This window comes from Manis pentadactyla, chromosome 10 (genome assembly GCF_030020395.1).
Source record: "Manis pentadactyla isolate mManPen7 chromosome 10, mManPen7.hap1, whole genome shotgun sequence".
In the NCBI taxonomy this organism is placed as follows: domain Eukaryota; kingdom Metazoa; phylum Chordata; class Mammalia; order Pholidota; family Manidae; genus Manis; species Manis pentadactyla.
In genome coordinates this window covers 107,799,159-107,929,272 of record NC_080028.1, presented here as the reverse complement: position 1 = coordinate 107,929,272, position 130,114 = coordinate 107,799,159, and the positions used below count along the sequence as shown (strand labels likewise).

The 130,114-nt window shown below is 45.1% G+C and overlaps 1 pseudogene; it reads right to left on the bottom strand.

The window, feature by feature from the left end:
• Positions 1-21,017: 21,017 nt before the first annotated feature.
• On the bottom strand, positions 21,018-129,085 carry LOC130685048 (sorting nexin-29-like; annotated as a pseudogene).
• Between the last annotated feature and the right edge of the window lie 1,029 nt (positions 129,086-130,114).

Genomic DNA, 130,114 nt, shown 5'->3' with positions numbered 1-130,114 from the left:
CACCTTGTGACATTTGTTAACTCTGGCTTCAAGAGCTCCATGTCTGACAATGATGGCTTAGACTCCTAGGTCATAGGCAGTTCCAGGAATCTTTCCATGCCCATTTGGCCAAAGAGATATGGAATGATAGGGCTGAGAAAAATTCTAGGGACTTGGAGACTCACTCACCTTCTCCCCTCTTCCTGGAATAGGCTAGCCTGTCACTTAGACTTTTGTTCCCATCCACATCTCATCATGGCTACCCTCTGCACATAGTATAATGAATAGAAGCTAGTCAGGGAAGAACCCAATGCTAATTGCATTATCTGAATGTGTATTATCATCAGGTGTTACAATTTTATCAAGCCTGCTATAAGGAAATATGAAACTGAAACGTAAAGAAGTTAAGGAACTTGACTTAACAATCTAATCCTAGGATTCTTTTCTTTGAAAGTAACAGTAATCAACACCAATTGACAACACACAAAAAGTTGGAAACTAGCTTGTTATAAATATTCAGGTATTGCCTCTTGACACTCAAAGTCAGAATATAATCAGGAATAAGCTGCACAAGGTGATGGAGTACCATAGGGGGCAAAGAAATGCCTCAGTCCCTGTTTTCTCTACATTCTCTCTGCATTATGTCATTGTTACAAACCAGCTAGCTTTGCTTCCATCCTTGTGGCAGATAGACATCATCAGCTTGCAAATATTATTTTGTCCATTTAAGATATCAGACAGAATAAAATTAAAATCTTCAAGAAAGAATTTATTAAGTATCTCTTGGATTCCATTTTTTTTCTGGTGCTAGTGACACAAAAATAAACAAGATACGATTCTTGCTATTGAGGAAGCTATACTTTAGAAGAAAATGAATATGTATAAGCAAATAATATTTACATGATACGAAAAATACTAAAACTAAAGTGCTTTGTAAGTGTTTCCTTTCTTCTTTCTTCCCCCTACAATCAGTATACTTCAGAGCAGCCTCACAGCTTACCAATCTGATCATGGAATTCCCCAGTTTAAACCATCCATAAACCTCACAAGCATTTCTAATAAAATTCAAACTCATGACCACAGACTAAACCTCCCACAGGAAATATCCCTGCTTATGTTTCCAATTTAATCTCCTACCAGTCTATCCCTTGCCTCTGCCACAAGCCAAGCCCATCCCTACAACAGAAGACATATGCCCCTATTAATACCTCTGCAAGGAAGATGCCGACCCTAGTTCTTGGTTAATTTCTTCCTATAATTCATTTCCTGTAAAATGTCCCCTCCTCTGATAAGCCTTTCAAAACTAAGATATAAGAAAGCACCCCCTCTTTAGTTACTTTTTATTACCATGACCTATTTTATTTTCTCCTGGCATTTATCACTTAAGTTTATATTTGTTTAATGTCCGTGACTCCCACAGAGTCAGTTCAGTAAAAGCAGGGATCTTATCTGTTCTTTTCACTACTTCGTGCCCCAGAGTGTAGAACAGCTCCTGGCATATCACAAGCAATTCATACAATTATTAGTCAAAAGAGTGAGTGAATTTACAGAGTATGGGGCAGGCACAGAGGAAGGGGCCTTGGACAAACAGATTCATAAGACTACTTAGGGCAATTACCTTAAGTCTTCCACAGTCAAATTTTCAGATGCATCCAATACTGTCTCTTGTGATACAGTTTCTAGACCTCACCAGCCTCAAAAGCCAAATGGTTGTCTATTTGGCAAATTCCAGTTGCAAGCCTCTCTCTTAAACATGACTCAAAACTGACTGCAAAAATCCTAAAAGAGTCTGTGCAGCACAGAGAATAGTCAGATATGTACCTCTTATGATATGTTCCTTGCATTTCTATTGGTCTAAACTAAGAGGAGGCTAATTCTTTTTTTTTTCAATATTGAAAAATTAACTTTATTTCAATGCACCAGTAATGAAAAATTCAAAAATTCACATAAAACAATTCCATTTGTGAAAGCATCAAAATGAACAAAATGTTTAGGAATAAATTTAACAAAAGAGGTACAAGACTTGATCACAAAAAATACAAGACATTATCAAAAGAAATTAAACAAGACCTAAATAAATGGAAAAACCTTCTGTTTTCATGGATTAGAAGGTTTACTAATGTTAATTGGAAATAGTCTCAAATTGATCTATATGTTCAATACAATAGAAGACGCTAATTCTTAAGTAGCATATACCAACACAAAATATTATTGTTTCAAATTCAGGTTATAGTGGATTAAAACATGCAGTCCCCTTGCTGAAGCTAAGGCTCATTCTATATAGTGACAGATCATATCTATACCAAAATACCGGTATTTACTTCCCTCCTATTAAATTGCATCTTTGTTGTCTCAGCTTTGTATTCTAGGACTTTTGTATTCTAAACTATTGAGATCATTTTTCCCTTTTTATTGAGATATAATTGATATATAACTGTATCAGTTTTAGGTACACAACCTAATGATTTACAATATGTATATACTGCAACATGAATGATTTCCACAATAAGGTTAGTTAACATCCATCACTTCACATAGTTACAAATGTTTTTGTTTTTTTCTTCTGATGGGCACTTTTAAGATCTACTCTCAAAAACTTTCAAATACACAATACAGCTACAGTCTTGGTGCTATACATTACATCCCCAGGACGTAGAAGAACTGGAAATTGCCCTATTTGACCACCTTCATCTATTTCAATTGAGATCATTTTGAATGTTCATTTTAATACCTATCATATCAGTTATCTCAGCTAGCTTTTTGTCAGCAGTAAACTCTACTAGCATAGTTTTCTCTCTCACCATCTAAGTTAATTGATTAAAATGTGGATGGCTAATCAATATTTCTCTACTCCTAAACCTGCTAAACACGATCCAAATTGATATTTGATTAGACTACTATGTCTACTTTCTACAATGATAATGAAAGAGATATTATATTCCTCACATATCAGTAGTTTCAATGTTTGAATGAAGTTTTTTTCTCTGCTTTTCTTTTTAAGGTGAAGGTTTCATAATTGTTAGAAAATACAGAAACCAAGCAAAATTGAGGCAACTGTCTTAACAACATAAACAATAATAGATTTTAGTTCTTGAAAGTGTCTTTCCTATAATATACATTAAAAAAATAACTCATTTTTACCCAAGCATTTATTTTTAAATGTTAGCACTTCAAATGTAGATGCTAATTTTAAATCCTTTACATATTATGCTGTGCAAGTGAAAATAAAGATTTTTAAAATTTTAAACAAAATGCAGAAGAAATTATTTAAATCACAAGTGACTATACTACTTGTTATTAGTAAATATAAAAATCTGAAATAAGTTGATAACTTTCTGGCAAAATATCACTTACCAAAACTGACAATAAAAGTAGACAGCAGTATAAGGTAATATTCTACTTAAGCTATTGGTCAATGCATAGAGATAAAGGAAGAAAATTAAAGATATTAAAAAATTAAAAATAGGAAAAGATGAAAATATAACTACTTGCAGCTGAAATTATTGTGTACTTGGAAACCAAAAAGAATTCACTATAAAAGTTCAACAAAAATAAGAGAATGTAGTTTAGTACCTGGGTATTCAGAAAGCAATTGCTTCTGTTATATATCAAATAACCATTAGGAAGCAAAGCTTTAAAGGAGGCAAAGATTGCCAGTAGAATAATAGTAAGATGATAAAATACCTAGAAATAAACTTAACAAAAATTACATAAGCCCTATGTGAGAAAAAGTCCACAAAAGTAGATTTAAACAAAACTAAGTTTTCCCATATTTGTAAATAGAAACACCTGACTTCATAATGACAATTCTTCCTTAAGTTTATAAATGTAATATGATCCCAGTAACAGCATCAGTACTATGACACTCTACAACTTAAAGTTTATATAGAAAAAAATAGAAGCGAGAATAGAAAGTCTGAAAAGAGGAGAGTAAAAGGTGAGAACAGTCCTACTGGGTATTAAAATATAAAGCCTCAAAACTTAAAATAGCATGGCAATAGAAAGTCCAGAAATAACCCCAAATGTACATAGGGATTTAAGATACTAATTATTTTTGTCAGGCAACTGAGTAGTCATCCTAAAAGAGATAAATTGGATCTGTATCTCACACTATAGTACAGATTAAACTCTAAATAGATCAAAGATTTAAGAATACAAATAAAACCATGAAATATCTAGAGAAAACTGGGCAAAAAAAAAAAAGACTAAAACTTAACAAAATCTCCCTACATGGTTTCTGTATGGAGAAATAGTGACTTTCCACTTTGGCCTTAGAATTGTAACAGTTGGGGTGCCATTAAGGAAGGAGAACCTAGATAGCTAGACTTAATGCAAGGACTTGGTTCACAACTGTGGGGTCCAGGGGCTGCCTAGGCATGACCAGATGTGGGGGGAACAGTCCATCAGGAAGGGTGGGCTGGAAACCCTCAGGCAATGGCTTCACCTAATTAATTGTTTGCAGGTGGAATTTCTTCTTCTGGGGGACTTCATTTCTGCTCTTACGGTCTTTCAACTGTTTTTCAAGACCACCCAGATTATTGCGGATAATCTCCTTTAGTTAAAGTCCACTGGTTATAGACTCTTATCACATCTACAAAAATGCCTTCACAGCAACACGTAGATCAATATATAATTGAATAACTGGGACTACAGTCTAACCAAACTTACACAAAAACCTGTACATTACATAGGAAGAAACAATGTTCTACTAGGAAAGCTGCTATCAGAATATTCATGAGGTATCAGAATTAGGTTATTCTTAAAAATTAAGAAATTCTCTTTTCATACCTTTTAATTTAATGTGTCCTGATTTTTGGGGGGGGAAGTATATAGGCTAGAAACCCAAACAATGGAGCAAAACAGATGATAATGAAATGTAAATGGTTTCCAACTCAAGACAACAGACTGAGTACACACATATGCTTCCTTTCCTCCAGACTGAATTAAAATCACAATAAAGGAATATTTAAATAACTCCAAGAATCCATCAGGAACATAAGCATAACTCTAGGTGTTTCAAGCATAATAGGAATTAATACAGAAAAATAGAAGTTAGCGAGGAATAATAATCAGAAGGGCTCTAACAACAGGAATAAATAGCTCCTAGTTCTTTAGATCACACAGCAGCAAACTGCAATCAAGGAAGTTTACAGTCAGTCAAGAAAGTTCACAAGAGATGCCGTTGCCCGCATCCCCCAGGCCAGTGACTAGCAGTGGCACATAAGTCCAGCAGCTGCTGCAGGAGCGCACACCGGCTAGAGCTTAATATAACCGCAAGGAGAAGAATGGCTCCTGCTTCTCTTTTTCTGTCCAAATCTTCCATGAGTGCATCTTATCAGAAGAACATCCTTAACTGGCAAAAACAATCTTGAACCAAGCTATTCTAGCAGAGCAGTTCCCAGTTTTTAAGCCTTTTGAGGTAGAGTAGAAAACAGGAAAGAGTGGAAATGAATAACTTAACCAGCGAACTGGGAGAAAGGTCATCATCAAGAAATTTCAACACATTTCTAGAAGATGTAAATCAGATGGAAGTATTCTGATAAATGAAAGGGGACAAGGCAGCATTATAAAATATTCAAATAACTGGGCTGCAGTCAATGAGGTAGACTATTCTTGTGGTGTAATTATGGGCAGACATTAGTCCACGGTGGACAGGTACAGAAGATAAAGAAAAGGTAAAGGTACAGAAAGAGACATTAACTGGAGATCTTCTTATTTAACAACTGGGCAAATTCCCCTCCCATCTATACCCTCATGCATAGAATCAATCAGAAATAGTTTAAATTGTACAATAATTAATTTATTATTTTGAAATCTACAGAACTACATGTGTGAAGGTAAAGTGGGGGAACTCTCATGAGTGTTAACACCCAGCACAGATCCTTCATTGGGTTATTATTTGGGAAGCAACCGATTTTTAGTACATTGAAAAAAATGACTATAATATTTTGCAACTCCTTTCACTGAGTAGTCTCTTTTCCCATCCCTTGAACCTGGACTGCTCCTCTTGCCTTATTTTGGCCAATAGAATGTGGCAAAAGTCACTGTGCAAGTTCTTGGAACTCCTGTCTCCATCCCCTCAGACTGTTTCTGTCGTGAGGTAAAGAAGCCCAGCACGGACGACCCCAGGAAGCAAAGGGTTAGGCTTCCTTTCCCGACTCCCCAGCCCTGCCAGCTGAGCCTCAAAACCTCAGACCGTCCATCCCAGCTAAACTGACAACTGAATGAATCCACTTGAATGAGCCCAGGCCATACTCGTAAGAGTATGAGAAGCACTACAGGGTGGTGGTGGTTGTCAGTCATTGAGTCTGGGGTGTTTTGTATACAACAAAGGCCACTTAAAACTCACAGAAGTCTCAGTTTCCTGCACACTCAGAATAGAAGTTTGTCCATAGGCATGTCCTGTCCACAAACTCACCACTCCTTCCCTTACCCAAATAACCCTTATTCAATGAGGTCTTTTTTAACTACCCTGTTTTAAGTAATAAACATAATCAACACCATCTGCTTATACTTCCTCTCCATTCACAGAGACAAGAGATTTGTATTTGTTACATTCACTACTGTGCATTCAACTGTACCTACCACACAGTAGGACTTCAATTTTTACGTGCTAAGTAAGTGAATAAATGAATTGATGGAGTGTAAGTAGTGAAATATTAATTCTAAGCACATTCACCTTTGAGTGAAACAGGGATCATTACTTTGGACCAAAGAAGATGGAATCGCAGTCTTACCATCCCCTGAGAAAGGATCCCTTAGCAGCGATCAAGAAGGAAGGAGGAAGATTCACCTTATGGATAAAGTGAATGCTACATACTGGTTTTTATATTTTTAAGTTGATCTGTATATAAATTGTAAAAGACAATTATAAAATGTGATGCTATTAACCTCAACAATGTAAAAGAAGCCTTACTAAATACTTGAAAAAGAAGTGGGGGAAGAAATAGGGCTATAATAACCTTATTATGCATAATAGGAAAAGAAAAAAGCAATGTCTAGAGCCAGTCGAAGAAGAATTGGGGTATTCAATATAGTATTCAATTGCAAAAGTGACTTCTGGGAAAAGGGAAAATAATGACTATCAAAACCTGAGAAGATAGCAGAGACCAGGTTGGAATAAAGGAGACAGATATCTGATTAAAGTTCCATTTTGTTCCAGAAAGAAGTTAGTAAGTTGCTAGTAAAATAGTATATACAGTGATTTGATTTTCAAATATAGCCACCAAAAAAAAAAAAAAAATAGGTTACACCAAAATAAAAGAGTTGACCTCAGATATAGGCCTGGAAAGAGGTGGGGTACCTTTTGTTTTTGTTATAAACTCCATTGTAAAATTTAATTTTTTTAACCATATGCAATAATATCCTTATTTTTTAAAAACAGTCATAAATGAACGAAAGTTAAGTGTAAAACAAAACAATATAAAATGTTAATCCTGAGAAAAGTGAAATTCATTATTTCCTAGACATTCTTTATAGATCATGAATAAATCTTCATAGTTAAAGTAAAATCAAAGAGAAACTTATCTGTGAGCTATGAAAACTATGTGACACACAAGCAGATTTGGGAAAATAACAGAGACAGTGCCACTCAACATTTTGCAAATCTTTATTGTGATCACAGATGTCAAAAGACTAAAGAAATGCCATAGTCCAGTGTAATAGTTTCTGGTGCTGTTGGTGAACTTTTTTACTATGACCTCCCTCTAACTGTGATCTTATGTAGTTCTTAAGTTATTTCAATCTGACTTTCTACAAACAAAAACTCAATCTCTGTGAAGACTACGAAGTTGTACATTAAGCAGAAATCAGATCAATTTACTTTTAAGTTTGAAGTATAAAATAGCTTTCTGGAATTTTACAGAAAAGCTAATTTCTTCTACTGGGTCTGAGGATGTTCAATTGTTTTGTGAACTTCAGAAGAGTTGATTGTATTATCCATTCCTAAGGTTTTCTTTCTAACTTTGCATTTAAACCTACCTCTTGAGACTCAGCAGAACTGTAAATGTATTGAGTAGGCAGAGGTAAAGAATCTTTTAAAAATAACAGTAATTTTAATGAACTGAGTTGGAAACAGGAAATTAATAGAAGGAAGGAAAAATAGCACAGTCATGTTTTCTCTAGTCAAAACATACAATTTAAAATTAAGATAATCACAAAATTGATGTACCACTCTATGTAATGTAGTGTCCTGGCTTGCATCCTGGAACAGGAAAAGGACATGAGTGGAAAAAATGGTGAAATCCTAAAAAAATCAGAAGTTTAGTTAATAGTGATGTACCAATTGTCACCAACTTAATTTTGACAAATGAAACATGTTCATATAAAATGGTAACATCAGGGGAAACAGGGTGAAGGGTATACAGAATCTGTCTGTACTATTACTGTCAGTACCTGGGATTGGCAAAATGGGGCAGGAATTAAGTAGTAGTGGGACTTTGTAAAAGAAATATTTGACACAAGGGCAAAATGATTAACCTGTCAGATCCAATAGAGGCAAGGAATGCAAAATACCTTGACGTGGCCAGGTATTTACATATGTCCAGGGATATGTTCGTTCTAAGATACTGTCCAGTTGAATTGCTACAACAGAATATGACAGACTGGGTGACTGACAGACTGCAGATACTTACTTCTCACAGATTTTGGGGCTGAGAGGTCCAGAGCAAGGCACCTACAGATTCAGAGTCTGGTGCGAACCCACCGGTTTACAGGTGGCCGAGTCCTCACGTGGCAAATGGGTGAGGGAGCTCTGGGGACTCTTTCACAAGAGCACTGATCCCATTAATGAGGACTCCACCCTCATGACCTAATCGCCTCCCAGAGGCTCTGACTCTAAATACCATGACACTGGGGGTTAGGTTTCAATATGTGAATTTGGAGAGTGGGGGGGACATTCAGTCCATAGCACCCATTTAACATACACAATAAAAACTCAGAAAAACAAAAGTTTCTGCATAGAGATTTCATTTATTTTCTCATAGATGGTAAGCTTCTGAAAGCTCTAGGTCTTGTTTGTAGCTGTATCCCTGATATTGGGAACATAATAGACACCAGTTAATATCTGATAAGTAAAAAATAGTTTCTCATTAAATATCGTGGCATATTAAAGCTCTAACATGTCACAGTTACTCAGACTGAACTGACTAAATGGAACTAGACTAGTTCTGATTCATAGCATGGAGACAGAGCTAGTTGTTGTATAATTATTAGTGAATGCACATCTAGATCGGGTGATATTATTAGGATTGTTACTGACCTCAATAGGACTGTTTGCAGAGAAGTATTTTTCTACAGTTCTTCAGTTGCTGCTTCTTCCACGAAAAGAGATTATATAGCTTTAAAAAAAAACTCTCCCCAACATAGTTAAGAAATATGAATACTTTAAAATATGAAAAGATTTAGCTGTGTACTATACTAATGATTTATTACTTTAGTCCGAATATTAACACATCTCTGAAAACTAACTTTATTATTACCAAAGATAATATATCTATAATTTGATAACCTTTATTAACAAAGCTGGCTCTGGATTCAGGAAAATCCTTTCTCTATCAGGGTTAGAAATTCATACATTTAAAACTACAATATTTAATACCTCCATCTGGGAAAATAGTAGAAAATATCTAACTTTGTAACCATTAAAAGAGTTTAATTATTCAGAAGATTTTTAACAGTGGAATTCATTTCACTGACAAGGAGATTATTAAATGTTCTAATGGAATCATTCATTTGAAACAGACTTTCATCTTACAATTAATTTTCCAGTTATCAAAGTGTTAATTTAAATGAAATGTTCATATATTTTTCATGTAATTAATAATATAACTGAAATTCACAAAGTTCAATATCTAGTGTATGTGTCATTTTATGGCTTACTTTGTGATTGGACCAAGAATATACAGTTTTATATATATCTTAAGGAATATACTCCTCAAAGGAAAACCCATCAGGCTATCATCAGACTTCTCAACAGAAACCTTACAGGCCAGAAGGGAGTTGCGTGATATATTTAATACAATGAAGCACATGGGCCTTGAACCAAGAATACTATACCTGGCAAGGTTATCATTTAAATTTGAAGGAGGGATTAAACAATTTTCAGATATGAAAAAGTTAAGAGAATTTACCTCCCACAAACCACCTCTACAGTGCATTTTGGAGGAACTCCTATAGATGGAAGTATTCCTAAGGCTAAATAGATGTCACGAAGAGCACAGAATATGATTCACAACATACAAAGAATGGAGGAGGAAGAAAAAGGAGGAAAAAAAAGAGAGAACCTTTAGGTTGTGTTTGTAATAGCACACGAAGTGAGTTAAATTAGACTGTTAGATAGTAAGGGAATTACCCTTGAACCTTCAGTAACCACGAATCTAAAGCCTGCAATGGCAATAAGTACATTCCTGTCGATAACCACCCTAAATATAAATGGTTTGAATGCACCAATCAAAAGACATAGAATCACTGAATGGATAAAAGACAAGACCCATCTATATGCTGCCTACAAGAGACTCAGTTCAAACCCAAAGACATACACAGACTGAAAGTAAAGGGATGGAAAAAGATATTTCATGCAACTAACAGGGAGAAAAAAGCAGGAGTTGCAGTACTTGTATCAGACAAAATAGACTTCAAAACAAAGAAAGTCACAAGAGACAAAGAAGGACATTACATAATGATAAAGGGAGCAGTCCAACAAGAGGATAAAACCATTATAAATATCTATGCACTGAACACAGGAGCACCTATGTATGTGAAACATATATTAACAGAATTAAAGGGGGAAATAGAATGCAATGCATTCATTTTAGGAGACGTCAACACACCACTCACTCCAAAGGACAGATCAACCAGACAGAAAACAAGTAAATAGACAGAGGCCCTGAACAACACATTAGAACAGATAGACCTAATGGACATCTACAGAACTCTACACCCAAAAGCAACAGGATACACATTCTTCTCAAGTGCACATGGAACATTTTCAAGAATTTTCAAGAATATTCATATACAAGGCCACAGAAAGAGCCTCAGTAAATTCAAAAAGATTGAAATTGTACCACCAGCTTCTCAGATCACAAAGGTATGAAACTAGAAATAATTTACACAAAGAAAACAAGCCCACAAACATATGGAGGCTTAATAACATGCTCCTAAATAATCAATGGATTAATGACCAAAGAAAAATAGAGATCAAGCAATATATGGAGACAAATGACAAGAATAATTCAACAACACAAAATCTGTGGGATGCAGCCAAGGCCGTGCTAAGAGGGAAGTATATTGCAACACAGGCATACCTCAGGAAAGAAGAACAATCCTAAATGAACAGTCTAAACTCACAATTAATGAAACTAGAAGACGAAGAACAAATGAGGCCCAATGTCAGTAGAAGGAGGGACATAAAGATTAAAGCAGAAATAAATAAAATTCAGAGGAATAAAACAATAGAATCAATGAAAGCAGGAGCTGGTTCTTTGAGAAAATAAACAAAATAGATAAACTCCAAGCCAGACTAATTAAGAAAACAAAAGTCTGCACACATAAACAGAATCAGAAATGAGAAAGGAAAAGTCACCAAGGACACCACAGAAATACAAGGAATTATTGGAGAATACTATGAACAATTATATGGTAAAAAACTGGATAACATAGAAGAAATGGACAACTTTCTAGAAAAATACAACCTTTCAAAGCTGACCCAGGAAAAAACAGAAAATCCGAATAGACCAAATACCAGCAAAGAAATTGAAGTAGTAATCAAAAAACTACCCAAGAACAAAACTCCAGGGCCAGATGGCTTCACTGCTAAATTTTATCAAACATTTACTGAAGACATAATACCCATCCTCCTTAAAGTTTTCCAAAAAGTAGAAGAGGAGGGAATACTCCCAAACTCATTCTACAAGGCCAACATCATTCTAATACCAAAACAAGGCAAAGACACCACAAAAAAAGAAAATTACAGTCCAATATCCCTGATGAACATAGATGCAAAAATACTCAAGAAAATATTAGTAAACCGAATTCAAAAATACTTCAAAAAGATCATCCATCATGATCCAGTGGGATTCATCCCAGGGATGCAAGGATGGTACAACACTCGAAAATCTATCAACATCATCCACTATATCAACAAAAAGGACAAAAACACGACCGTCTCCAGAGATGCTGAAGAAGCATTCGACAAAATTCAACATCCATTCATGATAAAAAACTCTCAACAAAATGAATATACAGGGCAAGTAGCTCAACATAATAAAGGCCATATATGACAAAACCACAGGCAACATTATACTTAACAGCTAGAAGCTGACAGCTTTTCCTTTAAAGATCGGGAAAAAGACAAGGATGCCCACTCTCCCCACTTTTATTCAACAAAGTACTGGAGGTCCTAGCCGTGGCAATCAGACAACACCAAGAAATAAAAGGCATCCAGATTGGCAAGGAAGAAGTCAAACTCTCCCTGCTTGCAGATGACATGATATTGTACATAAAAAACCATAAAGAATCCACTCCAAAACTACTAGATCTAATATCTGAATTCAGCAAAGTTGCAGTATACAAAATTAATACACAGAAATCTGTTGCATTCCTATACACACTAATAATAAACTAGCAGAAAGTGAAATCAGGAAAACAATTCCACTCACAGTTGCATCAAAAAAAATAAAATACCGAGGAATAAACCTAACCAAGGGAGTGAAAGACCTATACCTTGAAAACTATGGGACACTCTTAAAAAAATTAAAGAGGACACTAATAAATGGAAATTCATCCCATGCTCTTGGCTATGAAGATTTAATATTGTCAAAATGGCCATCCTGCCTAACACAATCTATAAATTCAATGCAATCCTTATCGAAATACCTACAGCATTCTTCAATGAACTAGAGCAAATACTTCTAAAATTCATATGAAACCACCAAAGACCTTCAATAGCCAAAGCAATCCTGAGAAGGAAGAATAAAGCAGGGGATATCTCGCTTCCCAACTTCAAGCTCTACCACAAAGCCAAAGTAATCAAGACAATTTGGTACTAGCACAAGAACAGACCCATTGACCAGTGGAACAGAATAGAGAGTCCAGATATAAACTGAAGCATATATGGTCAATTAATATATGATAAAGGAGCCATGGATATACAGTGGGGAAATGACAGCCTCTTCAACAGCTGGTGTCAGCAAAACTGGACAGCTACATGTAAGAGAATGAAACTGGATTATTGTCTCACCCCCTACACAAAAGTAAATTCAAAATGGATCAAACACCTGAATGTAAGTCAGGAAACCATAGAACTCTTAGAAAAAAATATAGGCAAAAATCTCTTGGACATAAACATGAGCAACTTCTTCATGAACATATCTCCCTGGGCAAGGGAAATACAAGCAAAAATGAACAAGTGGGACTATATCAAACTAAAAAGCTTCTGTACAGCAAAGGATACCATCGGTAGAACAAAAGACATCCCACAGTATGGGAGAATATGTTAATAAATGACAGATCCGATAAAGGGTTGACATCCAAAGTATATAAAGAGTTTACACACCTCAACAAACAAGAAGCAAATAATCCAATTTAAAAAATGGGCACAGTATCTGAACAGACACTTCTCCAAAGAAGAAATTCAGATGGCCAACAGACACATGAAAAGATGCTCCACATCACTAATCATCAGGGAAATGCAAATTAAAGCCGCAGTGAGATATCACCTCACATCAGTTAGAATGGCCAACATCCAAAAGACAAGCAACAACAAATGTTGGAGAGGATACGGAGAAAGGGGAATCCTCCTACACTGCTTGTGGGAATGTAAACTCGTTCAACCACTGCAGAAAGCAGTATGGAACTTCCTCAAAAAACTCAAAGTAGAAATACCATTTGACCCAGGAATTCCACTCTTAGGAATTTACCCTATGAATGCAGCAGCCCAGTTTGAAAAAGACAGTTGCACTCCTATGTTTATCGCAGCACTATTTACAATAGCCAAGAATTGTAAGCAACCTAAGTGTCCATCAGTAGATGAATGGATAAAGATGTGGTACATATACACAATGGAATATTATTCAGCCATAAGAAAACAAATCCTACCATTTGCAACAACATGGATGGAGCTAGGGGGTATTATGCTCAGTGAAATAAGCCAGGCAGAGGAAGACAAGTACAAAATGATTTCACTCATCTGTGGAGTATAAGAACAAAGAAAAAAATGAAGAAACAAAACAGCAGCAGATTCACAGAACCCAAGAAAGGAATTGGAGAGGATGGGTGAGAAGGGAGGGATAAGGGGGAAAATGGGGAAATACAATTAGCACACATAATGTAGGGGGGTGGGGACATGGGGAAGGCAGTATATACAGAGAAGACAAGTAATGATTCTATAGTATCTTACTATGTGGATGGACAGTGACTGTAATGGGGTATGTGGGGGGGACTTGATAATAGGGGGAGTCTAGTAACAATGTTCAAGTAATTGTACATTAATGATATCAAAATAAAAATATATAAAAATAAAATAAAACTATTAAAAACAGTTTAGAAGAAAAAAAGAGGCTGTCATTTCCCCATTGTATATCCATAGCTCCTTTGTCATATATTAATTGACCGTATATGTTTTGGTTAATATCTGGACTCTCTGTTTTGTTCCACTGGTCTGTGGGTCTGTTCTTGTGCCAGTACCAAATTGTCTTGATTACTATGGTTTTGTGGTAGAGCTTGAAGTTGGGAAGCGAGATACCCCCTGCTTTATTCCTCCTTCTCAGGTTTACTTTGGATATTCAGGATCTTTTGTGGTTCCATATGAATTTTAGAACCATTTGTTCCAGTTCGTTGAAGAGTGGTGTTGGTATTTTGATAGGGATTGCACTGAATCTGTAGATTGCTTTAGGCAGGATGGCCATTTTGACAATATTAATTCTTCGTAGCCAAGAGCATGGGATGAATTTCCCTTTGTTAGTGTCCTCATTAATTTCTCTTAGGAGTTTCTTGTAGTTTTCAGGGTATAGGTCTTTCACTTCCTTGGTTAGGTTTATTCCTAGGTATTTTATTCTTTTTTATGCAAGTGTGAATGGAATTGTTTTTCTGCTAGTTCATCATTAGTGTATAGAAATGCAACAGATTTTTGCGGATTAATTTTGTATCCTGCAACTTTGCTGAATTCAGATATTAGATCTAGTAGTTTTGGAGTGGATTCTTTATGGATTTTTATGTACAATATCATGTCATATGCAAATACTGACAGTTCGACTTCTTCCTTACCAATCTGGGTGCCTTTTATTTCTTTGTTTTGTCTGATTGCCATGACTAGGACCTCCAGTACTAGTTGAATAAAAGTGGGGAGAGTGGGCACTCCTGCCTTGTTCCCCATTTTAGATAAAAAGCTTTCAGTTTCTTGCTGTTAAGTGTGATACTGGCTGTGTGTTTGTCATATATGTCATTATGTTGAGGTACTTGCCCTCTATAGCCATTTTGTTGAGACTTTTTATCATGAATGGATGTTGACTTTTGTCAAATGCTTTTTCAGCATCTATGGAGATGATCATGTGGTTTTTGTCCTGTTTGTTGATGTGGTACATGTCATTGATGGATTTTCAAATGTTGTTCTTTCATTGCATCCCTCAGATTAATCCCACTTGATCATGGGGTATGATCCTCTTGATGTATTTTTGAATTTGGTTTGCTAATATTTTGTTGAGTATTTTTGCATCTATGTTCATCAGTTATATTGGTCTGTAATTTTCTTTTTTTGTGGATCTTTGCCCAGTTTTCATATTAGAGTGATGCAGGCTTCATAGAATGAGTTTGAAAGTATTCACTCCTCTTCTACTTTAAGGAGAATGGGTAGTATGTCTTCTCTAAATGTCTGATAAAATTCAGTGGTGAATCCATCTGGGTCGGGAATTTTGTTCTTGGGTAATTTTTTGATTACCAATTAAATTTCTTTGCTGGTAATTGGTCTGTTTAGATTTTCTGTTTCTTCCTTGGTCTGTCTTGGAAGGTTTTATTTTTCTAGAAAGTAATCCATTTCTTCTAGGTTATCCAGTTTGTTAGCATATAGATTTTCATAGTATTCTCTTATAATTCTTTGTATTTCTATGGTGTCCCTCGTGATTTTTCCTTTTCTCATTTCTGATTCTGTTCATGTGTGTAGATTCTCTTTTTCTCTTAATAAGTCTGGCTAGACATTTATCTATTTTATTTATTTTCTCAAAGAACCAGCTCTTGATTTCATTGATTTTTTTCTATTGTTTTATTCTTTTCAATTCTATTAATTTCTTCCCTCATCTTTATTATGTCCCTCCTTCTGCTGACTTTGGGCCTCATTTGTTCTTCTTCCAGTTTCAGTAATTGTGACTTTAGACTATTCATTTCAGATTGTTCTTCTTTTTTTAAATAGGTCTGGATTGCTATGTACTTCCCTTGTAGAAGAGCCTTCACTTCACTGCATCCCACAGATGTGGGGGCATTGGGCTGTTATTTTCATTTGTCTCCATATATTGCTTGATCTCTGTTTTAATTTGGTCATTGATCCATTGATTATTTAGGAGCATGTTGTTAAGCCTCCATGTGTTTATGAGCCTTTTTTTTTCTTTGTACAATCTGTTTCTAGTTTTATACTTTTGTGATCAGAGAAGTTGTTTGGTACAATTCCAATCTTTTTTAATTTACTGAGGCTCTTTTTGTGGCATAGTATGTGGTCTATTCTGGAAAATGTTCCTTGTGCAGTTGAGAAGAATGTGTATCCTGCTGCTTTTGCATGTAGAGTCCTGTAGATGTCTATTAGGTCCTTCTGTTTTAGTGTGTTGTTCAGTGCCTCTGTGTCCTTACTTATTTTCTGTCTGGTGGATCTGTCCTTTGGAGTGAATGATGTATTGAAATCTCCTCAAATGAATGTATTGCATTCTATTTCCTCCTTTTATTCTGTTAGTATTTGTTTCAAATATGTAGGTGCTCCTGTGCTGGGTGCATATATATTTATAATGGTTGTATCATCTTGTTGGACTGCCCCCTTTATCATTATGTCCTTCTTTGTCTCTTGTTACTTTCTGTGTTTTAAAGTCTATTTTGTCTGATACAAGTACTGCAACACCTGCTTTTTTCTCCCTATTGTTTGCATGAAATATCTTTTTCCATCCCTTCACTTTGTCTATGTATGTCTTTGGGTTTGAGATGAGTCTCTTGTAAGCAGCGTATAGATGGATCTTGCCTTTTCATCCATTCTCTTATTCTGTGCATTTTGATTTGTGCATTCAGACAATTTACATTTATGGTGATTATTGATAAATATGTGCTTATTGCCACTGCAGGTTTTGGATTCATGGTTACCAAAGTTTCAAGGGTATCTTCTTTACTATCTGTCTAATTTTAACTCACTTATTATGCTATTATAAACACAGTCTGATGATTCTTTATTTCTCTCCCTTCTTATTCTTCCTCCTCCACTCTTTATATGTTAGGTGTTTTATTCCATACTCTTTTGTGTTTCCCTTGACTGCTTTTGTGGATAGCTGATTTTATTTTTTGCTTTTAGTATTTGGTTGGTCTGCTTTCTTTGCTGTGATTTTATTTTCTCTGGTAACATCTATTTCTCCTTAGGAGTATGTCCATCTAGAGCAGTCCCTTTAAAATACCCTGTAGAGGTGGTTTATCAGAGGTAAATTCCCTCAGCTTTTGCTTATCTGGAAATAATGTTCAAATTTAAATGATAATCTTGCTAGATACAGTATTCTTGGTTGAAGGTCCTTCTGTTTCATTACATTAAATATATCATGCCATGCCTTTCTGGCCTGTAAGGTTTCTCTTGAGAAGTCTGATGGCCTGATGGGTTTTCCTTTGTAGGTGGTCTTTTTCTCTCTCTGGCTGCCTTTAATACTCTGTCCTTTTCTTTGATCTTTGCCATTTTAATTATTATACGTCTTGGTGTTGGTGTTGTCCTCCTTGGGTCCCTTGTGTTGGGAGATCTGTGGGCTTCCATTGTCTGAGAGAGTATTTCCTTCCCCAGCTTAGGGAATTTTTCAGTAATTATTTCTTCAAAACCACTTTCTATACCATTTTCTCTCTTTTTCTTCTTCTGGTACCCTTATTTTGTGAATATTGTTCCATTTGGATTGGTCACACAGTTCTCTTAATATTCTTTCATCCCTAGATATCCTTTTGTCTCTCTGCCTCAGCTTCTCCTTATTCTTGTTCTCTGATTTCTATCCATTAACAGTCCCTTGCACCTCATCCAGTCTGCTCTTAACTCCTTCCATTGCTTGTTTCATTTCTTTTATTTCCCTCCAGACTTCATCCTGTAGCTCTTCCATATTTCTCTGCAGCTCCATCAGTTTGGTTATGACTTCTATTTTGAATTCTTTTTCAGCAAGATTGGTTAAATCTGTCTAAGCAGGCCCTCTCTCTGGCATTTGAGTGATGTTGGACTGGACCAGGTTATTCTGCCTTTTCATGGTGATAGAAGTGATCGCTGGTGAGTGGCGGGTATGTCAGCTGGGAGAACACAGTCCCTTCCTGCTTGCTGGTTGCCTTGCCCTTCTCCGCTATCTGTGCTGGTTAACCGCATACAGAGAGCAGTCCCTGCATTAATCCCTTGATCTGCCATGGGCAGGGAGGCCCTCGGGATAGCCTAGGGCACTGGCAGGGGTCACAGACAAGAGGCGTGTGTTCTCCTGTGAGAATGGCGCCCCTTCATGCCTTCCAGACTTTGCGCCAGCTTCCTCTGACTGTACTGGGCACCTGCACTTAGGAGGCAGTCTCTGGGTCTGGCCCAGTTAGCTGCACACTGGGAGACGAATCTTTGTGGTTGCTGTGGGCAGGGCTGCTCCCCAGCTGGTCCGCAGCAATGGCAGATCAGCTGGTTTGCTTGCAGTGTTGGCAGACGGTAATGAACAGCAGGCTTCTTATCACTGTGAGGGGCTTTGGACCTGCATTGCCACCCGGGAGTTAGGGCACCTGAAGTTTCTTAAAATTCCCAGTCTGCTGGGCTCAGTGTTCCAGGACAATTTTGTCCACCTGTTAAGCCCTTGGCCCTTTAAGACCTTTAATGTGCCCACTTTTATTTTGTCCCAGGGGAGCCGGCTGTGGGTACCCACTCATAGTCTCAGTCTTGGATTTTGCTTTTCTGTCTCTCTAATATCCAGTACACCATGCAATGTGTCTTCTGTGATCCCGGTGCAGATTACTAGGGCTGGTTATTTAGCAGTCCTGTGCTTCCACTCCCTCCCCACTCTGATTCTTTTCCTTCCACCGGTGAGCTGGGGTGGGGGGAGTGCTCGGGTCCCACTGGGTCACGGCTTTGTATCTTACCCTTTTCGTGAGATGCTGAGTTCTTGCAGATATAGATGTAACCTGGATGTTGTATTATATTTTCTGGTCTCTCTTTTAGGAATAGTTGTATTTGCTGTATTTTCAAAATGTATATGATTTTGGGAGGAGATTTCCACCACCCTATTCATGCCACCATCTTGAGAATCCCCTCCAAAATTCTTATATAAGAGCCACGGACTGTGCCTTCAAATATAATTTTGTTATTAAAAATAACTTAGAAATGAAACTGTTTATTGAGGACATTTTTATGTCATATTTAAATGAGAGGGTTTTTTTTTTGTATATAATTATTTTTTATTGAAGGGTAGTTGACACACAGTATTACATTACATTAGTTTCAGGTGTACAACATAGTGATTCAACATTTATATACATGACAATTCTAGGTACCAGCTATCACCATACCAAGCTGTTACAATATCTTGACTATATTCATTACATCCCGGTAACTTATTATTTTACCATTGGAAGTGTGTACTTTTTTTTTTGTTTGTTTGTTTGTTTGTTTGTGAGGGCATCTCTCATATTTATTGATCACATGGTTGTTAACAACAATAAAATTCTGTATAGGGGAGTCAATGCTCAATGCACAATCTTTAATCTGCCCCAAGTCTAATTTTCATCAGTCTCCAATCTTCTGAGGCATAACAAACAAGTTCTTACATGGAGAACAAATTCTTACATAGTGAATAAGTTCTTACATGGTGAACAGTACAAGGGCAGCCATCACAGAAACCTTTGGTTTTGCTCATGCATTATGAACTATAAACAGTCAGTTCAAATATGAATACTCATTTGATTTTTATACTTGATTTATATGTGGATATCACATTTGAATGAGAGGGTTTTTTAGTAGTGTTTCTAAATGTGAATTCCTTTTATATGGCCTAGTTTCCCTCATTCAAATCCCTAACCCATTTACTGAAGATGTAATTTGTGCAAAGCATTATGCCACGTGTTAAATGACACTGCTTCCCTAATGTGAATCATTAACTTGGTGAAAGCTAAGTGCATCAGAATAATCCTGGAAGCTTTCATAAACACAGATTCCTAGGTCCCTTTGCAGATATTCTGATTCAGAGGTAGGTGAGGAACATCTGAGTTTTTTAAATCTCCCAAAGTGATTTTACTACAGAAGCAGTTTTAAGAATAATGCTGTAAATAAGTCAAAAAGTAGATGATATGGCTCTCTCTTTTAAGGGGCTCACACTCTAGTTATGAAACTGTACCACATACTGCTATCATTACATCATGGGAAAATTGTGGTAAATGCTGTTAAGAGATTTACAACTGAACCTCCATGATAGGACTTTTTCTTGATAGCCTAAAAGAATGCTCTATGACAGGGGTTCTCACTTTGGGGTCCATGAAGTACCAAGAGGTCCATGGATAGTAGGAGGTTGTTAGTCTTTATTTCCACTAAATGCTAACTGAAATTTATAATTTTCTGCAATTATTAATGTAGGCAAAAATTAGCAATGTCTGAGATCACAATAGAGATCTTAAACTATTGTTTACTCTTACTACTACTTCAAAGTTTTCAGTAGTTACTGTTACATAATGTGCTACCAAAAGTACAAATATATGTTACACATGTACAACTATACACAACTCTTTGGTGTCTTACTAATTACATGTAGCCTTTTTCTTAATTATTCTGAGGTGTCGTAAATGGTTAAGAATGTCTGATCTGATAGAATAGTGGACATAGATAGGATTTTACCAATCATTTAATCCATCTTCTTCATTTAAAATTGAAAAATGAAGTGTAGTGAACACTGTAGTTGACTTACCTCTCCCCTAATTAGTTTTTATAATTGACTTCAAATCAAGGGCAGAATTGGATTGTTTAAAGAAAACACCATCCCTCCTATCAGTGATTCTCCTGGAATGGGCTGCTGCAGGGCTGGAATGCCAAACTTTTCTGAGAAAATTCTATTTTTTTCCTTAAATAAGAGAGATAGGATACCATTCTTTGTCCTCCACTTAAGTGAGTATGAAGAAAAGTCCCCTTTTTTTGCTGATAGCCATCTTTCAGTTGTGGTTGGAGCCATCCTTGTAACAAAAGGGATAAATCTAAGAGAAAAGAGGAAAAGAAGGAAGGTGATTTCTCAACAACTGATTGATGCTGACCCAACTCCACCTTTGCATTCCCAGTTACAAGTTAATGATATGTTCTCAATTGTTATTCTGTATTTTTAAGCCATTGTGAGCTGATTTAAAATTGTTCACAAAGTTGATTTAACATCATTCCACCTATATTTTTAATTCAATATTAACACTACTGTGTGCCAGATACTTCCCTAAGCAATTTATTTATATTGAAACCTACATTCTTCACAAAACCCTATTATTGTCCCCATTTCTACAGATGAGGGAATCAAAGTGCAGAGCAGTTAAGTCACTTGCCCACAGTGGTCCAGTCAGTAGTGAATGGAACTGGGATCTGGAACTGCCTGAAGACTGGAGATCCATAATGGGTGTGTAGCTCCCTGCCGCCCACCCATTTTCTATCTCCCCAAAATCTTACTGCTAGGCTCTATAAAACCATGGGAACTATTTAGCTGTGTCTTGATTTTACTTATGCATGTAAGCCCCATGAGAAAAAATGATAATTGAAAGAAAAAAAGAAAAAATCTTGCATTTGCTTAAAATGTGATAAGTGTTTTTACACAGTTACAATATCAACATTCTTTCAGGAATTGCTGTTTTGTGACTGAGGAACACCTGAGTATGAAGTAAATTAGAAAACTGCATTCTAGGAAGTAAGGAGCTTCATTGGGTTAAGGTTTAATTTTGGGGTAATTTAGTAGCAAATAAGAGGGGAGAAAAAATGTGTCAATATCAAGCAATGGCCACCTCAAAAATGGTGATGTGGTGGGTCCTAGAGGGAGTCAACATGGTGAGTATACAAAAGGGTTCTGGGAACTGAGCAGTGGGAAAACAGAAAAGCAACTGGTGAGCCAGAGACACGTCACTGGGGCTCAGTTCTGGACAATTCTAGTTACGGTAGGCAATTCATGTGGCTTGATTTAATTGGCTTTACATGCAAACTAAAACCCACAGGTAGGACTCAGGTGTGCAATAGTCAATACTATGTAATCATTTAAAACCTGTGTTCTAAACTTGTTAAATCAAAACAGTTGCAAAGAGTATTGGCTAAAATAATAGATTTGTAGTTCTTCCCCTATACAGCTTCACACAATGGGTATCAAAGAGGAAGAAACATTTGCATTTTAAAGAAATATCCATGATGGGTCTTCAAATCTGGCAAATTTCAAAATTACTGATTTTAGATTAATCAAATAAAAAAAAGAGAGAGACAATAGTTATGACTATAAAACGGGGGATGCAATACAAATCAGTTCAGTGGAGATTTGAACAACATTCTTTTTAGGTTGGAAACATGTACAACCTTCATTCATGAGATATCTACTGACTACAAACTATATGCTAGCCATTAGTGCTGTATGTAAGTGGTGATTTGTGATAAACATATTGTGATTTTTCTCCCCAGAAGTAGTCAACAGGAGAGATACATAAGTCAATAGGCAATTTTAATACACTTTGATAAATTCAATATCAGAGTTACGTAGTTTTTTTTATAATTTTACAGTAGCACATAGAAGCTTATGACCTAATTTTAGGAAGCCATGCCTAAATTGAGAATTGAAAGGCAAAGGAGGGATATGTGCAGGATATGCAAAGACGGAAGTCTTCCATGGAGTAAAGCCTTATGTGAGGTGGTGGCAAAGCAGGCAGAACAAGGCGGGAGAGTGACATAGAAAACAGATGATGAAGGGTCTTCAGAAAATGCAGAGAGACACTGGAGAGATTCAAGCAAAGCATAATCAGGTTTGTATTTTAGAAAGTGACTTCAGAGTAGCGAATGAATTCCAGTAAGACCAACTTTATAGTCAAAGAGGTTAATTAAGAAACTGGAGAAGTAAATCAGGCTTTGATTATCGTCACCTTGTATTAATTTTTTTTGTTATGTAATATTATCACAGACTTAGTGGCTTAAAACAACACATACCTGTTTCTGTGGATTGAACGTGGCTTCCCTGCCTTACGGTTTCTATGACTGCCAAGTATCAGCCAGGGCTGTGTTCCCACGTGGAGACTATGGAAGGGGCGGCCTTCCGTTCCTTATGGTTGAACTAAGAGCGTCGGTGTTTGCTGACGCTCGGTCAGATGCTAACCCTCAACTTCTGAAAGTTACCGGCAGTCCTTGCCATGTGATGTTGCTCAACATGGCTGGGCTGGTAGAGGCATCCTAAGGTCTGTCCGTCGTACCTGAATTTTAAAAAGGTCATTAAGGATGAAAAGAAATGTGTAAGTTCAAGCTGTTGTCAGAGCGTCTTGAGTGAGCTTACATTTTTACATCAGTTACCATTACAATTGAGCAGTTCATGAACCTGCAGAATATTTCTTAAACATAAAAACAAAAGCATCTGACCCTTCGCTTCTTGAGTGATTATTTTCTGTATTAGGTGCAAGTGCTGGGACTATAGAATAATTGTCGTCTATGCTGTGTAATGATTATAAACTAGATGTTTGCTCTGAGTAGAGAAGAAGACTTGGAAGGAATATTCCCCTCCATGGACAGTGACTTTAAAGACATTCTTTAATTACTAAGAAAAGATGCCCCAAGAGTGCCACCCTTTCCCAGAAACACTAACAGCAGGCATTAGTCACAGTCTTGGCACAGGAGCAGATGCTGGAGTCATGGAACTTCACTTCCAAGTGGCTAAAACCAAGCATTTCATTTCAACATGTCACAGCTATTTGACATTTCAGGAAAGAGATTACGAATTAGTTTAAGTAAATTAGCCAAAACCTAAGGAAATTTTTCTAAATTACTTCCACCTTGTAGCATTGCCATATGTGTCTCCAAATTCTACTTGTCCTATATATGTCCCGAGTGTGTTATTATTCAGAGAGAGCAAAAGCCTGTTCAAATCATTTGCAGAAATCCCATAAGCTCTAGCAGTATCCTGGGCAGCTAATAGGACTAAACTAGGAATCTTTCACTTAACTGCAGTGCTGAACGTTCACATTCTTGAGTATTGATCTAATGACAGATTACAAAGCGTTCCTCAGTAGGCTTACAGATCAAGTATTATTTTTAACTGATTCCCCATGTAATTGATGGTATATAGGAAGGCAAGTGGTTGTTTCATTGGTATTGGTGCTGCTAGGTGATGCCAGGTGGATCTGAAATGCCTTCCTGATCACCAAGATGTCACATCAGACATGCAAACTCAGTTTGCCCATAGTGAGCCACCACCCCAGTGGGTAAGTCTAAACTGGATGCAGAATGTTGCCCACTGACGTGCCGGCGTCTTTTGGAACAGCTGTGGAACAGCCTTGTGCTCACTCCCCTTCATGGAGTTTTATTTTCTCCAGCTTGCTGCTCCTGCAGGCAAGACACATGGGCAAGGAAACCAAGTGATGCTTTGGAGTCTGCAAGTGTAAATTAGGCTAGAAAAACAATGTATGTAGTTAGCAAAATAACTATGACAATGCTTATATGGCTAATTGTAATACTAATAATGATAAACATAATTTTGTGATAATGCTGCTAGTAGTAACAATAGCTAATATTTTGGTGGTTCATAGGGGCAAGTCAGAGTGTTGAAGTAGTTAATCACCCTAAGCTAATTTTAATTCCCCATTTAGAAAAGAAACTAAACTTTGGGTCTATTTATATGTTTTATCCAAAATACCTCACTCATAAGTGCCAGAGGAAGATTCACACTTAGCTGTATCTTTCTTGAAGTTCTTTGAAGTTCTTAAAGATATATAATATGGCCAATTTCATTGCAAGGATGTGAAAAATAAAACAATCTGAACAAACTGCTGGTTGAAATAAAAGGGAAAATTTTTAACAAAAGTATATTTAGGAATCAGTTTTTATCATCCATATTTCAAAGCATATAATGCTGTCAAAAAATATGCAATTATTTTTTCTGGAAATCATAATTAAAGGAGTTTAATTAAACATAATTAAAACAACCCATTCCTCAATGCTGATAAATAGATCTGGTGTTCTATAACTGTAACTTGGTTATTTATTCCTTCTATTTTTCTAAAGTCCATTATTTTCCTTTAAATGTTTGAGATGATGTATTTCACAGAGTTTAAAAATAAGTCTGTTCCATTGGGTTGGTTACACCTTCTCCATGTTCACCTCTCAGACAGCACACAAACACTCTTTGTTATTACCTGTAGCAAAAAATGCTTGCCTGTGAAATCATTACCTTCGGTTCTCAATAAAGTCTAAGGTTGAAGCACTCAGCTCATGATTTTTACCCCCTATTTTCTTAGCTTGAATTCTGGACACACAGTCTTGCCATTATAAATACTGCCTGTGATAAATAAGGAAGTAGAGCCGCTTGTGTGCTTCACCAACGGACGTGCCAGATGCCAGCCAACTGCCTAGCATGCAGCCAGTAAAGCAAACAGAAACCACACTGAGGCTTCCATGCATGGAGAATTGTAAGCATAGGCTCGCCGTTGCTTTTATTTGAAAGTGCCCAGTTTATTCTACACATTTTATATATCATGCTCTACCCAGGGCACTACAGAGGATGTGAGGAACAGGATAAACAGTATAGAGCAACTGTATGATGTGTGGGAGGTGGGGACAGCCTCACTGTGAAATGATTGCCCCTTTTTCTACTCACTTTTTTTTCATTGTCTCCCATTCCCACATACTGAGAACATGTTTACCAACCAATGACAGTGTCTCAAGTTGAAAGTGAAGTCATGCCTAGCGCATTATCTACAGCGCTGTCCTCAAAACCTTTCTTTTCCTTTCCCTTTCTCTTCTTCATTCCTGGATAGTCTAATGGTCCAAGCACAGTTGAGAAAGCCTGTGCACTTCTCAATACCCATCATCATTTCAATACAGTCAGGGAAAGCAGAACAGAGCCTTGTGGGGAAAATAATTACACTATTTGTTAAGTTACTGTCTCTCAGCTCCAAACCTACTTTCTCCTCCTCTTTGCAATAGGGCTCTGCAAACCACTTTTGTTGTATACAAACGGTTGCCCGTCAAGCTTTGACAACGAGGGGAGCCAGAGGAGCCTGCTAAGTTGGAGGAGGAGGAAGAGGCTTGCTCTTTCCTGTTCTCTGCTGGTTGCTGTTGGGCTTCCAACTGCTATGGTTCCTGTGGGCATCGCGTCAGCAAGGCTTCACGCTGGAGTGGCAATCCCTCCCCACAGGGTGGCAGAGGAAGACTGGGAAGTGGAGACAGAAAAGGAGACATTCTCCTTTCCGTGTGTTCCCTGTATGCTTCCCCTGGGATTCTTTCCTGCCTTAGTATCCTGGGAACATCAGCTCAGCAACACATCCTCCCCCTGCAGAGGCAGTTCCTTCCCATAGCAGCAAGTGAACCCCACTTTTGGTTCCGCCAGCACTCACTGCGCCAGCCACACTGATGTCGGCACCGTAGACTGGCATCAGAAGTCTGGCTCCCAGCCCTGCAGGACCCCTCTTCCGAGCTCAGAGGTGCAGCACCCTCGCCGGAGAGCTGTGGCACACCAGATCCAGTCTTGCCAAAGGCCAAGAGAAATATAGCTGAATGACAAATTATCAGGCTCTCTCTGTGAACTCTATAAAGAACTTCCAGCAGTTGTAGAGTGTTTCCAGAGAGCAACTGGAAGATTAAGGTCATGGCTTTAAAGCTGAAGATTTAATTTTTCAGATGATGCTCTTGGTTGGGCATTTTTGGACTCTCTTTTAGAGACTGTTAATATCACTCTGTTCACTAATTTTAACTACTCTATTTTCCCTAAGAGCTTACACATCTTCAATATTGTAAGCTTGTGGAGGGTAGGAACCTTCTGTTATGTATTCTCAGTACATGGGCAGCGCTCAGTATGTCTGAATGCTTACAACAAAGGAATTGTTTGGCTTTGGCTGTAGTTCCTGATTTGTGAACAGCAGGTTGCCAGAAAGGCTCTCCCTACAGCGTTTGGAGACAGGGTGGTCGCAGAGAAATAGAATGGTAACTTAATAGCGGCCTTAATTCAAAGTATCAGCAGGGAAGGAAATGTGAGTAGCAGCAAGAAATGGCAAATTGCAGCTTCTACAGGACAAAGGTAAAAGAGAGCCAAACAAAACAAAAAGCCCAAGAGACTCAAAAGAGTTATATTAAGATTATATCAGTAAAAACTTCTTAAAACAGCAGTCTCTGGGCCTGACTATCGGCATCATTAATATCACAGGCTAAGAATAGAAGCTGTGAAACCCTAGGAAGCTATCAAAAAGTGGAGAAACACTGAAGGGGTGAAACATACAACTAAAGCAAAGAAAAGCTGCCTCTTGAAGCTTTTTATTCTGCAGCAGTTTCACCCAGAGCAAGCTGCTCCCTTTCCAAATGCCTTAAATCAAGCAGCAGGTGTCCACAGCCTCAAGGTAAGAAATATTAAGCAGACTTGAGGCATTGCAGAGGTGGAGCTGGAAGATTTGTCAGGGTGGTTCTCTGCCAATTTTGTTTCTTTTTACCTTCATATCCTAAAAACAGACAGGAATAAAATTCTGGTTCCATATCCCTCTGTTGTGGATGTCACTGTCATCCTCCGCATACAAAGAGGGACACCCGTTGCTCCTATGAGGCATGGACCAAGTTCCAGTCAAATTCATTTAACTGTTTTAGACATGTTTATATTCAAAACATTTACATATCTTTTCTCATCCTGTTTCTTTTTTAAAAAATAGAAGTATAAGGTGGAGATTCACGATCAAGACAAAAAATGCTACAGTCCACTTACTTTCTATTTACGTGTAATAAATCTTGAGATTAGCATTAGTTCTAGAGATGCTTCCAGAAGAAAATGTCCTGGACTCGAGAATCATACGGTCAAAATCTCAGTATTGGGAGGGAACCTAAATGTTATCTAGGCAAAGAAACAGCAGATTTTTCCTGTGAAAGACCAGATACTGAATATCTCAGGCTTTGTGGACCATACAGTTTCTCTCATATTGCTCAACTCTGCCATTATACCATGAAAGCAGTATCTGCAATATATAAATGAATGAGCATGGTTGTTTTCAATAAAATTTTATTTATAATTACAGGCAGTAGGCTGGATTTATCCCTTGGATCATAGGTTGTGTCCCTTGATATAGGCTATCAAGCCGTTTGGTGGAAGAAACTCCTCTAAGATGGAAGCAAAGTGGTCCTGAATATTTGAGCTCCACTTGATTATTCATCTTTTTATTTGTTGGAAATAATACTCCAACAGTTAAGAGCATAAATCTTAAGTGTACAGCTTGATATATTTTTGCATATGCATATACCCCTGTGGACACCACCCAAATCGTGATACATTTTCAACAGCCTGCCAAGAAGGCTCTCCTGTCTCCCTGCTGAATCAGTTACCCACAGAAGTAACCCCATTCTTACTTCATCAATATAAACTAATGCTGCCTATTCCTGAGTGTCACATAGATTGAATCGAGCAGATTATGGTATGTTATCTGAGGTTGCTGGTTGTTCAACATAATGAGGAATTATTTATCATTTAAAAAATTCTTGTTCCTCTATTTACAGATGACATGATATTGTACATAAAAAAACCCTAAAGAATCCACTCCAAAACTACTAGATCTAATATCTGAATTCAGCAAAGTTGTGGGATACAAAATTAATACACAGAAATCTATACACTAATGATGAACTAGCAGAAAAAGAAATAAGGAAAACAATTCCATTTACAATTGCATCAAAAACAACAAAATACTTAGGAATAAACCTAACCAAGGAAGTGAAAGACCTATACTCTGAAAACTACAAGACACTCATGAGAGAAATTAAAGAAGATACCAATAAGTGGAAACACATCCCATGCTCATGTATAGGAAGAATTAATACTGTCAAAATGGCCATTCCGCCCAAAGCAATTTACAGATTCAACATAATCCCTATCAAAATACTAACAGCATTCTTCAATGAACTAGAGCAAATAGTTCCAAAATTCATATGGAACCACAAAAGACCACGAATAGCCAAAGCAATCCTGAAAAGGAAGAATAAAGCTGGGAGGATTATGCACCCCAACTTCAAGCTCTACTACAAAGCCACAGTAATCAAGACAAATTGGTACTGGCACAAGAGCAGAACAACAGACCAGTGGAAAAGTCTAGAGAGCCCAGATATTTACCCAACCATATGTGGTCAATTAATATATGATAAAGGAGCCATGGATATACAATGGGGAAATGACAGCCTGTTCAACAGCTGGTGTTGGCAAAACTGGACAGGTATATGCAAGAGAATGAAACTGGATTATTGTCTAACCCCATACACAAAAGTAAACTCAAATGGATCAAAGACCTGAATGTAAGTCATGAAACCATAAAACTCTTAGAAGAAAACATAGGCAAAAATTTCTTGAATATAAACATGAGCAACTTTTTCCTGAATGCATCTCCTTGGGCAAGGGAAACAAAATGAAAAATGAAAAAATGGGACTATAGCATGCTAAAAAGCTTCTGTACAGCAAAGGACACCATCAGCAAAACAAAAGGCATCCTACATTATGGGAGAATATATTTGTAAATGACATATCCAACAAGACGTTAACATCCAAAATATGTAAAGAACTCACACGCCCCAACACCCAAAAAACAAATAACCCTATTAAAAAATGGCCACAGGATATGAACAGACAGTTCTCGAAGAAGAAATTCAGATGGCCAACAGACACATGAAAAGATGCTCCACATCACTAATCATCAGGAAAATGCAAATTAAAATCACAATGAGCGGCTCACACCAGTTAGAATGGCCAACATAGAAAAGAATAGGAACCACAAATGCTGGTGAGGATGCAAAGAAAGGGGACCCCTCCTGTACTGCTGGTGGGAATATAAACTAGTTCAACCATTGTGGAAAGCAATATGGAGTTTACTCAAAAAACTCAAAATAGAAATACCATTTGACCCAGGAATTCCACTCCTAGGGATTTACCCTAAGAATGCAGGAGCCCAGTTTCAAAAAGACAGATGCACCCCTATGTTTATCGCAGCACTATTTACAACAGCCAAGAAATGGAAGCAACTTAAGTGTCCATCAGATGAATGGATAAAGAAGATGTGGTACATATGCACAATGGAATACTACTCAGCCATAAGAAGAAAACAAATCCTACCATTTGCAACAACATGGATGGAGCTAGAGGGTATTATGCTCAGTGAAATAAGCCAGGAGGAGAAAGACAAGTACCATATGATTTCACTCAACTGTGGAACATAAGAACAAAGCAAAAATGAAAGGAACAAAACCGCAGCAGACTCACAGAACCCAAGAATGGACAAACAGTTGCCAAGGGAAAGGGACTGGGAGAGGGGTGGTGGTGGGAAGGGAGGGAGAAGGGGAATAAGGGGCATTAGGATCAGCATACATGATGTAGGGGGGGTGGGCACGGGGAGGGCAGTATAGCACAGAGAAAACAAGCAGTGACTCTATAGCATCTCACTACGCTGATGGACAGTGACTGTAATGGGGCATGTGGGGTGACTTGATAATGGGGGGATTCTAGTAACCACCATGGTGGTCATGTAATTGTATATTAATGATTCCAAAAGAAAAAAAAAAGCTTGCTCTAAAGTGTGAAATTGCAAACATATCTATTACTTCATTTATGTCAAAAAACTATTGAATGATATGGCAGTGGTTATGTAAGTGTAGTAGATCTTTTTATCCCCACCACTGTATTTATTTAGAACTGAAGTTATATTAGAATTGACTTGAGCCCCGTTAAACATATTGACAAATGGTTTATTATCATACACTTGAGACTCCTTCTCTTCCCGTCATATCAAGCCCCTTACCCATCATCCCAGAACCATAACAACTTATGCAGCACAACAGAGGGGTGGTCCAGCCTTCCTCTCCCAGGCTGGTAAGAGACCCAGTGTCTACCAGTCTGCAGCTGCCATCACTGCAGTTTGTCCTCCCAGCCTGACAGGTGTGCTGAGCAGAATGCTCTACCCCAGCCTTGCTGGCCCATGACGCCATGACAGCTCTCCACAGTTCTGTCCAAGTCTCTCTTGCTGAGCTCCCTGGCCATAATCCTTTGAGGAAAAGCCACTCTGCCAGCAGCTCTACATCCCCCATTTTGAACTAGACCATAGATGACCCTCATTTAAGGCCCCAAAGCTTTGTCGTGCTAAGGCCTATAGCTTTGTAGTGCCAAGTTCATGAGGCATCCCCACAGCTATTTACTCTCTTCCTCAGAACCCTATCCTAAAAAAGAGTCAGGACTCTGAGATGCAGTTGGAGTTAGCAGTTAAGAACATGAATTCTGGATTCAGACAGCTCAGATCCAACCCCAGCCCTTTTACTTACTAGCTGTGTGAACTTTAGGAAGATACTTAACTAATCTGTGCCCTTTCCTGCCTGTACAAAACAGGGGTGAAAACAATTCCTACCTTATAGGGTTAATGTAAGGATTAAGTTAATTAATGCATCTAAGTGCTTGGAATAATACCTCACACACAGTAAACTAAGCTGTGTAGCAATAACAAATAACTGAAATGCAAAGCCTTCCTGCTCATCTCTTTTGTGTAATAATTGAGGTATTACTTTTCTGGGCCCCATAGTAATAAAGCTTAATTGCCAGGGTCCGTTTAGTCAAAGGATCCAAACTGGGCAGATACAGAAACAGAAAGGCTAAGTTTGAAACTGAATATATTGTATGAACTTTAATGGCAAAAAGATATACATATGCATAGAAAATCTACAGAAGGAAACATCAAAACATTAGCAGTTACACACTCACAGCTTGAAACTGTCAGCATATGGATAAATTTAATTCTCATTTGTATATTTTTGTAATTTCCAACACAATAAACTTACAACTTTTAATTTTACTGTTAAATTGTTTTCATATGTAGTGTATTGAAAATAATGTAAAACTTGTATTGGAGCTAGAACTCCATATAGTAGAGGCATAACCATTAGGCTAGTCAACTGGCATATAGATAAGGTTTAAAAAGCATGTAAGATAGTATTTCCATATATACAAGGAGTTCATTTATATTCAGGCTGTTAAGGGAAAAGTGAACAAACTTTCAGCTAAGAAAGTGATTTTGAAGTCTGTTAAACCACTGTGCCTTCCCTTCCTTTGTGAATGGTCGCAGGAGCCTGCTGGCTGGCTTGTACCTGCTCATGTGAGAGAAAACCCACACGGATACACCAAGAGTGGTTAGAAAATTCCAGTAGTACAAACATTGCTTGGAAGTCTGATACGAGCCAGGCATTATGCTAGTTATTAGGGATATACAAAATGATGATTCACTCTAGTTAATAGAGTAAAACATCATTATCTTAAAATTTTCAGGGTGGAAAATTTGAAAATAATTCCATTCATTTTTATTCTACCTTAACCTAGGACTACATATATTTTTAATCCTTGTGGAATGTATCTTGATTATTGGAGTTCCTGTTGCATTTCACAAGTTTTAAATATTGACTTAGACACACACACACACACCTATTGTTTTTGATTGTTAAAGTTGGCAGCTCAGGAAACAGACTCTGTTCCTTTCATTCATTGTTCAGTTTTCTGCTCTGATGGACATCAGTTTGTTTAATAAGATGGTAAGTCTGGGAAGCAGTTCTTAAGAGTGAACTGAATAAAATAAATTGCTTACTTCCTTCTACTGTAATTTTTTTTAACTCTTCAAAGAATTCTCCTGTCTTTGGTCTTCCCGTTATTCCCCCACCAATGCCAATTATTAGGACTACCACACTGAAATGGAAGACTGAGAATTTGAGGAAAGGTTAAAGTAACTTTTCTGTGTTTGTTTTACTAGTCATTATACCACCTTTTGTCACAAACACTCTCTCAGCAGAAGCAGATGGATGTCAGAGAAGCGTAATCAGAATATGGGCAAAGAACCTCCACTCACTGGGGAGGTAACTTGAGTTGGAGAAACGGATTTTGAACACAGAGTCACAACACCTAGGTCCTAGTCCAGGGGTCCCACCGGGACCCTCACTAGCTGTGTTAATCAGTAGGCTCTAAACTATCTCCAAGCCTCAGTTTCTTTAGCACAAAATGCACAGCTTAATAAACACAAAGCTGCTAAAAAGCCCAAATGAGCCTCTCTTCCTTTCGGCCTTAGCCAAGCAGTCTTTGGCAATATACGTAATGTATAATTGATCTGTTTCTCTTCTAGTAGTTACAAAATTATAAGAAAGCAGCTAAAACAGTGTACTGGGGTCCATTCACCTGAGGAAATACCACTAGCGGAAAAAGAGAGAAGCAGGTGACCCTATACGTTTAAATTCCTTACTAGGGGGACCTGTGGGTTAGTAGGCTGTTACCATATACTAGGAAGAAGAGACTTTATTTCTGAAATGTCCTGACATTTCATAAATTTCCCTGATATCTTTAGCTAAGGATTACCTATAGCGAATAAGACCCAGGATCTAGGAGGCACAGCTCCCTGAGCAATGTCATTTAAGCTATGTAGTTCTCTGGGGATAAAATGAAGGTGTTTCATAATTATTTCACTCCTGATAGTATGAAAAGCCAGCAAAGCACACTTAGGGACCTCATCTGTTCTGGGCCAGAAGGGCACATCCAACATGGAAAGGGCCTTGTGTCCATGCTCTCTGCTTCATCTGAGCCTTTTCATGTCCTTTGTCCTCATTATCAGGGGATTAGATCTCTGATTGCTGTGAATCTTGTATGGCCATCCAGGCCTATGTGTTAACACAGAAATATTCCAGAACTATTCTATCAGTAGCAATAGTAACAACTTGATCATCCCTTCCTCTGAGAGAACTCTCTGGCCTCACAAACATTTTGATTCCATTCCATAATCATGGAAGAGTCTCTTCTTTTTAACAGTCCCTATGTTAGCACAATTATACTACAGTAACAAACCCCCAAAATTCAATAGTTTGAGGATCAAGAAATATCTTTCTTTCTCTTTAAGAGTACAAGGTAGATATTTCCTGCTCAGGTGGGGTAGGAGAACTGCTCTGTAAAACTGTTTGAGGACCCAGCCTTTTGGAGGCTCTGCCATCTCCAATGGATATAATTTCCAGTTTCAGCGTGAGGCTTGTGATCCCAGACAGCCATAAAGGAAAGAAAGCCCAGAGGAGTGACTTAGGGTAGTTCATGTGCCAGGCCTGGAAACACATCCATCACTTCGGTGGCCTGAAGCTCTGTCACAGGGCCTTACCTAGCTGCAAAGGGGACTATTAACTACAGAAAAGCTTTATGCTGGGAAAGAAAGAGAGAGAAAGGGAGAATGAATTTTGGACAGCTAAGTCTCAGCCACAAGCCCTAAAAGATGGACCGATCCTTTCTGAGTTTTAAAACAAATAGACCACCACTAAAAGAGGTCAGGCAAAAGGTTTTTGACAAGTCTTTTTATGTTCTGTCCAAGATAACATTAAGTAATTATCAGATATTTTCTTCACTAATGTCTTAGCTCTCTGCTGATAAAGTTTTTACATGGGTTTAAACAGCTGAGTATAAACTCTCCTCCACCCCCACATCTTAGACAAAAAGAGAAATACAGCAACAGTCATATTCCACAGATGTTACTCAGCAGCTGCATTCAAAGAGAGGATGTGTTTTCCATCCACCACTGCCCAGCTACACACACTGTGCTGGCACTGTGGGCAATGCGAGCCTCTGCCTGCACACAGCCTCCTCTCCTGGAGGGAAGATGAGCAAGCAGGCCATACTCCGGGGTGGTGAGATGTGCCAAGAGGAGAGGACAGCGAGTGGAGGCAAGAGATTGAGGGGGAGCAGGGCCATTTTGCATGGGGTGCTCTGGGAAGGCCTGAGGAGGACAGGTGAGCAGAGGCCTGACCAACCAAGAAGGAGAGAGCCGTCCTGCTGTGAAGGGGAAAATGCTCCACATAGCACGTGCAAAGGCCCTGAGAGAGGAGCAAGCAAGGTCACAGGAGGAAAGCCAAGGGAAACGATTAGGCCTGCAGGCAACCCCGAGGGCAAAATCCAGCAGGTGGATTTGCCCAGAGTCCAGGAGGTGGAGGAGCTGGGCAGTAAGTCTCAGCATGTAGCCCTACCCTCTGGAAGCTCTGCATCTTGAGGACTTAATAATTCCAGCACCTCCCAGCTAAGTACTTCACGTACATTGTCTCACTGGAGCCACACAACTCTATGGGAAAGTATCTTCCAGTCCCTTTCACAGGCTTGCAGACAGGCTCCAAGAGATTAAATGGAAGACAGAGCTGGAATTTGAATCCAAGTCTGTCTAATTCCAAACACTGCATCCAACAATAGAAAACAATGATAATGGCTACCACTTACATGCATATAAGAACCTCTATTTTATCAATGCCTCAGTGACACGAATCCATTCTACAGATGAACAAACCTGGAGAGGGTTATTAAGTAAGCCGTACAACCGCACACTTTAAAGGTCAGGCCGGCATCAATAACACGGCCTCTAGCTCCAAGGTGACGCCGCTGTAAAGACACACAGCACCAACAGGAGGCAGGAGGGCCGGGGAGAACACCCGTGTCAGATGTGTGCCATGTCCAGAACCAAGGCGCTGGAGCCCGCTGAACACGGGTCCGGGTAACAAGGCCGCATAGAACTGCAGGGGCTCAGTTCCCAGCACGTGTGGGAAGACCAGAGCCACACATGTCATCTTTTCAACTCTTCTCAATGTTTGGAAGTTTTCATAACAAGAAAACTTTTTCTTTAAAAAGGCAGAAAAAGCATTTCCAGAAAAGAGACTAATAAAGCTGAGAGCAAGCAGGGGGAAGTCAGGACCGAGAAGAGGGAAAGGAGGGTCAGGCCCACGCAGGGGGCCTAAAGAGACAAACGGGCAGGCAAAACAGATAAAGCCGCAGTGCGCTGCCTACCCGGGCCACACTCTGCCCGCAGTTACTACGGCCCAGAGCTCACGCATTCATTACTCAGTAAATGTCTACTGAGCACCTACTGGGCACAAGGTACCTTCCCAGGCAGACAGCCAAGCTCCCGACCTACCTAAGGAAGCAATGTCTTTAATGGAGGATTTCTTAATGGGGGGCAACACACATTCACATCTGCCTACAGCGAAACACAGTCTGCATGAATACATTCTGAACTTGACCAGGGAGCTAGGGACCCGGGAACCAAGGCCTCAGACCAGCGTCTCAAGGTCTGTGAGCCTGTCTTTGGTGCACAAGGGGCAAACAGCACCCGGTTTCCCACTCTCTGGGGCACTGTCATCAGAGAAGAGACCAGATGGGACAGCGCTATGTCAAAGCACTGCTTCTTACGGACCGCAGCTGGATGCATTAACGATTTAGAAGAATTCATCGTGATGCTCCAGTTAAATTTTTTTTTAACTGAAAACATTGATAAGGCTGTTAAAAAACAAAACCCAAAAAAAGCCAGTAATTGATTCCCATGATACCACTGCCATAAAAAAGAAAAAAAAAAGTCAAGGTTTCATCTATTATTGAAGACAGGATAATATCTCTTTGGTTCTTATCTTCAAGAAACCCAGTGCAGGTGGTGAGGCTACAGGCTGGGAAATGTGGCCAAAAACTTGGGAAACTGTGCCTTTACTCCAAGGCCTGTTTGAGTTCTGAATTTCCTTACAAGGCTTTCTTCCCCACGGAGTTCTCAACTGGCCAGAACTTCTTATGGGGGAAAGGGATGTTCATAATCGCAGTATGAGGCTCTAAGAGAGGTGATCTTTTTTTCTTAATTAAAGACTATTTTTCAGAGCAGTTTTAGGTGCACAGCAAAATCAGAAGGTACAAAGACTTTCCATACACCCCCTGCACCCCCTCCACAGGCACAGCATCCCCATTACCAGCATCCTGCAGAAGGGACATTTGTTAGAACTGATGAACCCGTGCTGACCCAACCCAACCCCCCAAGTTAACATCAGGGTTCACTTTCTGTGTTACTCATCATGTAAGTTTGGAAAATTGTATAATGACATGAATCCACCATTACTATATCATAGAGTAGTTTTGCTGCCCTAAAAATCCTCTTTGCTCTGCCTATTCCCTCCTCCCTGCCCCCAACCCCTGGTGAAATCTCCTCTTAATCAAAGAAATTACCCCAACTTGGCCAGCCTTCTGCTCAGTGATGGCACATCACGCGCATGTCTCATCTACACTAATGAGCTGCTTGCACCAGATCTAGCCGGAGAGCTCAGCAGAGTCCCCGTGCACAGCACAGACACCCCCACTGCCAGAGTGTTGGCACAGGGTGCCCTGGGATGCTCGGGACAGGAGCGCCATGCTCAGGGGCCTTCAGTCCCTTGGCTCTGAGCCTCTCCTGGAGGGAGCAGTTCACCACCCCTGAACATAATCCTTAGGCTGAGATGTTTATTTCATGCACCCTCCTGCTGTTACCAATCCCTCTCCTGGACTCAACTACAGAGACAGCAGTCGGCCTGGTCCAGCAGCCTCTGACCCAAAGATTTCCTGCAGGGTCTCCTGAGAGACTTTAACTGCGTTATTTTGGCCTACCCACAATTGCTGCATGTATTTCCTGCCCAGAACCCATCTTTTCTCATGTTCACCACCCTACTACCAATGTGATTAAACCAAAGTCATCTACTCAGACCCAGATGAAAAGGCACCTCACCTAGAAGCCCTCCCTGATTTCCCTACCCCTCAGCAAGCTGCAGAGCATGCAATAATGTACTGCCTGTCTCCTGCAATTAACTCACAACTCTGTAAAGGTGCACAGGGAGTCATCTTGGGTCCCTAGAGCTGCCACACACTGGGTGCTCAGTCAAGACTCAGTCATGCAAAATGAAAGACCCAGAAAGGCTATTCCTACTTAACTACAATACTACCAAACTAACAGCAAACGTAACAGCCACCGCATAGTGAACACTTTCTATGTGCAACCTGTCAGCACAAGACAAGCCTTGTTCAATTCTTACAACCACCTGATGAGGGCGCTCAATAATACAAAGCAAGAAACCACACTGGGACAAGGCCTGAAGGGCCCCAAGTCACCGTCCAGACCCTCTCTTAGGCTGAAAAGCGTGGAAATAGTCCTGGGCAGGACCAAGAGCTAGAAAGAAATAAAGTGCTTTTTAGTGGGGAGCTGTGAGGGGCAAGAAGGTGGTCACGTGGGGGTTCCAGTAGTTTCCATTCCAGTGACAGGAGCAGGATCCATAGAAAGCTGCTGTCAATAGGCTCCTTGGCTCATCAGAGTCCTAACCCCAGCTAAGCCACTTACTAACCTCAAGCATGCTTCCACCTTTGCAAAATACAAAATGGGGATACTGCCACGTTCCCTGCAGGATGGTTGAAAGGATCAAGTTCCCAGCCTGGTGTACACATGGCAACAAAGGCAGGGAAATGACTCAGGGTCCTGGATTTTAGAGCACAATCTCTGGAGTCAGGACCTGGGTTCAGATCCTGACTCAGCAGCTGGGTAGCTCTGAGGCAGATACCCACCCTCTCTGAGCACCAACTTCCTTATCTTAACAGTCGCTACCTCATACAAGTGTTGTAAGCATTCAATACAGTAAAATGTAAATGAGGTGCTTAGAACAATGCCCCGCACATAGAAAGCATTCAACACAGGTTACCGATCACAATAATGAGAACCTTTCCCTTCAGCGGTGGGGGACAGACAGACAGGGACAAGGTAACAGTGACTACCTAAGTACAGGTTGGTTCAACGGACCACATTTTCAGGAGTTAGGAGGTGAGCTCCTGTGTGCCTCGACCGTGGGAAATAAAAAGGAATTTTGAAAAGTGGTCTATGTCCTAGAGCGTCAGACTAGATAACAGAATTTTCTGAAGTGTCAAACAAGATCACCACGGGCAACGTGAGAAGTCAGTCCCAGACGGCGAAGAGTCACTTGAAGGAGACTGAGCAAGTGTCTGGGTTCTGGGCTTTTAGGCATGGCATGTGGGGATTCCAACCCTGCCACTCAGACTTTGCAGCTGAAAATTGTAGGTTTCAGAGGAAAAAGAAAACTTAAAGGAAGAAGTGTTTCCCAGAAAGTTCCAGAAAACATACGAATGCCCTTCTGACAAAAACAGCCATGGTAGCCTGACCTGAAGGGGCCCAAATCACACTGCACAGAAGTCCCCCAGGAGCAACAGTGGGATGGCCAATGCGGACCTGACCCACGCCCTTGATCCAGCCTTTCCTGCCACCTGGCCCTGACGCGGAGCACCTCCACCCTCATGGACTGCGCCCCTATAACTGCATCCACATCAAAGCAACCGAGGACGCAAACACAGGTAGAGTACTGACACTAGGAATCCTAAAAAAGCCATCACAGAAAGAAGGCCATCAGGCTATACCCCAGGTCCCATGCTGCCATCGCAGAATGTTTGTGGTAATGGTCAAAAAAGAAATGGCCCAAGAGTCAGTACCCCACACAAAAATAAATAAATAAATATAAAAATCACTCTTTTGGCAGGCTTTAAATTTATACGCATTCACTTTGCTGACTTTCCTTGGGCAGAAGAGCCAGGAGGTAATGTCGGGGTTGATTTTCATCTATCACGTAAATACCGCATTTCTCCAAGTGCCAGTGACACGCACGGGCAGAGGTGCTCCCTAACCTGCAATTTTGTCTCTTCTCCCCAGCACCACGCATCCCATTGTTTCTTCAGTCTCCATCATTGTGGTTTCCTTATTCTTTATTACCTGCCACAGCACACATTTCAAGTGACAGCAGAGCAGCATTTCTGCACTGCAGCCCTCAGAGTTTCACTGGGTCTCCCTCTCCTGAGGCTCAAAAAGGCAAAGGACCATCCAACTGGAAATCCTGGCCTGGCTTCAGATAACCGAACAGCACCTCCGTCAGGTACACAGGAGAATGTTAACTTTAACGGCATCACTGTGAAAAGGATGGATTCGTCCATAAGTGTTGCTAGGAAGGAACGATTTGGGGAGTAAGAAACAAAACTTATATCACTGTTTCTGCTATGTATCAAAATAAATTTCAAATGGAGTTATTTAAATGGACAATGTATAAATAAAAACTATATAAATATGTAAGTAAACCTTTATGCTACCTTGCAGAACAAGTCCATTAAAGAAATAATAATTTTCGTTTTTTGATTTTTATTAATTTCTGCATATCAAGGACCAGTCTAACAAAAAACTGACCCATTGTGGAAACTTTAAGGTCTTTAGGGCAGTAAACAACCAGAGTGGAAAGAACACCAGTTTTCTAATTGAATCCCAGACCCCCCTTGTCTCAGCTCTGGGACCTGGGCAAATGACAATCTCTTTGCCTCTCAGATACCTCAGCTGGAAAAATGGGACTAATATTGCCGACATCATAGGACAGGGGTTGGCAAAGGTTTTACTGGAACACAGCCACTCTCATCCATGTTCGTACTGTATATGCCACTCTCACTACAGCGGCAGAGCTGAGCTGTTTGACAGAGACCAAGGGGCCTGCAAGGCCTACCGCAGTTACCATCCAGCCCTTTACAGAAAAGGTGTGCTGAGCCCTACCTTAGGACACAGAGCAACTCTTCCGTCTACCTCTGACTGACAGCCTTCTCCACCCCAGGGCTGGAGGTGGCTCTGTGGTTAGGTGCATAGCCTGCCAGACACTCATGCCCTTCTGTGGGGGATGCTGGTAGCCCCCAGTAAGAGACTGCACACTGCCTTTAACATATGGGAAAGGGCATTCAAGCGGCTGCGGCTTCCACACTGTGGACCCCTCCCCACAGCGCCAAAGGTCTCCTCAGCTTTGCTTCTGGTCCTCCTGCTGTCCCCACTCAGCCTCCTGCTCTGGACCTTCTTCCTCCACCCTCACCGGTTTCCCAGAGGCGGCCGCACCTCCACCCAGGGCTCACCTCCGCCTCTCCCCAGCAGATGCCCAAAGGCCGCGTGCACCACAGCACTTCACTGGCCCCTCCGCACCTCTCTGCTTTGTCTCCCACCACATCAAACCCACTCTCCTGCTCTTTAGCCTCTGTGCCTTGTCACAGGTGCTCTGAGGGCCTGGAAGTCCTGGGTGCTTCCCTGACTCTGGGCCTCCTTCAAGTTCCAGCTCAGAAATCACCTCTTCTGTGACTCCCTCACCCACTGGCTGTGGCGAACGTGCAAGCCAGGAGGACCGCCTGTCTTATCCATGCCCCTCTTCACAGACGATGCCTCCACAGGCCTCCCGGTCCCCCTATACCCCGTGGCACCTGGTGAGATGTAGTGTGTCTGGTTGACTCGAACTGAGAATCATACAGTCTTCCAGAAGCGGGGGTGGGCCACAGGCTGAGTGGAGATGAGGAGGATGGAGCTGATGCATCCAGCCTGAGAGCAGATGGTTCTAAGTTGCTCCAGCAAATCTATCTGCTGGAAGCCAAGCTGAGGACAGTTTGCAGCTTCTGGTCACCAGGTGCAGAGGACTGGCCAAGGGCGAATGAGATGCAGGCACAGAGCGGCAGCCCACCAAAGAGAAGAGTGAGGAAAATCCCTCCGGATAAGCCCACGTGGTGCAGAGAAAGTACTGAGATCCACGAAGTGGCTGGCATCTGAAAAGTCAAGCACAAGCTGCCACAGGGCCCTGCAGCCTGACACTAGGGCAAAGCCACAGAGGAACCCCACTCAGAAAAGAATCCTATTGGTTCAGTGAACATGCCACTGGCTGACTGGGTCTCCTGCTGTGCAAAGGTAGCCAAGACGGTTCACTGAGGATGACTTGCTGAGAGAGTGCAGCCACAGGAACAAGGCAGGCATGTAGGAATGGCCACCCCAGATCTTGCCCAGCTCCAGCAAGCACCCAAGCCCCTGTGAGCCCCTACAAAACTCTGCTCTTGAGTCCTCCACCTGAGCAGGTCCTGAGTCGCCCCAGCAAACACACCCAGGAGAGCTCATCGGGCCCCCTTTCCCAAGCCCGCGCCACACAGGTATGCACCTCCACACCAGAACTCTGTCCTTTCTTGGTGCCCCCACCAAGCTACCGGGGCTCCAGGGTCCAGCACAGCCCCTGGCCAGGGCGAGCCTGAGAGACGTTTAGAATGAGTCAAGGGCCAGATGAATAGGCAAAGTAATAAACAAGTGAATAACCAACTGACGCCCACTGCTAAGACCTGCCCCTCATCTCCAGCAACTGAGCGTGGGATGGGCCAGGCAGAAATGTCAACGGTGTTTAATAACAAGTTCAAGGCCTCACCAGAGAAGTTAACCACCAAATGCACAGCTGTAATTTCCTGCCCTAGTGACAGGGATTCAGACGCAAACTGAGCTTTTTCCAGTTCTCTCGGGGATGGATACACATGGAAAAGAGGGGAGAAATTCTTACTTCTCATTACCAAGACCTAAAACCTGACCAGTCCACAAAACCACGCCTCCCTCCTCAGCGTAGGAATCCAGGTTTCAAATACATCAGCAGGGCAGGGACCAAGCCCGTCACCCAGGAACTCAAACAGAAACACGGACCCCACTACAGCTGACACTCCACTCTGATTATGGGTGATTATGGGTGGATGAGGTTACGATATAAAGTCCTGAGGCAGTGCCTGGAGGGTGGGGGAGAGACCTCCCATGTCAGCCATCAAAGGCCATCAGTGGGGGGAACTATCTTGAGATCAATTGATCTTCAACTCCCTTTTCAAAATAAAAAAGGGAAAACCGTGGTAACTAGACAGCTACATCTGGATGGCTCGTGCATGCAGAAGCATACACACACACACTCACTCTCTCACACACATATGCATAGAGCTGTGTACTAATTCTTTAGCTTTATATAGTGTCTTTTCCCAAAGACCTCAGAGAGCCTTACAAACACTCCCCTGGGGCCCGTCCTCGGTTATATATAAAGAGAGCACTTATGAGGGCACATGCCCAGGAATAAAAAATGTCCTTCTGTGGATATATACTTAACCTACACCATCATTTTTCAAACTTACCATACTGCCTTTTATATCTTTTTCTACCTACCCACTCCCTTTTCTTTTATCTCCAAGAGAAAGGATAAACTATACTGAGCTCTAAAACATAACTTTTAAAAATCAGTCTTAGGCCCATTCCAGCTTCCTGTGCTGTCTCTCCTGCCTCTCCCTTTCCCCTGCCCACCCAGGGTTCCTACTCTGAAATCTGTTATGATGGGAGGGAAAAAAATGCCCAAGATATGTTCCCAGGGCTCAGATGGTCAGTAGCTACCGTGCACTGTTTTCCGTCTGCCCAGCAAGGTGAGGGTGAGAAGCACTTTAAATACGCCATCTCATTAACTGCCACATCCTTGAGAAGCAAGGTTTACTAGACATCATATGGATAAGAAAGCAAAGGCCCAGAGACTGGTGGTGACATGCCCCAGGACACACAGCAGGGCAAGGACCCACAATCGGTCTGGCTCCCCTGGAAGCCTGTCCCTGACCTGTGCTCCCACCAACCCAGGGTGCCCACTCCCTCAGGACTCACACCAACTCCCAGTGTACGGCCTGTCCTGACCTTTGTCTGTCCTCATCCTCTAGAAAATCAGGAATCTGATTAAATCCTGCCCTCCCATCATCCACCAAGCTTTGAAACTACTATTTCTACATAATCTAGAAAAAAAAAAGGCTTGAGGAACCCATGGCAACAGAGTGAGAAATATAAGAAAATCACAAGGGACAGAAGAAAAATACTTGGCAATATCTCAATAAAATTCTAGATCTTTCAGACTTCCATACATGTAGTTTTTAGGTTCTTTGCTCATTCTTGTGTGCGCAAACACACATATATGCTTGCGTGCTCTCTCTCTCGCTCTCTCTCTTACACACACACACACACACACACAGTGTTTGTTTACAGTAACTTATAGTGCAAACCTTAAGGCAGGTGTCCCAAAGGCAAATGCAGACAGAGCCTCACAAGTAATGACAGTGAACACAAGGAACTTCCCAGAGGGACCCGGGGACAGCTGGAAGTGGGGAGGGCATGCGCTGCCGAGGCAGCAGACCCTGCGTCCAGTCCACTGTCCCATGCAGGGATGCATGCGGACTGCCATCAACGTGTCCGATGCGTCGAGAGAAGCCAGCGCACACCTTTCCTATACAAATCTGACTTCACAAAGGTTCTGACCAAGCAGACCCAGTGGATCACAGGGTGGGCCAGCACTGTGAGACCCCCTGCCCTAAAGTTTGAGCTCCTGACCACAGGTTAGTTTGGAAATGTCAGGATAAGAAAAGCCTCTGTTTTAAAAAATCAACCCTCTGTTCTAGATCAGAGAATGACAGAAGTGTGGAGATGGAAGGGCTGCAGGGCAGAGACCTCGGGAGGTGGAGAGACCAGCAGCAGCTAGGCCCCCAGGGCAGCTCCCAGGAACCTCCAAGTGACAGACTCAGGGACCAGAGAAGGCCGGAGCACCCCTGCCTTGCCCCACCCAGAAAAGCCTCTGAGACAGCACCTGCGTACACAGGAAATTGTCACATTAGGAGTATAGAGGGGTGGGGGGGCCTATTTTTTTCACTCATTTATCAGAATATAGTTGATACACAGTATTATATTGGTTTCAGATGTACAGTACAGTGACTCGATAATTACATACATTTCCTAATGGTCTCTTTCAATTTCAGGCTTTTCCACATATATTTTTTTCTTATCAAGGAGTCAAGAAGCAGTCACTCCATTTATCTCTAAAAAGAAAAGGAGGTCCCAGCACATCACTTAGATTTAAGGATGTAGCCACAAGGACCAAACACAGAAACAGTTTTAAAGGTTGCTTCAAGGAGAAGAAATAGAACCAAGTGACTTATCTGGCCAGTAAGAAGAGGGAAGGGGTTGGAGGGAGTGGCATAGTTGTTTTCTTTTTAATCAATACCTTGAGGAATTCACATAACATAAAATTACCCACTTTAAAGCGAGTTCAGTGGCATTTAGTACATTCAGTGTTGTGCGGCCAGCACCTCTGCCCTGTTCCGGGCTCTCTGCCAGCCCGGTGCAAACCGCACACCTGTGAGGCAGGGTCTCCCCCAGCTCCCCTCCCCAGCAGCCACTAATCTGGTCCTGTCTCCGTGGCATTTCCTATTCCAGATATGCCACATAAACTGACTCCTACACTATGTGACCTTTTGGGTCTGGCTTCTTGCACCTAGCATAGTGTTTTCAAGGTTCTTCCAAAGCATGGCTTGTCTCAGCTCTTTTAATTCCTTTCCATGGCTGATGCTATTGCACGTGTGGCTAGACCACGTGTGTTCATCCATCCATCCACTCACTGGTGGACACTGAGGCTGTCTCCACCTTCTGTGAATAGCGCTGCCATGAACATTTGCATTCATGTGCTTGTTGGAGTCCCTGTTCTCAGTTCTTCTGGGTAAACACCTAGGAGTGGAATTGTGGGGTCATGTGGTGATACTATTTCACTCTTCACAGAACTGCCAAGTTCTTTTCCACAGTGAAGTGACACAGTTGTTTAAAATCCCTGCATCTCATGAAAGAGTGAAATGTGTTTGGTAGATATCTGTCTTCACCCCCCAAGCACAGTCAATTCTTCCTTTTGCCATATTCACCTCAAATATTTTAACAACAAATTACATAGTTGAAAAACAAATTTTGGAGAATGAGGCAGGGGGTTGAGAGGAAGGGTAGAAGACAGCTGCTCACCCCAGATGCTGTCACAGGGCACAGACTGGCTTGCTTAGCCATCATATGCGAAGCTGGCCTCTTCTCTAGCAGTGTGCAGGGAAGAGCTAGTTATATGCTGAACTGTTTTACAAAGAAAGGCCCAGGGGACAAATTCCTAATTATCATTACCATGACCTAAAACCTGACCAGTCTACAAAACCACGCCTCCCTCCTCAGCACAGGAATCCCAGTGAAGGGTCTGGGTTAAGGGACAAGTGGAAAACAAGTGTTACCCGGATAGTGTCAGATAAATGTGAAGCCCCAGAAAGCAGGGCCTACCTGCTCTTCATTGCAAAACAGCTAACTTAGCAGGCACTCATAGAGATAGTACATTCCACAGCAGTATTCACCCGGGCGTTGGTGAGTAACCTGGGCCACCACCCTGACGCTGTTACAGCACGAGTCCATTTGGTTACTCAGAACCCCCCCCAATGCACACATGCACACGCACACACACACACACACACACACACACAGCCTGTGCTGTGCAGCAGGGACCAGCAAAACTCCCCTGAGCCTCTTTGGACACAGCATGTCCTATTCTTCTGCCCACACCCCTGTCTGTGGATCTACTGGCCTGGCTCCTGAAGCCACACAGATCCATGACCCTGTGTAAACTGACGAACCACCTTCCTCCCTGGGGCTGTGAAGGAGAACCCCATCCCTACGGCAGGACAGGATTCCCAGCAAGAGGAAATGACACCGGTGGCACTGCTCCTCCCCCACAAGGTCAAAGACCCCAGTGCCAGAATCATCTGAGCCCACAGTTTCACAGATAGGTAGAAATAAACCAGAAGTGACTCCTCCCTGCTAGAGCCGAAGTGGTGAGGGAGCTTAGGGAGCCACACAGTGGGGGAAGGTGGCTTCCGCCATGCGGGGACAGGGCAGATGATGGAAGACAGCAGGGTAACGTCTCACCCAGGCAGTGCTACACATTAGCACCACATAGGCAGCTATTAAAAAAAAACTAACAACCAAGAAACCAAAGCTCAGACCGCACCACAGCCTAGCTAACCCAGAATCTCCGGGGGGACCCAAGTAACCATGTTTTTGTGGGAAGCACATCAGCTGATGTGGAAAGGCCCCGGCAGGGCTGCGGGAGACCCCAGGCTGAAGATGCAGCACAGCAGCCCTGGGCACAGCGAACATCATAGACTCCTACTGCAGGCGGGCACTGCCCCGGGGCACCTCACAGACTTCAACGCAGTCGGCTCTCCCAACAGCCCCCGAGGTACATGCTGTCGCCATTCCTGTTTATCAGATGAGCAATCTAAGGCTCAGAGAAGTTAAATAATCTGCTCTGGGTCACACAGCAAGGCAACTAGGGTCCTGCTGTGCCTGGAGCCTGCGTTCCCCCAGTGAGGCTGCAGAGCGAGACGGCGGAGGCCTCTGTCCCAAGGATCACAGCGGTTTCTCTGGGGAAGTTTTCAGGTGTTTCCTCCTCCTGGGAAAGGTGACTGATCACGTACCCCAACACGCAGACAAGCCCTGTTAACCACTCCAGCCTGGTCTCAGACATATTCCTGTGAAACAGAGTCCGCAGCAGGGCTAAGAGCATTAAAGGGGGCCCAGCACCCCCAGAGGAGGCATGGGGTTTCAGTGTGGCAGCGAGCAGGCCTAAAGGGGAAGGCCGACGAGAGGGCCTCAGGTTCTAGCTGTTCCCCTGCATGTGGCTATTTTCCATCCACTGCCAACCTTGAAGGCTAAGTGTGGGCTTGGCTGTGTTAAAGGAACCAATGAGTTATTTCACAGAACTGGTGATGTCATCCCCGATTATACAGGTGGAAAAAAACAAGAAGTTAAATGACTTAGCTAATAACAGCTGCTAGCAGGTGAAATTGTGCATAAATTGTCTCCAAACAATCACATGAAGCAGGAGCTACACTCAAACCCAATTTGTAAATAAAGAAACACCGAGACACAGATCAGAATGCAGGCCATTTGACACCAGGACCCACAACCCTAACTACCAGGTGATCTGGCTCCCCAGCCCCTCAGTGGGCTCTCAGGGCTGCGTGCTGGCTTAGTATTTTACCCCCAAAATCAACATTCTCTAGACTCTCACTGGAGAGACAAAGTCTCAGCAGGTGCTGCCCAGCTTGGCCAGAAGTCACGGGCTTCACCCAGCTTCACCCTGTCCCTCCTCCCCTAGCAGAGCCCGGAGGAGGGAGACCTGGAGACAGCTGACCCTGGGGACCCAGGGCCGCCTAAATGCAACAGGGCCCTGGACGCTGGGGCTGTGAGAGCAGGACATTCCCTACTTTACTGAAGCTGGCTCCAGCTGGCTTCTGTCACCTGAGAACAAATGAGTCACTTCATATGCTGCAACTTGGAACCTGCATTGAGTTGGCCCTGGAGACAATGTGACCAGCAGGCTGGGAGATGCAGGACGAGGAAACGATAAAAGCAAAGTTGTGTGATGTGAGCACAAGTCACAGATGAGGATGTGGGTCCACAGCTGGTTCAGCCACTAACTGGCAAGGGGCTTTAGGCACTTCACACCCAGTTTGGGTCTATGAGATGAGGAGGTTAGACAGCTGATCCTCTGGAATCCTTCTGGCTCTGGGATGCTGCAGTTCATCAGGAAGAGCAGCTGAACGTTCCAGTTCCTGGTTCCACAGGCAGGGGAACACCAGGCATGCCCATCGCCTGCTCCTGTCGGCTGGCTACTACTACTTGGCATTAACCAATGCAACCAGCAGACACATGACCCTGCTCTATAAATGGAATATGTCCAAAGCCCAGGGCTGCCAAGGCTGTGACGGCCACAGCACCAGCGTCTGCTACAATGGCCTCGTGCCCAGCACAGTGCTGGGGTTAAATGACAGCAAGGATGATTAACTGCATGTGAAGTGCCCGTAAGTAATTCGGACATCGGATGCCAGCTTCCTCCCACCCTCGGGCTGTGATCTCGTATGTATGAGCGATTCCCAGACAGAACCACACCCCAAACCTGCAATTAATTAGAAGCACTGAGAGGGCAGAGGCTGCTCTCACACCAGCTCTAGGCGGCCCTGCTCCACGGCTCGATCCTGATGTCTGTGACACAGAACACCAGCTCCATGACGCCAAGGAAGACTCCTGGTCCTAGTCCCAGCCAGGCTATTTACCCCCTGTGCAGCCGTGGGCACCACTTACCCTGAGTCCTCCTGAGCTTCCCCACCTCTGAAATGGGTATGCTGGCACCTGCCACCCACCTCTGAAATCACAGATGCAATTCAACAGAGAGAGGCAGTGAGTTGCTCTATAAATGGAATATGTGATGCTAGTGTTTGCTAAGCAATCATACCTCAAGCCACCTCCTCAGTCAGACAGCTGGAAGGGAAGCGGAATGATGCCCCCAAGTCATGTAACACAAGCAAGCGAGGCCTAGAGGGGAGGAGTGACAAATCGAGAGATGCCCAGACCCGAGCAGCCAAGAAACAATGGAAGTCATATGGCTCTCCTGGCACCGAGCCCACTGCGCTGACCCTAACGAGCACTGTGTTTCCCACCACTGCTGCCAACGGCCATGAGGACTCCTCCCAGGGCCCTGATGACTCAGGAGGTGACCTCCAACACCAGGCAGCACACACGGGCCTCCCCCAGGGCGGGCAGGGAGGCAGGAGTTAAATGTCGAGCTGCCCTGTGCAGGTAACAGAGAGTCCTAAGCTAACAGGGGGATATTCAGGACCGGCCGTCTTCGAGGAAGAACGGAATCACAAGCTGAACAGTTAGCGGCCTTTAACAGTCACAGATTTAACACTCTTCCACCTTTAGAGCCCAGCTTAGACAGCCTCTCCCACGGGCCTTCTGGATGCTACCAGACGAAGCCTGGTCTCCTCCTGGGGCGGGAGGCCTGGGGACCTTCAGCTTTTACAACCGCCCCTAAGCGGTAAGTCCTGGGTGAGCGGGAGTGCGCCCGCCACCTCTGGATTTCCCTCCGGTGTCCGGCCCAGCCCAGGGCCTGAAAGCCTCCCTCGCAGCTGCAGGGGACTGGGTGACTCCGCCTGGACCACCGGGTCGTAAGGGGAGTCTGCCAGTGGACCTGTGGGGAGGCTCTTTTCCTGATAAAGGGAAGCAACAGCAGCTGCTGCTCCTTCCCCCCCCCTTCCTGTGTGAAGATGGGAATGGCCCCCGGAACAGCAGCAACCGTCCTGCAAACAGCAGGTGACAGACTCTGGACGGAAGTTAGCGGGAATGGGGGCAGAGCTGCGGAACCGCGCCACAACCGCCTCCAGACTGCCGGCTACCGCCCGGTGCAGGCAGAACGCGATGCCTGGCTAAGCTGCCGGGCTTCAGTTACGTGCGGCTGAAAGCATCCCTGAGCCCCTCCACCCAGCACCCTCTGGCCCACCTGGAACGGAACAATGACCTGGGCCCTCTTTGCCTCTGAAGCCCTCCCTGGGATCACCCCACACCGGGCCCAAATCCCACTCAGAAGTGGGTCCCCGGACCCCTTTGAGCCGCTGTCTGTTACACGGGGAATCACACTACCTGCACCCCAGGTTGGCCTGGGGACCAAGTGAGATGAAGACTCCAGTCGGATGTGACTGACAGGACGGGAGCAGGGGTGAGCCTGTCATTTCTGTCTCTCACACCCAGTAGGTCCGCAGTAGTCACTGATTTCTCTGTTGTGCAGAGCACAGCCAGAAGAACTCCAGCTGGGGTCAGAGGGGCTTCGGTGTGAAACACGCGTCTCTGTGAGTTACCTCAGGCAAGCGACTTGACCTCTCTGGACATTTTCCTCACCCGTAGAATGGGGAGAGCCATATTCACCTCCTAAAGCTGTTCTGGGACTGAGATGAAGGGGAAGCACCAACCTCAGCAGGGCCTGGAAGGCCCACCCCTCCCACCTCCTGGTTCCTGCCCCCCGCCCTGGGGCAGAATCACCCCAGGTCCAGCCTTCCAAAGGAATCTTAAGGAGACCGCAGGTCCTCTTGTGGCCACTAAGTTCCTTTCAGCTAAGCCCCTTCGCCTTCCCAAGGAGCAGAGGTGAGGGAGGAAAACCTCCTTCCTGGCAGAAACGGCCACCGCCTGACTCAGAGGGATTTTGCACTTAACACACAGCCCAAGAGAACCCCTCCCTTCTTTCATGCTGAACCCCTGTTCCCCAAACGTAAAAAGCCACAGAAGAAGGCCATCCTGCTCTCAGATGGTTGGGGCCTGGGGCCTTGACCCTGGAGGCCAGCAGGGAGAGAGCGTGAGGACTGAGGCCCTCCGTCACCTGATTCCTCCGGGCTCAAAAACCCCCCCAGCCAGGCAGGAAGCCTCCCTTTGCACACGAACCTGCAGTCTGGGTGTTTTTGTGCTGACAATTACAAATGCTGGGCCTCATCAATTACTTCCTAGAAGGAAGTCTCGAAACTGCCCAAGAAACTCGAAGGAAAAAGGAAAGTGTGAGATGGAGGCTGACTGGGCGCTGACGCCGGGAGGACCAGGTGTTGTGAGTGCCCAGCAGATGCGAGGTAAGTGCTGACTATTCGCAGCTGTGCTGCACCTCGAGGGGCAGGTGGTGCTGCGGAATGCACAGGCCCTGGGGCAGGTCCAAGGTCCCACAGGGAGTGCCCACAGGCAGCCTAAATCTGGGCTCCTTCCTCATGGCGGTCCACAGTCCTTTCTGCCCCAGGTTGTTCCTAAAATCAATGAAGGGAGCATGGGAGAGACCTGAGTGCACGCTCACAGTCATGAGCACGCTGGTCTCCGGGACCTGCCCCTCCACTAACAAGCGCACACCCACCTGCTCCAAGAAGGGCGGCTCCAAGTCCTCCCACTGCGCCTGCCCTGGGCAGTGCCAGTGCCTCCCACGGACATTCGATCACCAACTATTCCCGAGCACCTGCTGAGCACCTCACGTGGCCCGAGCCAGTGGGGACCCAGAGGTCCCTCTCACAGAGCCTCAGGCCAGTCCGGGAGACAGATACTAAACAAGGGCAGGAAAATTGTCTCAAACTGGGAGGGATGCTGGGAAGCAAAAGAAAGGGCGGGCAGAATTCTGTGAGGAAGGAGTGGCCAGACAAGAAAGTTACGGTGAAAACTGAAAGGTGATTCAGGGAGGCAGGGAGGGGATTCCAGGCAGAAGGAAGAGCCTGATTCAGGTCCTGAGGGCAAGAAAGAACGTGGCAAGTCTGAGGACCTGCCTGAAGGCCACTGTGGCTGGGAAGTGACAGGCACTGGAGCAGGGAAGAAAGAAAAAGGGGGCTCATCAGACAGGATCTGTAGGCCAGGCAGGAATTTGGATTTTGCTCCAAGTGCAGAAAAGGGCTCCTGCAGGGTCTAGAGGAGGGAGGGAGCACACAGCTGTACACACGTCCCACCTGCCTCATGCCGCTGTCCCGTGGATGAGAACGAGGGTGCAGCTCCTCTCTAGGAGGCCGTGTGCACGTTCCACTTTATTAAAACCTTGGGGCCCTTACGGAAAATACAAGCCACCAGCCTGTCCTCAGGGGGCCAGAGCAGCAGACCCTTCACAGGGCTGGCGGATGGAAGTGACTGTGGATAAAAGGAGAGTTCCTGTGGCCAGGATTCTCACCTGGCCCTGCTTGACTAGCTCACTGCACACCTGTGGGCACTACATGGCTGTTGACTCTATAAAAAGAGCTCCGCCCAGTGCTCTGGGTGCAACACAGTGGCAGGGCTGCAAGGCTGCAGGAGAGCAGAGCAGAGGCTGGAGTGGTGGCAGCGCCGAGGACAGAGCCCAGAACATGGCTGTGTGGGACGACTGAGCAGAGAGGCCAGAGGACGGCTGTGTGAGACGGCTGTGCAGAGAAGCCCAGAGAATAGCTGTGCGGACAAAGGGGCCCAGAGGCAGAGACTGGCTTGCTGCCTACAGACTCCCTCTGAGTGAATGGGATTTTAGTGACTGACCTGCCACCTGGAAATAAAGTTGGGTATAACCCTTTCACCCCAAGAACGTTTTGCTGTCATTTTCTTTGATCACATTGAATCCATAGCGAACTTACCTGGGGCTGAAACCCATTGGCAAGACAGTGACCCACAGTAGAGAGGATGGCCTCGGGTACTAGGGCCTCGTTTCCAGTAGTGGCAATCAGCCTGGGGCTGCACACTGGTTGGGGAGTCCCGCTGCTCAGCCCTCTGGAGACCAGGGGCATTAAGCAGCCCAGCCCCTCACACCTGCTCCCTCGAGGCACTCTCCTGAACTCACACCTGGGCTCAGCAGGCCCGCAGGGGAACCACGTTGAAAGCTTGCTTCTGCATAGTCTACGGCCTGAGGCATCTGTATAAAACCCACTCACAGGGACAGAAGACAATCTGAGCCGTGCTCCACCTTGAGAGCTAGAAAATTAGTCTTTAATCAGGCTAATACACAGGCACCATGCTGCGCTGCAGGAGATATTAAACAGGGAGGACTCGAGCCTGAGGCCCACCGGTGAGGGCTGGGAATGGCTGAGCAGAAGTAAAATGAAGCTTCCACCTCTGTCCTGCTTCAGGAAAGTGGGGGGCGGAGGGGGAGTCCCTAAGCAAGAACACAAGCCCTGTTGCAGTCTGGGAAACTTCCCACCCCGCTCAGCACCAGTGCCCACCCCACCCTGCTTGCTGAAGGGCAGCCCCCGCATTGTTTTCAAAGCACGGGCAAAGTTCACATTCACTTTGCCCTGTGGGGAAAGAGGGCAGGTGAGGTCGGTCCTGTTTTGAAAGGGAGCTAAACAGGTTAACTTTTGGCCCTGCAAGAATGTTCATGCCTTACTCACAGGAACTATCTAGAGTCGGTGGTACTGGGCTTTTCCGCTGGAGAACCGGCAGCCTCCCCTCGGTCACTCTATCCCCGGGCTCCCCGTGCCCTCCCCGGGCTCCAGGTGGTAGCAGCAATGAGCGCATGCCCGGGCGGCTGCACCTAGGCCACGAGGACCGTGCAGCGGTGGGGCCGCTGTAGGGGAGAGGCAGCCTGGCGCAGTGGACGGAGCCAAGGCTTTGGGTTGAGCCTGGGCAAATCCTCACACCAGGGATCATCAGCTGTGTACCTCGGACGATGTGAACCTCCCTGGCCCCCAGCTGTGCTGGGCACAGCGATATGATCGCCCAACTCACAGGCTTGCCAGGGGAATTCAGTGAACTACAGGCTATAAACTCAGTGCTCATGTCAGCACTGTGACACAGCAGACAAGCCTGGATACCTCTTATCCCTTTCCTAAAAGAAGGGACAACACAATACTTCCAAGACCCAAGGGTTAAGGGGCAGAGGCACAATTAGGGTCCAGACGCTTCCGGGGCACCTGTCCGCCTTGGCCTGCGTGGTCAAATCCAGCCCAGTCGTCCTTTCTCATGGAAGTCACTGACCAAGTCTCCCGTGACTGGGCCTGGCACTTCACTTTAGAGGGCAGCAGGACTGGCCCTCCAAAGGGACATCTGGATCCCAGCCCCAAGAGCCAGGTGACATTCTCCCCCAGCCTCACCCTGACCCCTTCCTCACTCCCATCAGTGCTTCTCTGAGCGTCAGGTGAGAATCAACTTTCGCTGTCACCAAGAGTGCGTCTTGTGCCATCAGGATTGTCCTAGAAGACCCTGGCCTTCCAATGCCAAACCGTCCCCCATCTCAGCTGGAGTGGTGTAATTATCCTCTTTGGAATGGCAAACAGAGATCAGTACATCAACAAGATCTCTATGGTTCAACAGTGACCTTTCCCTTTTTTCCTGTATTTTTCTAGCAATTCCTAATACATTGCTATTATCTCATTCCAGGGCTGTCAATCAATCCTTGGCCTTAAGAACTAAGACAGAATTCATTTCATAGCCTCATCAGTACCTAATTCCACCACTGTAAAAAACTCTTTAATCAATCTGGGCTGCCATTTCTTCATTCTTAAGATGGTCAAAAGAACAGCTTCCTGCAGAGCCCAGCCCACAGTGGGCAATCTGCACGCCGACACCAGCTCCTCACCTTGACGCCTCTGCGTTCACTCTAGCAACAATGACTAATCACTCCAAGGTGCCGGGCCCTAGGCCAGATGCTGAGAGGACCCGCTCACAGATGAGGACAGAGAGGAGTCACCACCCCTGATCCCAGCCCCCTGCCCACAAAGAGGGCAGACACCACGGGGCGTGACAAGCAAGTGGCAGGAGCAGGGGGCGTTGTGATGGAGATCAGCAGAGAGAGTAGATGCCACCAAAAGTCAGGGCAGGAGGTGACAAGAAATGCTTCCTTAGAGGAAAAATGCCTTGCCAAAGGCTTGACAGGTGAGTAGCTGACCTCCCAAAATTAGGTAAGATCCCCCAGCACAGACCAAACTACTTATTTTAGGAACTATGCCAGTTTACATAAAACTGGTGAAATCCAGATCAGCTCTGTGGCAGTGTTGTTCCCTGGTTTTGTGCTCTGTTCTAGAAGGTGTTATTACTGGGGAGAGCCGGAAGAAGGGTACATCGAAATTCTGTTTCTTACAACCTCTTGTGGGGCTTAAGTTCTTTCCAAAAATAGTTCTTCAAAAAAGTGCCCACATAAAAGTGCAATGGTCAGACTGACAGCGTTGTCTTCCACCTGTCGTAGGTGCCATCTGCGCCACAGGCCCGTTTTCCTCTTCTTCGTGTAGCTGGCCCCATGACCACAGCCAGATGACTAACTCCAGCTGCCCTGAGGTGAGGGGGAAGCCATGGAGGGAGTCTGGGTCATGCCTTTAAGGGGAGGGACCAGGCCTCCCCCCAGGCAGAAAATGCACTTGATGGCCAGGAGCAAGGGCAGTATCGGGGGCCGGGTCCCAGTTCCATCCCATGTGAACCGCCATTACCCCAGGTCTCTGTTACAGCCCTCCCAGCGACTTCCTGCCGGATCCTCTGCCGTATTCATTTTTAACAAGGCAACCAGCACATTAGCAAGGTGGATTTTCAGCCCAAGCCTCAGCCCACACAAGCCGGGGATGAGCAAATGAAATTTACAGAAGCCAAACTGCTTGGAACCCTGGGCACAGCTACTCGTGTGAAGCTGTGACTGTCTTCTGCCTCTCCCTTGTCCCCAGTGTAATTTAGATGGAGATGCAGGCCCACCCCTCCAGAGGAGCCAGCTTAGTGAGGACGGACGAGGGAGGGGCTCCTCCAGGAGCAATCATCCTTTATCCCCTCCCGCGCTAGACCAAACAGCACACCCACGGCTGGGCTCTCTATTAGATGTGGTTGGGGTCCCTGGGTCCTGGCTTCTCAATCACCTGAACTTAGTATCTGTGTGAAGAGAACTCTGCACAACTCCTCTCTCCAGAAAGACTTCTCCATTTGAGGTACGGTGGCTTATCCATGTGAGAGCACCATACTGCTGGATCTGGAGGCTTTTGGGAAGAGAGGGCTGCATTGTCCCCATTTTCTCAGGTTTCCACACCAGCATACTACTGAAAAAAAGACATCTGCTGCTTCAAGTCATCAGTGCTACTCAGAAGATGAAAAATTCTAATTTAGAATAAAGGGTTGAACATCATTAAAGATACATGGCATTTTTTTATAATTCTCTTTTCAAATCAGATTCTTAGTATAGTTCGGCTTCATATTTAAGTTAACTGTGGCTCAACCTATGAAGAAGTCTGCTTTTTGTGTCATCTCACACTCAGAGGTTTGAGGCTGGCTTACCAGAAACTCCCAAAGTCAGCCTCCATCTCCTTCCTGCACTGATGAGCCGGAGACTAGCAAAAAGAAGCAGTGATCAAATCCGAGTAAGTCCAAGCTCAGTACCAGCTTGACACAATGTGGAGAGTCGGATCAAGCTGATATTCCCAGCAGACCCCCAGATACAGCAGCAGAAGGCAAGTCTTTGGCATTCTTTCCAGTTCATTTCCCCAATCTGTCTGTTGGACCTATCTCTAGAAGGCAAAGAATGCCCTAAGTACAACAGACAGCAATAAAGACAGGGGTCACCAACTATTTTTAAATGGATTTGCCTAGAAAAATAAAGACTTCCAGTCTTCAGTGATTGGTGCACCAACTATTTTGTGTGCCACCACAGTGCATGAAAATGATGGCGCCAACCCAAAGCTCATCCTGGAGCAATTCTGGTTGAAGCCAGGCCACCAGACCATGGATGGCAAGGGCATTTTAAAAGGCACTGGCCTCAGAGAACTCCAGTGGGGGTGATCTCTGTGTCTGGTTTCCCTTCAAAGGAATGTCCTGGCATCTAAGTGTGCACAAGCATCAAACTACATCTTGATTTTCAAACAAGGCATTTATTTCACTGTCAGATGGTCTGGGACAAGGAGTAGCCACAGTTTCAAGAAAATAAACTTGGGTTCTCTACTGCCTCATTGGGAATGAGAGCCTTCGATGGAGGTTTCTAATTCCAGGAAACTGAAGTGAGAAGAGGCCATTTGTTTCCAGTATAGTTCATCTTTTTATCAGTGAATTTTAGAAGGGCCCTAATCACACAGGCCTCTAGGAATGAATGAATAAATTAATGACTATAAGAACACAATGGAGATGATAAAGGGAAACAAGGACACATTAAGAAGACACTTCCCTTTCTCATTATTGCGAAGGGATAGCTGTAATTATCTAAAGTTGCCCATATAAAATGATTTAAATTAATTAGGGGTCAATAAACGGTGATTATTAGAGGGAAGAACACCATCAGAAGGAAACTACAGGTTCTGAAAAAGCCAAAGGTGGCAAACAGCTTTTTAGGACATCTGGGTTGAAATGAGAATGAATAGCAGAGAGCCTTGAGGAAGAACAAAACAGGGTTCCTTCAGCCTAGCACAGTGCTCCAGTCAGGAAACACAGGCCCTGCCCATTCGGGCAGGAAGCTAATTGATAATTATTAAAAAGTGTGATCCTAAGGGGTTAACATTCAAAATATATAAAGAGCTCACACACCTCAACACCCAAAAAGCAAATAACCCAATTAGAAAATGGGCGGAGGATCTGAACAGACACTTCTCCAAAGAAGAAATTCAGGTGGCCCAAAGGCACATGAAAAGATGCTCCACATCGCTAGTCATCAGGGAAATGCAAATTAAAACCACAGTGAGATACCACCTCACACCAGTTAGGATGACCAACATCCAAAAGGCAAGCAACAACACATGCTGGCGAGGACGCAGAGAAAGGGGAACCCTCCTACCTGCTGGTGGGAATGCAAACTAGTTCAACCATTGTGGAAAGCAGTATGGGGGTTCCTCAAAAACTAAAAATAGAAATACCATTTGACCCAGGAATTCCACTTCTAGGAATTTGCCCTAAGAATGCAGCAGCCCAGTTTCAAAAAGACAGATGCACCCCTATGTTTATCGCAGCACTATTCACAATAGCCAAGACATGGAAGCAACCTAAGTGTCCGTCAGTAGATGAATGGATAGAAAAGAGGGGGCACATATACACAATGGAATATTATTCAGCCATAAGAAGAAAACAAATCCTACCATTTGCAACAACATGGATGGAGCTAGAGGGTATTATGCTCAGTGAAATAAGCCAGGCAGAGAAAGACAAGTACCAAATGATTTCACTCATCTGTGGAGTATAAGTACAAAGGAAAAACTGAAGGAACAAAACAGCAGCAGACTCACAGAACCCAAGAACCCAAGAATGGACTAACAGTTATCAAAGGGAAAACGGTTGGGGAGTGGGGAGTAGGGGATTAAGGGGCATTACGATGAGCACACATAACGTAGGAGGGGCACGGGGCAGGCGGTATAGCACAAAGAAGACGAGCAGTGACTCTGTAGGATCTTACTATGCTGATGCACAGAGACTGTAATGGGGTATGTGGTGGGGAACTGATAATACAGGGGAAATGTAGCAACCATAACATTGCTCATGTGAAACCTTCATAAGACTGTGTTTCAATGATATCTTAATTTAAAAAGTGCTGATTCAAGAAATGGTGGTTTAAGAAGAGCACAGAGCTGCTGAAGTAGCAGCTTAAAGATTCAGAAGTCTGCTCTCCGTCCCGGGAGGAACAGTGCTGGCCGAGAGAAGAGGCGGGCTGGGGCCAGGTCTGTTTACCTTGGCACGTCCTGCACTCATCGTTTAATTTCAAAATAGCCCAGGTCAACCCCTTCAGCAGCACCCCAGCGCCTCCACCAAGCGGCTGCACCTGCTGCCTGGACTGGGACAGGCATCTACCAGCTGCTCTCCTTGTCCGCCAGTCATCTCCCCACCTGGTAGCCAGAGTGGCCCTTCTAAGACTTGGAAGATCAGATTGTGTCACTAGTCTGCCCAAAGTCTCCGCTTCTTTCCCTTCTCACTGGGAGTAAAAGCTAAAGCCACTCCCACCTGCCCCACCCCTGACCTCTCCTGCTTAAGCCACACCCAGCACCCTCCAACCCCAAGGCCTTGGTGCTGGCTGTCCCCTCTGCTGAGAACACTCCTCTTCTAACACCCTCATGGCTCCCTTCCACACTGCTTCAGGCTTCCACCCAAAGTCCCCTCGTCAGATGGGCCTCTGCAGACAGCAGGTGCAGCAGCCCCTCTGCCACTGTCCATCTGTGCTCTCGTTCCACGTCATTCTACTTCAGAGGACAGAGCTCTGTGTTTCCTGCTACATCCCCAGAGCAGTGGTGTTCACACAAAGGAGATTTTGCCCCCCACGGAACACATGGCAATGGCTGGAGATGTTTCTGGTTGTCAAAACTGGGGTGGAGTGGGCTTCCGGCATCTAGTGGGCGGAGGCCAGGGGTGCTGCTAAACGTCCTACGGTACACAGGACAGCCCCCAACAGAGAATAAGCCAGCCCAAAGGTTGTGGTGCTGAGGCTGAGACACCCTGCCCAGAGCCCACCACAGTGCCTGGCACTGTAGGTCCTCAGTATTTGGTGAATGAATGCCTGAATGAATAATGAACAGCCAGCATCAACAGAGCACCAGGCTTAGGAACCAGGCCATGAGGTCCCACACGTTCCTGTCCAGCACTCTGTGTGTGACACGCATGCCCCTTAATCACTGAGCCTCAGCTTCACAGGTCCACCTCATGGAGCTGTCGTGGAGATCAGATGAGGGGAAGAACCATGACGGGCTCAGCACATGCCTGGCAAGCACAGCACATGGCATTTGCATTTCCATTCACTCCGAGGAGATCGACTGTTCACACTGGCGGTCACTGGGCATCGTGCACCCCAGAGAGATCATGTGTGTCCAGGGTCCTCAGCTCAAAGCCTGGATCAGACAAACCAGGCATGAGGGCATCTGTTCATGGGGAGCAAATGCAGGGCCCAGGCATGCCAGCACCCTGGAGACACAGGCTCACGTGGCACGCTGCTTCCTCCCCCAGGAAAGCCCAGCTGGCTGGAGAGCGCTCCGGGTCACAGGTGCGCAGCAGGGTAGTGTGAGCCCGGGAGCAGGACACAGTGGCACCATCAGAACGGGCTTTCTTCTCAAGGCTGGTGGACTCGCGCTGCGCTGGGAGCCCAGGCCAGCAGGATGCTGCAGAAGGAACCCAGAGGCAAGGGAAAGCTGCCACAGACAGGCCGCATCCGCTCCTGTTCCCGGGGCCTCCTCCTGTCCACAAAGTTCTGAATTCTCAGCTAAGTAATTCAGAAAACTCAGCGGGACAGGGTGCAAGTGTGGGGAGGGGAAGATGTCAGAAGATGCCGAGGCCAGCGCATTCTCAACCCCCTACTCAGCCTATGCCTCCCACAACCCCACACGGGAGGCACTAACCCACTGGCCCTTCCTTAACTGAGCCCAACGAGCCCACGAGATACACATCCCATTCAACACCATGCTTCCGGATTCCAGGCTGCAGGGAGAAAAGGAGGAGATATGGTTTTGAGAAAGATCAGGGAGAAGGGTGGCATGAAAACATGGAACCCAGCTGGCAATGGGAAGGGTCACAGATTAACCCTGCTAGGCACCAGGGTCAGGGGCCATTCTTCACACGCTTTGTTACATCAATTTTCCCCAGCAAATCTTTCATGAAGGGATTATTAATCCATTTTATAGAAGAGAAAACAGAGCCTCAAAGTCACCTACCCATGGTCACAGATGTAAAAACAGCCTGAAATTTAAATGTCCTTTTCCAAGTGAGGTGGTCTATGCTGGAGGGAGACCACCAAGGCCCCAACTTCCCATTTCCACGTGGAACAGGTTGCACCCGCCCTGATTCCTCACCCCACACCCTCTGCCCCTCACTCGCTGCTCCCAGGAGGGAAGGGTGACCGCCCCACCTGGGAGACCAGCGGGAACTGAGCAGGCTTGTACTGCTCCCCGAGGGTTCTCTCTCAGGGCCATGATTACGCTCAGGAACTGGCCCTGTGGGGTCCCCGTGACTACCGAACTCAGAGACATTATTGTTGTAAGCCTGCTGGCCCACGGATTTAAAGCTCTGTTTTCCAGTCAGCGTTATGGGTAACAACACTACCGTTTTCATCTGTGTCTCTGTCTGGAAGAGGTGACATCTAGGGTGATTAAGTGCTACCCAGGCAGGTGGGGGAGAGGGAAGGACATTCTAGGCAGAAGGGCTGGCAGGGACAGCACGGTGAAACCGGTGTATACAGAGACCAGGAGTGGCTTAGCGTGGCTGAAATGCAACCTGACGGACCTGTCAGAGGGTGTGGGCGCGGCCGGGTCCAAGTGCAGGTGCTCTGCTTGTCCAGCCCCCTATTCAGTCTGGAAGCTGTGCTATTCCAGAGGGTGAACGCCAAAGGGTGGAGTCCTGTGGGGGAGAAGCTAGTGGCTGAGATGAGAAAGGGAAACTCTTCACTGTGTCTCAACAGTATCTCTTGAGTTTTTCCCATATAAAGGCATTAATATACAAAACAAAAACTTCAACAGTGATTTTTAAAGTTATTATTTAGGATCCAGAGAAGGTTGCAAAGGGGGAATGGAAGGGAAACATAAGCCCCCACCCCACCACCCCTTACTGATCAGGCCTCTCAATGGTGGCTGTTATTGCCTCTTCTTAGAAATAAGGAAATGGGGGTCCAGAGGGGAATTCACGAGCAAAGCAGACAGCAGAGCCAGGAATCCACATATGAGCACAAATACAATTTTGCACAGAATTGCAAGAGGCTTCTGAAGCTGTGAGTCTATGAGCCTCTAGTAAAGCTCAGGCACAATTCACCTAGGCTCTGTGCTAAGCCCTTCAGTTACACCATGAGAATCCTGCAGGCAGGTAACATTTCACCTCATTTCATGGACTGGGAAGCTGAGTTCAGAGAAGGTAAGGCACTTGCCCAAGGTCACGGGCCAAACCCCAGTGTTCTTTCCACCCCAAAAGGCTGCCCTCTCAACTCAATCCATGCGTGGCCATCCACACCAGGGTACTCAAGAAATAAAGGATGCATAAAGTACAGACAGGATTTATACTTCTAATCTCCTAGCAGCACTGATGAGAGAAACTTGGTGGTGACAGTAAAGGGCTGCTGGCCACTATCAAACCTGAAGGTGACACTTGCTTTTCACAAAGGAAGTTGATTCACCTTTACAAACTCTGTAAGACAGCATCTTTTCCCGGCAGCCCACAGGAGTCTGGGCGTTCACACAAATGCCATCCTGCCTCTTTCCAACCAGCCACGCTTCCTACATAGGCCAACACCTGGCCTAAGGTAGAAAAAGTTGTGGGCCAAATATCATGGTCAGGATGCTTATGGCTGCTAGCTCACCTAGCCAAAGGTCATTCAGGGTCAACTCCACAGCCCACACATTTGCAAAGAGCCAGTCAGCAAGGGGGAAACGAAGACACCTGCCTTTGACAGAACACTAATGAGATCAACCAGGCAAGATACTAGAAACACCCAGACTTCCCCAACTTGGCTCTTTTCATTAATGTATTTTTAACTGAAGGACATTTGATATACAGTACTTTATGTGTACAGCATAGTGGTTCGACATTTACATATATTGCAAAATGCTCACCAGACAACTTAGCTCTTTAATGGTTGCCAAACAAAGTGAGTATCATGACTCCTTTCTCGAAGCACAACAAACCCTTGAGGACAGCCTCCTTGCTTTTCAGTTGGGGAAACTGAGGCACACAGACGTCAGAGGACCACCTCCATCAGAGCTGGAATCATGTCTTGCCAATGGGTTTCAGCCCAGGCAAGTTCACTATGGATTCACTGTGACCAAAGAAATGACACTAGAGCATTCTTGAGGTGAAAGGGTTATACTCAACTTTATTTCCACGGCAGCAGGTCAATCACTAAAATCTCGCCCACTCAGTGCAAGTCTGCATGCAGCAAGCCAGTCTCTGCCTCTGGGCCTCTCTGCCCTCACAGTCTCCCACACAGCCGTCCTCTGGGCCTCTGTCCTCGGCACTGTCACCACTCCAGCCTCTACTCTCCTGCAGCTGTGCCACCGTGTCGCCCAGACCACTGGGCAGAACTCTTTATATAGGGCCAATAGTAATGTATTGCCCACACGTGTGCAGTGAGCTGGCCAACCAGGGCCAGGTGAGAATCCTGGCTACAGGAACATTCATTTTATCCACAAATCAGAACCAATTTTCCTGATGCCCCATCCAGTGCCCCGTCTACCACCCTCAGCTGCCCCCTCCATGATGGGTGGGGAGAGTGAGGGTCCACGCACTCGCCGTGCCACTCCTGGCACCAGGCTTAAGCTGTGGGCCAAGCCAGAGAGGCAATGCTCATTAACAGTTGTGTGCCCACCCTTGGGAACCCGCTTTCAGTGTGGCTCTACAGAACACTTTTTTTTTTTTTTTTATTAATAATTATTTTTTATTGAAGGGTAGTTGACACACAGTATTACATTACATGAGTTTCAAGTGTACAACACAGTGGTAGAACATTTATATACATAATTCTAGGTTCCAGCTATCACCCTACCAAGCTGTTACAATATCTTGACTATATTCCTTATGCTATACATTACATCCCGGTTACTAATTTATTTTACCATTGGAAGTCTGTCCCTTTTTTTTTTTTTTTTTTTTTTTTTTTGTGAGGGCATCTCTCATATTTATTGATCAAATGGTTGTTAACGACAATAAAATTCTGTATAGGGGAGTCAATGCTCAATGCACAATCATTAATCCACCCCAAGCCTAATTTTCGTCAGTCTCCAATCTTCTGAAGCATAACGAACAAGTTCTTACATAGAGAACAAATTCTTACATAGTGACTAAGTTACATGGTGAACAGTACAAGGGCAGTCATCACAGAAACTTTCGGTTTTGCTCATGCATTATGAACTATAAACAGTCAGTTCAAATATGAATACTCATTTGATTTTTATACTTGATTTATATGTGGATACCACATTTCTCTCTTTATTATTATTATTTTTAATAAAATGCTGAAGTGGTAGGTAGATACAAGATAAAGGTAGAAAACATAGTTTAGTGTTGTAAGAGAGCACATGTAGATGATCAGGTGTGTGCCTGTAGACTATGTGTTAATCCAAGCTAGACCAGGGCAATAAAACATCCACGTATGCAGAAGATTTCTCTCAGAACGGGGGGGTGAGGTTCTAAGCCTCACCTCTGTTGATCCCCAATTTCTCACCTGATGGCCCCCCTGCGACTGTGCCTGTCTTAGGTTGTTCCTCCCTTGAGGAATCTTACCCGTCTCTGGCTAACCAGTCATCTTCCGGGGCCATACAGGGAAATGTGAAGTTGGTAAGTGAGAGAGAAGCCTTATTGTTTGAAAAAGTTAGCTTTTTACTTCTTTGCATATTTATGCCCTGTGGCTTCTATGCCCAGCATTTGTCTTGAGGTATCTTTACCACTTGGAAGAATTATGATACTCGGTAAATTTGATATGAGGCACGAATTCTATTTAAGGGTTGTAATTAGGAAGGAAGAAGAAAAGCTATAGAAGTAGCAGGCGGAAGAAAACATGGGAAGATTGATTATTTCTTTGATATATCTTCTTGTAGAGTAACTTCAGCATGTATAGGTTTTAAGCTACTACTTAAATTGCACACACACATTAACATAATAGGAGTATAGTTACATAACCAAAGCATATCTGTAATTACTAGCCATCTGCAGTGAAACCAAGAAAACCAGTTAGGCACCTTAGGCATTTGTGAAAACTTATCTATGATATGGTGGATATTGTCCAACTGAACTTGAATAGTCTGAGAGAAATCAGACAAATTAAAACAACCCATTCCTGGGGACTGTTCACATGCCATATGTTCTTTTAACAATAAATAGTTTGTAGTTGTAAGACTTTGGAGCGCTACAATTTGCACTTCTCCAAATTCTTGGTTGAGTTCCAACAGTATAGATCCAGTCCAATTTTGTTGTTTTACTGTATGCACAGGCCAGCTTAGATATCTCCTTCCTCATTCCCATGGCAAGTCCAGGAACTGGTGGGATGAGTGCATCTACAGCTGTAGCAGTGCGTGGATCTTTGTTGGGGTTTTTGATGATCATCTTCTGGCATGAGTCTTCCAGAGAGTGCAGATGTTGGAAGTTCTTTTTCATATCGTATCTTAGTTCATTTTCGGGGTAGCCCAATTAGGCTTTGATCCTCTGTATAAACACAAACAGACCCTTTGCCTACACTTTTATATGCCCTTTATACCCTTGTGTAGAACTCGTTGGAGGTTACCACACAGGAACTGCCCTTTTTTTTTTTTTTTTTTTTTTTTTGCTATCACTAATCTACACTTACATGACGAATATTATGTTTACTAGGCTCTCCCCTGTACCAGGTCTCCCCTATAAACCCCTTTACAGTCACTGTCCATCAGCATAGCAAAATGTTGTAGAATCACTACTTGCCTTCTCTGTGTTGTACAGCCCTCCCTTTTCTCCTACCCCCCCAGAACACTTTTTTAATTTCTCACATTTGTCAGAACTAGAATAACCGTTAGTTCACTTTCATTCCTTCATTCCTTCAACTAGGGTTTCTTGAGAAACGAGTCTGTGGCAGGCGGGAGTTCAGGCACCGGGATGCGGCGGTGAGCAGGCAGGAAGAGTGCCTGTCCTCAAGGTGCTTACAGCCCAGGGCAGGTACAGAAGGTAAACGCAGTCTATCCCGGCGGTGGGGGCTTCAGAGCCCTGAAGTCCACGGATGTGAGAGGTCCCGGCGGGTGACATGACGAGCGTGAGGGGCAGGCCCTTTCAATGGGCCGTCGGAAGGAAGTCCTCCAAAGGTGGGCATTCAACAGACCTGAGTGCTTCCAGCTGACGGTGGGGCATCCCAGATGCTGGGGGTCTCCAAGGACCATGGGGAGGGGGAAGGGGAGGACGGCCTGGCCCAGCACGTCCGAGCCCTTGGCCTTCCACAGCCTCTCTGGAACAGTTCTGTCAACTCTAAGGGCCAAGAGTCCCATTCTGCAAGGATGGTGGGAGGATTAAATGGCAATATAGATAAAGCCGGTTCACAGAAGCAAAATAAAGGAGGAGATACCCACATTATTCATCTTCTCCAGGCACGCCTTGAAGGAAAATCCAGAATTGCTCTAGAAATAGGTACGAACTTTAAGGATGGATGTTATACCTGAAGACTGGCGGTGATCACCTGGAAATAACCAGGACTAGGGGGTAGAGCTTGAGCCCCTGGAGCTACTGAATGGGCTCAGAACGCAACCACAAAGAGGGTCTCCAGAAATGACATCAGAGAGAGGTGGCTTCAGAGTGACGCCACCGCCTGACACCCAAACACATGAGGACACTGCACCTCTGCGTGGATTCTCTCACTGTCCTCGGCCTGGCCCTCAGCCTCCCCGGCATCGACCTGACCAGGAACCAAGCGTGGCAATGCTAATGCTCACCACCATGGAAGCCCCTACGCACCCGCTGTGATGCCTGGCTCGGTACCGTATCTTGTACCTTCACCTGCTGGTACATTCAGCCCTCAGAACAGCCCTGAGGACCCAGCCCCAGAGAGTCTGGGGGGGGAGGGGAATGAAAAAGAACGAGAGAAGCCCAGCAAGGAAGTACTGGAGCCGGGGCCGGAGCCCAGGACGGTGGCTCCAGGCCGCCCCCGTGAGGCCTCCCTCGCTCTGCTGGGGCCGGTGGCACTCAGCACGTCACTGAATCACGGGGACAGTGCACTGTGCTCAGGGCACCAGCTGGACACTGTTGGCAGCCTGAGGGTGTGGATGCCACGTCAGCTCAGACGTCCCCACCCTCAGGGGCACAGGGGGGACTTTGAGAACCTCTGACATGAGGAATGGCCATCAGGGCAGGGGGACTGAGAAGCCCACCCTGTCCTTGCAAGACGATGCAGGTAAGTCACATCCCTCCTGCTTAAGACCCTCTGCGGGCTTCCCACCACTCTTAGGATAAAATCCAAATGGACTGCCTGCTCCACCATCCTCCTGCCTGGCTGTCCCCTCTCCCCTCCACCCAGCCACACTGCCACAGCCACCAAACCACCCTGTCCCCTCATCCCACAGGCCTCAACGCGGGATGTCACCTGAGGCCTCCTGACAACCACCTTAAACCAGGCCCCCAAACACATGCTTCGCCCTGCCTGGCACTTGCTGAGACTTCCAGGGGCAGGTCCATGTGCCTGCTGACACCCCTGCTGGGTCCTCTCCACTGGCCTGGCAACTCCTCAGGCAGGGTTCTGGCTTCTGGGTCACCAGTGTACAGGCCAGGGTCAGCACAGTGTCTCACAAGGTAAGCACGGGGCACCAAGAGTTTTGAGTAGTAGAAAGGATCTGGCAAATAGTGAAAGAAAGAATGGGGGAGAAGAGAATAAAAAGAATGAAAGTGTACTTTTTTCTTCATCAAGAAAAGCACTCCCCCAAAATTTGCTGCAAGTGTAGACCGAATGTTACATGTTCTTATAAAGCACCCATCAATAAATAGTTTGGGAGGAAATTTTAGAGGTGATGGGTGTGTTCAGTATGGACTGTGGTGACAGCTTCATGGGGGTACTTAGCTCCAAACCCATCAGGTCACACACATTAAATAAGTGCAGCTTTTTGTATGTCAACCAAACCTCAATCGAGTGTTTATTTTTTTTTAAAAAAGAACAGAAAAGAACTCCCCAGAGAACTGTAAATGCCACCCCTCTCTCTGCTGCTCTCTCATGGGTGACCATGCACCACACAGCCACAGTTCCTGCAGTTCTGAGAGCAGCGTCCCGTACAAATGAGGGGGCTACAGAGGCTGACCACCGAAGTCCTTTCTAGGGTAAGACATGTGGGATAGCGTCCGTGACTATCAAATAGCACAGGGCAGCACCCATGTCCTCCAAGCACACTGTGGGCCTCACAACGTGGTACCCCACAACGTGGCATCACCCCCTGGCAACATGTAAACACTCACCAAACACTTTCCCTGATCGGCGACCGCAAACCCTGCCACCAATGCCCTGCTATGGCTCTTCTGCCCGCACGTTCCTGGCTTGCAAGACACGCTCCTGCCTCTTCCGAGCTCGACCTTCCTGGCTGAACTGAAAGGTGACACTATTAAGTCTGCTGAGGAGGCTGAGCCAACGCCCTGCAGCCTACGACGTCCACAGCAGACCCGTAGCTGGCGCCCACCCTTCCCAATCACACGGCCTCAAGAGGCAAGCAAAGTAGAGCCAGACAGGCCATGTTCACAGCAGCAAGGAGAGGTGGGCCCTGCGCCACCGGTACCCAACAGCTCCTCCCCCAAAGTCACATCTCAGCAGCAGGGAGGCCAGAGTCAAGTTGCCAGGCGAGCCTGTAAAAGGCAAACCCCCTTCTTCCCAACCACATCAACACCAGGAAAAAGAGGAGAGAGGCCAGAGGTGGACATGGGGCCACAGCCCCAGGAGTTTGGCTGCATGGCCTTGAGCACTGCACTCAGTGATTTTCCCATCTGTGCAATGGGCCAGTGGTGCCTGCACCTTGCAGGTCAATGCAAAGCAGGGAGGACTCCAGGGAGGCATCGAGCACGGTGCCTGTTGCCTTACCATTTAATGAGTACTAATCACTGTCATAATTATTGCTGACCACCAGGAGCCCCTCTTATGCCATCCCCATGAACCACACTTGTCTACCGGTCTTCAACCTTAGTTACTTTGCTTGACATTAAAGCTTGGTGATTACACGGATGGGAAGAGTCCCGGCCGAAGGCAGACACACTGGCTATTCCAAAAGGCCTCACAGCTCTGGGCCTGGGTCGGCCCCCACCACAAAGGCCCACATCAGTTCTCTTGCAGCCCAACTCCCATCTGGACCCTCTTGGACCCCACACTGGGACCCAAAGGACTACTTAATCCAAAACTTTGTGGAAACATTGTTGCCACAAATTCAGTTTCAAAGAATTCCAATAGTTAAATGAAACTAGAAAATGAAACTGTATTCATTATAAAACTTGGTGTTTGGAGTAAACCAGCTTAAAGAGCAAATGATGACAAGGTGGACAGCTATTCTGTACTGATTCCAAGCCAGTCTGAGAAGGACTTGTAGCCTCAAGGCTAAGCACCTCCCGAAGCCCCACCTGCTAATGCCACCACATCGGCATTAGGAATTCAACATATGAATTTTGGGAGGGGACACACACACCCAGACCATAGCTGTCAGACCAAAAGTGCCCCAGAAAATAATTAAACAAGTTTGGAATGCTCATCCTGAACACCCAGTATCCTCACTCAGGAACTGCTCGCTTTATTAAAAAGATAGTAATAAGTTTAAGGCTCTCAAACCTGGATGCCGACCATTATTAGCACAACGCTGCATGCCCTGCTAATCTAGAAGCACGAGGAATTGTGAAGGCTTTGGAGTCAGAAAACCCAGGTCCATCACCAGCCTCGCCACTTACTCTACCTAGGCACCATACAGGCACATAGTAGGTGCTCAATAAATATTTATTGAATGATATCCTCTCTGAGAGACCTTAGACAATTACCTAACCCCACTAAACCTCTGTTTTCTTAAACCAAAAAGGAGAATAATATTACCTGTACTTCAAAAGTTACTGGGGGATTAAATAGAAAAAATGTAAATTTAAAAGCTTAGGCATAATACTTGGCATATAGTAAGCTCTGCAAAGCAAATTGTTACTTTTCCTTGGTTATATTTTTACCCATTGTTATTGCCAAAACTGTAGTGATAATGTAAACACACTGACTACAGAAAAAGGATGGAGGTGAGATGGGGGGTTTCTCCCCAGCAATAAATCCAGTGCTACCTCCTCAGACCTGCTGTTTCTAAATACACCAGTTGAGTTCCAGAAGTTTCATTTCAGGGCTTGTCAGGAACTAGTGGTAAGAGCCCACAGAGAAGAGCTGAAAAAGGCAGAGGCCCCCACCCCACCTGGCCGGGTGAGCTCAGTGGGGACAGAAGACTCAGCCGCCCCTAGGATTGTAGGTGGCAGAACAGAGGGGCGCACGAAGTGGAGAACTCTTTTCCAGCAGCTCTCACGACCAAGGAAATGAAAGGGCAGACAAGAGAGTCCGGGGGACCCCCATGAAGATGAGGGTGCTGTCAGCACCCCTTTGGGCCTCCTCCCCAAGCCACACAGCCCCAGGAGCAGCAAAGAGCCACTGCACTGGTCCCATCCCACCTGTGCGCATTTCCTCTGCACATCAGGCAGATCACCCAAGAGAGGGCAAAAGAGCCCAGAAAGCAGAGGCTATGGGCAAGCACCTCACAGGCCGGGACAGGGGCACATCAAACAGCATGGAGCGGGCCCACAACCTCCCGGGAGGGCACAGCCACCCGGCCACAAGGGCCATCTTCCAGCTCTTAACATAGGAAAATGCATTCGTTAATGCTGTGGCATGCAAAGAAGCTGTAGGGGTCAGACTCCTGGCACACACCGACTCAGCACCAAAATGGCTGCTCCCAACAAGCCCGTAGGGACGGGCCCAACCTCGGCCCCCAGCTCCACAATGAGGAATGTTACCACAAAGGAACTGTAAACAGTAATCGTGGCCAATATTCTCAGAATGCGCTCCCGGCAGGCCCAGCACTTCTCATTTGTTGCTCACAAAGAATGAAGAAACTCACTGCAGGAACATAAAACAAGATAACAAAAAACCTTTCTGGTGCCCCCCTCACTCTCTACAGAAAGAAAAAAAATCTAGTAAATTATAATAACCCGAGCGATGGGAGAGTACACCGTCATTCCACAGGAGGCCTGGGAGATGAAGAAAAGGATGACTACGAAATACAGTTACAGGAGCAGAACACAAATAGGCACGTTGATAATAGCTACTATGTATCGACTCTTCACTCTGATCTGAATACTTTGCCAAGCGCCTCACAGTTCATCTCCACACCCACCATACGAGATGGGGTTCATCACATCCGCATGCTCAGAGCAGGAAACAGGCCCACAGAGGCTTGAGGCCACCAGCTGGAACGGTTTCCAAGCGTGCCCTCCAGGCTGGGCGAGCAGACTGCCCCCCAAAGCAACAGGCATGATGCAGTGACGGCCACAGACAGCTCTGCACACCCAAACACAAATTACAAACCTACCTGCAGAGACAGAAGTATGGGTGTTTGGGCTGCTGGAAACTGTCTTTACTACTTCACTAAACAAATCCATTTTTCATCACAGGCTTTGTGTTTTCTCTAGCACCAAAGGGCCTTGTGGAAAGAGAGGGCAGTAACATGGGTCTGGCTGCACCACCTTCTCTTGGGCACTAGATAAGGACAAGCACATATGCCCAAAAGGCCAGGACAAATCCCTTTGCCATGTCACAGACTCTCCCAGAGGGGAAAGCTGCTTGCCAGAGGACTTGTCAGTTACCCCAAACACCAGGGATTTAGTGCACCGCTCTAGCTCGACTACAGTGCCAGGGCAGCCTCCTGTACCAGGTGTGAAATGAGCCAGGAAGCCGTCAGGGAGCCCTGGGGAGCACAGACTCGGGAGTCTCTTGTTGGACTCCTCCAGGGTTTCTGAGGGTACAGCATCTCCCTTGGTGTGCTTCACGTGCTGAGACGCAATTCTCAATCAGAAGCTGGGTAGGCGTTGGGACGCCATGCCTGAGATGCCCCATGTTATGAACTGAAGTGTGTGTGTCCTCCAAGTTCATGTTGAAGCCCTGACCCCCAATATGACTACATTTGAAGACAGGGCCTTTAAGGAGGTAACTGAGGTTAAAGGAGGTCCTAAGGGTGGGGCGCTAATCCAATAGGACTGGTGCCCATTTAAGAACAGGGATGTGTGAGCAGAGAGAAAGATCGTCTGCAGCCCAGGAGGGAGGCCTCATCAGAAACCAGCCCTGCCAGCACCTTGACCTTGAACTTCCAGCCCCCACAATGGTGAGAACTAAGTGTCTGTTGCTTAAGTAACCCAGTCTGTGGTATTTTGTTCCATGGTCCCAGCAAACGAATGCACCCTGGATACCCAGACAGACTTGCTCTTCTCATTTTTCTGTGATGATGCAGGAGATGGTACAGGATGAGGGGAGGCACAAGTCAAAACTACCCTCCATTCAAAGCGTCTACGAATCCTGATCTCTCACCTAGAACACAAACAGGGTGGACCACAGTGCTGTCCCAAAGTCTCCCTGAAATTTACAGCCACCCCCACCCTGCACACAACCACCCCCAACAAACCACGTTACTGCAAAGCAGCCAGGGTCACCACGTGCACATAGTGACCCATTTCCTCAGAGGTTCCAGGCATAAACTCTGGATACACCCCTGCTTGCCAAAGACACCAAGTCATAAAACTGGATTTACATTTTCTGGGAAAGTGCATGAGTACAGCCAAGAAAACCAGTGCAAATCTCTGCCATGAGCATCACTCGAGGCTGTTCAGAGGGATGTCCTTAGTGAAAATGCCCAAGCAGAGCCAGCACCTTCCCCAGTGTCAGGAAACAGTGGAGGGACACGGCCGGGCCATGATCCCTGCAGACCCCCACGGCAGCTGACAAAGCAAACCAGGTTTACCTGAGATGGGGACCCCATCCTGGGGCACAGGAAACCCGCATGGACGCACAATGCCAGCTACCTGCCAGAGGGGGAAACGAAGATACCCAAACCACACAAGGGCGCCCGTGGACACAGGAGGGGCCTGCAAAGCATGGTATTCATGGCCACAGGCTCGGGGTCATTGTTCTTCATCAAATAAATGTAAATAAGACAAAATTTGCACCGGTGTTCTTAAGGGTCAATACACCTAAGAGCAAATCTCATCACCCTGCATGAAGGTGTGGCCCGCACAGAGAGAAGGCTCGGCAGAGGCCAAGGGGCAAGGCGTCCAGCAGGGACTCGGGACCTCGTTCCTCAACGCCTCTCCAATCCTGTTTCCCCCCAGGAAACACTGGGAGTTTAGCGCCAGAACACCCTCAGCCCTCCCAAGGCTTCTCCCTTGCCCTCTCTCTCTTCTCTAACAATGGGAGCAGGTCTCAGTCAGAAGCTGTGATGGGCGGCAACATCCAGGCCGACTGAAAAACACTGTTTCCTTTCCATTGTCTTTATCGCACAGTTACCGGCTATTTATGTCCACTAAAAGTAGCTGTCCATTTACAGTAGCCATATAAAGTTCCCTTTCTAAATAAAGGAATTCAGATTTTTTTAAGTGCACCATTTTTTAAAATTATAGTAATAGTACAGTGATAGATAACTGAAATTTGAAAACCAGCACCCTCAGGGTTCTCTGAGCCCATGAGTCCCCCAAAGCGGGTGACCTATAAATATCCGCACAGCTGGATTCACAGCTGGGAAGCACCGTGCTGGGCCACACACTCCCGCTGTACAAAGCGAGGCCCGTCATTCCCACCCTGCCAGCCTCACAGTGCCCACTCGTTTCCTCATTCATCCTTGAATCACAGGACACTGGTTGTCTCCCAAACTCTACTCTTCCTTCCTTAGCAATGAAAACCCCAATTTTTAAGGGGTTGTGGGGGTACACTGCCTCCTTAGCAGTCAGGGGAGGCCGCAGGACTGGTATTGGCCACATAAGTTGGATGCTGTGTGCACCCTCTAGGAAGGGTCCTTACAGCGTTGGGGACTGAGGGCAGTCCCCAAATTCACCTCTTCTATGCCATGGATCCATTCTGCAGCCTGGTGAAGCCCAGGGGCCCCTTCTTGGAAAAGTATTTTAAAACACAGAAAATAAAACATAGGAGATTACAAAGGAAATTGATTATACTGAAACAGAATTATCAAAATGAAAAAAACAAAAGTGATGTAGTAATATATGGGATTCTTTATCATCACATTAAAAAGCCACTCTATCTTCGAGCAGAAATGACTCTGAGATTCTTTTCATGTCTGTGACAGGTGCCTGTGACTTCCGTCAGTGACAGGCCCCCTGCTAACACCACTATGGTTTCTAGGGTTTGCTGTTACTTTTATAATTGAAGATAATGCTAAAGTTCAGTCAGAGGCTAGAGAAAAAAGTTATAATTTCTTTCTCCATGCAAATTCAGATCCCTGAATCCTACCTACGGAAATGGAGGAAGTCTCTCCTCTTTCCCCCTCCCCCTTCCTGATACCTAGGATGAGAATGGGATGGCTGCAGCTGAAATAGCCACTTTGGACTAAGAGGCAAGGGAGGAGGAGTCCTGGTCTCTGAGGATCACAGAGCCACGTACCAGCCCCAGCCTGTCTACCTCTGAACAGAGAGATGAGTTTCTATCTCGTTAGGCCACAGTAGGTTTATTCTTGCTTATATAAAGTCACTCAAACCTGATCTTAATTGCCATATCTCTAATACTTTTCCTGAGTGGTGAGGTTGCAAACAGCTTGAACCTGATCCTTAGCAACCTTCAGTCATCTTTGAGAAACAAACCCTGACTTAGAAAAATGGTTCCTCCAGAGCTACTAAGGAAACCCACATAGAACAGTTATTCTGTAGCCAACAGCCTTACAGGAGGCAAACCCCAAAACCTTGAACCACACAAGCTCCCCGTCTATCTCAAGGCCACTCCACCTCTGCAGTGTGTCCTTTAGTGCAGGCATGGGCCCAAGCACCACACATTAACCACAGCTCAGGAAGCTTACAACCAAGCACCACACTTCAAGGTCATGACCAGATGTGCACACACACGACCTCTCTCTGGAAAGTTCACAGTCATGTGGGAGCAAGCGCAAAGGCACCGGCATGATGTGCAGGCCCAAGAGTCACCCCGGTGTTGGCAGAGATGGCTCAGCAAGTACTTACTAATTGTCATCGACTCTGGCACCGAGGAAGAAGTTAACAGGCTGCTCAGAGGGCTTCCTTGGTCTGGAGGACTGGCTTCCACACTGGGAAAAGGCAGGCAGAAGGAAGTTACACTCAGCAACTTAAAATACAACCTCACCATTCAAAAAGTTGCAGGTGCTAAGTTTACTCAGGTGCACTGCTACACGGAACAGAGGCCGCCCTTTGAAGTTACAGTCAGTCCTCATTATTTGCAGATACCATATTTGCATATTCACCTACTCAATAAGGTTTATTTGTAACCCAAGATCAAGTCTCACGGCACTTCCCTGGTCGTTCATGAACATATGCTGGGTGGCAAAAAACCTGAGTCACCGAAGCTCATGCTCCCACCTGACATCAAACAAGATGAGTTCTGCCTCCTTTAACGATCACACGGGGAACGAACGTGTCCTTTGGGTGGGCTACTTAGTGCCATCCTTGTGCTTTCTGTTAGTGATTCTGCTCTTGGACATGGCCCCCCAGCATAGTGTCAGGTGCTGTCTGCTGTTCCTAAGCACAAGAAGACTGTGATATTCATTATGTGGAAAATGTGTATGTTAGGTAACCTTTACTCAAAGCCTAAGTTATAGTGCTGTGGGCCATGAGTTCAATGTCAGTGAATCAACAAAACGTGTTAAATAAGATGTCTTTAAACAGGAATGGACAAAAACAAAGTTAGGCGTTAATCAGTTGACCAAAATGTGACCAGATGTTCACAGGGACTAACCCTGTATTTCTCCTAAGAGTGATGATTCGGTCTTCATGGTGACTTGCAAACAATGAAGATTGACTGTATGTTTACAAAGAAATTCCAACATGGAAAAATAATACTTAACATCTTTCATGAAAATAGTAGGGTCATATTATGGTTCCTACACACACACACAACTAGGAAGAAAAGGGCCAGACCGTCAATGGAGCTTGGGGCTTGAGAATAATATTTTTTCATTTACTGTTGCATTTTCCAAATGTTCAAAAGTAAACAGCAAAAAGGACTGTAAGGTAAGCAGTGACTCCCACCCTAGGGCTCATTAAAAATGCAAACGTGACATATCCCTGGGACACCAAATTAAAACCATAAAGAGAAAGGAGGAGAAATTTATAAGAGCAACAGGGATCGTGGTGGCATCAGGGAGACCTGAGTGTCCGTCTCAGCCCTGCCACCTAATACACAATGACTTGGGGCAACTTGGTTTCCCTTTGAGATACTTTTATTTGAAAAAAGAAACAACCCACAGAGTGTTTGCTGCTGTATGCCAGACTAAGCACTTCACAAATATATGGTATCTAAGCGGCTTACATAGTGCACAATATTAAAATTGTTCAATATTATCACATATTAAAATCAAGCAAATAATTATAAAGGAGATACCCAGAGATGGCCCAAAAGTGTAAAAAGTAAAGTGGTAGGTAAGTCAAGTGTGACCAACACTGTTTCTCAAGCTCTGAGATCCTTGGCAACTTTGTACATTATGTGATATAAGACTACCCCAAACACGAACGTGAAGGAAAGCCTTGACTTTTAATCTCAGCAGGTGCCCCCCTAGCCTTAAGAGAGAATAAAACGCAGAACTGTGAATAGGACAATTCAATTCTTGGTTTCTGGCAACTTGGTTTCTGAATACTAACATACACCGAGAGTCTGTCTCTGGGAGAATGTGGTCCTCCGGCTCTGTCCCGTTCTCCAGGCTTCCGAGGGGGGCATCTCTGCACAGAGAGGAATCGCAGAGAAAAAGTCAAGTTTCTGTTTTCATCTCATTTTTCTCCATGAGACAAAGACACAGTACAGACATTGGCTTATCGGCTAAAGCAACTGATTTACAAATGTTTCTACATCTGCACACTGGGTTTTAATCTGCTGCCTGTTGCATTTTTTCAACCATAATCTCAGATTTGGCATCAGTCACTGAGAGGAGGGCCCATAACCCCACTTAACCTTTTTTTTTATCTCGATCCACCTGAATTCCTGCATGAAGTTCATATTTAGCACAAACCTGAGAGTCAGGAAATAGTAAGTCAGCTGTTAGACAAACTACTGCTGTAGTGGCTTGATATGGGCACAACGGGGCAGGCATGGTCTAGCCGCTGACAGTAGGCTCACGTCCAAACTGAGGGTCTGCTGCTTTCTAAAAGCCACTTGCCCTGCATTACGTGCCATTAACTGAGAAAGGATTCATAAGTGAGAAAAGATAAGTGAGGCCATAAATAATCTCCAGAAACAACAGGCAAAAGGCACTGAAGACTTCCACAAATGTATTAGCTGCTGTTCACATCTCTTTCCAGGAAAAAGTGCAACTTCATGCCCCTTGGTCTGGACGGTGACATGAAGGCCAGTGTCCCCCGGGACACAGGCTCACTGGAGAAGCTTCTGGCTCGCCGATGCCCAGTACAGAACGAGGCCTGCACCGCGGACAGGGGACGCAGAGCCGAAAGACGCGCCTCGCGGCCCTCAGCCCTCACGGCCTCCCCCACCCTCCCGTTTAACACCTGGTTTCGTCCTGCCCAAGGCTCCCCAGCTCCTACAAGGCTGAACTGAGGGAACCCTAGGAAGAAAGGTTTCTCACCTTTTCTTCTGCCCGGCTGCCTCCATTAAGCTATTCCATCCACTCACTCCTGCCTCTTTTAAATAGTTCCAAAGGACTCTCCCCGGGGTGGCAGACGACAGGCCAAGCAAGCCCTCCTCCTGGAGCTCCTCTCCTGGCCTCCTAACATACTCTTCGCTCCCGCTCCACCCTCTTTTTCTCTGATTCCAGTACGAAGGCCCCCGAGGCACAGCCCCATGGCCTCTGCACCTTGGCAAACCCAGGGCTTGGCTCCAGTGCTAGCCTCTGTGCGGCTGACGCCTCTCAAGCCCTCACCGCAGCCGAGGGCCTCAGCCTCAGTCCTACTCCCACATCTCTGTCTGGTAGAAAGCTCCCCTGGGGTACCCTCTGGGGCCTCCCAACTGACCCTCACCTACAAAACCATTCCTGTAACCACTCCCGAGCTGCGACGTCAGAAGAGTGCCCACACCACCCCGCTGGCCATCACAGAGCTACGTGGTATCCATAACCTCCCAGTTCCACCCAATTATCTCCCACCCTGGCTCCCAAGCCGTTTCCACGGCTGCCCTAGTTGAAGGCTCAGTACCTTCTCGGGGTCTGCTGCAGAGGTGCCCCCAGTTCCGTCTCACCCTCTCTAATCTAACTCACACAAGGCTGCCTGATTCTGCTTCCTGAAGCAAAGACGGGGACGCAACACACACAACGGAAACCCATGGCTGCATAGAGGCCACCACCCTCCAGCACCACAGACACTACACCCACTTGGCCCAAGTGGGCCTCCCTTGATAATGCACAACCATGGCCCAGGAAGCTGAAGCAGGCCTGAGGCACTGGGGCCACAGAGCAGTCGCAAAGACAGACCACCTCACTCATCCTCAGGGCCCCCTCTGAGGTGGGTGCGACTGTTATCTTAAACTAACAGATGGGCAGTAGGCCCTCATGCGTTTAAGTGACTTGTCCAAGACCACAGTGCCAATATGTGAGGATTTGAACCCCGCTCTGCCCCATGGCAGAGCTGAGCCCATAGTCTCATTCAGCTGATCTGAGATATGTGCTTTTCTATCGACATGTCCCTGGAGTTCCCACCTCCACTCATTTGTCCACAGTGTGTCTCCAACTGGACATCTCTTTTCCATCTGCCAGATGTCCACTCACTGCATGTCCCCACCCCCACCTACTGCATCAGTCCCCTCACCCACTCACCCACCCAGCAAACGCTTCCTGAGCCACCACTGTGGGCCTGACACTGGCCAGGATCGGGGTCACACTGGAATCAAAACAGACATGGTCCTGTCTTCATGGACCTCCAAGACTAGCAGTGGGGAAAGGCATTAGCAAGTAATTATACAAATATACAATTACAAACTAAGGTCAGAGCAGTGGAAAACTGGAAATACACAAGGTTTATGACCAACAAGGCCTGGCCTGCCTGCCAGGAGCCAGAGAAGCCTCTGTAAGACAGCGACCCTTGGGCCACGACCTGAAGGATGGGCAGAGGGGGAAGATGCAGGACAGGGGGCTGCAGTCTCGGTTCCAGAAGCTGCATGCAGGCTAGTGTGGCCGGAGACACCAAGCAAAGGGAAATGAGAAGAGGTGAGGCTGCGGGGTGGTCGGGAGCAGGGGTGGCCACAGTGAGGGTTCCGGGTTTTATCCCAAGTGGGGTGGAACAGTTTACGAAGGGTAATGATGCACTCTGATTCAAGTTCTTAAAAAACCACTCTGTTTGCTAAAAGAAGAAGGGACAGGGTAGCTACAGGGTTGAAGCAGAGAGAACTATTGATGGTTCTTCCCCATGCAAAACTCCAGGAGGGATTCGCCTTTGGGTCCCCAGAGCTGGCATGGTGCTAGTGCACAACAAGATCGCCCACGGATGGAGTAAACTGTGCGCCCTAGTGGCCCGTGAGCCACATCAGTGGGGCAGGAACACAATGCACGCCCTGCAACCACCACAGCATCTAAGAGTCCAAACAGTAAAACTACCCTGGGGGAGCAATCAGCCACTTCAGATGAGAGCAGCACTGTAGCAGCGGCTCCTCGGCCTCAGCCAGCTGACAGACAGATGGGACCCTGGGAATCTGCAGAGACCCACCACAGGATGAGGAGAAGCCCCCGAATGATAGACCCGCCTGGAGGAGAAGGGGGTCAAGGTCACAGACGAACCAAAGCTAGCTTTCAGAAACTGACTGTGCATTTACTAACCCAACACTAAGCACAGGCCCCTCCACCAAGAGGCAAGCAGGAACAGTCACACATGCAGTAGGTAGAAACGGGTGCTTGTTCACCTCCTCCTGTTATTCTCAGCTGAGAGAAACTTTGGGGGACTGCCCTCCCTTGCAGCTTCACAACGATGCTAGTAAACATGTGTGGCTTCATTGTGAGTAAATGCAGGCACAGAGGAACTGATGTTTCCCTTCCTCCAACCTGCCTGTCAGGTCTCGTGTGATGCTGGAATGGGGTCTCCCTTCTGTGAGGCCCCCGAGCCCTAAAAATGTAGCTCTGAAGTACAGACCACTAAACTGCAGAGCCCCCTCCTCTAAGATTCAGACACCCCTTCTCTGCTGCGTTCTCCCTGCCAAGACCTAGCTACCCAAGCCACCCATCCTTCCCCACCAGGTGCTCCCCTCCCTCTTTATCCTCCTCTCTCGGTCTTTCTCCAAAAACCCACACAGATAGTGGTAGTAGAGGCACCAACGTCTTCCAAGATGATGGGAGCGCCTCCTAAGGGACGAGTCCTCTGTGTGCAAAGTCATCAGTACAGACACCCAATGGCTCCCAGGCCAGGATGGGGGAGAACAGGCTACTGCTGCTCAAGCAGGAGGGCGTCAGCCAAAGGGACCCTGGTCAGAAATGGAGTGAAACAAAAGGCGTCTGGGAGCGGAGTGCTGGCAGGGCCCAGGGCAGGCAGGCCAGCCCAGCGCCACCTGGCACACGTGCCTCCCCTGGAGACAGAGCACCAGGCCAGAAGGGAATCAACCCAACACGGCACTCCAGTCAGGTAACGGATTCCCCTCACTCGGATTCCAGTGTCTTCGTGTGGCCCTAGAACACGGTGCCTTCCCATCTGATGTTCCCACCCAGGCGGGTTTGCCCCTCAGGCTGACACAGGCTTCCAAAACACCTGGCAGCTTTGTTACTGTAGCAAATTGAAAAGCTGGCAGACCAGCTCACACACACCACCTCTGGTGCACACAACCAAGATAAGCTGGGACTGAGAGTCCCATCAGCAGTGACAAGATAGGGCTTCTGGGTGTGTGAGGCTGACAGACAGATGGGACCCTGGGAATCTGCCGGGGGCGCCTTCCTGCGATGACTCTGGAGGCCCGCCAGAGGCCACTTTCCCTGGTGACAGTGGAGAGCCCAGCGAGGGAGAGACAGTGCTGGGTTCGGTAAGGCTAACCCCAATGTGAACCACAAATAGCCATGTCCCAGGAGCAGCCAGCCAGCAGCCTCCAGGGACTACTAGTTTGGAAGAACCCAGTTAAGAAATGAAGGAGCCACTTGAAACAGAACAGGCCAACAAAAAAACACCCTCGGTCGGGGGTTGACACTAGGTGATTCAGCTGGAAGCCGTGAATAAACTCTGGGAATGTCAGGGGCCCTAAACACACCTCAGGACCACGTGCTGTCTGCAGCCCCGCCCCCTTCTCAGACATCCCGCGGCTTGCACACTGCCACTGAAGGGACGAGATAACCATCCCCGTCCTGGGCCGTCTGCACCAAGGCCGCCACCTGAGTGGAAGGAGGGGCCTGCAGACCCGAGCAGGGCCCACCAGATGGCGCCTCTGGGAGAGTCAGCCGGAACCCAGCACCTGCTGGCTGCTATGGAAGGCCGTGGCTGCGGCGAAGGTCTGCACCTCAGCCGAGTACAGGCAGCCTCGTGAGGGAGTGTGGGGTCTCAGAGTGACCTGGCCAGGTGAGGAGCCCCTCCACTCCAAGTTCCCAGCTCCCAAGCCCACGGGCGCCCACAAGATACCCTGTCATGTTGCACTGTGCCTCATCTCTTCCCACATTAACCTGGGGAACAGTGACCACACATCTGGGAGGAAGGGGACACAGTGATAACCACCACTGCCCCATGGGCTGTGGTCAGGGTGGGTGCGTGCACGCGGGCCACCTTACAGCCTTAGACCTACTTCGAGGGTTTGATGAGTGTTGGCTGTCACTCTCACCACCGACTGCACCTTCCAAAAGAGACGAGCCTATTAGATAACGCCACTCAGCCACCCTTCCCATCAGCCTCAGGTTCCACCAGGAATACTCACTGCTCTGAGAGGTCTCCCAGCCCAGCTCCTGCAACTGCCAGAGGGGGTCTGACCTGACCCCCACCGCAGACTGCTGCCTCTCCTTGTCCCCGCCCTGCCCCTCCGCTTGAGCTGGGTTGAGTGGGTTTCTGTTCCCCACACAGCAGCAAGAACAATAGTCCATCATCCGGTTCACAATGTCAACATCTTCCTGAGCAGTTGGTGGGCCCCCATCACTGACGGCTTCCTAAAACTGGCCCTGGGAAGATGAGCAGGGTGCCCACATAAAGAGGTGTCAGCACCAAGGCCTCACTCAGCCGGTGGTGCTGTGTGACAGTGTGCTGTGCAGTGCGACGGCCCACTCCACAGTGACATTCACCATACAGGCTACACTCGCACGCACCCTTGTGGGCGAGCTGGGCTCATCCACATCCCCACCACCACTCCCCACCCCAAACCTCGCTGCCCCTGTGACCTTCTCTAGCTAAAGAAAACAGTAAGGAACCACACAAAGCATACTCAATCCCATGGAATGGGACAGAAATGCTTACCCATCCAAAGGCAGGTTTCAAGCAAGCTAAGCCCTGATCCCCAGGCCCTATGCTGCAGAGAGTGCCAAGACTGTCACAGCTACGGGTTCTGTGACCTCCCTTCTCCTAAGAAGGAAAAACAATGGTCACCATTTGCGGTCATCTTGTACATGAATGACCACGTTCAACAAATCACTGGAGAGAAAAAAAAATAGGATTGGGCCTCCTGGGTGACTCACTCACAAGAGCATCTAACAACACCCAGGTTCAGCAGGAAGAGAAGCCAGATCCTCTGTCATCTCTAATCTCAACCAGCTTCCCTGCTCCCACTCCTACCTGCACAGGTAACCCAGACACTCCTGAGGCTCTTGGAGCCAAAGCTCATATGGGAGGAAAAGAGTAAGCAGGAAACACCCACCTGCAGGGCCTAGGAGCCCACTGCGCTGACCGGAAAGAGGACATCAATGTCGCCATGGGGCACCTGCAGCAGAGCCCAGGTGTGTATCTCGGAGAGGCAGGTGGGCCCATCCAGTGGCCTAAGATGAAAGAAGACAGCTGTGTGACAGGGGGGACAGCCCCTGAGGGCTCAGATCACCACGAGCATCTGCCGGCCTCCCACAAGTTGCCTCTTGGGAACTAACCAGGCCGTGACAGAGCTGAAAACAGAAGGAGACATGGGCCGGGAATAGAAGTGTAGTGTCAGGATTAAAGATGGCGGCGTGAGAGGTGAGACAGAGGCTTCTCCTAAAACCGCATATAATACGAAAACATAATTAATACAACTGATCCTGACAAAGCAACAGGAAAGGACTGCGCCAGCATGCACACACCTGGAGAAAACAGCAGACATCACAGAACAGGGTGACGTACCAAAGCTGAGGCCCGGCGGGACCCGAGCCCCTCCCCAACCCCAGCTCACGGCCGGAGGAAGAGAAACGGAGCAGGGAGGGAGTGGAAGGCCTGGGACTGCTGAATTCCTAGCTGCGGAGATCTGCGCTGGGAGCACAAACCTACATTTCATGGTGCTTTCATGAGACTCTCGTAACTAGGGAATTGGAAAACTAAGACAGGCAGAATTCCTGGAGAGACTGAGATTCCAGCCGCTTGTGGAAAGCAGGGATCCATATCTAGCTGCTCTGGGACCAAAGAAAGGTGGGCAGTCTGAGAGACTTCCTAACAAGGAAGCCCTAAGAGGAAGGCTGCTAAAGGGGCAAGGATTGCACAGAGCTTACTGCTCAGGAGAAAGGACAGGTAGACAAAATTGTCCAGGTGCACTCTGGCCAGAAGGCTGGGAGCTTTCACAATTTCCACGTACTCCAGCTCCCTGGCTGGCTACACAGCTCCAAGGACGCCCTCTGTGATAGGCAGCCTACTGAGCCTTTCTCCCGGCCAGCCCCATCTGGGTCGCAAACCGGCAAACCCTACCCTGGCGTTAGGCCAGCCAGAGGGAAGCTCTATCTACAGCAACTACAAATGCAAAGCATAGAGACTTACACCTGGGTGGTCGGCCCACTGGTTCAGGCAGTGGGGACAGGCACAGCAGCCATGAAGAAGGAAACAGCTCTTTCCTCCCTCCAGGCACCAATACCGCTCCCCTGCAACCACTGACATGGCTTCAGGGGCTGAGCAGCTCCAGAGAGTAGAGCTTCTGGACACTAGAGGGCGCCATATACAAATAAGAAACGCCAAAGGAACCTGGTTCAGAGTAAAATTAATATAACCCCTGAGAAAGAGAACACAGACCTCATAAATCTTCCTGAAAGGGAGTTCAAAATAAAAAACGTTAACATGCTAATGGAGGTACGGAAAGATATTCAAGAACTCAGGAATTAATTCTGGTCGGATATCCAATCTTTGAAGAGCACAATGAAAGGTATTAAAAGCAGATTGGATACGGTGGAGGAGACAATAAATGAAAAAGAAACTAGAGAAGAGAATACAAAAAATCTGAGGCACAGAGAGAAAAAAGAATCTCTAAGAATGAAAGAACATTGAGAGAACTGTGTGACCAAAACAAATGGACCAATATTTGCATGATAGGGGTACCAAAAGAAGAAGAGAGAAAGGGATAGAAAGTGTCTTTGAGGAGGTAGTTGCTGAAAACTTCCCCAATCTGGGGAAGGAGATAGTCTCTCAGGACATGGGGATCCACAGATCTCCCAACACAAGGGACCCAAGGAAGACAACACAAAGACACATAGTAATTAAAATGGCAAACATCAAGGATAAGGACAGACTATTAAAAGCAGCCAGAGAGAGAAATAAGATCACATACAAAGGAAAGCCCAACAGGCTAACATCAGACTTCTCAGCAGAAACCTTACAGGCAAGAAAGGAGTGGCATGATGCATTTAATGCAATGAAGCAGAAGGGTCTGGAACCAAGATTACTTTATCCAGCAAGATTATCATTTAAATTTGAAAGGCGGGATTAAACAATTTCCAGATAAGCATCATCTGTGGTTCAGACCACAAAGGTATGAAACTTGTTGGAGAGAATTTACCTCCAACAATCTCTACAGTCTATTTTGGAGGGCCTGCTATAGATGGAAGTGTTCCTAAGGTTTAATAGCTGTCACCAGATTAAGAGCAAAATGTAACAGTGATGGTTAATTTTATGTGTCAAGTTGGCCAGGCCACAGTACCCAGGTATTTGATTAAAAGTTATTCTAGATATTTCTGTGAAGGTATTTTTTAGATGGGATTAACATTTTAAATCAGTAGATTGTGAGTAAAGCAGATCACCCTCCATATTTTGGGTGGGCTTCACCCAAGCAGTTGAAGGTCTCGATAGAAAAAGCCCGAGATCCCTCAGAGGAGAAGAAACCCTGCCATCGGACTGCTCTTGGACTCAAACTACAACTCCTCCCTAGGCTCCAGCCTGCCAGCCTAACCTGCAGATTTTGATTTGTCAAGCTTCAACAATCACATGAGCCAATTCCTTAAAATAAGTATCTCTAGATAGAGAGAAGTAGGGAGGGAGGGAGGCAGGTACATACATGTATACAGCAGTTCCATGCTTTTCCAGAGGGATCATTCCAAGATTCCCACTGGATGCCTAAAACAGCAGAGAATGGAACACTATCCAAGCCATATTTTTTTCCTAGACATATATGGCTATGACAAAGTTTAATTTATAAATCAGGCACGGTAAAAAAATCACTAATTTTAGTAATAAAATAGCAAAGTTATAACAATGTAGTATAATAAAATTTGACTGTGGTCTCTCCTTTTCTCAAAACATCTTATTGTACTGTACTCACTGTTCTGATGATAATGTGAGATAATAAGATGCCTATGTGATGAAATGAAGTGACATAGGCACTATGACGTAGTGTTAGGCTACTACTGACCTGAAAAAACGTCAAGAAGACGATCATCTTCTTCGGGACTGTCAATGACTGTGGGTAACTGAAACCATGTATAAGGGGACGTACTGCACCTGTGCAGACATACACACATATCCTACTGGATCTGTTTCCCTGAGAACCTGACTAACACAGCAGGTGACAAGACCTGGATCTCAGGTATAAAACATTCATACCCCATGAGCTCAAGCAATGCTTTGGGACACTGCCCTAACAAACACTTCAGGAGTAGGAAAAAAACTTGTGCATGAAACGACTCATTTCCAAATGGCTGAAAATAAAAAAGCAAAAATCAAAACAAAAAAGCCAACAATTTAAACACTCAACAACGGGGGAACCTTTAGGAAATCATGACATACTGAACTGACTGAATGTCAACTAATCGATATTCACAATTATGTAAAATCATGGAAAATATTTGACAGTATAAGCTTTGGAGCACAACATAATTTACCCTTAATCCCAGCTTTTGGAATTGCTCTAACCAATCTGAGCTCTCTACAGAATCCTGTCCTTTCATCCATCAAGTGGAAGTGACTCCCACTAACCTCCCAGGGCAGCTCTAATAATTACGATAAAGTTAGCAAGTAGCTTGCCACGCCTGGCATATCACGGATGATCAATAATGTAGGTATCCATGTGAATGAGGACATAAGTAAAAATGAAAAACAAAAGCAGGCATAGTCTCATGAGAAGGAAAAAAAATCATACTAAAACATGAAGATGAAAAGCTGAGGGCTGGAGACATGCTGTCCCCCTTGACGAGACCAGGGGGTCTCAGCATCTTCACTTCACACTCTGGAAGTCGGCCATGATTAGGGTGGCACTGTTCACTGTAAAGCCTATATGAAGAGGTAACTAGCTTATCTGGCATGAAGATAAAACCAAGCACAGGAAATCTCACAAGAGCAGCATAACAGCAGCTGACCTGTGTCACCTTCCTCAACATACCAGGCCCAGTGCCAAAGGCCCCAGACACAGGAAGTAGCCCGTCAACTTGACAACTCCACAAAGCAGGTGCTGTTTCCCTCCCAGGTCTCTGATGAGGCCTGAAGCTCAGCAGGTGGAGTAACTTAGCCCACTTTGGCCAGCCTAAGCCACGTAGCAAGTAAATGAGAACCCAGCTTGTCTTGATTCCAAGATCCAAGCTCTTAACTATCCTTTCCTGCTTTGTGCCTTCCTGTGCATCCAGCCCCTCCCGCAGGTATAAACCTACTGCATGCCCAGTGCTAAAGCAGCAGGCACAGTGAATGAGCGCGGTTCACACCCTTATAGATAAACAGAGAAGTTACCAGCCCACAACTATTCTCTAGTATAACCCTGCCTTTCTCCTGAGCTCCCCTGGGTAGTGGAAAGTTAGAGATGTGAGGAAAACCCAAACAACGGAAACAAACGATGTATGTATAAAGCAAGAATTTCAAGGCATGCTTCTTGACACCAACTTTGGGGGAAGTGCCTTCAAATACACTACCCTTCCCCAGATCAGGAGAAGAGCAAGTGCACACTCCTTCCTCCTAAATGGAGATCTGAAAAATGAATGGTGCCCTAAGCACAAAAAAACTTGCGGCCTTATTTCACCCAATAGTGCAGAAAGAGAGAGCAATGAGTTAATGAATGTACCACCCCCTCTGCTAAAAGTGCCAGTGCAACGTACTCCTCAGGGGACTCCGAGTGGCCCGCACACTTCCTGCCCGACATGTGCCTGTACACATCGTCCTCGTTTTCGTCCACGTCCTCGTCATCGACGCTTTTCACATCGAGCTTCTGGTACCCAAACTCCCCGTTCAGAGACACAGAATCAATTTTCCATGAGTTGCTGCTCTGACTTCCGTTGGAATTTGGCCCAAAGGGGCTTTCAAAGGCTGACATGATATTGACCGAGGAGCGGTCAGAGTTCTCCTCCGAGCTCTCCCCTGCCCCAGGAATCTTTGAAAACCTCCCCAGAGTTCTGCTCATCTTCCTCGTCATCAGATGAGATGTTGGTCACCTTCTTTTTCTTCGTCCGCTCCTTTTTACATCTGGCATCTGGCAAAAGAAAGGATAAGACATAAGAAAAAGTAGGCAAGATAAAGACAGGATCAAACCATTTTTGTCTCTAGATTGTGGAAAGTCCTCTGTTATTCTACTGAAAAAATTAATTTAAGGTAAATTCATATTTTTTTGTAATCTTTGAGGTGGAACAAAATGGATGTTCTGATTTACACAAATACGATTTAAATAAAATACATTAAAATTGTTCCTTCTAAGCAATACTTCTAAAACTTTGATTCAAAGGATGCTACCATTACAGAAATGATTTTCATTGTTCACTTTGAAAATACTCTCATGGCTGGCAGATGAGACCAAGAAAACCAGTTTGAGGGTGGAAATCAATTGTTCAATGGCTACAATTCCTCCTATTTCTACCCAATGCCCCTGACAATGGGACCTTCCTGCTCCTCCCTCACAGATGCTGTCTATTTCTCTACCCCCTTGAATGTGAGCTGGCTTAGTGTTCTGCTTTTACCAACAGAACGTGGCAGACATAATGCAGCGTGACAGTTCTACAGCCTAGGCATCGAGACGTGTTGTGCCCTCTTGGAATGCTACCCTGCAACTACCATGGAAGGAAGCTAGCCTAGTTTATTGAGGATGAGAGGCCATATACAGCCACCCCAGCCAACAGTGAACACTAATTCCAGAGACTTGAGTGGGGCCATCACAGACCTTCCAGCTTGGCCACCAGCTCAATGCAGCCCCAGAAGGGAGCCAAGTGAAACCAACAGAAGAACCATCCTGCCAACTCATTAAAAAATATTGAATTGCAGTTGTTTTAAGCCACTACCTTCTGGAGCTCTTTGTTACACAGCAAAGGCTAACTAAAACTGAAATCAAGATTGCTGTGGTAACCAGAACTTAGATGAGCCAGTTTATTCACCCATGTTAATCATCAAATATGGGTGTGAGATACTGTGAGCTGATTCAAAAGACTCCATTCCATCTAAACCAAGGTGTGATGTGGTGATGCTCCCCAAGTATCACACCCTGAGGCAATGTTCCCAAACAAAGCAGAGTCCCCAGAATGGATGGAAAGAACACATCTTTGGGTATACAAGTTTCAGGGTTTCTGCCATGCAAAGTCCACAACAGTCCTCAGTCTTAGGTCGTTCTCATGGGGTCTCTGCTGGAGAAGAAGGCAAGACAGATAAAGCCAGTATATACCAAACACTGCATGAGATTCTGCATTTTCACCATCAATAATTCCAGAGAGATGACCATGATTACTGCCTTGCTCAAGGGACTTGAGAATACTAGGACTAAGAACTTAACCCCAAATTTCCAATTTTGCTGCAAGAACATTCTGGGTGTCTCCGAAGGCTCATGGGTATTATAAACTTCTCTCAAAATTAATCTTAGTGGAATCAACTTTCTCTTGCCTCCTGGTGGCCTAGAGTCAAAGCTGCTCAACTGCTCCCTTCCCTGTAGCCTCCATTGAAATGTCATCCCTTAACAGCATGCATTTCCCATAGCTCCCTACGTTTGGCTTCCATCCCATTTGCCAGAAGGATAACAAATTATTTGTATAATTTGTCATTAAATGTCTACCCCCACCCATCCCAAAGGAAACTGTAGGCTAAATGCTAGTAATTGTCTTACTCAGCATGCAATAAATGAACAACAGAAGAATGGATGGGAATAAATGAAGAGCAGCCTCACCTGGCTTCATGTGACTACCCCACCCCGACCTTTACTTTGTTCATTTGAGCTGTTTGCTCTCCTACCTTATCATCACCACATTTCTGGAAGGCTCTCAGGTCCCTTCCAAACAAATTAAAGGCAAGACGAATAAACACAAACATGACCTGGACAGACAGGTGCATCAGATTTCATTCCCCTCGGCACTTTCAGATGCGAGTCGTGCCCACCTCGCCCCAGTCTGTCATCTTTTCACCCAACCCCCTCTGCTCTGCCTCACACACCCCTTCTCACTTACCGGCAGTCACATGCTTGGACACAACAGGCAGAGGGTCGGTCTCCTGCTCAGGTCTGATGAGGCTAGAGACTGCAGAGGAGGCCGTGATCTCCCTAAAAAGGCTGCTCACTCCTTGCGTGGATTCCTTCAGCAAGGAGGTCACATTCTGCGTTGACTCTTTCAGGAGGTCTGAGACAGTAGGAGCAAACTTACTCTGACCATTTAAGTCCTTGTTGTCAATGTTAATCGCAAAGAGTATAGAGTTCAAACCTGCCAGGAAAAGAGGAAAGTCTGGAGTGTCTGCTGTTGAAAACCCAGTTGTGACCCCAACACGATAAACAAGCTGCAGTTGGTACAGTACACGCTGATCTTAAATGTTAATAAAGACCTCCTGCAAAATCGGGGTCAGAAGACACCAGCCACCACAGATGTTGAATCTTTCCAAATTCTCTCCCTTTCTGTCAGGAAGACAAATGCAAATAAGTCAACCAAGGGGAGGATAAGTCGTAAGTTTGGGAGTCAGACTGCCTGGGGTGAATCCCAGCACTGCCACTTACTAGCTATGAGGCCTTGGTCAAGCCATTCATAACCTCCCTGAGCTTTCGTTTCCTTACCTGTGAAATGGAGACAACGATATCTCTTTCACAGGGTAACTATTAAGGATCATCACCCACAAAAAACACTCGGCTCAGAGGCAATCAAAAACTGTGTGCCAATATCATTATTACTATCATTATTATTACTTTACATAAAAACTTGAACTGGTATCCCATAGCCCACAGAAGGAATCATGGTCACCCCCTGACTTTTCCTCTTCAGTGGACAAAACTAACATAACTTTCAATGTTTGGGACTTGGCAAAAACTTTCAGGAGAACAAAAAAAGAGGAGGCAACAAAGGATTTGGAAAAAAGAAGCAGGTTACCCACTTGTGTCGGGTTCATCCTTTGATAAGGCAATTTAACAATTCACCAGCTGACATCAGTCCAGGGTCTCCACATTGGCAAATTACGTACATGACTCCATATCACACGGCCCCATTACAGGGACTGCTATGCTACCGGATCCCCACCTTCCCCGTGCACAGGAGGAAAGTAAAGGTAACAAAGGTGATGGGTCTGCACCAGCCAGTAAGGGATAGAGCCAGGCTTCAAAGGCAGGTCTCCCACCTCCAATTCCCCAGATCTTTATATTACACTTGCAAAGCCACAGCCCAAACCCCCTCGATCCCATGCTCTCCCTGCCAGACTATCAATTCTAGAGAAATGGACTCAATGCTCAGTACGCTAAAGGAAGGACAGTGGCAAGTGACTCATGAAGTTGGTCAGGGATGGGGAAAACCACAGCATCCCTTGGAGTTATAAATTCACTCCCAGGCAGCCTCTGCTCACCAAGCCTCACAGGGCCCATCACCCCTTGCCTTGGCCAGGCTTACCAGCTGCCATGGTAGGAAGCATGCTAGATCTTTCTTCATCCATCACAAAAGACCAGTCTTCCTAAAAAGTGCTGCAAATTGAAAGAGAAAGGGAAAAAGCTCTGAATAGTGGTTCTCTGCATCCATTAGCCAGACAATCCCATTAGATGGCTCCCTGGAAAATGCATGCCTGGTCATCCCAGAGTGGGTATATGAGGTGGCTGCTGGACTGAAGCTTCCTTTATAAACAAAGGGTTGAACACATATCCTACGACTTCCTCACTGGTCCCCTGAGATCTCTAGGGTCCCCCGAGCTTCAGAGTGCTGAAATAGGCATGAGATGTAAACATGATAGTTCTGAAGCAGCAAAGGAGAAGGGGACAAACAGAGGGGTGACTTGCACTCAAGCAGTGTCTCCATGAGATGGAAAGACCCCTCACTGGGCTAACACAAGGAGAGACAATTTCAGAACGAAATTAGAGTTCCATGGCTCCATCAGCCAGGGCACCAGTATGTAACATCTGCTTGGGCTGCAGACCCAAAAGTCCAAGTCATCCCTCACAAGGCCTGTGAAGCTAAAAAGAACCCCACAAATCCAAATGGCAGTGTGTATGTGTGAGGTGGGTGGGGGTGCTCAGAGAGGCCTACAGGGTCTGTCCAAGGTCATCTGGCAATAAATGGTACAGCCGGGGCTCAAAGCAGGTCTCCCAGTGCAATTCCCCAGCTCTCTTTCCAACCCCCTGCTAAGTAATATCAAGCAAATACCCTCAACCCCTGACTTCCTTCCCTGCCAGGCCCGAGAACTCTAAGTTAATGGAGTGAAAGCTCAGTTTCACTAAAGCACCGTCAGGGATGAGTGACCTGCAACTCAGCAGCAACTGGACACGTTAGCTGCTCTGGTGACTGAATACAACTAACAAAAAGAGAACAGAGATGCGTCACTTTCAATAGTCACCCAGCAGAATATCAGTGGAAGCCCAAACTACACTTTGCAACCATACCTCTGATTTCCAAAATTGTAATTCTTTAAAAATCTGAGCCAGTTTTCATGCATGTCAATTAATCTGGTTTTCCCACACTGAGTTGGGTAAGTAGCTAGTGATTCAGGTAAGATCAAGTGTGATCCTTAACAGCTGGATTCACTTCAATTGTTCATAGTTAAAGGCTGCCTTGAGAGTGAGTGTACAACTTTGAACTACTTGCAAATGATCTGCTGGGAAGAGCTTCAAGAAAATTTATTGTTAAGAAACGTGAGAATGTTCTCCATAACTAAAGCTGGTTAATGCTTACACACAGACATTCACAGCCTCCCGCCTCAGACCCCAAGCAGCACACAAGTACAGCCAGTGCCAGTCATCCTGGCCCCCATCCATCCCATTTCAGACCCACAATCTGGGCACACAACTGGACGAGGAGCCACAGGCAACATCCGCGGGAGAACTTCGAGGGTATTTGTAAGAGCCTTAGTGTGCCCTTCCAGAATGCCTAATGAGTGACTGGTATCATTCCTGGATGACCACAAGCAGCAGAAGAAACACAAGAGGAAACTTGAGCAGGAAACACACAGCAACATATGACATCACAGGAATGCACCATGGCACTAATGAAGCACCAGATTACTTAATTATATGAAATTTCAAAGTTGAGGATCTGGGCACTGCTGATGCGGAAGTTACTCAAGGGACCAGGACAGGGTCGAGTACTGTCCCTCTGGTGACACAAAATGACATGTCTTGTCCACCATTCTCAGAAGGAAAATAACAGAGACAGAGACAAAGACAGAGATATCATAAACATCATGAATACAGGAAAAAAGAGAATAGTCAGGCATTTCTGACGGGAATGTGGCCGGCCGCACTATGGTTGATGCATATTCAGTGCTTCAGCCACATCGCTGGGGGCAGCCATACTCCCCAAAGCTGAGCGTGCCTTTGGCCATGTGACTTGCTGCCAATTAAATGTGAGTGAAAGTGAAGTAACCCTGCAGGCAAAAGCTTAAAAAGTCAGCGCTTTGTTCAACCACATTCCCTATTCCTGCCTTGGCAATTGTGAAAGCATTTACAGAAACTGAGCCTCCAGTCAGCCTGGGTCCCTGAGATGAGAAACCCCTACACAGCCATGACAGACTTGCAGCAGGGAGAGGAAATGCATGTGGCTATCTCAGCCACTGGGAGTTTCGTGATGTTTGTTATGGCAGCGTGGCCTGCCCTATACTAAGTGACAGAGTGAACTTTTTGTTTATGAGCAAGAAAAAAAGAAAACATAATAGAATTCATTCTTCTGAAATGACAAATGACTTCTCTCCCCAACATAAAACTTCTATATTTTTTTCAGTCAGTTTGGGATGGAGTAACTTCAAAAATCCAGAAGTTGTAAAGAACCCAGCACACATGGAAAGACCAAATATGAAACCGAGTCCTAAATACCCCACATCTAAAGAGAAAGAAGCTCTGAATCTGAAAGAAGCCCAAACTAAAAGCTCACTGTGTCCTAAGACAGCCAACTTCTGCACACCTGTGGCTTTACCAGTAACAGCGTCAAGCATGCTCGCTACACACAGGAGCCATGCTGAACCCTTTACAGGCAGTTCCAGTTACCCTCCCAGCAAATGCCTCATAGCACAGCTGAACGACTGGGGCTCTTGAAGGGGAACCCACTTGCCCCACAGGGAGGGACTAGGATGCAAACCTAGGCAGGCTGACTGCAAGTTGCACGACTCTAACCCCTTGGCTACACGCCCTCCCAGCCCCACATCGGGTACCTGAGCCTGCCGCGGTCGGCCAGGAGCATGTGCAGGTAGCGCTCCAGCGATTGTTTGTTGAGGGCGCAGCGCAGCCAGGCCCAGCCACGGCCCACGTCGGAGGTGATGTGGCGCAGGGAGCAGAAGCGCTGCAATTCGTGCTTGTTGAGGACCTCCTTCACGTAGAACCAGAACACCGGCTCTGCGGAGACAGTGGACAGGCTGTGGCTCACCAACAGAGACGGACAACGCACTGGGGTAATGGTCTCTGGGCAGTTTTGAGGATTTTTTTTTTCTTTAGTTTTGAGGATTTTAAGAGTTACTTCCTTAACACAGAAAAGGAAGACACCAGAGAGTATGCCAAACATAACAATGACCCCCCAATCTACCATCTAGGGATGACCACTGTCCCTAGAAAATGAAAATACATTGTCAAGTATTCCTTCCAGTCTTTTCTCCTGTACTTTTCTGTTTTATACAAAACTGACATCTGCAATAGGCTGAATCATGGCCCCCAAATATAATCACATCCTAATCCCTGGAACCTGTCAATGTTAACTTACATGGCAAAAGGGACTTTGTGGAGGTGATTAAATTGAGGGTCTTGAGAAAGGGAGGTTATGCTGGGTAGTCACTGTGGACCCACTGTAATCTCCAGTCTTTAAAAGAGGGAGGCAGAGGGGGATCTGAGGTATAAGAGGACAAGGCAACACGGCCGAGGAGGCCAAGAGGGGGATGATGGGGCCACAGCCAAGGAATCCCAGAAGCCACCAGAAGTCAGAGGAGGCAAGAAGAGATTCTGCTCTAGGGCTTCCAGAAAGAAGCAGCCCTGCCATCATTGTCGTAACTTTAGCCTAGCGTGACTGACTGTGGACTTCTGCCCTCCCTAACTGTGAGAAAATTAGTTCACGTGGCTTTAGGCCTCGAAGCGTGTGGTTTGTTAGACAGTCATCAGAATTTCATATGCCATCATAGTGAGTGTGTGTGTGTGATGTACATATATATATATATATATATACACATACATATATATATAGTTTTGTATCCTGGTTTATTTCTTATCTAGATCATAAACATTTTTCCTGTAATATTCAAAGACCTTTGAAAACATGATTTTTGATGGTTTTCCAGTTAAATATAATTTATTTCTCTACTGCTGGGAACATGATATATTGCCAGTTTTCACTATATACTGCTTTGAACATCTGTATATAACTAATTGTTCTCATTCCTAGCTCCCCAGGAGAGACTGCCATAGATCTGAGAATAGGAAGAGATTTAAGGCTTTAGGGAAAGCTAAGTAAGTTTGTCTTTATCCACAGAACAGTCATTCTATCTTCTCACATCCCACCTGTTGATTCACACACATTTCTTAGTCATAATTCTTGTGCATATCTAATTTTGTGATCAATTTTCTTTACTTAACATTGGCTCATCAACACTTTTTCATGCTATTTTTCATGTTATTTTTCATAATAATAACACCAAAAGCAACAGCCACTACTATTTATTGAGCATTAACTACATACCAGCCATTGCACTGAACACTTTACACCTGACCCCAGTTCTCACAACCCCCAAGGCTGTCTCCATCTCAAAGGCAAAGTCCGAGGCCTAGACAAGTGAAGTGACTCGTGCAGTGATGCACAGTCAGCAAGTGGCCCAGCAGAAGAGGCTGGAGACAGCTGACTGCAAACTGCTACCTCACGCTGCCCTCCCACACACAAGGGAAGGAAGGCTCTGCTTCCTTTGAAATTATCATGTTCACAACTGCTTACTACCCCAAGAGAGAATATGCTGAGTCTCTGCGGCCAGATGGGGACTCTAATCCAGGAGCTAAACAGGCTCATAGACCCCTCTGAAAATATGAAAAGATCTTTGGTCTTCCTTCCAGAAGGATACAAATACACACATCTCCACAAACCAAACACCAGCTCAACAAAAGCTCATGCTGATATTTCAGTTCAGTTATATCAGCAGAGACTGCATTCTTCCTAGGAGCCACGATCTGGGCAAGGGTGTGGGCTGCCAAGGAGGGACAAGAAGGACACGTCCCTAACAAGCATCCCATCTAGCAGACAGGATGACAGGTGGGGGAGGTCAGGCAAGGAATGACCCTGGGCAGGTCACTCAACCATGCTAAGCTTCAATTCCTCCTCCTTAAAATAAGCCCCCAAGTAAAGAAACACCTGGGTTTGGAGGTCCATGGAGAACAGGAGGTAAAATACTGAGCACAAGGCCCAGCCCATGACGACCAACCACCATGTGTTTAATAATTACTTTCTTATACGAGAGCATTTGTGTCATTTCCTCTTTTCCCATTTCTGTTAACAGCATCTAAATGTATATGCATATGAGCATACACACCTGCAGGTCAAGCCAACCTCTAGGATCATTTCAAATAAACATCTCAAGAGGGACTGGAAACAGCACCAACAGGGCAGTTCACACAGGACTGCCATCTCTGTCAGTCCCCAAATGACACACTAATCCCCTCCCCAAACCCATAAGATCAGCACACACCGTACAAGAGTGTTACTGCCTTGGTTCCACTGGAAGCCTCTCTCAGAAACCAGGGCAGGGGACCTGGGTTATTCAATACCTTGTTCTGAAACACATCAACCAGTGTGTAAATCCATTTGTAACTCCATCACAACCCAAATCAAGTGACTCCCACCTGCATCCTGCCTTTCCTGAGGACTGCAGTGACCTCCCTCTGACCTTGAACACACATGAAACACTTAGAGGTGTGTTTTCACCTTTCAATTTTGCAAGTTGCCTACTGCTACAGAATCCTTCTAAAGCTTGCCAGAGCGATGCTGACGATGATAAGGATGATCCCAGGGGGGCTCCGCTTCCACTGCCAGAATTAATGTGGCCAATTTAAAGTGCAGCTCACCTGCCACTTAACACTTGCAGTGTCCATACTTTAATTTGGAAATACATACCAATCTCTCACTGCTTTGAAACAAGAGGCTAATTCCAAAAGTGGGCAAGGGCTTCTTCTTCTCTGGACTCCTGAAAGGCATCTGCCAACAAGAACAAGATCCAGGAAGGGAGTGTTGAAGCGAGCTACCGGGAGTCACTTGTTAATAGAGGGCGACCGATAGACAGCACAGGGCCTTTGGTAAGGTTCCTAACAGGCTCAACTTTAATCGAGGTCAATAATGCAAGAATTCATACATTGGAGGCCAAAGAGGACAAAAACTCGGGCTCAAAGATCAGTTTCGGCATTGTGTGACCTTGGGTAACTTATTTTGCCCTTCATTTTCCTCATCTGTAAAATGCTGTCTGGTATAAAGGGAAAAACAGGAAAATAGAGCTTACATGGAAAGTGCTTAGTGCCAAGGACCCCAGTAGGCAAGCAGCATCCCGCCCGTCTTCGGGAACCAAAGGGGAACCATGCTCCTTGGGAAACTGCCTTCAGCACTATCAATCTCTCCTTCCCACGGGGATGGGCAGGCAGGCAACTCAGGCTGGGCAATGACCTGGCCACAGCAGGGTGTGCGCCATGCCTGGCCTCCCTCATACCCACCCTCATCCTGGCCCTTGTTTGATATTTTGTGCATCATGACTTTTATGTTTTAATTTTGATTTTTTTAATACTGCATGAAAATATTATTCATCTTGAAAGCTGAGTTTTTGGTGCTCCCATCAATTTTGAGGCTGAAGTGAGTACCTCACTGGCCTCATCCTAGTCCCAGCCCAGGACGACTTGGTCTTCCGTGCAACCTCTACCTGAACCACTAGGACACAGGCCTTGTCTCCTTCAAGAATGGAAGTCAGCAAGCAATGAACAGAGGGCCACATTTGGCCCACCACCTGTTTTGTTAATAAAGTTTTTTTGGAACACAGTCACAGCCATCTGTTTACATACTGTCTTTGGCTGCTTTTCTGTTAAGAAGGTAGAGCTGGGAAGTTACTACGGAGATGCTACCCCACAAAGCCTAAAATCCTATCTGATCCTTAAGGAAGAAGTTTTCTGACCACTATTTTAGAAATAGGAGCTCCAATAATCATAATCATGTAGAGTGAGCCTACCTGGGAAAGATGCCAACCCAGACAGAAGGGGGGCTGAGAGAGATGTGGGGGATGCTGAGCCCCTCGATCCAACTCAACCCCTAGTTTTCTTACTTGAGTCAACATGTGCCCCTTTTTGCTGAAGTCTAAATGGCTTGCTGTCACTTGCAACCAGAAGAACCCTAATGCAGGAAGATAGGGTGTATTTTTCAATCATTCACAAGCATTTATAGAGGACCGATAACATGCCAGGCACTGAGCAATGCCTGCATGCACTGAAGAGGCAGATGCATCCCAAAAAATAAACAAGAAAAGCTCTGCTCAACAAGAAACAGAAAACCCAAACACAAGGAGCTACACTCCTAAAAAACAAAGGTTTATTCCTCTCATCTACTTAGTCTGGAAGTAGAAAGCTAGTTCAAATGCTCTGTCATGGGTAGAACCCCAATACTCACCTGCACCTCACTGTCTCAGAGGACCATCACCCACTCTGGCATCACATTCACAGTCGGAGCAGAAAGAAAGAGGACAAGATAAAGCCAGCATTATCACCCCTTTTCTCCACAAGGCTAAGTAATCCTGAAAAACCACAGGGAGCAGAGAAAGAATGTCAAGACTAGTTTAACCACTCATGATCCAGTACCTCGAGAAGAGCATCCCACAACCCCAAGCAAAAGCAGGATTCTACTAAGCCAAAGAAGAAAAGGGGAGTGCCTTGAAGTCGGAAATGAACAGAATCAGCCCGACATGGTACCAGCCATTCCAGGAGCAGACAGAAAACCACATGCTTCCATATTCCAGCCTGAGACCTGGGTGGGCACGGTCACTCCCAAAGCCCAGCTGCATTCCAATCTGGATGAGCCTGACTACAGGGCATGAACGGCTTAGCAAAGCAGTTTCCAATAGGCGCTGTAGCTGGAACCTGTGCCAGCCCCCAACCAGCAACAAGACTGCCTCCTGGACAAGAACACAGAACTCGGGTGTAAATATGAACCATACATCACGAAGACTTGTACAAAGTATGTACACTTTTTTTTTTCTCTATTTTAAATTGTGGTAAAATACACATAATAAAATTTACCACTTTAGAACAAAACAGCAGCAGAAGCACAGAACCCAAGAATGGACTAACAGTTACCAAAGGGAAAGGGACTGGGGAGGACGGGTGGGAAGGGGGGGATAAGGGTGGGAAAAAAAGAAAGAGGGCCTTATGATTAACATGTATAGTGTGGGGGGGGGCACGGGGAGGGCTGTACAACACAGAGAAGACAAGTAGTGATTTTACAGCATCTTACTACACAGATGGACAGTCACTGTGAACGGGGATGTGGGGGGGACTTGGTGAAGGGGGGAGCCTAGTAAACATAATGTCCTTCATGTAATTGTAGATTAATGATACCAAAATTTTAAAAAATTTTAAAGTTTTAAAAATTTACCACTTTAACCATTTTTAAGTGTACACAGTACAATGTACACGAAGTACATTCCCAATGTTGGGCAACTGTCACCACATCCACCTCCAGATGTAACAAAAACGCCCCCATTCTCCCCTCCCCAAGCCCCTAGTAACCTCTAGTCTACTTTCTGTCTCTAGGATCTATTCTGGGCACTTCATGAAGGGAATCACACAGTAGTGACCTTTTATATCTGGCTGCTTTCACTTAGCATAACGTTTTCAAGGTTCATCCATGTTAGAGGCATCCAGACCCTAACATGCAGGGACAGTTCTGTGCTCCTTAATAAAAAGCCTCTGGCTCCAGTCCACAGCCACTCCAGCTGTCAAGAACCCTCCCCAGAACCCTGCAGATGTCCCCAGAATCTAGTGACTCACAGCTTAACAGCCTGCCCAAGGGGCTGGCACTCTGGCTGCTGGCTCCCTCCCCAAGGCAAGCAGTGGCCTACCAGCTGTTAGACATGTATATCACCAGCCTGGACAGAACCCAGCATTTTCTTTGCACTTTCCACAAACATACCTTCCAAGATCTCTCTAACCAGAACTAGCTGATTTGCAAGTTCATGAATACAACAGAGAACTACAAAGGCGGAACTGAAACCCTACAGAGATGGGTGAGGAAGTGGACTTCCCCTCACAAACCAAAGGATGGGCCCAGGGTGCTCCTGTCACATGCAGCTTCCTCCAAAATTAACTTTCTACAGAAATGAAGTTGTACCCAAAGTGACTCAATGAACCAAATATAAATTCTGCTTTGAGTTAAATGCAATCAACCGTTTTCAAAAAGCCCCACGGAGGATCGTGGAGGTTGGTTTCTCTAATTTCAGTTGGAGGTGTATATACATTAAGAACACCTGCTTTCAACTGACTGTGAAGCTGTACAGACAGCAGAGGGTGGGGTTTGGCTTCCTGGGAAAACCAGCAGCACCTCCTGAAGTCTGGGTCCTCAAGTCATCATTTTGAATTTAGACTTTTGGTGGCAAGGCATCTTTCAATATAGTGAAGCTACAAGGACACGTGAGAATCGATGCAGTCCTCGGCCACAGAGAGAGAGACAGTCAAGGAAACAAAACAGGTAGTGAGTGCGACATGTGTGTTTGCTGAAAGACAGACTCAGAACTACAGGTGGGACACTGATGGGAGGGCACAGTCCAGCTGACCTGGGTGGGGCGCTCTTGAATTACTTTTTGAGAGAAATCTGCAACTGCAAGAAAGAATCGATCAAAACCACTTCACACCCATTTGAATGGTTATTATCCAAAATAATAATAATATTAACACATGTTGGCAAGGATGTGGAGAAATTGGAGCTCTTCTGCACTGCTGGTAGGAATGCAAAATGAAACAGCCGGTGTGGAAACCAGCTTCTTAGTCTGGTACTTTGCTATAGCCACCCAGAGAGACTAAGACAGCCAGTAGCTTTATTAGTCTTCCTTCTCCCTCCAGCAAATGCAAAATGACTCATTTTTCCACACTACAACCTATATAGACTATTAGGGCTTCCAATGGCTACAAAATGCACCAATTCCAAGCCAAACCTAGGCAGAGCTCTCAGCCACTTTCAATTCATTTTTGATTAATTTTAAAATTAATCTTTGCTTCTGCAACATCTTTCTACATTTAGATATGTAACCGCACTAGAGGAAGTAAGGATTTAATAATATGGATAATGGCTGAACCACTGTGTTGTGCATTTGAAATCAACATAAGATTGTATATTAGCGATACTTCAATTAAAAAAATTTAACCTTTGCACTTTTCCTCAAGAATGAATCACTTCCTCTGTAGCATGCTCAAGTAATGCTGGTAATAAGACACCTCAGGAATCAGGAAATACTGTCCTGTGATCATCAACAGAACAAAAAGGCATCCTACAGTATGGGAGAATATATTTGTAAATGACATATCTGACAAGGGGTTAACATCCAAAATAAATAAAGAACTCACACCTCAACACCCAAAAAGCAAATAACCCGATTGAAAAATGGGCAGAGAATATGAAGAGACAGTTCTCCAAAGGAGAAATTCAGATGGCCAGCAGACACATGAAAAGATGCTCCACATCACTAATCCTCAGGGAAATGCAAATTAAAACCACAATGAGATATCACCTCACACCAGTAAGGATGGCCAGCATCAAAAAAACTACTAAAAACAACAAATGCTGGCGAGGATGTGGAGAAAGGCGAACCCTCCTTCACTGCTGGTGGAATGTAAGCTAGTTCAACCATTGTGGAAAGCAGTATGGAGGTTCCTCAAAAAACTCAAAATAGAAATACCATTTGACCCGGGAATCCCTCTCCTTGGAATTTACCCAAAGAATATAACTTATCAGATTCAAAAAGACATATGTACCCCTATGTTCACTGCAGCACTTTTTACAATAGCCAAGATATGGAAGCAACCTAAGTGTCCATCAGTAGATGAATGGATAAAGAAGAAGTGGTACATATACACAATGGAATACTATTCAGCCATAAGAAAGAAACAAATCCTACCATTTGCAACAACATGGATGGAGCTGGAGGATATTATGGTCCGTGAAATAAGCCAAGCGGAGAAACACAACTGCCAAATGATTTCCCTTATTTGTGGAGTATAACAATGAAGCAAAACTGAAGGAACAAAATGGCAGCAGACTCAAAGACTCGACTCCAAGAATGAACTAGTGGTTACCAAAGGGGAGGAGTGTGGGAGGGCAGGTGGGGAGAGAGGGAGAAGGGGATTGAGGGGTATTATGTTTAGTACACATGGTGTGGGGGATCGTGGGCAAAACAGTGTAGCACAGAGAAGGCACATAGTGAATCTGTGGCATCTTACTATACTGATGGACAGTGACTGCACTGGGGTATGGGTGGGGACTTGATAATATGGGTAAATGTAGTAACCACATTGTTTTTTCATGTGATACCTTCATAAGAATGTGTATCCATAATACCTTAATAAAAAATAAAATAAATAAATAAAAAAGAAATACAGTCCTGTGCACATTGAATAATGCCCTTCCTTCCAAACAAAATGTATTCACTGAACATATTTTTATTGGAGAACTTAACTATTTCCAGTTACTATGCTAGGGGCTGGGCATCAAGAGGAAGAAAATCAGACACAGTGCCCTGCATTCCCAAAGCTTCTCATCTAGTGGAGCACATAGACAACAGACAACTGAATATGGTGGGACACTATGATTAAGTGGGATCCCCTATCCTTTGTTCGCTAAGACAGGGGATGGCAATCTTTTTCATTAAGAGCCAAAGAGTAAATAAAATGAAGTAAGTAATCATTTTTTACTTTATGGACCGGATCATCTCAGTCACAATTCTGCCTGGAAGCAGCACAGACACTAAGTAGATGAATGCTTGTGGCTGTGTTCCAATAAAATTTCATTAGAAAAATGGTAGCAGGACATAGTTTGCTGACCTCTGCTCTGAGTGATCATAACTTACTTGATATTTGCTGCATAATTTACACATTAATTCAAATTGGGAGACAAAGATCTTTCAGGGAACCATCTTTCTGGAAATAATATGCCATTATGAATAGGAGTAAGAGATTCTGCATCACAACCATGGAGACCTGAGTAGAAATCCCAGCTCTGCCACGTATTAGCCCTGGAACATTGAGGAAGTTATTGCCTTTTCTTGAGCCTTCTCTTCATCTGTAAAATGAGGGAACTCTCATTCACTACTCATAGTCATTTCAGGAATCAAAAACAGAATAATGAACACAAAGGGCCTAACAAATCCCCTGGGCCACAGGAGCTGCTGGATATGAATCACTAACAAACGCTAAGAAAGTCAGGCCTGTGGTCAGCCAATTAATCAAATAGAGCATAAAATACCCAGGTCTCCACTGTGGAAAGCAGTATGGAGGTTCCTCAAAATGCTTAAAATAGAAATACCATTCAACCCAGGAATTCCACTTCTAGGAACTTACCCTAAGAATGCAGCAGCACAGTTTGAAAAAGACAGATGCACCCCTATGTTTATTGCAGCACTAGTCACAATAGCCAAGAAATGGAAGCAACCTAAGTGTCCATCAGTAGATGAATGGATAAAGATGATGCGGTACATATACACAATGGAATATTATTCAGCCATAAGAAGACAAATCCTACCATTTGCAACAACATGGATGGAGCTAGAGGGTATTATGCTCAGTGAAATATGACAGGTGGAGAGAGACATCAGCTCAAATGACTTCACAAGCATTCCCAGCAACTGCCTGTGTGTCTCCTACCTTTGCCAGAACATCTGCATCTCCTCCCAGTCAAAATGATTTCAAGTACCAAATGATTTCACTCATACGTGGAGTATAAGAACAAAGAAAAACTGAAGGAACAAAACAGCAGCAGAATCACAGAACCCAAGAATGGACTAACAGTTACCAAAGGGAAAGGGACTGGGGATGATGGTTGGGAAGTGAGGGATAAGGGGAGGGGAAAAAGGAAGGGGACATTACAATTAGCATGTGTAGTCGGGGGCGGGCACAGGGAGGGCTGTACAACACAGAGAAGATGAGTAGGGATTCTGCAGCATCTTACTACGCTGATGGACAGTGACTGTAATGGGGTTTGCCGGGGGGGACTTGGTGAAGCAGGGAGCCTAGTAAACATAATGTTCTTCATGTAGATTAATGATACCAAAATAAAATAAAATAAAATGAAGTGCTACAGGCTTTGCTCATGACTGGTTAAGTGTCACAAAAGAACAAGGGCCTCAAAGTACAGAGAAGGGAACTGGCCCTGTGGAGTGGGTGCAGCAAGAGGGTGGGGAACATAGTCAGTCTCCAGGATGTTCCCCCTCTCCTCTCCTCCCCTCCCCTCCCCTCCCCTCCCCGCCCAGGAATGTTCCTCCAGCCTCTCCAGGGCCGCACAGCATGACATCAGCTCAAATGACTTCACAAAAGCATTCCCAGCAACTGCCTGTGTGTTTCCTACCTTTGCCAGAACATCTGCATCTCCTCCCAGTCAAAATTATAAGCTTATGCAATTATGATGGCCTTTCCTGGGTCATGAAGGTCAAGAGCAATTTTTAGGACTTTTACTACAGATGCATTTTCCTGCTTCAAACAAATTCTACATGGGCATCAATTTAATAGCTATATAACTTTCCATCCTACTGATGCACTCCATTTTCTAACCATCTCCCAATTGTTGGGCATATACATTTCTGAGTATTCATCATTATAAATTACCCTGAAAATAACTTTAGGCAGAAAGATATTTCAAGTAATTTCCTCAGACTATATTACTAGACAGAGAATTAGGGGAAGCTGGAAATGCTTCCAACAATAGTCACTTAATGGGTGGTCTGCACATCACCCAGATTTACTCACTGCACCACTTGGCTAAGGAGGCAGTTATAGAAGCTGTTCATCTCTGGCCACCTTTTTGGTCTTAACACTAAATGGTTTTAGAAGCAACATATTAGCTACTGTCGGAATCCGAGGCAATCTCCTTTCTCCCTCCAAAGCGCATCTGGCACTGCACGGAAAAAGAAGCCGCTGAGATCAGCTGCTGGGATGGGACACTCAAATGTCACAAGGCCTTCAGGGTCACAGAGGACAAAGGGCCAGAAACTCTTGGTGCCGAGTCAAGGCTCCCCATGCCCTGGGTGTCAACCCAGGATGTAAGACAGTGAACACCCCAGTCTTCCAGCTGCCACTTAAAGGAAGCCTTTACTTCCCACTTGCATGGAAGGGAGCCTTGTGGGAAAATTCTAAGAGGAAAACAGAACCACACAGCCTTCTACAGATTATCTAGGAATCATCTGCAGGAAGCGCCCTCTATCTGTCAGCAGCTGACTGTCTAGAACACTGCTCCTAATAGGCGATCATTAAATCTTTGAGATCTGTGATGATGGGTCCCTCTTGACAGGGCCCCGAAGTTGTTATGACTGGCTATAAAATTATGACAGCATCAATCAAACTTCAAACAAGTCATCTGGTAGTGGGGCACAATTTGCCCAGGATGGGTACAAACAAAAGCAAACTATTCTTCTTTAAAATTGTGACAAAATAAAGATAACATAAAATTTACCATTTTTACCATTTTTAGTTATACAATTCAATTCACAATGTTGTGCAACCACCGCCCCTATCCACTACTCCCTGATAAAGGTATAGAATCTCCACTGGGAGTAGCAGGCTTGCAAGATTCCAGAACTTATTATTATTTTCTTATATGCAAATTGTATCTCAAAGCTGATTTTTTTAAGGCATGTATACAACACTTTCACAATCCCAATTCAACTAAAGTAATAACAATAGCAGCTCTGGACTATTTACTTTTATTTATTTACGTTCAACTGCTACACTTAAAGTGGTTTAACTTGCCTGTTTATCTTCTTGTTAGATTTTCCATCTCTGGAGAAAAGAAGAAACTACTAATGTGAGCTCCATATTTACTGTGAACCAGGTGCCAGCCAGGCCCTTTTCATACTTTAACAAATGCAATTCCCTTAACAGCCCTATGGAGATCAGTGACCCGGTTTCAGGGAAGAGAGATGCTCAGAGAGGCTAACAGGGCTGCCCCAGCACACACAGCGGTGAAGAGCTGAAGGTGGCATTCAACCCCAGCTATATCTAAGCCTGTGTCCTTCTGGCACACCAGGACACCTCAAGGCTCAGGCAGATGCTAAATTCTCTGGGCTCGCTTCAATACTTAACACACACCTCTGTTCAAGTATTTCTCTCCTTATATTGGTGGGTACATGCATACAGTTGTGAGTTGCCCCTTCCAAAATGTGAGCAACGAAGAATTCCCAAGGTTGCATGGCAGTTCTGCTACTTATTAACTATAACACTTTGAGCAAATCACTGGGCCTTCCTGAGCGTCAGCTTCTTCATCTGTAAGATGCAAATAACTGCAGGAACTATCTCAGAGGGTGGCTGGAAGGATGAACTGTAAAGCTCTTAGCAGAGCCTAGGATACGATGAATGTGCAATAAGCAATGCATGTTTGTATACAATGTGAATAAAAGCATAACATTACAGGTCTATTTATTTATACATGCCAGAGGGATTACACAATTAATGATTCTCATGAGTTCAGATGGCGAGTGCACAAAATGTTTTCTTGAGATTTTTAGTTGTGGAAATGAATAAATAATTCTTAGGAGAGAACCATCTTCTCATTGGTATCCCATCAGTAGCCTGATCTTCATATCAATGTGTTTTGGGTGGGTAATTTTTATATAGTAAACAGAGTGTTTATATATAAAACAGAGTATTTTATAGAGAATACAAAGTTCTATGGGTCAAATGCTTCGGGAACACTGCCCCAAGTGGGGCATAATTGTGAATCTTAAATAAATAGCTTCCAGGTTCTAAAAAAAAGCGACGCATGTCTGGTACATTCAGGCAAGAAAACTGATGCCAGCCTTGTGTCAAAGCTCGCTTCCATGCCCACGAAAAGCCAGGCTTCACAAAAAGCTTCAGCCAATCAGAGCAGACCCCACGTTGGAGGAGCCATATGATCCTGGCCATGGCCTCACTCCTCCTCGTCCCTCTTCTCATGCTCAAGGGGCCCTAACTCCGACCACAACCTCAGCACCTGTAAGAGTTGCGCTAAAACACAACTGCTTGGAAATAAAACTTTGAAGCCCTCTGCAATGCCCTTCTCAAAGGAACGTCACTGCAGACAGGGTCCTCCAGAGGGCTTTAGAAAGTCAGGACACAGAAGTTCCTCTGTCCCTACTTCTCATTGCCTTCCCTGCCGTATCATTTCCTGGGGAAAACTATTAGCCTCACTGCTCTCAGATCCAAAGTGGGAGTAAGTGTGTGTATACAGAAGCACAGAAGTGACTTCTAAATTAACTATGTGCCACTATCGCTGGACCTCAAAGCCAAATGTGCACTTTGTCCTCTTACCTGTTTCACTGCGTCCAGCAGTCGCTCCAGCAGAAATTGTCTTTTCACGTCATTGTTCTGTGATCCTAAAATGCAACAAGACTTGATTAGCTCTGTTTGACATTAGCTTTCTGTTAAGACTTTCTGCCACATAGTATATTGCACTCCCCAAAAAGCAACAGCCTCCCTCTGAAAAAAAGCCAGTGACAAGGACTCTTCCCCAGACTCGAAGAATGTGCCTGGAATGGTCTAACTCAGAGTTTTGCAACCTTGGTGCTACTGACATTCCAGCCAGATAATTTTCTGAGGTAGAGGCCCCTGTGAAGTGCAGGAAGTGGAGCAGCCTCCCTGGCCTCTAACCACTATTTGCCATCAGCACACGTGCACATCCTCTAGTTGTGGCAATAGAAATGTCTCCAGATACTGCCAAATGTCCTCTAGGAGACACAACTACCCCCAGAAGAGAACCAATAGGCTGACTTAAAATGCAGGCTTCCTAGTATGGCAGGCAGCCTGGCTGACTTCACCATCATCTCCAGCATGTTTGCCCACACCACCTTCCATAACACAAGCTGAAAGCCCCAATTACTCCTCTTCTCAGCCTCTCTGCTGAGACTGACCTTAAGGAGTTCTGGCTAATGAGAAGTAAGCAGAAGTACTTAATGAAACTGGGAGGGTTCCAGGAAAATTATACCAGCCTGATAAAAGAACAGATGTTAATGTCTTCATTCCTCTTCCATCCTTCATGCCTCAATCATAAACATACTGGGTGGAGCGGAGGCAGCATCTTGTTACAGGAAGCAACAAGCCTGGAGGTCCCGGCCAAGAGAATCAAAGACACCAGCCCTGCTGTCATTTCGCTGCTGAGCCAAAGCTAGAAATCTCCTACCTTTCACACAACAAATAATCCCATTTGTTCAAACCACTGTATATTGGGCTGTTATTTACAGCCAAAAGCATTTCCAACTGATAACATGTGTTTTAGGGTTTCTGGACCCAATATCAACATGAGGGGCAGGCAGGCAAGAGGGAGGTGCTCCCATACACACACCTCACTACCAAGCGATTCTCAGACACCAGCCAGGGTGGGTGTCTGAGACTTCAACTCAATTCTGACACTATCTACCCGGAGACAGTATCAGGTTCCACAGGCTGAAGGCTCAGTCCTACAAAGCCTGCAAGCCATGCCCTACTTCAGACACCGGTCCCAAGCCCCAGGCTGCTACCAATGCTTCTGACCAATAGCCACAGATCGCAGGTTCCAACGGCCTCCTCCTTGGGTTTGAGTAATTTGCTAGAGTGGCTCACAGACGATATGGAAACACTTACTTACATTTACCAGTTTACTGAAGGATGTGATAAAGGATACAGACCAACAGCCAGAAAAAGAGAATACACAGGGTGAGGTTGCAAACAAAGGAGCTTCATCCTCATGGAGCTTGCAGCCCAGCTCAGAAGGGTTCTGGTTCCCCAAGCGTGGAAGCTCTCAGGAAAAGAACCAAAAGCTGTCCTCCTGGTTTTTATGAAGGCTTCATTACATAACCGTGATTGACTAAGTCATTGGCCACTTGACTCTCCTCGCCCTGCAGGTCCAGGGGTGGGCCTGAGAGTTCCAACCCTCTAATCTCATGGTTGGTCCTCCTGGCAACCAGCCCCCCACCTCTGGTGCTTTCCCAGAGCCCTTAGGTGGGGTGAAAAGTTACCTTCATTAATAACCAGAAACCCACTTCTTCTTTATGGCTCTGAACCATATTCAAGAACTGTGGATGAAGACCAAATATAGCTGAGAAATATATTCTGGCCATCTGAATGATCATGGGTCATTAATCATACCACAGAACGGCATACACCAAACTTCCATTTAAGAGGGCCTAGGGCAGGGTCACTTCAAAACACCAAGCAAACCACTGTCTGAGCCCATCTGAGACTCCGCAAGAGGCCCAGGACTCCAATCAACAGCGACATACTATGATGCACCAGACAGAGAATACAATTTGAAGAGATTCAAATTCAGAGTTACAAGAGCACATGCTCCTTACCACAAGCCTTGTTTTGCCACCAAGCCACTGCTCTCTCGGGCAATTCAACATGGGCTTCACCCGGAAGTACCACCAGGGCATCAGCTCAGAGATGGTCAGTGACTCACTCATTCAAGTTATGCCAAGGCCACTGGGTTGGTAACAACTGTGACTGTGCATTGAGCACTGCCTGCATGCCAGGCACTAAGCTGAGTATTGCGCACACACTACAATCTGCGATTTCCACACACACCGTATAAGCCAGGTATTAGGATCCCCAAACTGCACATGGAAACTGAAGCTCAGACCTCTCTGTAAATGCAAGCAATGGTGTGCATTGACCCATTCAGTATTTACTTCACTTCTACCCTGTGCCAGGCAACATTCAAAGTGCTGGGGACATAGTAGTTAAATGATATAAAAGAGCCATCTTCTCATGGAAAGAAAATTCTATTAGGAAGAAACAAACAGTACCTAAGTAAACTAATAAATGAGATGATATTATAGTCCTGTCTCTAAATAAAAGCCTCTGCCATGCTCTCCTACCTTGTTCGCAAAGCTCATTCTTCGGCTCCGTGAACAAGAACCCCGACATCATTTTTGGGGGCTCATCCAGGATAACTTCAGAGGTGAGTATCGGCATCCAAGCCTGCTTTTTCTTTCACTGTCCTTACACAAGGAAGCCATCTATGGCACTCAAAATCGGGCACTCATCAGCCACTTAAATGGGACTAACCCGGCTGCCAATCTCAAAGTCTCGAGTGACAGGCTCCCCTGTGTCTCCCTCAGTGGATCCCCCGTCTCCCTTGGGAGCGGGGAATGTCACCTGAGTGGAGGCCAGGATTCCCCTTCAGAGGCATCTCCTTGGATGCGAGGGACTGAGGAAGGCTGTGGGCAACTGCGAGGGTCTAGGCTGAGGCTGCACTTCTGCGGCTTCTCGGAGGCCCACATGTCTAGAATCAAACCCTGACTGCCCGACTGGGTATCCATGAGGAGTGTCTCTCTCTGTCTCTGTCTCCGTCTCCGACTTCCAGCCTGCTTCTTCAGGCCATCCTGGCCTCTGGGTGAGGCAGAGGCGCTCTTTACTTTCTTTACATGCTCTGTGTGTGCTTCTAACTTCATCAATTTCACAGAACCCAATGCTCACCACTGCAATGTAGGAGATCTATGCTTCACTCTTATTCTTGACTAAATGCTGTACTTTTAAGCTCATAAAAATGTGTCTGGGCACCTGTTAGCCACTTCAAGGATGATTAGCATCAGCTACCATTGTTAAGTATCAAGTGAAAAGTTTCCCGGTGTCTGCCGCTCCTTGATCTCCCACCTCTGGGCAGGAAAGGAAGAAAAATGGTCAAAAGTCCCAAGAACTACTACCAATATAAAACCGGTTTTCTAAATCCTTTTATTTGAAATCTATTCTACTTATTGGGTTCATCATTATCCTCAAAAATTGGGAGGTTTTTGCCAAAATATATAAAGAGCTCACACACCACAACAAACAAAAAGCAAATAAGCCAATTAAAAAATGGGCAGAGGAGCTGAATAGACCCTTCTCCGAAGAAGAAATTCAGATGGTCAACAGACACAAGAAAAGATGCTTCACATCACTAATCACCAGGGAAATGCAAATTAAAATCACACTGAGATATCGCCTCAGACCAATAAGGATCACCACCATCCAAAACACAACAACAAATGTTGACAAGGTTGTGGAGAAAGGGGAACCCTCCTACACTGCTGGTGGGAGTGTAAATTAGTTCAACCATGTGGAAAGCAATATGGAGGTTCCTCAAAAAACTCAAAATAGAAATACCATTTGACCCAGGAATTCCGCTCCTAGGAAGTTACCCTAAGAATGCAGCAGCCCAGTTTGAAAAAGGCATATGCACCCCTATGTTTATTGCCACACTATTTAAAATAGCCAAAAAACGGAAGCAACCTAAGTGTCCATCAGTAGATGAATGGATAAAGAAGATGTGGTACATATACACAATGGAATATTATTCAGCCATAAGAGGAAAACAAATCCTACCATTTGCAACAACATGGATGGGGCTAGAGGGTATTATGCTCAGTGAAATAAGCCAGGCGGAGAAAGACAACTATCAAATGATTTCACTCATCTGTGGAGTATAAGAACAAAGAAAAAACTGAAGGAACAAAACAGCAGCAGACTCACAGAACCCAAGAGTAGACTAACAGTTACCAAAGGGAAAGGGACTGGGGAGGATGGCTGTGAAGGGAGGGACAAGGGGGATAAGGGGCATTATGATTAGCACACATAATGTAGGGGGGGCACAGGGAAGGCTGTACAACACAGAGAAGACAAGTAGTGATTCTATAGCATCTTACTATGCTGATGGACAGTGACTGTAATGGGGTATGTGAGGGGGGACTTGGTGATGGGGGGAGTCTAGTAAGCATAATGTTCCTCATGTAATTGTAGATTAATGATACCAAAATAAAATTTTTTTTTAATTGGGAGTTTTTTTAAACTGGACTCCCTTAGATGAAAATTTATCTTCTGCGATACAGCCTGGCTTTAAATAACTGGTGCTAGAATTGTAATTGCATTTCATTTCCAGCCCCCTGGACTCACACAGTCCCTATCAGTACAGAGCCTTCATCGGCCCTGTTCATCTGCGGCCATCTAAACCTTAACCCAGTTATATAAACTGCTCACCCTTAGAGTGTATTCTTGAAAACTGAGATGCTTTTAATAAAATAAGCTAAAAAGAAAGAAGGCAATTGGATATTAGTAACTCAAATCTTTGTATCAGTTTGTCAGTGTATATGTTTTTATGAAAAGTATTGCTAACTAGTCATTACATCTCAATCTGTATGTTTGTGTGTCACAGTGTGCAAATGAAAGATTTTTCTACCTCCAGATGGTGTTAATAAAAATTGATTTAAAGACAAGCGCTTGTGATAATTGGGCATTCTAAAACTTCCAGAAAATTATAATAAAAAAATATTAAGTATTAATGCTAATTTAAGTTGAACTGAAATAGAAGTTTTTTCTCTTAACAGTTTAGTAAATGACAATACTTTATAAGCAAAACTGAAACATTTGTCTTTCTAACTGATCCCTCCAGAATTTAAAAACTCTCAGTGAATATTTTTATATTTTATGGCAGTATGTTTATTTGCATAAGCTCAGTAAGAATCTGCTTTCCTTGTAACAAGACCAATTAAAAACACTGGTTATATTACCAAGGCTTTGACGGGAATGTCATACCTGAGAGACACGTGTGTAAACTCAGATATGAACAGACAGCTTTAAAGAACTAAGATTGACTTTATAGAGCCAACAAAGCCCATTAGAAGAACTGGCCTGGTTGGTATCTTGCTTACAGGGTTCCCAGCAGTCTTACCAGGTGAGTAAAGAAAGTCACTTTCTGGCAAGTGCAAGAACCTCAAAATGTCTTGGAGACCTCAAGAAGAGAGGAATTCACCCAAATCCACAGGTACTGCAAGCAAAACCTGATAGCAAGTGTGGCTTGGCTTTCTGGCCTTGACAGGCCTTTAAAAGTCCAATCTGAAATTCCTTACAAAAAGTTCCAGCAAAGCACATTTAAAAGAGTCTATGTAATCAATTGCTCTTCTTACTGCACTTACACAAATAATCAAGCCAAGTATTAATTATTTTCTTAAATTGGTTACTTCTAATAAAAATGAGGGTGATTTTAGAGAAAATAGTTGTTTCAATAATGCAGCCCTATCTATATTGAATCCTAATATCAGTCAGACATAGACTAGATCCAGAATTCTAGTTTCCCCAAGGTATCTGGCTCTGATTATCAATTAGAGTTTTACTATTTCTAATCCTCATATTCAGCCATACATTCTTTAATCCCCTTGTCAAGTCTGTTCTTCCAGAATGGAAAATCCAACTCCAGATATTGCTACTGAACCTAAAACACAATTTGTTCTATCTTGCCTAGAAGCCATAAAACTACAAATGGTGATGGAAATAGAACCCAGGATGGAAGTGCCCATTTGCTGAGGCCCTCTTGACCGACCACTGATGGAGACCTAGCTGCACCCCTAACTGCACCCCTTCTCAGCATGAAGCAGCCAGAGCAGTCATCGCCCCCTTTCCCCTAGCAGCAGCTAGGGTCTCCATCTGTAGAGGGGGGGATGAGACAGGGACCATGGGCTTAGACAGAGTAGGGTGAGGGCCTCTGGAAAAAAACAAAGCAAGACAATCCATTGTGAGATTTGCTTTGGCCCACTGAGGAGGGGGGGCAGCTTATTCTTCTAACTTTACCCAAGTGCTGCTTTTCTTCTTCCAGCCCTAAACAAATGATTTGTTGCAACTTGGGCAATGTAGCAAGCAAGCCCAGAACTACTGCAAGCCCAAAACAACATAGTAAAAACAGGAAGGATTCCATCTTAAAACCCAATTAGTTAAAAAGTAAGACAATAACTCAGCCCACCTTGGGAGCAAAGCAGGCAGCCTTGAGTGATATGCTCCCAGACCAGGAAGTTGCTATCCTGGGAGGAAATCAGAGCAGTAAAATTCTTGTAAATAACCAGGAAGACTGATAAGAAACTTAGTGTTTCTTCAAAAGTATTTGCGACCACTTAGCAGGTGTACATTCCTAGCCCTTTGTCTCTCAACTGCCTATAAAACCCCTAGACAAGGCACCACCCCCGGGCTCTCTTGTCACTCCTGGCTTGAGCCAGGAGATCTGTCTTTTCGCTTTCTCTCCAAATAAAAGCCTCTGCCATGCTCTCTCATAAAAACAAACAAACAAACAAACAAATGAGATGAGGCGGGGAGGAGGCAAGGAATCCCCATTAGCCAGGACAGTAGGACAGTTGTGGAAGAACTCTCTTCACAGATACATCTGAGCTGAGCCCTTTCTAAAAAGAAGGAGCAACCATGGAAAGATTTGGGAGACCAGCATTTCAGGCAGGGCAGCCAGCCAGGAGAGGCCTGGAAGCAAGAACAAGCTTGGCTTCCGGTCCTGTAGGACCAGAAGGAAGTCTGCTGTAATAAGCAAAAAAACAAAAAAAGAGGAAGTAAAGAGCCGACAAGCAGGCAGGGGCCAGTCACAAAGAGCCTTGTGGACCATGACAACTGGTTTAGGTTTTGTTCTAATTTGAATACTAATCAGCAAAACTAGGATCCTGACTCCAGACTACACCCCTCAAAAGCCTGCCAAGACCACTACATAGGGTGCCTGCCTCACTCCAGGTCTGGAGAGAAAAGGTCAGTAAACAGTCTACAGACACACAATACAACTGACTTCCCAAATGCTGCCCTTGTTATTTTTTCCTGGAAGAGATCTTGAGAATGGATAGCCTCACATCATCATCATTCCCACTAGACAAGAGGCCATCTTGAAACATCATTAAGGATGATGGGAGACACCATCTGCCCAAGGCCCTCAAACATCTCTCTTGATGCCTGTGTCTATCAATAAATCCTGTTCTTTGCTCAGCAAAAGGTTTAATTTCTACTCTTCTCTAACACAAAAACAGAGAAATCAGGCTTTCTTTCTTCCTTTTTCCAAGTACTGCACCCAACAACTCCACCTGACTTTGGCCAATGAAAATTGGAAACTTGATAAGGTTTTCCCTCCTGAAATGTCTTTGCTATTTTCTGATCATAAATGTAATTCATGTGACTGAATTACCATATGACCTACCAATTCCACTTTTGAGCATATATGCAAAAGAATTGAAAGCAGGGTTTCAAAGAGATATTTATACACCCATGTTCATAGCAGCATTATTCACAGTAACTAAAATGTGGAAGCAACCCAATGTCCATCAAGACATGATTATATAAGCAAAAGAGGTATAGCCATACAATGGAATATTACTCAGCCTTAAAAAAGAAGGGCATTCTGATCCATGATGAACCTTGAGGACATTATGCTAAGTGAAATAAGCTAGGCACAAAAAGACAAATACCATTATCATTCCACCCTACATGAGGGTCTTAGAACAGTCAAACTCATAGAAACAAAAAGTATAATCATGGCTGCCAGGGGCCGGATGTAGGAGAGAATGGGGAGTTAGTGTTTAATAGGGACAGAGTTTCAGCTTTACAAGACAGTAAGACTTGTGGAGATGGATGGTGGTGCTGGCTCTACAACAATTTGAATGTACTTAATACCACTGAATGTGCATTTAAAAATGGTTAAGATAGGAAATTTTATGTTATGGATATTTTACCACAATAAGAAAAAGTCATGTGAAAAAACACAATAACAAATCAGGAAAAAAAACATACAAAGAAAATTAAAATCTCCGTCTTCTCAGTACTGACAAATTTTAGAGCAATAATTCTCAAGCCTTCATGTGCACACAAATCTCCTGGGGTCTTGTTAAAAGGCATGTTCTGATCCAGATGGCCTGGGTGGGGCTTGGATTCTGTATTTCTTACCAGCACCCAAGAGATACTGACACTACTGGTTCCTGACCTACACTTGATTAGCAAGGATTTAGCACCGACTTTTCCTAATATACACAGTGATTCTAGATCTTTCCTATGGTATCTTGCTCCACTGCTTTTTCTAGATGAGATGTCATCAGCCTTCTCTGCCTTACAAAGCCTCTCCTCATGGTGGGACGAAAAGCGTGTCTTGTACAGAGGAACAGGCTGAGATTGTTGAGGCCTCAGCCTCCATGCACTCTCCCTGGCTGCAATCACTCTGCAAGCTGGAAGTGCACCCAACTGAGACAATCCTGACCTCGGAAGGAGCACCTGTGGCCATCCCAGCCCTTAAAGGGGATTAAGAGGAGGGGGTCTCACAGAGTGGAGGAAGCACGGGTGGCCTTGGAAGCATTTATCAACTACAGGAGACAGCCAGGAAGCTCAGGGCTATGAGGAGCTCTAGTGGGAAGTCACAAGGCATCATGAGTTCTCATTCCAGCTGGGCTGCTTGCTGGCCATGTGACTGGGACAGTCACTTCCCTTCTCCGGGCACTGCTTGCTACATGAGATCACGCCCTCCTGGCTCTGCAGTCTGCAAACGTGGGGCCTCTGTGGAGGCAGACAGGCAGAGCAATCAAGGGTCCGGGTCTTTCTTGCCTTCTCCCAGTGACAAAGAGGAGAATACAGCACCCCTGCCAGAGCCAAGAAGAATCCTCTAGTCTCAAGCACTGCAGCCACCTAGGAGGAGCAGGGAGCCGACGCCCACCCCCCACCCCACCCCCCAAGCCTCAACTGTGGGCTAAGCCAGTAAGTGACTGCCATTAACCCTTGGCAAAGAAGGAGAGGTGGCTCCACTCACGAGACTACTCAGGCTCAGAGAGGAAAAGACCTTCACCCACGGCTAGTTCCATGGGAAGTGAGGTGCTTGAGGTGGGATTAAAGTTCAAGTCCACCAGCTCTTGGCTCAGCCCAGCACTCTCAACCCTGGTAACAAACCTGCAGTCCCAGCCCCAATGCCAGTCCAGGAGTGACTTCTCTGTGAAGCCCCAGCCTTCCCACATCCTTCCTTCTCCTCGCAGGGCAGTCCTGAATCCACACTACTGACCAGATGCACCAGTGGTGCTACTGAAGTACAGTTGATATACAATATTATATTGGCTTCAGGTGTAAGAACAGGCTTCTTTTTATTTCTTGTTAGATCACCACCAAAAATGAAAATAGAAAATAGAAAGGCACCCAGGGGATACCCACAGAGGTCTACAGAGCTGTCAAAGAAATGCAGGGCTGATTTCCCTACTCTAACTCAGAAATCACCTGACTTGCAAAAATTAATCACCTGGCTCCAGTGTTGTCTTTAATGTTTAAAACCTCAGGATCCTATGTTAATTTTTACCACAACCCTCTAGCCTTCAGTGACCTCCTGGGGGGACATCAGGGATTGAGAACGGGGTTCAAATCTTACACCACCAGCAAGTTACTTAACATCTGTGCACCAACTAGTCTATTAAAAGAGTGAACGTATGCCGTGCCCCCAGAATAGTACCTAGTCCATACTAAGCACTTTACACATGTTACCACTTTATACAGATTACCCTTGCTGGCAACTCCATATCCCAGAGGTGTGAGACTTACAGCTCTAAGGAATTTCAACTGGCTAGCTTCTCTCCAAAGCTTGGGCAAAGCAATCCACTCCAGACCTCTGTGTTCACTGCCCTGGGTGGATAAAAGTGATGGCATCTGGGGAAGGGAAAATGGGCAAGATGCACCAGGCACTCAACATATATTACTTCTCTAATCCTGGCAACAGCCCCGGAGGTCAAGGTAAACAGAGATCAGGTCACTTGATGAAGTCCGCACACACACTTAAAGAGTGGTATTTCCCTGCCTCGGTACACAGTGGCAGAAGTGAAGTCAGGCCAGGCTTTACTCTGGTCTAAGGCTAATCCTTGCAAAGCGCTGTGCAGTTCTAAGGGAGAAAAGAAAAGGAAGGCCAAGTTTCTTGGGTGCCACTGCACGCCAGGAATTCTGCCCAAGGTCACACAGCAAGCAGGCACGGACTGAGGCTGAGACTTTGAGCTGCCAGACTCGGAAGCATTGTTTCCTCCACACCACGCTGCCACTCACTGGGGCCCAGGGGACACTTACTGAAAAAGTGGGAACTTGAGCTGTGCTTTAAAACTGGGAAGGACTAGAATAGGTAAATCCACATAGACAGAATGTAACTGCTTAATGAATATAGGATTTCCTTTGGGGATAACGAAATGTTTGGGGAACTCGATAGAGATGATGGTTGCATGACATTATGAATACACTAAGTGCCACTGAATTGTACACTTTAAAATGGCTAATTCTTGTATATTTGTTAAATTTATAATTTAACTATTGTACACTGTTTTAACTGTATTAAAAACACAAATAGTTTTCTGTTCTGTGAATTTCACCTCAATAAACAAATATTTTAAAGGGGAAGGTCTGCAGCAGGTAGCTATTGGCCCAGAGCACATTCCAAGTCAAAGGCACAACTACACTAGGATTCCTCTAAGGGTGGGCAAGCCTGCTCCTGATGCACCCAGGCCCCACCCGAGTCACAGGAGAAAAGCCAGCCCATGCTCCTTCTCTTTCATATTTCTGATTCACTGAGGGGCGGGTCTGACTCATGCTAGGTGGTCCTGAACCTCTGCAAGGGTCAGGCTCCTAACAGGCCAACAGGCACACTCAAATAAGGAGAGTTCTGACTTTCCTGATAAGGGCTCTACCACGGAGTGGGTATAGATAAGCCATTCCCAACCGGGGTGACTTCCTCCCAGAGGACATTTGGCAATGTCTGGAGACATTTTGGTACTACTGGGAGGGTACTGTTGGCATCTAGTGGGTAGAGACCAGGGGTGCTGATAAACACCCTACAGTGTACAGGGTGGGACCCAACAAAGAAGTATCTAGCCCTAAAGGTCAACAGTGCCTCAGTTGAGAAATTCTGCTCCAGAGTAAGTATGACTATCCCATTTCACAGATGATGAGACTGGGGCTCCAAGATGCTAGTGCAAACCTCCACCTGTGCTCTGAATCCCATCTCCTCTCACTTGCTCAAGGACATACTCCAGTGACTGTCCCTCTCCTTCCCACATCATCAATTTTGTCTTCTCATGTAGCAATTCTTACAGCATACAAAGATGTTGTAATATCTCCCCCATATTTAATAAAAACCATGCCTTTGCCCACGTGCCTTCCTGCTGCAGCCCCATTTCTCTGCTCTGAGCTCTCTTCTTCCATCACAAGAGCAGCGAGGCCCTCCCTGAGAGCTACCACCACGGCTGCTGCTCCGGGCTCTGGCCCCAGGCCCTTTTGTTGCCATCTCCTTCACCCTGCACTGAATTAACTACACAGTGGCCGTAACATCTGGAAGCACAGGTCCACACACAGTAAATGCTTTACTGATACTATATAACAAACACATGATATACTCAATGATATTATTGGATCCCTTCAATGCACACTGCAATTCACCCTGCATCCCTATCAAGCCCCACATAGACCCGTGGGGCACTGCACTTCTTTCAAGCCCCGCATAGACACACGGTGTGCCGTCTCAGAAGACGTGTTTCCAGTTTTCACTGAATAAACCTGCACCTTTAACACACCATAGAACAGGGGGTCAGCAAACTTTTCCTGTAAAAAGCCAAACAAGAAATATTTTAGGCTTTGCGGGTTATACAGTCACAACTACTTGACTCTGTTCTTGCATCTCGAAAGCAGCCACAGACAACACATCAATAAATGAGGGTAGCTTTTTACAAAAACAGGCTTGGGCTGGATTTACCCCACAGCCCATGGTTTGTCCACCCACTGCCCTAGCAGAATTAATCAGAGGAGGACTTTAAAAATTTAAATAGTGCCTATGTTTCCAGACTTCACAGCCACCCAGTAAGCAGTATGACAGTTACATGTCAAGGGTCCCCAGCAGGCTGCAGACCAGGCCACATCTTAATCATTTCCCATCTTCCCTGATCCTAGAACAACACCCTACATCAGAGCCTTGCAAGGGACTAGAAGTCATAGTCCCATCTGCAGGCATCTGGGAGGGTTGGTGCACTCAGCCCAGTGGTGAGTTTTGTGCTATTTTTGTTGCTTGATTTCCACACCCCCCCAAAAATCCACTGCCATTCCGAATAAAGAAATGGAAAGAAAGTGTAAGTGGAGGAGGAGAGGGGAAGAAAGGGTAGCCCAATACAGGCCAGAGGCATGTGCAAGACCAAGACCAGAGCCTTCCAACGCCCACAGTGTCAGGTGGAGAACAGCGGGGGGAGGGGAGGCAGAAAAGGGGTGAGGCAGAGCCTGTGGGAACCAAGGCGGATGCCCTTAGAGATGACCGTTGCGGAGGGCGCCTCACAGCCTCACAGCTACAGCAGCACAGGGTTGCCCCGACTCCTGTTTTTCCCAAGAGAAGCTGAAAATTCAGATTTTCATGTAATTAGGTAACACCTAATGACACTCTTTGTAGAGCAGTGTTTCAGCCAGCTCTGCAAGAACCAAACACAACATGCCTCGGGGCCAGATCTGCTAACCATGTTCCCTTCTGAGATATACACTAAACCTTCACATCCACCTGCAAGGCGGGTGCTGACAGCCCTGTTGTAACAGATTAAGGAACTGAGACTGGGCAACACTGATCACTTGCCCAAGGAATGGCTCCGAGACAGACTCAACACTGTCCCAAAGCCCATGCCTTCCAATCTCCACAAGACCAGGCTAACCTCTTGAGCAGCTCAGCTTCTGCACAGAAAAACGGATCCCACTGCAAAGCACGACCAAAGACAAACCAACCTCCCAACGGCTGGCTCAGACGTCACCTTCTCTGAGTGGCCTTCCCGCCCTCTAAATGGTGTTCCCACAGCCCTCCAGCCACACCATGGCCCTGACACAGTCCCTAAGACGGGAAGGACTGCAGGAACCATGAGCCGGCTTCTGGCATCTCCCCTGGGTTATGAGCCTTCTCAGGGAAGGAAACTGAGCCCTAAAGCAACCCCGCTCCCAGAAGGAACTCAAGTCGTTGAACCAAGACTCCAGGGCTCATTGTGTGGTTCCCCAAGTGGCTGCCTTGAACAGAGAGAACCAAAACGCACCAGGACCGGGGGGCAGCTGGCGTGTGTAACACAGAGTGAAGCGGCAGTTCCGTCTGCTCCGGCATTAGCACACAAACAGATGAAATGGACGTCATTCTTCCCCAAAGTCAGGGTGCTGGCTCCCAGGACTGTGCGGAAAAATGGCACAGCTGGCCACGAACAAAAGGACACACTGTCCACCACGGCACAATGGAGAGAGACAGGCTCTGCTTCAAGGCTCCAACCGTTCAAGTGGCCCTGTGATGTCTAAGATCAAAGACTGAGTCGACAGCAGGTTCATAAATGGGCAAAGAATTTACTCTGGAGCAGGGGTCAGCGAACATTTCTTTAAAGAGCAAAATGTTAAATCTTTTAGGCTTTACAAGCCAGATGGCTTCTGTCACAGCTATTCAATTCTGCCACTGTAGAGCAAAAGCAGCCCTAAATAGTCAATGAATAGATGGGTCTGTGTTCCAATAAAACTTTATTCACAAAACAGGTGGCCAGCCCAGTTTGCCAATCCCTGCTTTAGAAAAACAAAAAACACTAAAAAGGCACTGTGCCAGCACTTTGAAGAGAGAATGTATCTCCCCCCATGGCTGAAGAAAATACAAATTATAAACTTACTACATTATATAACCATCAAATTCACCAAGAAACACTTAAAATGAAGTTGCCCAATGCTGGTAAAGCTACCGGGAGGCACGGATGTGCCACTGGACACCACACCTTGGCACAGTGAATTCTGGGAAGCCACGTGGCAGTGCATAGCAAAATCTACAGAAATATCACAATACCTGCTTGACACCTTAGAAACTAAGCTAAGGAGGAGAAATGGTGGAACTGAGAAAAGTCCCAAATACCTATTTCACCAGTGCCTCTATCTTCCAGGTGCTGAGTAAGGGACTGTACATTCATCACTTGCTTTAATTTCCATCTTCTGATGAAGGAATTAAAAGTTTAAATAAGTTTAATGGGAACACAGCACATCCTTCCATCTACTTACGGCCTTCATGGCTTTTTTAGTACAGCAACAGTGCTGAGTAGTTGGGATGGAGACCAGATGGCCCGCAAAGCAGAAACTATTTACTACCTGGCCCTTTACAGAAACCGAGTGCCAGTCCCACCCTAGAACACTATAAATTAATTTACATTTTTTTCCTACAATGAGGAAAGGTTAAATAACTGTGGTACGTCCACTTGGTGGAATGTCATTCAGTCTTTTTCACTAACTGTGATGAGTAAGAACATGGATGGGTGCTCGACTATAAGTGGAAACACTAGCTCAGAGTAGACTCATGCAGTTATATGAAACACATACGCTTTCAACAAGGACAGAAGGGGAACACCTAAAAGTCCAAATATTTAATGTGCTAAAGAGGCAATATGAATAGGTACATTCTGTGTTTTCACAATAGTCTTTAATGTCATTGTGGGTTCTTGGTTGTTTTTTTTTTCTATGATGGGGGAGGAAAGAGCAGATTACAAGATGTGCAGACTCAGGCAAGGAATAATGAGAAGTGAGCGCTCAAGGTTCCCTCCTTTTAGGGAGCCCAGGAGCACAGGCCCCACAGGGTGCTGCCTTGGACAGTCTTCACTCCCCTGGAGGCTTCAAACTTCTTCACCCCACACCCAAACCAGCTCCTCCACTGCCTTCCCACCTCAGTAAAAGGTCATTCTTACCCCTTCCAGCTGCTCGGGAGCAAAACCCAGAAGTCACTCTCCCCTCCCTCAGGTCTCTGCTCAGGTACCACCTTCTCTGTGAGGTCTTCCCTGACCACCCCACTCAAAATCACAACAGCCCTTCACCTTTAGTTCAGCCTCTACCCAGACAATAAGTAGGTCAGACATCCCCCTCGGGCTCTGGACTGGGCATGTGACCCAGACCTGGTCAACCAGAGTCACAGTGATGGGTTCCAGGATGGTGAGTCAGCCTGAGGACTTCTGAAGCCCGCTCTTCCCTCAGGCATTGCTACACTGCAGGATGTGACCAGGAGCCGGTAGGAACCACCTCGCCTCCATGGACGAGGCACCCTCATGAAGCCAAGAAAGGAAACAAGAGTTATGAGTGGGACAGAAAGGTAGTCCTGATGACTCTAGCACTCGAATACAACTGAGCCGAAAGACAGCCTTATCTCTAGGCTTTTCCACTATAAGACACTTTAAATTCCCATTGTGCTGAAATCAGCTTCTGCCACACGCAATTGGAAAGAATCTTGGCTAACACACCCATGACCCCGACAAGACATTCTTTGGTAGGTTTGTTTAATTCACTTCAACAGAGACCAACACTACAGCCCTCTGCTAAGTGATAGAAGATGCACCAAACTGTCAGCCAATAAATGTCTGCTCACCGTTGAACCCTGAATCTCTGGCCAGACTCTGCTCCACTAGAGTCCTCATTCTTCCCGGAAGTATTTTAAACCACTACAACTTTGAAAGGCAGGGAAACTAAGAAGGACCAACACATGTTAATGCTCCTTCAGGGAAATCATCCTAAAGACGTTATTTTACACACTATCAATTGCAAGGAAGGAAAACTCCCTCGAACAAAACTGTTAACTGCATCATTATTTATAGTAAGAACAACAAATAGAAAAGAACAGAAGGGAGGAAAATAAGCTGTTTCTATGAGTAAAGTCAAACACTTTACAAATTCTGCTACATGCAAAAGGATGGACTAATGATGGATTATGAAATCCATAAAAGGGCTCAATATCATAGACACTGAGAAGTGACTAGTGGTTACCAAGAGGGAGTGGTTGGGGTGGGTGCAGGGGAGAGGGTGTGAGGGATAAAGGGGCACAATAATTCACAATCACAATGTAAGTTGGTCACAGGGATGGCTGTACCACATGGAGAATATAGTCAATGATTCTGTAACATCTTTCTACAGTGATAGTAACCACACTAGAGGTAGTAAGGATTTAATAACATGGGTAACTGTTGAACCACTGTGTTGTACATTTGTGACCAACGTAAGATTGTCTATCAATGATACTTCAATTTTTTAAAAAGTGGTCAATATGAAGTTTTATCCTGAAATGTTAAGGGTTAAAGTAAAATGAAAATGTATATGATAATGGTAAAAGTACTTAAACCTGTATCAGTGTTTCTTGACCTTTCTTTCATTACTTTCCCCTTAGGATCCTTTTAAGACATTTTTTTCTTAAAATTACCCCCTCCATGAAATTTTAATACCACAGATATATTGTACATCTGTTCATGCAGTACATGCATATCTGTGCTTTGTGCCTAACAGTAACATTTTTGTCTCCCTTGAGAACCAATTTTTGGCCCCAAGAGGGTGGTATCACCCCCACTGAGAATGCACGGCCTACGTATAGACAAGATGGTATCAGAATGGAAGGTCCTTTATCTGGAATTGTGCTCACATTGCCAGAATTTGGACAGTTCATAAAATTTTAGATTTTAGTTGTACATTTTAAGAGCTCTAAGAACTTGACGCCCATTGGTTACCCAGGTGGAGCCACGCAACAGGGAAGCAGGAGAGTCAGTGTCAATGAGATTTAGTCCATTGCCACTTGCTTGCGCAGGAGGTGGTCAAATATTTGCAGACAGTGGAACACTTACTTTGTACAGTCGTCACAATAGATCAACCCAGTGCCTACATTAGGGGGAAAAAACTTGATATCATCACTTTCCCTGCTTTGAATGAAAACCACAAATATTCTTTTTTCCATTCACTCGTTGCAACCAATTCTTTATGCCAACTACAGACCACTGCTGGAGATGACCCAGTCAATGCCAAAGAGAAAAGCATGACCTTCAACATTCCAGAAAAATAAGAAAAAAATTGCCAAAATGTACATAAACATCAAGCAAGAAACAGCAGCAAATTACCCACAGAGCCCCAAACTCTGGTGTATCAGACCCTTAGAGCTTGTCTTTTCCACAAATTCTCTGACTTCTCAGGGCCTGGTTTCCCCATCCTTGAAATGGGGATTTCAGAGTCTTTCCAACTTAAGAAGGATTCTTGACAGGATAATTACTAATGGAAGGAGCACTGAGGACCTTACAAAAGACAGTGTTAAGAATCACAATGACTTTCTGGCCTTACAAGGTCTACTTTTCCAGTAAGAGCAAAATCATTATCTGAAAATCAGAATTCCTTATCTTGCAGCACTGGTAATCAAGGATTCCCACCTACTGAATTCTTTAAGAAAATGAAAATAAATCTTGACCACTACCCCCCTAATACAGCCACCACATGTGGCAAGTGCCCTTGCGACCGCCAATTTGTTTACATCTACATATTTACATGAATTTATAAACATTGTTTCATATGCATGTTTTACTGTGCATCAAGATATACACATTTTAGGTATAATTCTGCACCCCAATATTTTTTCAGAGAATGTTACTGTTTGTGATATAGCCATGGTGATGTTTATAAATGCCTTTTATTCCCTTTAATATCTTTGAGGTTTTCTGTCATGTGACCCTGCCACATATATTTATCCACTCCTCTTCTTTTGACGGTCATCTTAGTTGTTTCTGGCCTCATGATACCCATTTGTCCTGTGTATGAACTACCTAGCCGTTCCACTTCCTGGTTATTTGCACTTAATGTATTCGGCCTTTAACCCATCTAACTTCTGACGCTGCTCAAACATTTTCAACTAAATATATAGCAGACTCTAACTTCCAATGTATAGGATATACAAGAAACTGAGAAACACGTCAAACCTCCCCAAAAGGATGCAGTCAGCAAAATCCCACAAGAAACCTTACAGGATAAACAGCTTCCTTCAACAAAAAAATCCAAGAGGGAAAAAAGAGATGAAAGGAGGCATATAGTTTAAAAAAAGAACACCATCAAGAGAGTGAGAAAACAGAATGGAAGAAAATTTTTGTAAATAATTTATCTGATAAGAGACTTGTATCCAGAAATTATACACAATTCCTATAGTTCAACAATAAGAACAACTCAAAAAAGGGACAAAGGATCTGAGTAGACATTTCTCCAAAGAAAACATACAGATGGCCAACAAGCATATAGAAAGATGCTCAACATCATTAATCATTAGAGAAATGCAAACCAAAGCCTCAAAGAGATACTACTTCGCACTCACTAGAATAGCTATTACCAAAATGACCGTTGACAAGGATGTGAATAAACCAGAACCTTCGTACAGGGCTGGGAGGAATGGAACATGGAGCAGCCTCCTTGGAAAACAGTCTAACAGTTCCTGAAATGGACCCAGCAATTCTACCCCACAGGTATCTACGTAAGAAAAATGAAAACGTGCACATGAATGTTCACAGCAGCATTATTCACAGTGGCCAAAAGGTGGAAACAAGTCAACTGTTCATCAGCTGAAGAATGCATAAACAAAATATTTAATATCCATACAACAAAACAGCATTCAGCCACAAAAAGGACCGAAGAAAGATCCAGGCCAAATGATGAGCCCTGGAAACATGATACTTAGTAAAAGAGCCAGACACAAAAGGCCGCATATTGTATGATTAACTTATATGAAATATCCAGAGTAGCCAAATCCATACTGAGAGAAAGTAAAATTGTGGTTGCCTGTGGCTGAGGGGAGGGAGAATGAGGAATGGGTACAAATGGGTACGAGTTTCTTTTTGGAGTGATGAAAATGTTCTAAAATTGATTATGGTAATGTTTGCACAACTCTGAATAAACTAAACACTAAAACAATAACAAACTAAAAAACACAAAGAGATCTAAAAAACTTCAAAGACAAGCCAATCTGTATTGCTTAAACCTTATTTAGGTCCTAAGACTTAAAAATATACTATAAAATTATAAGGCAATGGAAATGTGAACAATATGATGATATTAATGAATTATTACTAATTTCTTATAGGTATGATATTGGAAATGAGTCACATTTTTGAAATGGTGTCCCTAGACTTTTTAGATACTTATCAAAATATTTACAGATGAAATGTTACAGTGTTTTGAGATTTGCTTCAAAGTAAACTGGAGAGAAGGGCAATAGGTAGACAGGTAGACAGGTGAAGTGGTCATGAGTTGGTAATTGTTCACTAGACTATTCTCTCCACTTTGGTGATTTTCAAATTTTTCTATTAAAAAAGGACAAAAGAGAGGAGATATTTTCATGCCACAGTACTTTACTATGTGCCAACTATCAATCCCACAGGTAGGAAAAACCCATTTCAACTGTATTTTCAAGAAACGAGGGGGAGTTATAAGTACAAACTGGTCAAAAGGTACAAATTGCACATTCAAGATAAATAAGTACTAGAAATATAATGAACAAAATGACGCCTATTGCTAACACTGCAGTATGATATACAAGAAAGCTGCTAAGAGAGTAAAACCTGAGTTCTCAACACAAGGAGAAAATCTTCCTTTATTCTTCTATCATTTCTTTGTATTGTATGTATGTGAGAAGATAGATGTTAGCTAAATCCATTGTGGTAATCATTTCACAACAAATTAATTCAAGTTATCATGCCGTTTGCCTTAAACTTATGATGTATGTCAATTATTTCTCAATTAAACAGGAAAAAAGAGAAAATGATTGAAAATACCTAGGACATCCCCCCTTCCATCCTCAGCCACTTCTTCTACCTTAATTAGAATCTTTCCAAAAGAAGGCTTTCATCCTTAAAGCCTTTCCTGAAATAGCCATTTGTTGATTTCCTTTTGTAATCTGTTTGGCCTTAGACCTAATGATATTTTTACATTAAATTTTAAAACATTTTTATCTTTGATTGAAAATTACTCCTTGAAAAATACATTGATCAGTTTCCCTTGGCTTGTCAATTTCACTTGTTCCTGATAAGAAGGCAGAAGAGAGAATGGCCTAGCACTGTGAACTTGAGACTCCCTGTCATATTAAAAGGAAGAGATTTTCAGGGAGTGCCTAGCTTCAGCCCTTGTCCCAGAGCTAAGCTAGAAAACCATCCCACCTGAACCCCACATGGGTCCTTATTGAAACAAAAACAACTCCAAGTTCCTGACTACAAACCATGTGAAAGGCACAGTACCAATCACTTTACCTGTAGTTATTCAATCACTGCAACAAGCCTAGGTGACAGGTACTATTATTTATCCCCATTTTGCTGGGACTTCCAGAAAGTTACTTTCAAGTCAAGTAACTTGCTCTAAATCCACAGTTTTATGGGTCACAGGCAGGATGTGAACTCAGGTTGTCTGGCTCCAGGGCCTGCACTTAAACCAAGCTGTATGAGCTCTCGGGTGGTTAACCAAATTATCACATTTTTGTGGTATCAATAATGTTCAAGGACCAAAACCTTTAATTAGGCCAAAAATCATTCACTCTGGCAACAGAAGCTGGACTACCTCTCTGGAAACCCCCTTGGCAGCTCCCCCATTAGGACCATTAATTTGACAAATCTTGTTCTTGACTAGCAAAACAAAAGGCACACAACTTGTAAAAAATGATCCAGAGATAACCAGAAAGTGAAAAATGAAGAGAGACAGATCCCTCTGACCTCCAGAAACTCCTGGCTTAAAGGCTAGGGCCAAGGGGGCTGGACACAAGGACTCTTCAGAGGCGATTCCACAGAGAGGGGAAAACAGATGGTGAGGGTAGGTGAGTCCTCCTAAGTAAATCCAGATCCCAGTTGGGCAACCCGAGAGGCTTCCCTGAGTCACTCCCACCTCCACATGCAACACCCAGGAATGACTTAGCACCACACCACGGAGATCTCTTCAGAGGAAAGGACTGAGAATACCATCAAGTTCAGGGACTAAACTTCAAATACACTGAGGACAAGCTGTCCACATGCACTTCCCTGTCCCTCCCAACCTCCCCACCAAAACTTCATTCCTCACTGATGGGAGGGAGAGGGGCGGACTGGGAAAACCAAAGGATGGTCCCCAGATGGGCTCAGCATTGGACAAGAAGGGAAGGTTTGCAGGCATGGACAAGGGAGACCTCAAATAAGCTAGGAAAAGAACTAGAAGGGGCTGGAGAATGAAAAATAACCAAAACGTAAGAAGCAAGGACCAGAAAGGGAAACTCAGGCTGACTGGGAACAACTGGTGACAGGAACAGTAAAGTGCTGGGGGACAGGATACAAGAGAATAGAAGGGACAGGGGAGACAAAGAGGCTGGAGAACTCAGAGACCTCTGGGGACTGAGAGCTAGGAGGTCACGGGGCTCAGGGATCAGCAGGCTAAGTCTCCAGAGATGACACTCTGCCTGTGTGGAGACTGGAGTTAATGGGTACAAGAGGCCTTGGTGGTGGGAATGACTGGGGAGCAGGGGGGGCGGCCAGAACTGGGTCTCAGTAGTTTTAGGAGTTAAGAGGGACTGAGACACTGGAGGTCTGCGGACTGGGAGTCTGGTAACGGGGCAGAGAGGTAGGAGCATTGGCAGAGGCAGGAAAACGGGGGGCAGATGTCTAGGAGCTGGTTGTAAGTGATGGACAAGAGTCAGGGACTAGAGCGTGGACGCCTGAGAACTGCGGGTGTCCGGGTCCAGGAACTGGGCGTGCCTGGCATCAGGGAACCGGGAGCTTTGCAACGGGGGTCTGCGGAGAGCGGGACGCGGGGACCCCGGAGCCGGACCGCGCGGCTGGAGCGGCCGAGCCGAGGCGCCCGGGGCGGGTCACAGCGGCGCCGCCGCCACTCACCGCTCATGGTGCCGCTCCCCGGGACGGTGCCTGCTCCGCGCGCCGCCACTGCCGCCACTGCCGCCGCGGAGCTCCAGACAGTCCGGGAGACAGCGCGCCTTGCCCCGCCGGCAGCCCCGTCCCGGAAGTGGAGCGCCGCCGCGGCGGCTCCGCCCCCTGACCCGGAACGTAAATGCGGACGCCGTAGAGGCCCCGGGGCTGCGGTTCTTGGCGTTCAGCGAAGCCGCGGGGCTCTGGCTCGTGGGCCCACCTGTGGGAGAGCCCCCGGAGCGTCAGGAGGCGGCCGGCCAAACAGGACGCCTCCCCGCCGGGTGGGCTCCCACAGCCGTCGGAGACCGTGAGCCAGGCCTCGAGGAATGGGACCACATCGCTCCAGAACGCCGGATGCCGAGAAGGGAAATCGAGTCGTGGGCCAGAACGTCGGGACAAGGAGGCGGGCAGCCCCGGAGGGCGACTCGAAGGAGACGACTTTTGAGCTGAGATCTGGATGAGAAGGAGACGGCCCGGGAAGATCCGCAGGAAAGGGGTTCCAGAAGGAGCAGCAGGTGCAAAGACCCTGCCAGGAGGGGGTGACTGGAGAGAGCGTGAGCGAGTAAAGGGTGGCGAGAGGGGCTTGAAGAGGTGGTGAAGGGCCTTGCAGGCCATGGTAACCCCTTGCCGTATTTGGACTGTTCTACCAACTCTCAGTAGGTAAGGAAATGGAAAACTGTTGCAGCAATTTAAGCAAAGTGACACAATCTAAATTAGGTTTTAAAGACCATTACTCTTCCTGGGTTGAGAATGAATTGTAGTGGCACAGAGTGAAGGGGCCATTGCTCTCTGCTGACCAGCGGAAAGTAACAGTGCCTGAAGCCAGGCTGGTGGTGGCATGGAGATGGGGTGGATGGATCGCCTGAGAATACGTGTTCACACTAATCTTCGGGAAGTCCAGGGTACTGCCTCATTTTACAGATTGGGAAAAATGGGACCCAGAAAAGATAAAAGGAACATTCTCCCAGTCTGTTCGCCTGCAACTCCAAGAAAGAAAAAAAAAATTACAACCAGTACACACATTTTAGGAGACCTTTAACAAAACACTTCTGTAGGTAATATACTCTCTCCTACTTTTCTTTCTTTTTAATGCTAACTAAAA